We start from the raw sequence: 141182 nt of genomic DNA on the forward strand, positions 1-141182 counted from the left end.
AAGATACTTCTGTGATTGTTAAAAATCCACAACATGCTCATCCTGTTACTGCTTTGTGTGCTCCACAAATCTGAGCGATAGACTGGCAACCTCAAATGTGCCATTATCACACAAAAAGTCAGGGAACCAGGAGCTAAGAGAAAAGCAGCCCCGGGAAGCACGCCCACGAGGAACCCAATAAACCTGCCGTGGGAGACAATAGGAACAGAAGAAACCCCCTAACGATTAAGGAAAAGGGCTGACTTACATAGCTTGAATCTAACGGTGTTAAATTTAAAAATCATCCTGAGTTTGCTTAAGTCAGATGCCAATGGAACTTGTCCGTAGAAGTTCAGAGATGACCCAAGTTTTTACTCCGGTGATATGAGGAAAAGACCACCCTGTTCATATTTATCTCGGTTGATCTGTTTTATCAGAGAAGCATCTTCACCTCCACGTTTCAAGGAGATTAAAGTGTGCTTTGCTCCTTTGAACTTGCTACCCTGTCCCGCCTTTCACCCCTCCCCGCCGGAAGCAAGGGCGAAGGCGATGGGAAGCGGGTGGGCGGTGCCCGCGGCCGCTTTCTATTGGCGCTGCCCCAAGGAGGCCAGCACTGATTGGTTGCTAGGGGGGACCCTCGAGGGCCGACGATGCGGATTGGCTGCTACGCACGCAGCCCTGCTTCCGATAGCGCGGCGGGGTACCCCTCCCCCCCGCCGCCATGGCGACTGGCGAGAGGGTGGCGGCGCCGTCTCTGTGGCCCATAGAGGCCCGCTTGGCGGCGCTGCTTCCCGACCTGCTGGTCTTCAGGAAGCCCCAGGGATCGGACCCAGAGCTCGTCACGGCCCAGGGCGTCCTCCTTGGCGTCCACGTGACGGGTGAGGGGAGGCGCGTCGCACTCGGGCCTGCCTGAGGGCGGCCGTTGGGCCTCAGCTCCGAGAGGCCGGGCGCTTACGGGTCTGACCCCGGGCGAGCCAAGGCGCCGTGTAACTGCCCGCCGCCGCCTCCGCGGGAGGCTCGGAGCGTCGTTTTCAGAGCCGGAGGCCGCCTTTTGGCGTGATCTGGTTTAGCCCTTGAGTCCGCTTCAGAAATGATGAAAGTGACACTCAGAACGGGGGAAGGACATCTCCGGGGCCACACGGCAGGCTTTGAACGCAAGTTTCCTCCCAATCCCGAGCATTTTCCCATAGGCGTTCTGCCAGTTGTTTTATTGGCTCAATTAATTCACTGTTTAGGTCTATAATTATTGGCCGCCATTGTTCTAGGAGTTAGAGATCTAGCAACTACCTTGAGAGACGTTCATTTAACAGTTTGTGTGTCATGGATATGAAGATGAGTGACACGAAGTGCCTGTCCTCCAGGAGCTCACCATAGGAGTTCTCCACAGGGCTTTAATCCGTTCCCCTCGTAATCCTACAGTTTCCCTTGGCCAGGGAGCCTTAAGAGGGTTTGGTGGGAAGGGGGTGGCTGGCTTCAGATGGAAAGGGCGCCTGTGGGTGAATCTTCACCATTGGCAGCTCTTAGAAACATGGAGAGGGTGGCCCTCTGGATTCCCAGAGGCAGCGGCAACCAGCCTGGCCCTGAGTACTTTCTACCTACCGTGGTGCCCCCTTAGCGGAGGGAGATGCTGCCAAGACCCCCAGTGGATGCCTGAACCCGCTGATAGTACCGGCCTATACATCCTATGTTTCTTCCTATACCTACATGCCTATGATCAAGTTTAATTTATAAATTAGGCCCAGTAAGAGATTAACAACAACAACAATAGGACAATTATAACAATATACTGTAATAACAGTTAACGTAGATCTTAACCTCAGCATACGATTGTTTTTTCTTTCCTCAAGTCCAGAACTTTACCCTTTTCACTTGACTGGAAGCACTTGATGGCTTCTCTTTGCATATCTGAATCGCCAGCGTCACTACTCTTGCGCTTTGGGGCCGTTATTAAGTAAAATAAGGGTTACTTGAACATAAGCACTGCAGCACCACAATAGTCACTCTGATAACTGAGATGGCTAGGAAGCAGCTAACAGGCAGGTGGCCTATAGAGCTGGAATAGAATGGACAAAGGATGATCCGCGTCCATCCCTGGGTGGGATGGAGCCGGAAGGCAGGAGATTTCATCACTTTGCTCAGAATGGTGCCCGATTTAAAACATGAAGTGTTTATTTCTGGAATTTTCCACTTAATATTTTTGAACTGCAGTTAAAGGTGGGTAACTGAAACCGAGGAAAGAAAAAACCGTGGATAATGGGGGGACTAGTGTAATACTATGTTAAAGGATAATGAAGTTACTCATCTCAAAGAGATCTGCTTCCTTTACACTGGCCTGTTGTGTGGAGGGAATAGGACCTAAAAGTTTAGGATTTGCAGCTAACATAGTAATTTTTGCTTTGTTGGTCAGGGTTTACAGCATTAATGGACAGGTTCAGCCTGACCTGCAAGTCGGAACGAGACATGGACAAACTGGCCCACATCTTCAGTTATTACATTAGTGACATCGTGGAGCGTGAGTGACCATTGTAGTGGAGCTAGGAGGTGTGGTGCGGGGCTCCTGAAACGGGGGCCTGGGGTGCTTGTAACGAGTATACTAAAGGGTCATTCCTTTAGTGTTACTCATCTTTTATTTCTTCAGGTTGCCACTGACAAGCTAGATCTTTGCCTGTATCTGCCATTCTACCCAGTCTCCCATCCCGTTGACTCAATGTTCAGAAAGGGGAAAAAAAGCTAATTTTAATTTTTGCTTTGCATGTTTGTATTTTATTTTAAAATAAAGCATTCCTCAGGTTGTCTCTTCTAACAGTAATGTCATGTGCCTCGTATGTGTATAGCAGATGTAATTTACAAAGCACCCTTCCATTCTGTTATTGCATTTTGATTCTGTGAGTTGGGAATGTGTTCTTATTTATTTTCTGCCATATATTAGCTTTTGGATATTTGCCTAATCTGGGGGAAAAAACTCCTTATTTGTGCAGTAAACATGTTTTGAGTACCCACTCTGTGACGTGCACTGTAATAGGTGCAGTGGGTGCAAAAACCTACTCTTGAGGAGCTTTCAGTCTAGTTAGGCCTGCCAACAGAAATTACTCTGGCCCTGGACCAGCCCCGGTGGCCTAGTGGTTAAGTTCGACGCACTCAACTTCGGCGGCCCGGGTGTGGTTCCTGGCCGCAGACCTACACCACTCATCTGTCAGTGGCCATGCTGTGACGGTGGCTCACATACAAAAAGAGAAAGATTGGCAATGGATGTTAGCTCACAGCAAATCTTCCTCAGCGAAAAAAAAAAAATTACTCTGGCCCTATACCCTTTAGTACTTATGTAATATTCCCTTCCTTTCCTGGCAGTGCCCCATACAGTTGTGTCCATCATTCTGAGATTCGCCAGAATAATTACTTTGTGGCATCTCCTTTAGGAACTTGATTTTTTGACCCACCCTTTACCCCTGAGGGACAAGTATAATTCTTCTCATCAAGTTTAGATGAAAGGGGGAAATAGAAATTATGTATTATGTAGGTATTATAACACCAGGAACTGCTGGGTACTAGAAATACAGGGGAAAATAAGACATAGTACCTTCCCTCATGGAGTTTCCATTTTAGTGGGAGAAACGGATAAGTAAACAAGATAATTATAGATTATATATTCTATAAAGGAAATAAATAGAATGTAGTGGTAAAAAAAGAATTATAGGGTAAAGGAGTTTATGTATTGGATAGGATGGTCGTAGGAGGCTCCTCTAAGATGTTTAAGCTGAAAAATAAAGGATGAGAGGAACATCTTGTGAAGAGCTAGGGGTAAAGCATTTCAGGCAGAAGAATGCCAAATACAAAGGTTCTGAGATGAAAGAAAGCTTGACGTGTTCTAGGAACTGAGAAGGCCAGTGTGGCTAGAGCATAACTAGCAGGGGGAGAGTGGCTTGAGATGAGGTTGGAGGTAGAGCATCAAGCTATGTAGGCTGTAGCAAGGAGTTTGGATTATATATTTTTGTACAAATGGAAACTTTTGAAAAGTCTGGCAGATGTGATCTGATTTACGTTTTTTAGAGCTCACTTGGGCTGCCTCATGGAGATTGGATTACAGGGAGCTGGTGTAGGGTAAGAATGGAAACTGGAAGAGGCAGTTGGAGCAATTGTGGAGAGATGATGAAAATTTGGTCTAGGGTAGCGGTTACCAACCTTGGCTGCACATTAGACAGCCACTTGGGGAGCTTTTAAAAATCCTGCTGTCTAGACCTCACCCTAGACCAATTAAATAGAATATCTTGGGGTAGGCCCAGGAATAAGGATTTTTAAAAGTTTTACAGGCCATTCCAATGTGCAGTCAAGGTTGAAACCATTGGTGTAGAGGTACTGCAGTAGAGCTGTATGGAGATGAATTGATTTGAAATGTTTTTCAGGTTCAACAGATAGGATTTGCTGATGTTTTGGATTTCAATGGAAAGTGGTGAGGAAAGGGACTCTCAGTTTTTGGGCTTTTGTAAGTGAATTGGTGGTGTCACTGACATGAGAAAGACTGGGCTTTGAGAAAGAAAATCAAGAAACAAAATCTATCAAAATAGAATCAATATATTGTATTGAGTTTGAGATGTCAATAAGTCATTCAAATGGAGAAATGATAATAACTATGATTGAGCCTGGAGCTCAGAGACTAGATCTCTGTTAGAGATATAAAAATGTGAGTTGATGGCATAAAGATGGTACTTAGAGTTAAGAAGTAATTGAGTTCATGTGGGGAGGGTGAAAGAGAAAGAGCGTAAGATTGAGGCTTAAGGAACTCCAGGAGAGGATTATGATTAGGGAAAAAGAACTTACAAAAGAGACTGTAAAGCGGCCAGTGAGGTAGGATATTGTGGTTTTCCTGAAGCCAAAGGGGAAGTAGTGTCTCTAGAAGAGGGCCACTGCTAGGTGGGTTGAAAATGAAAGGTGTCAAGTACAATAAAGTCAGAAAAATACTGAATTTAGTGAGATGAATGCTGTTGATGATCTTGATAATGTTAGTGAAGTGGTGGAGATGAAAGTCAGATTGGAGTAAGCTGAGAAGAGAATGGTAAAGAAAAAATTCAATGTATCAATAGGATATGAGGAGAAAGTTGTATATAGCCAACTCTTTTGAGGATTTTTTTGCTGTGAATGTGGCAGTGAAATGGAACTAATAGCGAAGAAGGTAGTGTCAGGAATAGGTAGGTTAATTTTGTTGTGTGTTGTTTTTCAAGATATTGATTGGAATGATCCAATAGAGAGAAGCTAAGGGAGGGAGTGAAGTTCTTGAGAGGATGAGAGGGGCTAGGATCCAGAGTACAAATAGGGGGATGGCTTTGAAGAGAACAGGAGTACTTCTTTCATTTTAGAGAAGACGGGTATAGGTACAGACAGATTTGGGGAGAAGCTAGCAGGAAGGAAGAAGAAGCCTGAGCCTTGGAGTGAACAAATAGACCAGAAAAGATATGAGGAAAAACTCAGTAGGCCATTCTTTTGATCATAAATCATTCTGCCATGATCTCGTATATATCTGATTTCAACTCATTTTCTTCTCTTTTCCTTATTTGATTTCAGATGTGCTCTGTTTTGGAGGGGATATCCTAAATATCACAGGTATTTTGAATAATATTGAACATTTAAAGGACTGTTACTGAGGAAGACTATATTAGGTGGAGTTTGGCATATTGTTTATTCAGGATTGTTTGATTATTTAATATGTACTGGGCCCTAGGGAAACAAAGATGAGGAAGACAGAGTCTCTGCCTCAGAGGATCTCCCAGTCTAATGGAAAAGCCTTGCCCATGGTAAACTCACATGTGCTTTACATTTTGTTTAGATTAATGACAGGAAAATAAGTGCTTATAAAGCATTCATGAAAAAACTAATGAGATACTTGATCATTAACAGCAGAAGCTAAGTGTAAGATAGGAAGGAGTCAAGAGTCTCCTGTCTGGAGGACTCTTAGGATCATTAACAGCTATATGCCACAGAGTTAACCTATCTTTTTATGTAAATTTAATCAAACAAGCCATAAAATTAGATTTGAGTGTGAACCTACATTTTGTGAACCTCCTTGCTAGTACTCCTCCCCTTCTCTTAGTATACTGGTGGAAGGAAGATTACCAAAAATATCCTTAAACCTTAGGAACATTTTAGCTCCTACCTAGTCCTTTTTTTATATGCCAAATGATTTTGAGATCTGTGGCCATATTTGAACCTAGAATAATGTTTAGGGCCAAGAAACTTTGCCTGACACTTTGCGTGATGTCTTCTGCATCCTTAGGGGCTTTGCCCTGGGCCAAGTGAGTCAAGTATTTGACTTCTGTTAGCCTATCTTGTGTCTCTGCAGGGAATGTACTCCTGGCACTCTGGACAGTGGAACAGAATCAACTGAGTGACATCATTACTCTGGTGGCAAAATGTAGTCTGGAGATACAGGAGAAATTTGGGATCTACCATACCAGAGAAGGCCAGGACCTGCAGCTAAAGATAGGTAGTAGCTACTAAAAGTGATTCGATTGAGAAAGAAAAAAACACTATAAAAAAGATAAATGACAAACTGGGAAAAAATATTTGCAACTCATATCATGTAGACAAAGGATGAATTTTTCTAATATAGAAAGAGCACCTAGAAATCAAGAAAAGACTAATATTCTAAGAGAAAATAGGCAAAGGACATGAATAAATAGTACATAGACAAAGAAATACATCTCTTTTAACATGAATAGATGGTCACCTTCATAATAAGGAAAATGCCAATTGTACATTGAGATCATTTCTCACCTATAGATAGGCAAAAATTCAGATGCAAAACACACCCTTGGTGAGGCTGTGAGGAATAAGCTTTCTCATACAGTGCTGGTGGGAGTCAACAGTGGTACAACATCTATGGAGGGTGATTTGGTAATCTCTATCAAGATTGTGATAGATTGCTTGATTGATAGATGGATTGCATTTATTCTTCATCCCAGGAATCCTACTTCTGGAAATTTATTGTATAGGTATATACCTGAGTATATATGAAGTGTCATATGTACAAGATTATTGATTGCAATATGGTTTGTAATAAAAGATTGAAAACAATCCATTTATAGGAGACTGGTTAAATAAATAATAATATGTCTACTAAACTTTAATAATATATCTCTACAACTTTAAAAGAAGAAGATGTTCTGATATAGTAATATCTCCAAAATATGGTTGAGAAAAAGTAAGATGCAAAGCATTATGTTTAGTATGCTACCTTTTATGTAAGGAGGGAAAATAAGAATTTTTCTTATTTGTTTATATGTATATAAAGAAACAATGGAAAAATATTTAAAAAACTAAAAAAAGTTACCTATTAGGGGAAAATAGTGTAGATGGGTATATAGATGGAAGCAAGACTTTTTAATGTATATTTTTTATATCGTTTGGTTTTTGAACTTTGTCATTGTATTACATAATCAAAAATACAATACAATAAAAATTTAAAAGTTGCACATGGGCCAGAATTTCACCAATGGCAGAGTCAGGATTGGAAGAGAAGCTTTACAGTAGTCCCTCCTTATCCTCGAGGAACATGTTCCAAGACCCCCAGTGGATGCCTGAAACCATGGATAGTACTGAACTCTATATATACTATGTTTTTTCTTATGCATACACACCTATGATAAATTTTAATTTATTAATTAGGCATAGTAGGAGATTAACAGCAATAACTAATAATCAAGTTGGCTTTGGGGGTATTATTAAGTAAAATAAGGATTACTTGAACACAAGCACTGTGATACCGCAACAGCCGATCTGATAATGGAGACAGCTACTAAGTGACTAATGGGCAGGTAGCATATACAGCATGGATACGCTGGACAAAGGGATGACTCACGTCCTGGGTGGGACACAGTGAGAGGGCGTGAAATTTCATTACACAACTCAGAATGTCTTGCAATTTAAAACTTATGAATTGTTTGTTTCTGGAATTTTCTTATTTAATATTTTCAGACTGTGATTGACCTGACCACTGGTAACTGAAACTGCAGAAAGTGAAACCATGGATAAGGAGGGACTACTGTATACATAAAGCTCCTTCACAGGAGTCCAGAAACCTCAAGTGGTTTCTGAACTAAGGGCAAAAGTTGGCTCCAGCTATTCATTTATATTTTGAGAAGCAGTTGTAAAGAATCCTGTTCTGTCTTATGTGGCATCTCTCCTGTCCCACCATCCTTTTTTGTTGTTTTTATTTTTGTCTTACTGAGGTATAAAATTCCTAATTGTTGCTGTACATAGACATATTTATACACTTTGGAAACCATCACCACAATCAAGGTAATGAACATATCCATCACTCACAAAAGTTTCCTTGTACCCCTTAATAAACCCTCCCTCCCACCAAACCCCTCCCCATCCCCGAGCAAACACTGATCTCCTTTCTGTCATTAGAGACTATTTTTCATTTTACAAGAATGTTATATAAGTGGAATCATACAGTATGTACTTTTTGGCTACTTTAATTCAGCATAATTATTTTGAGATTCATCCATGTTGTAGCGTGTATCAATAGTTCATGCTTTTTTATTACTGAGTAGTATTCTGTGGTATGGCTATACTAAAATTTGTTTATCCGTTCACTTTTTGATGGACAATTGGCTTGTTGTCAGTTTTGGCTGTTACAAGTAGAGCTGCTATGAACATCTATGTACAAGTCTTTGTATGGACATATGAATTCACTTCTCTTGAGTAAATACCTAGGAGTGGAAGGGCTGGGCCCTATGGTAGATGTATGTTTAACTTTTTAAGAAATTACTAATATTTTTTACAAAGTGGTTGTACCAGTTTACATTCCCATCAGCAATGTATGAGGGTTGCAATTTCTCCACGTCCTTGTTAACACTTATTGTCTGTTGGAAGAACTTCCTTTAACATTTCTCATAGTGTGGGTTTGCTGGAGATGTGTTAGTTCAGCTTTTGTGTGTCTGAAAAAATCTTTATTTCACCTCTGTTTTTGGAAGGTATTTTCACTGGGTATAGGATTCCAGGTTGACAGGGATTTTTAATCACTCATATTAAAGCTGTTCTGCTGTCTTCTAGCTTGCAATGTTTGCAACAGGAAGTCTGCTTTCATCTTTATCTTTGTTTCTTTGTATATAGTGTCTTTTTTTTTCCCCTCTGGCTACTTTTAAGATTTTTTCTTTATCACTGGTTTTAGGTAATCTGATTATGATATGCCTTGGTACAGTTTATTTTTCTTGTGCTTGGGGCTTATTGAGCTTCTTGGATCTATAGATTTTTAGTTTTTATCAAATTTAGAAAATGTTCTGCCATTATTTCTTCAAATAATTTTTTTCTGTCCCCCTCTTCCTCTGTCCAATTATACACATATTAGGCTGCTTGAAATTGTCCCAAAACTCACTGATGCTGTGTTCATTGTTTTTCTATCATTTTTCTCCCTGTGTTTCATTTGGGATAGTTTCTATCGCTATGTTTTCAAGTTTACAAACCTTTTCTTTTGCAATGTCTAATTTGCCTTTGATCTTATCTAGTGTATTTTTCACCTCAGGCCTTGTAGTTTTCATCCTTAGAAATTTGATTTGGGTCTTTTATTTTTTATCTTCCATGTGTCTGCTTGTTTAGTCTTTCCTCTAGGTTTTGGAATACGGGGAATACAGTTATACCTCTTTTAATGTCCTTGTCTACTAACTCTGTCATCTGTGTTATTCTGGATTGGGCTTGATTGATTTTTCTCCTCATTGTGGATCATATTTTCCTTTTCCTTTGCATGCCTGGTAATTTTTGGGTTCTGGACATTGTGAATTTTACCTTGTTGGGTGCTGGATTTTTCTATATTTCTATAAATATTGTTTTTTGTGTGTGTGTGTGAGGAAGATCAGCCCTGAGCTAACATCCATACTAATCCTCCTCTTTTTGCTGAGGAAGACCAGCTCTGAGCTAACATCTATTGCCAATCCTCCTCCATTTTTTTTTCCCCCCAAAGCCCCAGTAGATAGTTGTATGTCATAGTTGCACATCCTTCTAGTTGCTGTATGTGGGACGCGGCCTCAGCATGGCTGGAGAAGCGGTGTGTCTGTGCGCACCCGGGATCCGAACCCGGGCCGCCAGTAGCGGAGCACGTGCACCTAACTGCTAAGCCACGGGGCCGGCCCCTCTATAAATATTCCTGAGGTTAGTTCTGGGATGTGGTTAGCTTGATCCTTTCAGGTTTTGCTTTTAAACTTTTTTGGATGGGACCAGAGCAGTGATTAGTCTGGGGCTAGTTGTACCTCACTCCTGAGGTAAACCCCTTCTGAGTACTGTATCTAATGTCATATGAATTATTAAGTTTGACACTCTGGCTAGTGGGAACAGGAACTATTCCCAGCCCTGTGTGATTTTGGGGATTGTTCTTTCTAATCCTTTCAGGTGGTTCTTCCCCTGGCCTCAGGTAGTTTCCTCACATTGGTGTACCTATCAGTACTCAGCTAAAGACTTGAGGGGGACCCAGTACAGATCTCTGGAGTTCTCTCTCTGTATACTTCTCTCCTTTCCAGTACTCACAGTGCCCTATGAACTCTAGCCACCTTAGCCTCCTCAGACTCCTAGCTCTGTCTCCTCAACTCAGGGAATCCCCTGGACTGCCCTGGCTTTTCCCTCCCTGAGATGTGTTCTGGAAACTCTATAGGCAGTGAGCTGGGGTATCAGAGGGTTCACTTTGTTTGTTTCTCATCTCTCAGGCCTCACTATTCTTCATTACCTGATGTCCAATATCTTGAAAACTGTTGTTTTGTATGTTTTTTTCCAGTTCTGTAGTTGTTCCAGGCATTATGGTAAATTCACTACCTGTTATTCCATCTTGGCCAAAAGTATATGTCTCTGCCATTCTTTTAAAACTGTTTTTCCCTTATTTTTAGCTTGGATTGGGTAACTTAGCTAAGAGCAGACTTCTCTTGGTTATAGTCCCTTTTCTCCTGGCAAGCAAACCAATTTTTCATCTATATTAGCAGTAAGAAATCCCCCAGGGCAAGAAAAACAGGAGGTAGAATAAAAGTGTACGGCAAAGCACCTGTCTGGTAAAATACTGATGGTCTGCTCACTCAGCACTGGTTACATGTGAGGAGGTGTGGTGTGATCACTGTGGCAGCAGTTTCTGAGCATAACCACTTGGTCTCTGCCATTAGGACCTAGCTGTCCAGTAGAAGAGCAATTTAGAGACAAGATTCTTGGAGGCCTAGAATCTCTTGTTTCTTCTTCCATACAACCCAGGCTTGTTTGAATGTCTGTGTTTAAGACAGAAGGAAATCTGGGGCAAGGTATTGTTTTTGAATGTGTGCTCAATACTTCTGCAACTGTGGGCAATAAGAAGACTGGTATGGTGCATAGAGCAGTGTGAGGATTCCAGGCCCCACCCTTTGTATAGTTTTCCAACTGAATTGGGCTGTTCATCACTTGTCTTCTTTTTTCTGGATAGGTTTGTCTGCAGGTCGGATTTCCCAGTTTATTGTTGGAGATGAGCAGCGACAGTACCTCTTGGTGATTGGGCGGGATGTAGACGATGTCCAGTTAGCTCACCGTTTGGCTCAAGCAAATGAGATTGTCTTGTCCTGGAACTGCTGGAAGCTCTGTGAGCAGTACATGTTTGAAGTGGAAATCATGAGGGAGGATGAAGCTGTAAAGGTAGGAGCCTGGTTCCATCCATTGAAGGTCCTGAAAAGGCCTTCCTACTACACAGGGCAGTGCTCTGGTGGTATTCATGTATTACCTGACCAAACCAACAATGATTGGAACTCTATTTTGGAGGGAGGCAGGGGATATTCTCCCAGGACTATAGACAAGGCAGAACAGTAAGGCTGGAAAGATAAATGATAAACAAGGGAGATGACATCCTCAGCCTCTCTGTTAAGGAAGCTAATCCAGTTGGAGGGTGGGCACAGAATTGAGCAGTTTCCTTTCTGTAGTTAAGAGACATGCGGATCATAGACCCATTTGATTTTGATGAGCATTTTGACAAGTGCCTTGATTATCTGCCACATTACCGGACAAGTGCTGGTAAGTTACTTTGTCTTTTCTACCCAAGCCTGAAAGTTTAAAGGTTAATTTTCCACATGGCTGGAGACATTTTGTTTGTTCTCCTTTTCTCAGACACTCTAAGAGCTGCCCTGGACTTGGATCCAGACTCTGCACTTGAACAAACCTTGCGGAAGCACATCATGAAAAACCTTTTGAAGAAGGTTATTTCCTAGTTCTTGAGTCATTGTGTAGACTGCATGTTTGTGTAAACAGATGTACATTTATAGTTTCTGTATTGATCCAGTTCATCTTCTCTTCCCCATTGTAATACCAGCAGATTTCCCTATCTGCACCAACTACTGTGATGACATGTCTTAGAAGTTTAGATTTCTCAGTCCTAGAAAGTAGATGCCATATTTGTGTTTCAGTTTGTCCCTCGAGAACGTAGTATACTGTAAACAGGGTCTAGAGTGTATGCTTGGTAAATATGTGTTGATTGATTGTGTATGTATGAATCTATGTGAATCCCTTAGTAAGTGATATAAGGACTAATGGAATTAACTAACTCTTAGAAAATTTAAAAGCCTGGCAAATTTCATCAGTGAATTAGATTTAAAGTCAAACTGTTTTAATTCTAAGTGTATTGGTTTGTATATCTTCTATACCTCTTGAACTTGAATTCTAAGTTTTTGATATCTGTAAGTTATTTTCTCATACTCACCATGGAATATAGAATTAAAATGCCTAAATATGATCCTGGGAGTTGAAGATATAGGCAGGGTAACTCACTGTGTCTTTGTAGATTGATGAAGGCCAACCTATGGAGTATATATCTGAATTCCGTACCGTGACTATGGTTTTGGTCAGCCTAGAGTTCCACAAGACAGCATGGATGTTGCATTTGTGTCATCTTATCCAGGAGGCTGCTTTATATATCTCCACAGTCATAGAGAAAGGAGGGGGCGAGCTGAGCCGGATCTTTATGTTTGAGAAAGTAAGTACAAGGGAGCTTGACCCATCAGCATTAAAGGTGAGTGAGGAATAATAGTCTTGTATGACCAGTGTATCTCTCACATAACACAGGCATAAGTCAGGTTTCCTGCTACTTATTTTGTAACAAGCTATATTACATTAAAACTTCAACTAATAGTAGTTAAGGAATTGGATGTTCTAGTTAATTTAATTTTCAGGGTAACTGAGGGTTATTCTCCATATCCTTTTTGATTCAATTCTTGCTGAAAAATCCTCGTGAAAGCATAAAGAATATTTTTCTGGCTCTATTTGTAAAGTAAATATAATCAGATCTTAGATAATTGAGAAGCTTGAAAAAGAGCAGTATCATAATGCTTAGTGTCATAGGTGAAGAAAATGTGGGTAGATAGAATTAGTTCAAGGTATACACTATAAATTGAATTTTTGAAAAGTTCTCCACATTACTTTTTCTTGTGTTTTAAATTTCAGTTCTTTGAATAGTTAGTTAAATTAAGATTTTATTTCTTTTTTTTTTTAATCTCCATGTTGATGTTGCCCAGAGTGTCCATTTCATGACTCTTGTAGAATCCTACATTCCTAACAGAAGACCAGTCAAGAAAGGGTCTGGCTTCATTCAGGGGAGTTGGTTCAGTTGAGGCAAGCCATATTCCTTCCCCAGGTAAACTTCTCTTTTCTTTCTTTGTCATCTGTCCCAGGGCTGCATGTTTCTCTGTGTTTTTGGCCTTCCTGGGGATAAGAAGCCAGATGAGTGTGCACATGCCCTAGAGAGCTCCTCCAGCATCTTCAGCTTCTGCTGGGAGAATCTTGCTGACACCAAGTGAGGAGGAAGGTGGGGCAGAAAGGAGCTTCTCAGGCCCCAGGGGGCTCTTCAGGCAGGGTAGGAGGCAGTAACACATAGCAGGGGTTGAGGGCGTCCAGAATCTGCCTACAGGGGAGGAAACATGCTAAGGGAAGTCGGAAAACAAGATCTATTAAGAAGTCACTAGGTACAGAACTATGTATTAGGTACCCAGAGAAAATCAAGATAAGTTTCCATCCAATGGAGTAGGAGAGGGGGAGGAACAGAATACACATGGCAAGATTCAAGAACAGTGCAAAGGAACAAGCAAATGTGTAAATTGATATAATATAAATAATGTATCTATATGTGGAGGGAATGCAGAACAAAGTCTGCCTGTCTACAGGGAGGAAAGGCGTGGGAAGAGAAGTTGTGGGACAATTACCTAGATAGGAAGGGACCTATGAATGATGAATAGATTGGAAAAACAGTTATTTCTAATGTTAATGTTGTCAAAGATTTGTTTTCTTGGCATACTTACTCAACATGAATAAAAATCATATCACACATTTATATAGTGCTTAACATTTATAGAATACTCTAGTATATGCTACCAGTGTAAATATTTTTATCCCTCTTTTACACATGAGGAAATTAAAGCCACAGAAGAGAATTTACTAGCATATAGCAGAGCTGGTAATGAAACCCAGATCTTCTGTCCTCAAATCTTGTGTTGTTTTCATTACCCCACAGCTGCCTCTTATAAAATGCAGATATTCCCCAAAAAGGATAATATACATTACTAATACGATACCATTGTAGAGACATACTCATAGAATATTAGTACTAAAAAGGAATTTAGAGATGATCTGATCCAACCCCTTCTTTTACAGATAAGAAAGGTGCTACAGTTGCTTCATAGATACTCAGACTCGTAGCCCAAGGCAGATATTTGTTGGCACTTCTCTCAGGCTTGGCGGGATCTGCAGATACTCGTACTGCCTATTTCCCAGTCTTTTCTCTAGTATGGCGTGCTGGGCCATCCCTTCCAGCGCTGGTATCTTGTTCTCTTGAATTTTGCATTGACTTGTGGCTTTCAAAGGTCCTGCCCTTTGCTCTTACTCCTGACTGAGGTAGTCATTTCTTTGGCCTTTAGAGGCTATCTTGCAGTGCCGTTAATGATACCTTCTGTGACTCTCAGGCCATAAGTTGGTCCTTTCAGTCTTATTTAGTCTAGAATATAGTAGATGTTAAGGGCTAGATAGGATCTTCGAGTTCATTTAATCTCACCTCCTTAATTTAAGGAGACTATAGATCCAGAGGTTATGTTGATAAGCCAAATAGCTTGACAGTGTCAGAGCCTGAAAGCTAGCTTCCAGGTCAGTGTTTTTTCCCTTAAAGATAATTACTAATTCAGTAATTTCCCAAAGTATGTGTGGTAGAGCATTAGTCCCTAACAAATCATGAAAAAAAGATTTTCCTGGCCAAATTTATTTGGGAAGTGATGCAAACTATATTTCCTTCTTAGAAGTCCACAATATACATTAACATCAAAGGTTCTGAGTAGTCTTACAGTAAAGAAAATTGTTATATTTTGTTTTACTCAACATTTCCCGAATTTACGTGTTCAAAATACTTTCCTCCAGAAATACCTATAAACATCCAGAAGAATAAATGTTCTGGGGAGCATATTTTGGGAAATGCTGCACTAACCAGATGCTGAAGTTTGCCTTCTTCACCTGTTATTCATGTGTAGAGACATAGTCTCAGAGGTGCCTGTGTGTCATCATGCCTGTCTGCATCACATCAGCCTCACCCAGACCCAAAACCACATCCCATGCCTCCTTTTTCAATGACCCTCTTCACCTTGGGTCATCTTCTAAGTTCCTCTTTCTAATCTAAGAAATACCTTCAGTTTTCAGCTCATTTACAGAAGAAAAATGATTCTCTGAGTCCAGTTGATCAGGCTTTTCTGGTTTGTGAATATTTTTCCAGGATATTGTTGAGACTCAGGGAGTGCAGTCTCAGAATCTCATCATTATAATTTTTCAGGACCAGAAATACTTTATGTTTATTTGTATATATTGAATAAAGAATATATTCTTCGTCAGTGAAGAAAAAGTTTAAAAGAAGAAGGAACGTGGATTGCCAGGAAGAGCAAGGGGGAATTATAAAGTACAATAGAAAGAATTAAGAAACAGTCAAGTGAGAAAAGTATTATTTGTTTCATTATCATAGTCTTGTTAATAGCTGAGTTTCTCACATGCATAAGTACACTCATTCAGCCTTTATTGAACACAGCTATGAGCCAGGCACTGTACTAGACTACCTCCTCAGCTAAGTAAACAGCTAACTTTAATACAGTGAAATTTAAGTGCAGGAATAAAATTTTTGCTACCTTCTGACAACTTCAAAGTGCTATGGGAAGAAATAGTTAATTCACCCCAGAGGTGCCAGAGAATTCTTGACCATATATTCTGCCAGGTTGAGAAGGAAAGGAGTTCAGTAGGTGGAGAAAGCAAGAAAGGCCATTTTAGGCAAAGGAAGCATCGTGAAACATTAGAAGATTTCTAGTCTTGTTCTTGGTGTGGCAGCAGTACCAGCTGCCTGGTTCTTGTCTTGGATGTCTCTCTTATTCATCCTGGGCAGTGGGCCCATTGAATAATGGTGAGTCCTCAATCCTGTCCTTAAAGGAAGGCAGGAGAATTTTGATGGCCCAGGAGACAAACAATGTTAGGATTGTTGCCACTTTTCATGCTCTATATGAACAACTGAAAATTGTTTATTTGTAAATTTAACTTGAAACTAATTATGCATTATTGCACCCTCTTTCTCCAAGCACATATCTTGTTACCTGTCACATGAAATTTTCCATCAGTCAAGTAAAGCTGCTTATTCTCTGTTATGGATGAATTATTCGTTGCCACCTTTGAACCTTTGCCTCACCTGGAACAGTATATGCCCTCTTTTTAAATAATTCATATTTCCAATACTTTTCCATCCCTGAGCTAGGTAAGACCACTTCTCCTTTCACTTCTCCCTACTCCAAACACCTTCTATGCTGTAGCCATTTTGAACTAATTAGTTTTGCACACACACACTAGGCTTCTCAAAGTCTGTGCCTTTTCCCACTGGACCGAGTACTGTTGCCCCACTTTGGCAGTACTTCAACTTTCAAGGACCGATCAAATGTCTTCTCCTTTATGAATATTCTTTCTGCTCTCCAGTATGAGTTAATGCATTTGTTCTGTTTGTTCTGTTCATTTGCTATACTGATCTCTAATATGTAGTATTTATCTTGCTGACTTATAAATATGCCTCTTAACCTTGTTCAAACTCTACCACCCTCCTCCTCAGACTGAACGTCTTCAGGGAAGGGTATTTTAAGCATCTAGCCCAGTGCCAGGTGCTGTACATACTTCTCAATGCTTGTTAAATGAATGAATGTGTACATGCATGAATGAATGAGAAACATATTACTCATTTAAAAAAATGTATTCCAAACACTAATTTGCTTCAAGAAGCCTTCCATCAGCAGCCTGACATTCTGATTATTCCTTTACTCTGACGTTCTAGCATTATTTGGTCTGTTAACCGTGTATTGACATGTGTTGATCTACTTTTCATTTTTGAATTTTATCTGAAGCAGCGTGGTACAGTGGAAATAACATTGGTCTAGGAGTCAGGAGGCCAGGATTCTCATTCTGACTCTACTATTGACTTTTGCTGTATAACTCTGGGAAAGTTAATTAACTCCTCCAGTTTCTTTTGTCAAATGGGGTTAAAATATTTGCCCTACATACCTCACATGTTTGTTGTTAATTATCCCTCAAAGGATCAGATGAGGTAATCAGTTTGACAATACTTCAACAAGCATATATAAAGTATCTGACAGATATAAGGTATTTTTAATCTTTTTACTAATAATAACTCCCAAACTAAAACTCCTAGAGTAGAAGGACCACTTTGTTCCTTTTAGCTGTCTCCCTAATTTTCAGTACTTTGTACCCATCGTACCCATCATGTGATGTAGATTGACAGCAACCTCTGGCCTTTTCCATTCTGAGCTCTACAACTAGACTTCTGGATCTAAGGAGTGACAGATCTAGTGCCTGACTTGGAGGCTTCTGACTGTGTATTTACTCATTGTTGCTTTTCTGATCCCCAGGCTTGTTTCCATCAGTGTCACCAGTGGACCAGTATTCTGTGGCATGGTTGGGGCAATAGCAAGACACGAATATACAGGTAGAATAGGACATTGAACTGTTAGCTCTGTGACTTAGTGGGTGAAGGTGGAAGAGGTGGTACAGAAATTTTCCATCCTTTTGTTTACTGTCTCCCTGACACAGTTGTTGGCCCAAAAGTGAGCCTTGTGGCCAGAATGATAACTGCTTATCCAGGTTTGGTGTCCTGTGATGAGGTAACATATCTTAGATCCATGATACCTGCTTACAACTTCAAGAAACTCCCAGAGAAAATGATGAAAAACATCTCCAACCCAGGGAAGATGTATGAGTACCTTGGCCATAGAAGATGTATGTGAGTGTCATTGTATGATAGTTATTCCCATTTCTTTTACAGAATCAGGGCATAGGAATAATCATTGTTTAATTGTATGTATTACAAAGAAAGATGTAATAAGAGACATAAGAGGAGGGTTTAGTGTCTGAGATATTTAGCTCTTAGCTAGTTCCTCAGTAAACTTGTTGCTATCCAAGAGGAAGACAATAGCAATAGGTCACTAATGTAGATGTTCTTTTTCTTTGTGTATTTCAAAATTTATTTACTTCCCTGGGCCCGGAACAATCAATAATACTTCTCTCCTTCCACCTCCCCAAAATTTTTAGTTTTTTTACAACTCTTTTATACAGAACTCTGGACCTCTTCAGTTGTCTGAAAATACTTGCTTATGAGGATAATTTGTCCTCTGTCTATTTAGAGACGTATTATCCATCTATCTCAATCTATTTTTAATAGACACATTCTCTTTGGTTTTTTCCCCAGAATGTTTGGGAAGAGACATTTGGCCAGAGAGAGAAATAAGAATCACCCTTTGTTAGGTGAGTTTTCTTTTCTACCTTAAATCATATTTTTTTCAGCTGTAGATGGTTAAGTATGATAAAAATTGCAAGACTAAATGCTTCTAAGCTTCTGTTAAAAAATAGAGAGCAGCCTTCTTAGTGAATTTATATTAATTTTGAGGAGGACTTGCCATTTCTTTTCCATGTTGAATGTTCAAATTTCAGGTGGAGTCCTATCACTTTGCCTGAGAAGTACCACCATTTAGTAAGAATCTTTGTCCATCAGAGTTCAGCTATTGAGATCTGACCAGCTTGTTGTGGATCGTCTTCAGAGAGAAATTCCGCATCCTTAGATAGTGAAGATAGCATCAAGACTATTGCCACCCACACTATATATTCCCTATCTTTATATTTATTTTATCTCTATCTATTAGTCCATTATCTTCACATAGCAGTGACAGACTTTGAAGACTAAATGGTTATTATGAAAATTTTTACAAAAAGCTAAGATATAATAGCCCCCATGTCCATGTGGTGCCTAATTGTTCTGAATGTTATTACTTAGGCTGTGGAGCAAACCCCCAAGCCCAGCACACATTTCTGTATAGCCCAGAGTAGATTTTCTGGAAAGAGATGCAAAACCTCATCAAAGAATGGGATTCTGCCAAGGGTCTGGGGGAAAAAGCCATTCTGAGACTTACCTTTGCAAATTAATTCAAATATATAGTGTCTGCTAAAAAACACAGGAGTATTAGATGCTCTCTGCCTCTCTACAGACCGGGAGAAAGAACTGGAAGCCTTCCAAATAGCCCAGCAGGGATGTTTGCACGAGAAGAAGGGACAAGCAGTTCTGTATAAAGGTGGAAAAGGCTATGGAAAAAGTCAGCTGTTGGCTGAAATAAACTTCCTGGCCCAGAAGGAAGGGCACAGGTAAAGCCTCTTGCTTTCTGACTTAGGAGTCTACTTCTCTTGGGGCTCCTTTCCCTTGTTGGTGAGACTCTTGTATCATTAGATTCAGTATCCTTTGGCTGGTAGAGTGAGTAACCTCTCTGTGGGTCACTCCCAGTGACCACAGTAACATTCACCAGGGTGTTGCCATTGAAGCTGAAGGAAGCAGATTCCACGCAGTGCTTCTATGCCATCCAGACCCTCATGGCCATCTTCTTTGAGATTGATATATGCCCAGCCTATTACCGGCAAGAGTGCCTACACAAACAGCTCCGTGAGATGGTGGAGGAACGGCTTCACTGCCTTTTTAATGACCTCTTCTTTGTGAAGGTAATGAAGGCAGTGGGTTTCTGAATTGAATTGCTGATGGTATTTTTGGCAGATAGTTGAACCTTGAATTGTCTTCTAATCTAATACCCTTAGGCCATATATATAGCCTAAGAACACATAGTTAGCAATGGCAGGATTGAAATTTGAAATCCCTTTGACACCAAAACCCAGGCTTTCTCCTTTTTGAGGAGAATGGATTCTAGGACTGACTTTGACACTTGCTAGTTGTATGTTGGGGCACAAATCAGTTAGCCTCTCTGAGCCTTAGTTTTTTCACCTGTGAAATGACAATCATAGTACTTTTTTTTGGTTTTTTCATGAATTTTAAAGGAGATAATATATAAGGGCTTGCATTGTAAAAGTGAAAGTGCTGAATCTATCAGCACTGTCTGAATCTATCTCAGAAGCTTCCAGTGGTCTAGGGTTTATATGGTACCCAATAGTGAGCAGGCTAAGAATTCCCTGGTCCACAATTCCACTTATTCATCCTCCATTACTTCTAATCTACCCAGCCTGCAGAGCATTGCATTTAATGGAAAATAGAGAAAAGGAAAGTCTGTCTAGTCCCTCAGCACAGCCCTGTCTTAAGACAGGCCTTGCCTGGAGCTCTGGCCTTTGCCAAAGTGGTTGAGGAGTAACCTCACTTTGGCTCTCAGGACCATGGTAGGTCATGTGCTTCAGCCTAGCGCAGGAAACAATGTTAGGAGATATCCATTGCAATTCTTTCTTACAAGTCTCAGGCGCACATTGATCCTGGTATACTTGGCATAACCAGGGTACTGGAGCTGTCCAAAGTGACAATGCCAAATCCAACCTGTCACTTTACTCCTTGGTCATGACCCTTTGAGAGTTTGCCGGAGTCTAGTATGGAAAGGAGCTATCTCGAACAGTCAATGGACTTTCAGTCTCACCCTGTGAACTACATATTGATGTTGGATTGGCATTTATAACCTTATGCCCAATCCTGTAGAAACCCATTCTCACTCAAAATAGAATCATTTGCTATTTCCTTTGGAGAACCTGTGTATTTTTATTAGATTGTCATTTTGAATGTTAATATATGAATAATTTTCCTGGCCAGTTTCCCTTATCCTTCAGAGTTTCGCACATGGATGACCTGGCCAGACAAAAGAAGGTTAAAGCATGTATCTTTCAAGTGCTTCAGAAGGTGGGTATTTTTGCTACATACCATTAACTCTTAATATGTGGAGATGGTTTATGCTCTTTTTAATCTATCAACATCACACCTTGACTTAGGCATTTCTTGGCCTGCCTGTTGTTGATATCTTCATTGTTTGTATCTATCTTTAACCTTGAATCCATCCTACAGCACAGCATATAAGAAAAGGTCTTTGCCCTTTCCTGATCCTGTTTTTTAATGAAATTTTAGTAGCTTAATTTAAAACAGCAGTCTCTAAATGAGGGTAGATAGCTATTTTACCTAGTATTTATTAAAAATACAGATACTCAGACCCTACTCAGAATTATGGAATCAAAAATCTGTGTGAGCAGAAACTGATGTAGCCATTCTGGAAAGCAATCTAGAAATAGCTAGTCAATTTTAATAAGATGCGTCCTCTAGACCCAGCAGTTCCACTGCTGGCTGTATATCCCAGGGAATATGTTCATTGCAGTGTGTGTTTGTGGAGGCTAGGGAGGTGTTGGCATGAACTCATGGATGAACACTATGAATTATAATACAGAAGTTAGTCCTGAATAAAGAGAGAAATAATGAGATCTGTAATACAGTATCATTTACATAAAAACAATTTACTTGACAAAACAACAATGCACGTTTTGTAAGAACACAATACAAACAAAAGGTTAAATGATAAATGCGTTAGAATGGTTACCTGCAGCAGTGGGGAGTGGAATGGAAGTGGGGAATGTGAATGAAAGTGAATACATTTTTTTAAAGTCTACTTGAGTGGGTCCTGGTAATTGGTAGTTTTAGCAAGTACTTCTAAGTGATTCTGATGTGCAGCCTGTTTGGAAATCACCTGTTTAAAGTATTATGAATTCCCACACAGTTTGAAGCTTTTGCCAAAATGAAATATTTGAAAGCTTCAAGTTTGATTTGGAGAACATTTTGATGCTAATTTCATTTTTCAGTTAGAGTATTTTCCTGTCCAGAGAAACTTGGTACATTTCTTTAGGAGTTAGATGTACAGGCTGTATTTGTATTTATAAAGTAAAATATTACTTGGACTTAGGAAACATTTTACTCTGAAAACCCCAGCCTGTGTTGACAGTTTATTTAAATTGTTCATGGGAAATTCATGGTAGATTTGAAAATCAGGTGACTTCATTTCTTATCAGAGGTTGTCATTGTTTCTTTGCTCTTATTTCTAGGCAGTGAGGGAAACACCACTGATCTTCCTCATTGATGAGGCCCAGTATATGGATGCACCTTCCTGGGAGTTTTTAGGAACATTTCTCTCCAGCATTCCCATCATCATGGTGATGACACTGACCCCTACCTTCACCCTGTGTGGCTGGGCCCAGCACTTCCTACAGAGCCCTCAGGCTGTCCTTGTGCCCATTTCGAAGTTGGCAGCGACCTCACTGTTGAGAATGGCATGTTGGGAACTGGGTGTGGTGAGCATCCCCCAAGAGCTGCAGATGTGAGTGGCTAGGACTAGCTGGGCACTTAATTAAGGGAGGAGCCAGTGCCATAGTATAAGTGAGAAGGCTCAGGTCTCACTTACCAAGTTGGGGGAGAGAATGGCATTAGTAACCATGATGAGGTCCAAGGCTAGATTTAAGGGTAGTCTCCTAGTACACCAGTAAGGGGCTACCTCCCTGAGCTATCCACCCAGGTTTTCACAGGACAGTTAGGACTTAATGTGTCAATTATATGTGGTTAGGCCAGTTTCTGCCAGGCCCTTTAGCAAGGGGACATTAGTTTCTTTTAACATCAATAGAAGCAAAATAGTTAAGAAAGAAAAGTTACTACCAAAATACATTTCAAAGCCAATCAGAAAAATTTTTTTCTACATTTCTGTGCTGCTGCTTCCCTCTGTTAGTGTATGTCAACAAGAGCTGATTTTAACAAAAGAAGAACTATTTCTCAGTATGAAATACCCTTATGCTTGGCTCTCTTCAAGTCAGCTTCTTTAGTCAGCAATCCCCTACTTACCTCTCTACAGCTACCTTCTCCGCAGGTGCTTTGGAAACCCCCTGTACTGTGAGGTCCTTTGCCAGGACCTTCTCTCTAAGGATATATTGCTCTTTCATGACCTACAAAAGGAGGAGGAGGAGAACAGCAAGTGGGAGACCCTCTCAGGTAAGCTTAGCTTCCCAGGGTTTTACCCTGGTCCAGCTGCTGAAGTTCATGCTTCAACATGGCATCACCTGGCCCTCATGAGGCATGTGCCTGTTCCCTGCTGACGTTACAGGCGTGATTAGGCTTTCCTGGCTAAGCACACTATGCAGATAGTGCGCAACTATGGTGAAACCACTAAATACCTGCCTCAGATAACTTAAACTGAGTCAATCAATCTACCATAGTTCCTTTTTGAGCAGCCCAGGAGGTAGGGATAGAAAAATAGGATTTATAAACATAAGAGTCCACTAGAGAGGATTTATAAATATGAGAGTCCAATAAAGAATTCCACATTACTGATGAAAAGGATGACTTGAGGATTTGGAGAAGGGAGGAGAGTGGGAGGGGGGAAAGAGGTAGAAGTATGTGTGAATCCAGAAAGGCATCCTAGAGCTCTGATATAATAGAAGGGAGGGCTGTTGGACGGTAAACAGGAAGAGTGAGCATGTTAGATACCATATGGTACAGCAACTGTTGTTAGTTTCTAAGAGAAAACTAGAGAACAGGCAGGATGGGTGGGGTAAACCACTTTAAACGTGATATGCTCCATTCATCTTCATCCTTTTAGTTTCTTGAGTAAATTCTTTGGTATTTTTGTGCCTTTAAAATTACAGTCACTGAGCGTGGTGTTTTCCTCAGTCATAGTCTTCTTTCCCTGCAGCTAATGCCATGAAGTCCACAATGTACAGTATTTCTCCTGCCAGCTCTGAAGAAGACCAGGAACTTTATGTCTGCACAGTCAAGGATGATGTGAACTTGGATACAGTGCTTCTCCCACCGTTGTTAAAAGGCAGGTCCCTTAAAGACCTCAAGTGAATCAATTACAGATGTCATTACACTTAGTAATTTGGTGGGTGATTGAGTATAGGTCTTTCATTATCATGGTAGCTTCATTTTCTTCTAAAAAAGAAATATGCCTTCCAGAAATAAGTTCTGGCACTGCCCCAAGAGCCCTTTAAAGACTTGTAATGTTATTTGAGTAATGTTCTCTTTAAGGCTGACTGATGACCTAGAAAAGTTTTCTAGTTATGTCCTGAATTTCCCTTTGTACATATTCCTGTGCTGGAGGAGACAGTAAGGAAGGGAGATATTGTTGCTGAAATTTAAGACAATCCATGATGCTAGTGAAGAGACAGTGTTATGCACATAGCAGGAGTTTAATAAAAAGAGTACAAAGTAAGTTTATACTGACTGATGGGATAAAGAATAAAGAAGCTGTCAGAATTGGGTAGGCATAATTAGGTGGGAGATGTTTTTCTTTTTAGAGATGAGGAATTTTTTTTAATGTCTATTCAAGTGTTTGGTGGGCAGGGTACTATATTAAAGCCCTCTTGAGGGATATTATGATGAATAAGAATATCTTCAAGTCAAAGTATGATCTTGTTGAGAATATAAGACATGCATATGAAATAACAGTACAGAACACCATGGTAGTTAAGAGCCAGCTCTCTGGAGTCAGAAAAGCCTGGGTACCATTGGCTCCTCTACTTACTGGCTCTGAAACCTTACATAAACTTATCTAAGCCTTAATCTTCTCATTACTTAAATGAGGATAATGATAGCCCTTACCTCTGTGGAGTTAGTTGAGGATTAAATGAAATAAATCATGGTACATAATAAATATTTCATGAATGTTGGCTATTATAAGCTATTCACTGTGGAGGTTTTAGGTTTATCTAGAGAGTTCATACTCCTGCATCCACGATAGGCCACACTTGCTATTGGCTTTACTGACTTAGAAGCATAAGGGTCACGAAACACAGCATGCTAGCAGAGCAACAGCAGGTAACCAGCAGTTTTCACTACTATTCTCTAGAGCCTCAAGGAATAGCTTAGGTGTGGTGGAATGAGACCATGATGGATGGGTACTTAAAAGCCCCATCTCCCAAGTAGGAACTGGTATCTCATGTAACAATCCTGTAGACATAGGTTCCAGGCCCTACAAGGGACGTAACCTGTTACAAGTATTACAACACCCAAGGAAGCCCAAAGCTGTGGCTTACCATCGGGTATTTATAGTTCATTCAGTTTTCCTAGTCCAAATTCAAATTCCAATCAGGGATCATTCTTAGCATAAGCAGTGTTACCTGGTAATTCAGCTGACATTCTGATTTTATCAGGATCCTGGGAAACAGCTAGCAAGTGAACCCAAGTTCAGCATTGTCCACAGGAAAGGAAAAAGGATATGTTCACTCATAAGCTAAAATGAATAGCTCAGTCAGCAGTCCTTGGTCTAAATGAAAGGCCAAAGCTAGATTATGAAAGGCCATATAAGTTATAAAAGTATTTAAGAAAGGGACTGAGGGCCGGCCCCATGGCTTAGCGGTTAAGTGCACGCGCTCCGCTACTGGCGGCCCGGGTTCGGATACCGGGTGCGCACCGAGGCACCGCTTCTCCGGCCATGCTGAGGCCGTGTCCCACATACAGCAACTAGAAGGATGTGCAACTATGACATACAACTACCTACTGGGGCTTTGGGCAGAAAAAGGGGAAAAAAAAGGAGGAGGATTGGCAATAGATGTTAACTCAGGGCCGGTCTGCCTCAGCAAAAAGAGGAGGATTGGCATGGATGTTAGCTCAGGGCTGACCTTCCTCAAAAAAAAAAAAAAAAAAAGTTCAATTAAGGAGAAACAACCAAGAAATCTTTCCAGTGTAATTCTATACCACTGATCATTTCTTCCCTATTGTACTTTGTGCTAGATATGGTCAATATCACTCATATTGGTGTAAAATTCTTTATACAAAGGAGGTAGTGATACCAAATAGGAATTGTAAATGTATAAAGTTTTCTTAAAAACTAGCAGCGTGTGCTTGGGAGTTTGCTACATGGTAACATAAAAGGACTTTAAGGGAGACTTTCACTTAGATTTTCCTGTATTTCAGATGCTGGCTTTCCTCTCAGGCTACAAGAGGAACTCTCCCTACCTCAGACTGAGTTGCTAGAGTTTGGAGTGCCTCTATTACGGGAAGCAGCTTGGGAACTGTGGCCCAAAGCACAACAGATAGCCCTGCACCTTGAATGTGCCTGCTTTCTCCAAGATTTGGCCTGCCGCTGCGGGAGCTGTCGTGGGGGGGACTTTGTCTCCTTCCACCGTTTCGCCATCTGTCCTACTAAGACGTCCAGCAGGACCTCCCAGTTCTGTAGTTACAAAGATACCGGCTCAGTACTAACACAAGTGATCACAGACAAATTGCAGCTGCCTTCTCCCCAAGGTAAATCCAGGGGGCAGAGGGAGGACATGTGGGCAACACCTCTCTTTCTTCTTGTACTTGGAGCTCTTCATCCAAAGGTGAAATCAGAGTAAGGGAGAAAAATAAGTGGAAAGCCATTTATCCATGAAGTACTAGAAATAAGAAAAATGTAATCTCAGAGTTAAAAGGAACTTTAGAGATCATACTTGCTTTGGTTGGCAATCTTGGGCAAGTTACTTAGCCTCAATTGAGGAGAATAACAACACGAACTTCATAGAGTTGTTGTGAAGATTAAATGAGTTAAAATATGTAATGTGCTTTGAATAGTGCTAGGTACATGGTTAGTGCTCAATACATTTTAGTTATTGTTTTTATTATTGTTACAATTATTCGGCTCAGTACATATATATGGAGCCCTTCTGTGTATCAGATGCTGCAACTAGGTGTTAAGAATACAAAATGAATAAGCCTTAGTACCTGAAATAATCAGGTTTTTTTGTGTGACGCAGACATAATAGAGAATTCCGATATGGTATGGTAAAGGCGATGAAAATAGCATACATAGGGGTTGGCGTAGCTAGAGAAGGGGCATTAGCCCAGTCTGAGGCATGAGTAGGAGAGGATTTTCCCTTGAAGGAGATAATGCCAGAAGTGAGACTTGAAGGATAAGTAGGAGTTAGCTACTTGAAGAAGCTTGGAATAGTGGACAGATGTTCCCCAAAGCCTGTATCCCTACTACCGCGTCCCAGATAAGAGTTACCCTCTTTGTTTTAACATCTTCAGTTAGCTTATCTTACAAGATAGTCCATTTCATTGTCAAGAGCTATTAGAAATCTTCTTTCCTCGAGACGAAATCTACTTTCTTGTGACTTCACTCATTTTTCGTTGTGTGTTCTTCCATATTTGAAGACAGCTGTCAAGACCCAACCAAATCTTGTCTATTTCTACTTTGATAGAAGAGAAGTTGGTGTTGGTAGGGGAGAAGGACATGGGAGAGAGGGGGAATTGTTGGTAGTAAAGGACTAAAGTGAAGGAGTTGATCTGTGATCCTAATACCTTCTCTAGCTATAACATTCTGGTAACTCTATGAAGGTGGACCAGTGACTTGGAGAAATTGGTCATTGGCTGATGAACTCTGTAGGCATTTGCACTTTTGTACTTTCCAAAGGTGAAGAGGAAAATAACAGTGAATGTCCTGGTCTGGTATTGTGAAGAAATTACGCTATCATTCACATTTCCTTTGTGGCCTTTTGCCTTTGAGAGATCAATGTCAGCTTTAGATTGGACAGTCTGGTCAATATATGTGAGAGAGGCTCAAGGCCTTCCTAGCACAACTGAACCCTGAGGAGGCTTCCCAGACCCAGGGCCTCGGTTCATGGCCATGCAGAACTGCACAAACCTAGAGGCTGCTATTCACACAGGCTGTGATGTGATGCCCCTGGGAATTGTGCATTGCAGTAGTGCTGCCAAACTCCACTTTCCTTAATTACCTTAACCTTTCTTTACCTTACCTTTTTTGATCATTAAATAATCAGAGAGCTAGTCCTTTTGCTTAACACAATCCTCCCTGTAACAGTTCTCTTAGGCTCCTCTTCAGTCCCACCATCAAGCGTCTGAGCCCTGATAGGTACTGTCCACACGTCATTCCCAGTCTTTGCTTTTGATGTGCGAGAAGGCAGCTGCAGAGGAAGAGTCTTATCTGGAGGAGAAAGGCTATTTAAGGCCAACTAGGTAAAGCTGAAAACCTCTGCTGGCCACTGTGACTCTAGTGGACTGTGGCATCTTGTGCCCTCATGATTTGCTTCACTAGGTCTTAGGCTCTGTGGTTCACTCTCATGTGTCATAAACCTGATCCAGATATAGTCAAGGATTTCTACTATTAGAAGTAGCCGTCAAACCAGATGAACACTTCCTTTATTCATTTCTTTAGCGAACAGAATTAGGAACTGGTTTGGGTGGTTTGAGAATGCAAGGAGTTACTATTTGAATCACAAATAGTTGCTATTAAGGAATTTGCAATCTACCATTCTAATTTTGTGTGTAAGCTAATATTAAGCCTAAACTTACCATTTTTTAATGGGGGAGGCAATTAGGTCATGAACTAAGCTGCAGAAGAATGGTAGTCAGGAATTTAAAATGTCCTCAGTTAATACAAACATGGATAATTAAAGATAATCATATTTTTCTCCCTACAGATAGTTTTCAGTTCCAGACAAAACCATCCAGAAGTCAACCATCCAGAAATCAGGAGGCCTTCGCAAGTGAACACTGCAGGTAGACAGAGATGCTGAGAGTGGGCATGGAGAGGGGCAGAAAGTAAGACACAGATGACCGTTAAACTGGGGCATTCACCTCTCCTGCAGACTGGGAAGGCATCTGACCACCCAGGAGTAGTGACTCTTATACTCAGCCTAAAATTCAAGTTAACAGAGATTTGGAAAGGGAATTTTTATTCTTTGTAGGGAAATTATTTCTTAGCGGTCAAGAAAAACTTTATTTAGCAGTTCTCAAATGCATTGTATGCATAGCAGATTTTCTTAGCTATAAATTTGCCTTCTCAATTATTTTTGACCCAAGGTGACATTAAAATGAATTTACCTTTCCTAACCATGTACCTTCTGGTTTCCTAATGCCTATCCCATCAATTTTAAATGTCCTACCTTGAGTTCACCAACCACTCTAGAGTTTCCTATCCCATTTATCCAACCTGATTTCCTCCAGTTTTCAAACAAAAATCTATATTTGACATGAATCAGCCCCCCAATCACCTGTGTGTCTTTGCTCACACAATTCTCCATCTTAAAAATACTAAGTGGCCTCCACATCCTTCTACTTATCAGAATGTTTGCCATCCTTCATAGCCCTCCTCAGTTTCCACTTTTTTCGGTCATTCTATCTCAGAAGATCTTCTCTCTTTTGAACTCATGGTGCCTGTGGAAAGTGCACTGGACTAGTAGTCAGAGAGGTGAGCTCTAGTTCTGGTTCCACTCAGTAGCTGTGAGGTCATATATAAATCACTTAAGCATCTCTGAGCCTCAGTTTCCTCATCTGTAAAAGGGAGGTGATTTTTGCCTGCCTGAGTCTCAGGATTGTTGTAGGATAAGATGGTGGTGTTGTGTAAAGTAATATTCAAATGTGCTATGACAAAGTTCAAATATTCTAATAGATAAATGTATTATTAGTTATTGCTTTGTATCATTTTTACATTTTTATTTAACATGTTGTTAGTTTACTCTTCCGGTGTGGTTGTTTCCCTATTTTGTGAGGTACTTGGATACCTAATAGGGCTTTGCCATTATAGATCAGGTCCCTGACTTTCAAAAATTTATGGAGTGATGGAGGAAAAGGATCGACATACAGTTAATGAATTATAAAGGAAAGCTTCCTAGAAAAAGTGGCTTTGAGAACTGGTTATGCCCCGACAAGAGTGGCTACTTTGTGACTACTCTCAGTTCTTCATCTTCTCTCCACAAAGAACTGAGGAAGAGTTCCTGGATCAAGTGAACAGGAAGCTGGCTCAGAGCAGCCCTGAGAAAGACATGTTGACCGCGAAGCCCTGTCACTGTGAGGAAATCCTGAAGTTGGTGCTGTCACCCCTCACCCAGCACTGCCTGATCATCGGAGAAACCACTTGTGCATTTTATTACCTGCTGGAGGCTGCGGCTGCCGCCTTGGACCTGTCAGATAATTACATGGTGAGCAAGCTCTGCTCTCTGCCCCTGAGCTGAACCTGAGCCCTTTTCTTTGGGGAATTTGTTTGAGATTTCTTACTATCAAGTAACCTTGAGTGAAAAGTGGAGGAAAGTAGGAGAGAGAGAGGAGCTGAAAGGGACGTGGGAGAAAACATGGAATGGGAATGCGGTAGTGCAATAGCACCAGCCGCTGCCGGCCCTGCCTGTGACTCCTGCACATGCAGTCCAGCTGCTGTTTCAAACTCTAAATCCAACCCTGCTTCACATTCAATCTTGACCCTCATCATAACCTTACTCCAGACTTAGCCCTTATCGCACCCCTAGCATCACCCAAATCCTAATCCAGTTTCTCCACCCCTTGTCTTGTTTGGAGGCCTTCTTTTATCTGAGGAAGGCAAGCAGTCTTCTGGGCCAACGCTCAGCATTCTCGTTTTGGAAAAAGCACAAGGTGAAGATCTGTCAGTTTGAGGAGGCCACTTTCTGCCATCTTCGGTCAGAGGTGAGGGCAGGGGGTAACCTTGAAGTTTGAGTTATTTCTCTTTGAGGGTTACCCTATTATTTCTTTTAAAATCTCTTTGTTTCTTTGTATGTGATTATAGATGTGATAATGTCATAAAAGGTTATACAAATTCAAAACATAGTAATGTATAATATGTAGAAAGTGAAAGAGCACCGACTAATCCCATGCCACCCCAACATAGCTAATAATTTGGTGCAAATTGCACTAGCCATACACACATAGTCATATCATTATTGTTTTCCATTATTCTTAAAATAGAATCATATTTTACTTTCTCTTTTTTTGCAGCTGACTTTTGTTCTTAATAGTACAGATTGAACGTATATGCATATTGGTGTACATCCAATCACAGTTACAGCTGCCAAGTACTCCATTGTATGCATATATCAAAGTTCACTTAATCATTCCCTTTTTCATGTGCATTTAGGTTGTCTCTAATTTTTGGTTATTATAAATATTGCTACGGTGAATATTTTGTAAATATCTCTTTCTTTCCTTGTCAGAGTGTTTCTGTAAGAGAAATTTCCAGAGGTGGAAATGCTAAGACAGAAGATATGAATGATTTTATACTTAATAAATATATCACCAAATTGTCCACCAAAGATATTTTATCAATTTGAGTTTTTTCCATTTCTTCACATTCTTACCAACATCAGACATTATCAGTCTTTTTTAAACTTGCTAATCTGTAGATGAAAGTTATGTTGTATTTTAATGTGTATTTCTTAACTAATAAGGTACATTATTTTTGTATGTTTATTCGTCATTTATTTTTCTGCAAATTGCCTATTCATGTCCTTTGCTCATTGGAGCATATTTAAACTAATTTCAGCAGAGTGAGGAGTGGGCAAAATGGGTGAAGGTCATCAAAAGGTACAAACTTCCAGTTATAAGATAAATAAGTCCTAGGGATATAATGTACAGCATGGTAACTATAGTTAACAATACAGTATTGTATATTTGAAAGTTGCTAAGAGAGTAGATCTTTAAAGTTCTTGTCTCAAAGAAAAAAATTGTAACTATGTGTGGTGACGGATGTTAACTAAAGTTATTGTGATCATTTTGCAACATGCACACATATTGAATCATTATGTTGTACGCCTAAAACTAATACAGTTGTATGTCAATTCTATCTCAATTAAAAAAATAATGCTGTACACCTTAAACTTATACAATGCTATGTATCAAATATATCTCAATAAAGCTAGGGGGTAAAAAAGAACATACAGTTGAAAGTCTCTCCCACCCCACCCCATCACTCAGCCACAGTGTCCTCTCCCCACAGTTATGTATCTTTATATATTCTACTAGAGGAGCTCAGCATATGTAAATGTATATAGTCTCCCCCTTCCTTTTTTATATATGAATAGGAGCTCCCGATACTCCATTCTACATCTTGCTTTTTAAAAAAATAAATAATATTCCTTGTAGATCATTCTATATCATTTATAACAAATTTCCTCAGGGAATGAGATTTGTATAATAAATAGAAACTCTGGGGAAAGCATGCCATGACACTCCATTTTCAAAGGACATACAGGAGTAAACTTATTTATTGTGTATGAATAACTCAGGACAGCTCAGCAACTTCTCCCAGCCTCATTACTAGTAAATCCAGCAGAACAAAATGTGTTGGGGTAATTATTTATCAATTTATAAATTATTACTCCATAAAACCATGGAGGATGTTTTGTGAGAAGAAAGCTTTAAAATAAAAAAACCTGGTTAGGAAAGTAAACCTAATGCATATAATGCTTTTGAACGCCAAAGAGAATATTTGGGTTGTCCACAGTATTGCATTATTTGTGTTTGAACCAAGAGGTCTTTGGAGAAAACTTAAATAATTATTTCTTTCCTTTTATAAGAAGAAGTTATTGTGCAGTCTTCCCAAGATTGTTTTGGGATCACCATAGACTTTATCACTTTCTTGGAGGGTTTAGCCTTAGCATGGAAAGGTATGATAACCTCAAGGTAGTTCCCCAGCTCCAACCCCGACATGCACTGTGGTGGTGCAGCCTATTTAGGAAGAGAGATATGGAATTTGGTGATATTTCGGATGCTTTCTGTACCATCTGAAGCATCTGAGTCTCTGCCCAAATGACAATCCCACCTCAGTCTAGCAGTATCACTTCTAAATCACAACCTTCTTCTACGGCTCACTGACAAATGTGTGGGAGATGGGAAAGGAGGGCACTTTCTCTATAATCCTATTTTCTCACTCCTTTACTTGCTAATGTCCCTACTGATGCTTGTTAGTGTGGCCAGTCTCTGCTCCAACTCGGCCCACTCTAGCACCTCAGTGACCCCAAGTACACATCCCAAAATAAAAGAGCCAGTGTGTTATATCTAGAACCTTGTCCATAGTACTCTTCCCATATTTACATTACTGTTTCTCATTTTCCCATCTCCAGGTCTGTTTCAACATGGGACAGATCACCTTGGCCGAAAAATTGGCTAGGCAAGCCCTTCGACTGCTGAAAAGGAATTTCCCTTGGACCTGGTTTGGTGTCCTTTTCCAAACATTCCTGGAAAAATATTGGCGTTCCTGTTCCCTAAGCCAACCTCCAAACAACCCTAGTGAGAAGTGAGAAGCCTGGCTAAGTTGCCCTGCTCCACTTTAGGGCCATGGAGAACTAAACTAGGACCCACCCTGGAGTTTTGACTATACTGACCTAAGACTCCTCTCTTATTTTTTTTGTGAGGAAGACCATCCCTGAGCTAACATCTGATGCCAGTCCTCCTCTTTTTTTTGCTGAGGAAGATTGGCCCTGGGCTAACATCCATGCCCATCTTCCTCCACTTTATATGGGACGCTGCCACAGCATGGCTTGACAAGTGGTGCATCAGCGCGCACCAGGGATCCAAACCCGCGAACCCTGGGCCTCCGAAGCAAAGCGCGTGCACTTAACTCCTGCGCCACAGGGCTGTCCCCCTAAGACTCCTCTTTTCAAGCATGTAACAGACAGTTCTAGTTCTTCCACCTTACTTCCCCAGCCAGTTAAATGTAGCAGAATGTAGCGGAGGACTTCTTTTGTTTTTGGGAGTGTGGTGTTACCCTGTCTCTTTCAAATAAAGATACGTGTGTATATATATATGTATGTGTATATGTATATCTAGGTAGCAATTTAATATTATTTCTCTGAGATATGTATATATATAATATTAAATCGCTACCTAGTTTTTGAGCTATAATAATTCACAGAAAGTTCATTCAACCAAAATAGCAATTCAAAGAATGAATGTTTTTTAAAAACTTCTTGAAAATTTCCTGGTCAAGAGGGATGAATTAAAAAGGCATCTGGAGTTAGAAGTAGTGGGATCCCAGGAACATTTCTGAGTTTGCAGGTCTGGAGATGGCCCCATGATGAGTAGACTTGGATTTCCTGTGGGGAGGGGTGGTTGGGTACTGTGAAGGGTAAGGGTATACTAATCATCCTGTGCTTCAAAACAGTAAGAAAAAGTTGGCAGTCCTGCAGCAGCGGGTGCACTGCCTCTCTCTGCTCTGGCAGCTCTATAACCTGGAGGCCACAGCCAGCAGCCGCAGGTTTGCCTGCCTGGCTGCTCTTATGCAGAAGAATTCAGCTAAGGAGTTTGCAAATGAAGCCCAGGTAAGCAAGTCCTTGCTTTACCTCTGGACCTCACTCAGAAACCAGGGAGTCCTTGCTTTACCTCTGGACCTCACTCAGAAACCTCAAATGCCAGGGAGAGAGACCCTGCCTAGTCCCTGATTTTAGCACGGTTCCACAATAACCCAGATTTAAGGGACACCACTGATCACATGTGTGAGCAGTGTTTCTTAATTTGCAGCTTATAGATGAGTTTCCAGGTATGAGGCTAACTGTGCACTCCCTGAACTGAATGTAGCATTTTGTGTGCATGTTCAAAAGAGCATGTGGGGGCTGGTGGGAGGTAGGGAAGGGGTCATAGCTTTCATCAGATTCTCAAAGTCCACAATCTAAAAAAGGATTAGAATTGCTGACTTAGGAAAAAAGAAGGAAGGGAAATGTGTCTTCCTAATTGTAGTGTCCATCTGTCTCTCTTTTTTTTATCCATTTGTTCAACAAATACTTGATGAACACCTATTATGTGTCAGGCACTGATTTGGTTCCAGAGAAACAGATAATAGATAAGTGAACTATCTAGTATGTTAGATGATGATTAATGAGGGGGATGGGGTTCTGGGAGCTGGGAGGTGCAGGTTTAAACAAGGTGGTCAGGGGGGCAAATAACTGAAGGAGGTGAGAAAGTAAGCCTCATGGCTATCTGGGAGAAGCGTGTACAGGCAGAGGGCACAGTGAATGCAGTAGGCATGCCCTCTGTATTTGAGGAACAGTGAGAAGGCCAGTGTGACTGGAGGGGACGGAGGAGAGGGGAGATGAGTCAGAGAGTCTGGGGAGGGGTAGATGGTAGATGGTGCAGGCCTCATAGGCCGCTCTAGGGGTTTTGGCTTTTACTCTAAAAAAGATAGGAAGCCATTGGTGGGTTCTAAGAAGAGGAATAAGTGGATCTATTTATATTTTAGTAAGATCATTCTACCTGCTGTATTGAGAATAAACTGAAAGGAGCAAGAGAGGAAGCAGGAAGACCAGTTAGGGAGGCTATCACAGTAATACAGGCAAGAGATGGTTGGCTTGGATTGTGGTGGCAGAGGAAGCGGGGAGCAGTGGTCTTCTGTCAAGAGAGAGCCAATAGGATTCACTCATGGATCAGTTCTGGGATGTGAGAGAAAGAGAAGAGTCAAGGATAATCCCAAGATTTGCAACCTGGAATTCTAGAGGGATAGAGATGCTCTTCATTGAGATGGGGAGGTCTGCAGAAGGAACAGATTTAGGGAAGGATTGGGAGCCAGGTTTTGGACATGTTAATTTGAGATACCTATTAGACATCCAGATGGAGATGTGAGTAGGCAGTTGAATATACAAGTGTGGGGTGCACAGGAGAGGTAGGGGCTGGAAATAGAAATATGGGAGTCATCAGTGTATAAATAGCGTTTAAAGTCATGAAACTGGTGAGATCACCAAGGGGATGAGAAAAGATCCAAGGACTGAGTTAACAGCTCCAATGTTAAGAGGTCAGGGTCATAGGAGAAACCAACAAAAGAAACAGAGAAGTTGCCAGAGAGACAGGAGGAAAACCAAGAGAGCATGGTGTCCTGGACACCTGGTGAAGACAGTGTTTCAAGAAGAGAGTCATCAACTATGTCAAATATATGCATGGTTATAAGAGAGATCTAGGCAGCAATTTTCAAAGGAGCGAGAATCAGAGACCTTGGAGAAAACACAGGGGAGGTTTGGTCAGTGTTTTGAAGGGGAAAGTCTTGGATTGGAGAAAAAGAAGAGAGGCAGGTGCAGAAAGTGGTTTGTTTAAAGAACAGGCAGTGAGAATGATCAAATTAGCAGTGTAGGGCGAGAAGGGGCGTGTCTTCATAGCTGGAGCGGAGGTGAGGGGCAGGGACACCAGGAGTCCTCACTGACTGAGCAGCAAGGCTCCAGAGTGGGCACTTGTGCAGGAGGGGACACGATGGAAATGTGGCATGAATGCACAGTCGGAATATATTGCCCCGTGTTTGTTGCCCCACAGGTTGTCTCTACCTACGTGGCCCTCTCCCAATTCTCCCAGAACGTGGGTGACAGGGAGAAGTGGCTGCACTGTGAGCAGATGGCCATTCGGAAAAGCAGCCTGTGTTGGTTCTCCAGGGAGGGATTGTTGGCCACAGCCCAGCTCGTGCAGGCCTTGTCCTACACCAAGCTCTGCCTCGGCCACCTTGACTTCTCCATCAAGCTGGGTAATGGTGCTTGGGGCTGGTGGGCCTATGGCTTTTAGAGAGGCCAGGTTCACAGCCAGACCTCACACAATGCTCTTTACCCTCCTTAGGTTTTCAAGCTCATGAGATATGCAGACACCTCAAGAAACCAGCTCTGCAGAATCTGGTTCTCTCAGTTCTCTTCAGATCTGCATTTCTAAAGAAGAAGTATTAAGATCATTTTCTTTCATTTGTATTTGTTGCCTGAGAGGGGAGGGTATGGTCTCCCAGAGAAGTTTGGAGCGGAGAGGGAGGTGCTATTTCATTTGCATAGCCAAGGCTGTCTCTTCTGTAGTCACTCCAGGAAGCGTTGTCTTAAGTGTGGGGGGTTAGGAGTGGAAATGCAGAGTCTGAGCTGCTACATATTCCATTTTTCTCCTGGGAAGTGGGGAATTGCAGTAGCTCAAGACCCTGGAAACTGTCTCGGAGGCATTTTCCCACTTTGTTTGCTAAGAGACAGGTCTGATCCCAGGCACAGATGCTCTCTGTAGAGGTACGGAGAGGAGATCTGGGGGATGTCAGGCTGCTTTGATGGTATGGTGTAAGATCCCCTCCTCTCCTGCACCATCCTCCCTACTCCCTCGCTGGTCCCAGTAGCTCTGTCTCTCAGCAGATTTGATCTGTGTATCCATGTGCTGGAGAGTCAGTGGGCGCTCATTTCCCAGGGTCATGATGTCCTTGGCCTGGCCTGCTTCTACTCTGCTTGCTTAGATCTGCTGCTCTATGGAAGAGGTAAATCTTGTGCAGGGCTCTGCTGTACTCCTGAGAGATTCAGACTTCACGTGGGGCCCCAGGTTTGGAACACAGGCAGTCATGAAACTGTCCCTCGGGCAAGGCCTCTGCTTCTAGCCCCCGGCCTTAAAGTCTAGGAACCACGTTGTGATTCAGGGGTGTCTGCCTTTCAGGGGTTGTCTCCTCCCCTGTACCACACACCTTCTATACTAGTTCCTATGTGGACAACTTATGCTAGCCTGGTTACCTTCTTTGTTCACAGGATTGCTGTGTCGGCCCTTTGAGGAGTGTCTGCATTTCATTCAACGCTATGAGGACAGCTGCATTCTTACCTCTCAGAGCAATGTCATGCTGGGGATCCACTCCTCTCTGGCCATGTGGTAATATGGGGTACCAGAGTCTTACTCAGGGTCTACAAGAAAGGGTAGAAATGTAAGGACACCGTGAAGTCATTTAAGCAGTTGCCTTTTACCCCTCCAGGCAGGACTATTCCACATCTCTAACCCACTTCTAAAGACCATTCACCTCCCATTCCCCCCATCTTATTAGAAGGGTTCTTCTTGTCTCGTTAACAGGTTTGGTCCTAAACGTTAAAGGTTAGGTTTAGGGTTGTATTGAAGTTCTAGATGACCCACAGCAAGGCTGAATATCATTGGTCTCCTTTTAAGTCTACTTGCATGTGAGTTAGTAGCCTTGGCCACTTTCCAGCATCACAATTCTGATTGTCCAGGAGGTCTTACAGCCTTAAAGAAAGATGGTTCTATGAAAGAGCCATGGTTGGTAAGCAGGAGATAAAGCTGAGTGATTCTTTCCCTCCAGGTTTGCCCAGGACTCACAGTGGAACCTGTTTGAGCACCACTTCTCCAAGGCTCGCCAGTTGGTGAAAAGAACCAATGCCTCACTATTTGGTTCACACGGCTTTGTTCGATTCCTAGAGTGTCATGTGCTAATGTTACAGAAAATGCCAGAGGGTGTCTTCGTGCATATTCCCCCAGAGGCTCACAGCCAAACCCTCAAGGTACCTGTCCTTCAACTAACACCTAAGTTATAGTTTGACCCTGTGATACTCTTTCTGCTGCCTGCATCTCTCCCTTACTCTTCTTCTGTCTGCTTCTGTCTCTTTTTACTCCTTGAACCCTTTTTTCTCCACCTAGAAAGTCTTTCCACCTACCCCTTTGCCCTTCCAGATATTCTTGTATGTAGGTCAGGACTAGATTCCTTAACTTTCCACCTTTGCACAGCTACTACATAATACCATTAAAATGTTAACATTTAGCCCTTCTCAGTGGACCCACTCTGGCTCAGTTTATAATTTGACACATCTCCCTACAGCCCTGCTTTCTGAGTCTAAGACATTCCAGTTCCTCTGTATCTCAAACCAACTCTCTGGGCCTACTTTGCCATCAGTAACTCTTCCCTGTTCCCCCAGCCCTGAGTGAGTATGCTGAGTAGGGACTGTTGTCAGTTCTGGTGGAGTAGAGTAGAGGAAGAGAGTACTAATCCCTGAGAAAATGGACCTTCCTTTCCTTGCAGTACTTTAAGGAGTTCTTCACTCGATGTGTGACCTGCCCTGTCTATCACCAGTGGGTCTCTGAGCTTAAAGCCTCTGTGATGAGATATGGAAAGAGAGAATCCATGTCCTTGACTAACATCATCAGACCTTTTGACACTTGCTTGACCAGGATTTGGATGGAGGGAGACTGCCCAGAGGAAAACAACTCCTTTGAAGGAAATTTAGGAATTCAGAGTAAGCATATCTTCCTGGAACCCTTGTCTGAGAGAAGTAAAGAATGGTCTCAGAATCTTACTCACAAGCAGTCAAAGGCTGCACCTCCAAAGTAAGAAGGGACACACAGATATGAGGAGTTAGTCCTTGCTCCAGAGGTAATTATCAACTTCTCGCTAGTGCTGGACCCAGCCTAGACAGACAGGGATCCCTTATGTTGTTAAACAACATAACAGCCTCTCCCAGCCCTTTGTTTCAGCATCTATAATCCTTAGGCATAGAAAGTTCCTCCTTGGTCCCAGCTTAAACAACAAGATTGTTCCTTTGGAGTAGCTAGATGGTCCCTAAGGGAGAAAGAAGGCTCTAGAAATCACAATGTAATGTCTATGAAGGTAAGTGGTAAGATGTGGGTAAGAAAAAGAAAGGAAAGAATATAGTTCCTTGCCTCAGGGCCCAGCAAATCGCCTCCTTTTTCAGGGCCATGAGTTAAATTTGTAATTTGTAATTCTTTGTGTTTGTGATATTCTTTATGTTCCTGCTTTCAGGATTTGACAGAGTGGCTGATGTCAAGGACAATAAGGATGAAGAAGAAATTCAAGAATGTATATGTTAAAACAACAGCAAAAAAATCATCTGCAGGGACCATGATTCTCTTATTGTATACAACACAAAGAAATCCCCCAAGTTCTCCTTTTTAAGATACCGTATAGTGTACATATTAAATATACTAGCCTTTTACAGTCACCACAATCTATATCTTTGTCAAAATAAAAGCCTATGTTTCTGAAGCATGAAATTTACATCTTTCTTAACTATGAAGTCACTAGCTTAACTGGAGAAGTTAGAACCAGAGGTAGACTGGAGGCCTGGGAGGGTTTGAGATGAAGGGATTCCATCTTATGTAAGATGCAATCCATCAGCAGATGGGGGGAAACGCAGCCCTAATGATGAGGTTGTCACTACTTAAGGAAGGCTGGCAGTGCAAGTGCCCTGGTGTGGCCCTCTTTGGGCACAGGTGTGGTAACAGGCTCCAAAGAAGGCAAGGAGCCTTCTGCGAGCTACATAGGGCTATGGGAATCGTTTCTCCTTTGCATTGTGTGATTTGGGCATTCCTGCATTAAATTGTGTAAGTGCCAGAGAGTATATGACTCCAGCTCTCTTCTTTTTCATTCTCCCTTTCTGGAGCTGCCATCTTTGGCCTTTATCTGTTTGATGGTCTTTCTTCCACAGAGCACGATCTTCCCACTGATTTTACACTTTATAACTCAGTCATCTAGCAATTATAGTCAGTTAGCTAATGTTATGATAGCCACCATTTAGCGTTCACTTCTTCTGTGCCAGGCACTATACTAAGTGCTTGAAATATTGTCTTTAAATCCTTATATTAACTCTGTGAAGCAAGTACTTTAATGATCCCCATATTATAGATGAAGAAACTGAAGCTTAAAAAGATTTTACCCCAAGAAACACAGCCACAAAATGATGGAGTTGAGATTCTAAGTCAAATTTGATTCCGGAGTTTATGCTCTTAACCACTGGGTTGTACAGGCTTTTGTAGGGCCCAGGCTATAGGAGGCTATCCTGTACCCAGGATACTTCAATACTTGAAGGACAGGCACAGAGATGTTTGGGAAAGGGAGGACTGTACTTGCCGTTTGAATCATCCTCTCTAGTCTGTACACTCACTCCTCCCCCTCTTCTCTCTATTTTTGTCACCCTTCCTCTTCTGTCTCTACTCCCCACTTCACCCCTTCCATTCCTCCGTCTCCTACCCACTCCTTCCTTTCTTCTCGCCCACTTCCCCTGTCCTCTTCTTCCACCCCTCCTTGAGATATAGAGTAGTGGTCAAGAGCAGGGACCCTGGAGCAGGACAGCCTGGGCTAAACTTCCAACTCTGCTGCTTATGAACTGTGTTCCTTTGGGCAAATAATTTATCTTCTTTATGCTTCAGTTTCCTTTTCTGTAAATGATATAAATAGAACAAAAGAACGTCGTCGTAAAGATTAAATAAATATAAAGCACTTAGAACAGTACCTGGTACACAGTAAGCACTCAGTAAATGTCAGCTATTATTATCAATTTAATTTTTATATTTAAAAACAGGTAATACAGGGGCCAGCTCGGTGGCGCAGTGGTTAAGTTTACATGCTCTGCTTTGGTGGCCCAGGGTCCGTGGGTTCAGATCCCAGGCGCAGACCTACACACCACTCATCAAGCCATGCTGTGGTGGCATCCCATATACAAAAAATAGAGGAAGATTGGCACAGATGTTAGCTCAGGGACAATCTTCTTCAAGCAAAAAGAGGAACATTGGCAACAAATGTTAGCTTAGGGCCAGTCTTCCTCACACAAAAAAATAGATAATACATTTATGTGGTACAAAGTTCAAAAGGAGTAAAAGTATATAACATTGAAAGTCTTTCCCCTTCCTGTCCTCCAGCCACAAGTTCTCCTCCCCAGAGCTGATCTGTGTTACCACTTCCTTGTGTATCATTACAGTATTCCATGCACATGCAAGCAATCGTATATATTTACTGCACTCTTCTTTCCCACGAATGGTACTAACTAGACATACTTTGTTGCTCCTTCCTTTTTTTTTTTTTTTTTTGGTGATTATTTCTCTTTTGGCAATTTTTTTAATTGAGATAAAATTCACCCTTTTAAGGTGTACAATTCAGTGGCTTTTAGTATACCAACAAGTTGTGCAACCATCACCCCTAATTCAAGAGTGTTTTTATCACCCCAAAAGGAGCTCTGTACCAATTAGCAGGCACTCCCCACTCCCCTTCTCCCAACCCCTAGTAACTGCTAATCTATTTCTGTCTCTATAGATTTGCCTATTCTGGATGTTTCATATAAATGGAATCAAAATTAGAAACGATTGACCTAATCTGATATCACAAAGATTTACTCCTCTGTTTTTTTCTAAAAGTTTTATAATTTTGGCTCTTACATCTAGGCCTTTGATTCATTTTGAGTTAATTTTTGCATGTAGTGTGAGGTGGGTTTCCAAATTCATTCTTTTGCATGTGGATATCCAGTTGTCTCAGCACCATTTGTTAAAAAGACTATTCTTTCTCCCATTTAAATGACTTGACACTCTTGTTGATGTATGGTTTTACTAGATGTATGGGTTTATTTCTGAACTCTCAATTCTATTCCTTTGGACCATATGTCTATCCTTATGCCAGTACACACAGTCTTGATTATTGTAGCTTTGTAAGAGGTATTAAAATCAGGAAGTGTGAGTCCTCCAACTTTATTATTCTTTTTCAAGATTTGTTTTGCTGTTCTGTGTCCCTTGCATTTCCATATGAATTTTAGGATCAGCTTGTCAATTTCTACGAAAAGGACAGCTTTGATTTTGATAGGGATTGCATTGAATCTGTAAATCAATTTGGGGAGAACTGCTATCTTAACAGTATTAAGTTTTCTGGTCATGAAAGTGGTGTATCTTTTCCATATATTTAGGTCTTCTTTAGTTTCTTTCAGTGATGTTTTATAGTTTTCAATGTACAAGTCTTGCACTTCCTTTGTTAAATTTATGCTTAAATATTTTATTATTTTTGGTACTATTGTGAATAGAATTGTTTTTTTTTAATTTCGTTTTTGGATTGTTCATTGCTCGTGTATAGAAATAAAACTGATTTTTATATATTGATTTTGTATCCTGAAACTTTGCTGAACTAATTTATTAGCTCTAAGTTTTTTTTGTGGATTCCTTAGGATTTTCTATATATAAGATCATGCTATCTGCAAATAGAGATAATTTTACTTCTTCCTTTCTAATCTGGATGCCTTTTATTTATTTTTCTTGCCTAATTGCACTGCTAGAACCTCCAGTACAATGTTGAATAAAAGTGGCAAGAGTGGGGGCAAGCCCAGTGGCACAGTGGTTAAGTTTGCATGCTCTACTTCAGCAGCCCAGGGTTCACAGGTTCGGATCCCAGGTGCAGACCTACACACCGCTTGTCAAAGCCATGCTGTGGCGGCGTCCCATATAAAGTAAAGGAAGATGGGCACGGATATTGGCCCAGGGCCAATATTCCTCAGCAAAAAAGAGGAGGATTGGCAACAGATATTAGCTCAGGGCTAATCTTCCTCAAAAAAAAAAAAAAGTAAGTGACAAGAGTGGACATTCTTATCTTGTTCTCAATCCTAGGGAAAAGCTTTCAGTTTTTTACCTTTAAGTATGATGTTAGCTGTGAGTTTTTTGTAGATGCCCTTTATCAGTTGACGAAATTCCCTGCTATTCCTAGTTTGCTGAGTATTTTTATCATGATAGGATGTTGGATTTTGTCAAATGCTTTTCCTGTCATCTATTAAAATGATCATGTGGTTTTGATCCTTTTTTCTATTAATATAGTGTATCATATTGATTTTCATATGTGAAACCAACCTTGCATTCCTGGGATAAATCCCACTTTGTCATGATGTATAATCCTTTCTATTTGTTGCTGGGTTCTATTTGCTAGTATTTTGTTGAGGATTTTTGCTTCTACATTCATAAGGGATGTTGGTCTGTAGTTTTCTTGTGATCTCTTTGTCTGGTTTTTGCATGAAGGTAAAACTGGTCTCATAGAATGAGTTGGGAAGTATTCCTTCCTCTTCTGTTTTTTGGAAGAGTTTGTGAAGGATTGGTTTTAAAATTCTTTCAATGTTTGGTAGAATTCACCAGTGGAGCCCTCTGGGCCTGGGGTTCTCTTTGTAGGAAGTTTTTTTGATTACTAATTATACTTCTTTACTTGTTATAATTCTATTCAGATTTTCTATTTCTTCTTGAGTCAGTTTCAGTAGTTATGTCTTTCTACAAAGTTGTCCATTTCATCTTAGATAATTTCTTGGCATACAGTTGTTCATAGTATTCTCTTATAGTCCTTTTTATTTCTCTAAGGTCAGTAATAATACCCACCTGTCAATTTTGTTGGTCTTCTCAAAGAACCAACTCTTGGTTTTGTTGACTTTTTTTCTGTTCTCTATTTTGTTCATTTCTTCTCTAATCTTTATTATTTCCTTCAGTTTGCCTTGGGTTTAGTTGGCTCTTCTGTTTCTAGTTTTTTCAGGTGTAAGGTTAGGTTATTAATTTGACATCTTTCTTCTTTTTTAATATGTGTTTACAGCTATAAATTTTCCCTCTAAGCACTGATTTTGCCTCATTCCCTAAGTTTTGGTATGTCATATTTTTGTATTCATTCATCTCAAAGTATTTCTAATTTCTCTTATGACTTCTTTGACCCATTTGTTATTTAGGAGTATGTTGTTTAATTTCTACCTATTTGTGAGTTTCCAAACTTTACTTCTGTTATTGATTTCCAATTTCATTCTATTATGGTCAGAAAACATACTTTGTATGATATCAATCCTTTTAAATTTATTGAGACTTGTTTATGGTAAAACATACGGTCTATGTACGCTGAGAACTATGTACACTGCATGTACGCTTGAGAAGAATGTGTATTCTGCTGTTGTTGGGTGGAGTGTTTTATAGATGTCTGTTAGATCTAGTGGGTTTATGGTGTTGTTCATGTCTACTATTTCCTTACTGATCTTCTACCTACTTGTTCCATCTGTTGTGGAAAGTGGGGTATTATTCTTTAATTGTCTATTTCTCCCTTCAATTCTGTCAGTTTTTGCTTTGTGTATTTTGAAACTTTGTTGTTAGGTGCACTCATATTTATAATTTTTATATCTTCTTGATGAATTGACTTTTATCATTATAAAATATCCTTTTATTGTCTATAACAATTATTGTCTTGAAGTATGTTTTATCTGATATTAGTATAACCCCTCCAACTCTCTTTAGCTAGTTTGCATGATGTATATTTTTCCATCCTTTTACTTTCAACCTATTTGTGTTCTTAAATCGTTTGTCTCATAGAGGCAGCATATAGTTGAATCATGTGTTTTTTAATTTTTTAATTAAATTTTTTAATCCGTTCTACCAGTCTCTGGCTTTTAATTGGAATATTTAATCTACTTATATTCAATGTAATTATTGATAAGGTAGAATTTGTGTCTGCCATCTTGTTATTTGTTTTCTATTTGTTTTAAGGGTTTTTTTCCCTTCTATTTCTCCACTATATTTTGTTATATTAAATAGATTATTTTAATTTAAATTTAATTTTAATTCTCTTGTCATTTTTTTTTAATTTTTTTTTTTAATGTTTTATTTTTTTTGTGAGGAAGATCAGCCACATCCATGCCAATCCTCCTCTTTTTGCTGAGAAAGACTGGCCCTGAGCTAACATCTGTGCCCATCTTCCTCCACTTTATATGGGACGCCACCACAGCATGGCCTGACAAGCAGTGTGTCGGTGTGCACCTGGGATCCAAACCTGGGCCACCAGCAGTGGAGTGTGCGCACTTAACCACCATGCCATGGGGCCGGCCCCTCTTGTCATTTCTTTTACTGTATAATTTTGAGTTATTTTCTTAGTGGTTGCTATGGGGATTACAATTAGCATTTTAATTTAAAACAGTATAGTTCAGGTTCATACTGACTTAATTTCAGTAATATACAAAAATTTTACTCCTATAAAGACCCATTTCCTCCCCTCTCCTTCATAGTTTTTGTCATAAAAGTTACATCTTAATAAGTAGTGTGCCCATCAACTCAGATGTGTAATTATTGCTTTGTGAAGTTGTCTTTAAATCAGGAGGGAGGGAAAGCCGTTTTTCTTGAGTAAACACTCCTTGGATTGATGCAAGCCAATAGTTAATTTCCAGAGTTCTGAAAAAGTTGATTCTGACTATTTTTGCCAGTTTTCTTGTTGCTATCATGGAGGAGAGAATTTTTCAGAATTCTTTAACCATGATTTTTGTTTAAATCACTCTCAGTGTATTTTTAATTTGCATTTCCCTTAGATGAAGTTAAACATCTTTCCTATGTTTATATTTGCTTTTGTGAGAGCTATATGTGTATATCCAGTGACCATATTTTATTATTTATTTTCCAATCGGTTTGTAGGAGTTAAGGAAATGAGCCCTCTGCCTTTGTATGAGTTGCAAAATTTTTCTCCATTTTGTGTTTTGTCTTTTGTTTATGGTGATTTTGTTTTTAGGTATCAGTTTTTTCTTAATTTATCTTAACATATCAGTTTTCATGTATCTATGAATTCTTTTATGGCTTCTGAGTTTTGTGTAATAATTTAAAGAGTTTTTTCCTCTCTAAGAATATTTTAATGATTCCCCAGTGGTCTTTCAAGTATTTTTTTAAATCAACTTTATCAAAATATAATTTACATACAAGAAAATGCACCTATGTTAATAATGAGTTTTGACAAATGTTACACCCATGTAACCATGACCACAATCATGACAGAGAACATTTCAATCACCCCCAAAAAGTTCTTTCAGGCTCCTTTGCAGTCATTCCCGCTTCACCACCACTGGCAGCACAAAATACTCTCACTTTTTTTCATTGTCTTTATATCTGTGATTATTTATTTCTCCCTTGTCATTTCTCATTTCACCCTTCTTCTTGAGTAAATTAGCTAATACTTTGTCTCTTTTATTTCATTTCATTTCAAAGAATAAGCTCTTTTATTTATGTATTAGTTATATCATTTTTCTCCTTTAAAATTAACTAGCTATTTGAGTAAGATGCTTAATTTTTGTTAAGTATATTAATTCTCCTCCAAGAACAGCTTGAGCTGAATTCCAAAGTATGAAGCGACTGTCTCACCGTGTTGCCTGCATTTCCTTTGCTCTGTTTTTGTGTTTCTTATGATGAAATTTAGAAAGTCAGTATTTTCATCTTCGCAGTTACTTTTATAAACTATGACTTTGGTTGGTATTTATAAAGTTAATTCCTGTATCAGGACCCATAAAATGGAGGCTGCCCCAGTGGTCTGGCCTCCGTCAGAAATCTAAACCTAGGATCTAAATCGAAATCTAAGCCTGCACTTAGGGGAACCACCTGTTAAGGAAACTAACATACCCCGAACACAATCCTCCAACTCAGCCTTAGGCAGCGTACCTTACCCTAAAAATGTAGGACCTGTACCTTACCCTAAAAAATAGGACCTGCGGCCTTGCGGTGAAATCCCTGACCTCCTAGCCGACCACGCCCTGTTTCGCGTTGCCTCTTTTAAGGCTCTGTAAAACTCGCTTTTGCCCCAGATCTCCCAGGAACAGGGCGCCGCTGCTTGTGAGGCACTGCACTCCCCCAGTCCATGGACTGTTTTCCCTTGAATAAAGGACATCAAACTCGTCTCTAAATTGTTTTAGTTTTGTTATTTGACAATATTTGTAGACTTCCCACCATGAGTGATGATGGAATTAACATATTTCCCTTTCCTCCTTTCTTTTTCTACACCAGCCAGCTGATTATCTTCCTTAGGATTTCCCTTTGTACCGTTAAATATACTTTTACTTCTGTCAGCTTCTAAAACGTTTAAAATACATTCAGACCAAGGTAAGTTGTTCTCAGAGGGGTTCTTTTTAGACTTTATTTTGCCCTTCTCTTGCATTCTCCTCCACCCTTGTGGCCTCACCTTCCCCGCCAGGAAGTCCCCAGCGATCTTAGCCCAAGAAAAGGAGGCTTCGCTGATTGGTGGGCAGCTGCTGCCTCCACCAGGGACAGAAGTAAATTTAGGTTCTGTCACAGACCGAGACTCTATCGGGAAAGCTCAGAACATCCTGCCAGAGTTCCCTGAAAATAGCATCAGTGAGCTTACATGGCTGGAGCCCAGGGCACAGCCCCTGCCTGTCCTTTCTCCTGAGGTGCCTAGACCAAGCTTAAGGCCCCTCTGGATAGTGAAACCTCTTTATGCATAGCTCTCCAGGATTATAAGATGACTGGGTTCCTGAGCATCCTCATCCTCTCATCTCAATATGGCAAAAACTTTCAAATTGCGCAGTTTCAGGAGAAAGCCTGGCAGAGACCTTAAAGGCCGTCCCACCCCCAGCCTGGACTAGCTTTCATTTACACTTAACCATGGCCACACCCTTACCATTCATTCCCCTTCCCTCACCCCCGGGGCTCCAGAGTTCTGGCCACAGGGAACAGTGCTACCAGATGGCCACCCCGTTGAGAAGAGCCAGCTCTGGTAAAAGTGATGTCTCCTGGTATTTGAAGATCCTTTGTCCTGCCAAGGAATAGTCTTGGTGCGTATATTCAGTTTCTGTCCTTACTCCTGTTTCTTCTCAGCCTCACCTCTCACCTCACCTTTAACTATTATCTCCCACCTCCCATTATGTGTTGTCACATCATAAGATTGTCACTTGTTTACAAGGTGTAGAGCAGAGAGCAGAAGGAACTTCTAGACCTATCAAACAAATGAATCTATACTTTCAGATACCATGAGAAAGGCAATAAATACTTTTGAAGAAGCCGTTTTGGTGCCCTTTAAATCAAACCGCATTGCAGTATACTGACCAAGGAATGAAACCACTTCCCCACTGGCAGGACAGGCAGGAGATCATTCTGTCTCTGGACCAACTCTGGAACAGAGTCTTTTCAGTCACAGGCCATGTCAATAGTCAAATTCGAGCCCTTTCCTTTCCCCTCAACCATCAAGAGCTCATATATCATAATTTAGAATTTATTTACCCCAGTGGTGTAATGACAGAGGAACCAGGATGGGGGGCTTTGCCAAGACACCTCAATCATATCCAAGCATCACTTTCCAGGTCAGAAAAGTCAAGACATTAGATTAGATCCTAGTCCCTAGTTGCTCTGGTATCTTAAGGATCTAGGGCATGGGCTGGCTGGCTGGATGCACAGAACCTGGGGATGGTCTCTGTGAGCGCACAACATGGTGAGCAGCTTAGCTAGGTGGACTCTGGCTATTAGGTGGATCTTGGGCTGGCTCACAGAAGGCTCCTCCATCCTGCTGCCCTCCAGGGGAGACGACTGTGGCATATGTCACAGGCTTGGAGCAGGTCAGGACCTCAGCAGGCAGAGGAGGTGATGAGGATGGGGCTAGGGGTGGGGGTTTCCCTGACGGGGGATCAAGAGGTAGGTTGGTGTAGGTGGTATTGTCGAAGGAGGGTGGAGACTCGAGCCTAACATATGGTACATCCGATGGCAAATCTACAGCCAGTCCAGAGTCACTGATGTGGTGGACCACTGAGGAGGGGGCCTGGAACAAAAGCAGGCAAATCAGGCAAAGAGAGAACCCTCCCTCTGCCCCAGTTCCCTTTGGTGGAAAGCCCAGGACCACACTGGATCTGTCTCCCACATCCTGAGCATGTCAGTGAGCAAGAAGGCTTCACTCTGAAGATTTTCAAGCCCCAAGGTCCTCCCCAAATCTGGGAAGGTGGGAGACTGAGGTGGGAAGGTGAGAGACAGAGGTGGGAAGGTGGGAGACCAAGGTGGGAAGGTTGAAGGCCATTGGGGCCAAGTTTACAGAATTTAGGAAAAGGGTTTGGACCCTGACTGGTTCCAGTCCTTCCTCCACCCCATCATCCTGGGGCCTCTCAGGGATCATGGCAGATGGAGGGTCTGGGGAATCTGGCTGGGGGCCCTCAGAGACCTCTTACCGTGCCTGGCACTCCACTGCTCTGGAATCGGCCACAGACGCCACGCCTGTTCCCTGGCAGGACAGCAGCAGTCTGCGTCCTGTGCTAGCTCAAAGCCCATCCCCTCACTCCCTTCGGAAACCTCTGAAACCTCCTTCCTAGTCCAGACTCACCGGCCCCACTCCCACCAGCAAATCTTTACCCCATCCGCCTCCCCAGCCTTCACTAATGCTTCCACCCACTTCCTGCTTCCGCAGCTCCTGGCAACCTGCCTCAGCACTCAATCTAGCTCCTGAAACCCTTTCCCCACCTCCTCCAGTCATCGTCCCCACTCCCACTGCCCACCCTTTCCAATTCCTGTCTGTCCCCAGACCTGCTCCCACTGAATCTCCTTCCTCCCCTCCACCCCTCAGCCACAGGAATTCTAGGGTCTGGGGCCCTTACTAAAGCCCAGACAAGCCCAGCTGTAGGGGAGCAGACCTAGATTCCCGGCCTCATCCGCAAGACTAGCTGACACAGGACCAGCAGGGCCGTGCAGGGATGGGCGGGTGGACAGCCACCTACCTTTCCTTTTGGCCATCACAGCAAACAGCACAGCTGCCGCCACCAGCAGGACCAGCAGGAGCACAGCGCCCCAGATCAAGGGGCTGCTGAGGGACAGAAAAGGATAGGCAAGCTTAGCCCTGAACCTGGCGAGAGCTCCTCACCAGGAATCCTGGAGCAGTGGCAAAGGCTGCAGTTCTTGATGAGCCATGGTAGGGAGAAGGAGATTTGGGGAATGGAATGAGACGGGCAGGCTCAGGCAGGGCAGAAGAGAGACACATCGAGGTATCCTGGCAGAAGGGATATCCCCCCGGGTTGAAGGGATCGTTGCTGAACTGGGGTACAGAGGTATGTCTGTCTGTCTGTCTACTGCCTGATCAGAAGTTCCCCAGGGGAGGAAAGAATCATAAGGTGTTCCTTTGATTTAGTCTGGGGCTCTAAACAAGCCATATCTTCAGCACCACGCTTTTCCCAGGTCCCCAAATACAGTTCTTGTCAGTACCTCTTATCCCAGCTGGGTTCCAAAGGGCTGGCACTGCCTTCAGGGTCTGAGGATGGGCCATCAGACAGACTGCCAGCCTTATAGGTCTCTTTCTCCTCCCCGTTCAGGCCAGGAGCTGAGTCAGAAGGAAATATTTAATGAGCACATACCCATTGTGGACAGGGTTCAAGGGCCTGTTGAGGTCTGAGGGATGGAGGAGTAGAACTGAAGAAGGAGAGGTCCCCAGTAAGAAACACAAAGAAGGAGGACTTGGGATATTCTTTAGGGGCCTCTCATTCTGGGGGTCAGGGAATGGCGCTCTTTATGTCTTTACCTGGTAACGAATATGCCCACTTTCCCCTCTACCGCCAGCCCCCACCCCTTTCGCTCTGCATTTCTTCTCCTCCACCTGTTCCCCTGTACGCCCTGGTCTTATCAGGCTGCTCAGACTGTGCAGAAACACCCACTGGGTAATCTGTGCCCACTTCCCCTCCCTACCCCAGAATAGGTTTCTCCACTTTCATCCTCAGTGGCGACCTTGTCTCATCCACATACCTGCACAGTAGAACTCTCCACATACCTGCAACTGTCCACATAACCTGCAGGGTGGTCGAGCCCCACCCCGAGCTCAGGATCTAAGGAACTCTGAGGTCAGTCCTAATATGACACAATGCCAACTGACCCTTGCTGAGAGGCTTGCTCAGACCCTGAGACTCAGTTTTGTAACAAGGCTTCCGTCATCTCTACAACATGCTCAACCTCTGGCTGGGGGCCCCAGGGTTGGTTTCTTTGGGCCTGAGGATCTATCTTGGGGACCTGGCCCATCCTTCTAGACCCTCTGGGATGGGGGCCTTGCCTTGTTCTTAGAAACTCACCATTCCTAATCCCCACCCCACGCCAAACCAGGAACTGGACCTGCTGTGGCCCCAATCTTGCTGCATATGTCCTGCCCTCTTGGTACTTTTTAAGCCACCTTGGACGAGGTTCTCTGAAGCTAAATGCTTGCCTGAGCTGCCATCCACATCCTCCCTGGATACCGTGCTCCAGCTGCCTGCCTGAACAACCATCCTCTGCGGCTGTTGGGGTCCCCAGCACCCGCCCCACTGCAGGGAGCCGTCTCCCTGCCCCCTCTTCCCAGTGCGTCTCATCTTGTCACATTTTACTCTTTAGGGAGGTATAACTTTGAGTTCCTAGACTTTAGACTTTAGAGTCAAAGAAGGAGGAGAACAAGAGATGACTAGGATTAATGGGACTATATAATATAAAATAATAATCATGGCCTTGAGATGAAAGCTATTCAATGACAGCTTAGTCCATCCTCATAATGAACAGATGGAAAAAAACCAAGAGAAAGGAAAGTGCCTTTCTTAATTTCATTATGTGAGGATTCGGCACAAATTACTTGAGAAAAAGAAGACCTGAAAATGAAAAAAATGTCAGCATCTGTGAGAGAAAGGTGGCAGGAGTCTCTGCTCCAGTGGGTAGCAGCTGACCATTTCCCTCCACAATATTTTTTTCCACAACATCCTGTTTTTCTGAAAAACAAGTTTTTTAAATACTTTAAATTTTTCTTTCAACAAATGCTTAGATGTAAGAAAGTTGTAGACTGTGAGAAGGAAACCTGTAGAAATAAAGTGCTTTCTATACTGGAAATAGGGTTGAGAATATTGGCTTAAATATTAATGACACGTTCCCCATTTTTAAAACAGAATGAGTTGAAGTAGTTCAGGCCTTGAATATACCTGCCTGTAGGTGAGGCACACACTACACGCTCAGTGAAGACTAATAAAATTAGATAAGATATGAATTCAGTAATTTTTAAGCCGTCAAACCCATTATTACAGGAATAAAAAACTGGAAGATATAAAAAATTAATTCCAGTTGATATGCCCAAATTAAAACTTTGTTTCAAACATTTCCAAGGAAAAGAAAGAGCATCAAGTATGTTGAAAATGCTGGAGGAGGAGGCCACGGCCATGATGGGGAAGGAGGATACGCCTTCCTTCCGGTGGGAGACCGCCTGTGCGGGAGGGGACAGGGACTGCTGTTTGACTGATTTATCTCAGACTTCTCGCCCGGTTTGGTTTCCGTTCCCTGAAGAGCTGTCAAAAGGATATCTCCTCCCAATTCCTCCCCCAGGCGGCCCCCACCCCCCAAGGACCCAAGAGCAGCAGGTGGGGGTGGGGAGGGCAGGTCAGAGGGTCAAGAGCAGGCCTGGGATAACTCACCGGCAGGGAGCACTTCCAGAGCGACTCTGTGCACCGTCTGGAGCCCGGCGGTTCCCTCCACCACGCAGCCGTATTCTCCTGCATCCTCCTCTCTCAGGGTCACCATCTCCACCTGGAGCAGGCCGCTCCCCAGGTCGGTGAGAAATGTGCGCCTACTCCCTGGGGCTCTGCGATCCACAGCTGAGGACACCAAGGTCTGGCATCCCTCCGGCAAGAACCGGCACCACACCTTCTCAGCCTTGATGTCCTGGGGTCGGTAGTGGCACTGCACCAGAATGGAGCCCCCCACAGGTGCCTGCAGCTTCTCAGGAAGGCTGTCAGCCCAGCCCTGGCCTAGGGAAGGAAAGCACCTGGAAATGCTAGGCAGCAGCTGGGGGCTCCTCCCAGCCCACCGATAACACAGGGGCACAGGGACCTAGAGGTCCACCTTCTAGACCCCACACATGTTACTGTTGCCACAATAAGGCCAATCATTCTTGGGCATGAAGTGAAGTATATGGGCCCAGAGTGCAGCTCCTTCTGAACTTACCTGTTAGTCCCAAGAGCAGTAGCAGGAACAGGTTGGGACCCATGGCTGGGCAGGGAGATGTCAGCTCTCGGGCTTGCCTGGGCACTGATACAGCATTGCCCTGGGGGCAGGAAACATCTGCCTCAGATAGTCACGTGTGGCTCTCAGTGACCACGGGGTGGGAGGCAGGCACTGGTGGGCCCCTCCATGGGTGGGCATAAGGAGCTCTTCCAATCCCTGGTTGGTCCAGTGCTCAGGAACTGACCCTGAGGGTGGGGGTGGGCAAGGCAGGGGAGAAGGCCCAAGGAAAGGCAGAAGCCTGGGGTTGTGCTAAGGGATTCAAGTGGGAGGAGGGTCATGGCTACCAGAGAGCAATAGAGAAAGAGGGAAGATGATCTCCAGGGTCTTCCCTGTGTAGAATCTAAGGATGCAGAGCTGTGAAGGAGGGAGGTCAAGGGTCTTACCCATGGTCCAAGGCATTCTGATTCTAAGTTCTCTCTGAGTGCCCCCACCCAAGCTTTCAGGAGATGGTCCTTCTCCTGCAGTACAACCTCACAACAGGAAGTCCCACCTTGATAGTGTGCCCTGGACCCGGCCTGACATCGTTTGTTGTGCTGGGTGCTCTCCAGACCATTTCAATGTGGACCCACATTCTCTCTCCAGTTCCGGGGATTGCATTATTTCTTCAATAATTACTTCTCCATTTTCTTTTTGTCCCCCTCTGTTTTTCTGGAACTCTTTAATTAGTTGAATATTGAACTTCATGTATTCATCTAACTTTCATATCTTTTCTCTCTCATTTTCCATCTTTTTGTCCACTCTTTTCTGATTTCTAGAAGATATCTTCATCTTTTTCTTCCATCTCTTCTATTATTGTCTTTTAAATTTTTATTCTTTAGTGTTTTTAATTTACAGTATTTCTTATTCTCCGAATGTTTCTTATTCACAGCATATTATTGTTGTTTCATGAATGCCCTATCCTCTCTGTTGGGAGACAATCTGCATGAAGATTTTCACATTTCTGCTTGGTCTGGGCCGTCTGAGCAAAGGGCCCTGACAAGCTTGGTTCCAGGGTAACTGAACAGCAAACATACCTTGGAAGCTAGAGACGTGTATCAGCTCCAGAGAGATTGGCTTACATCCTCCTGCCCCCCGCCCCGGAGAAGATCGTTTATGTTCCAGAGTAAAGGTCTCTCTCTCTCTCCAAAGAGGAAGATGGGCCAATATGCCAGACGTGCTATATAAGCTCTAAGTCTCATAATTTGGGGTTTCTTTCCTGTGACACAAGCTAATTGCCTGTACAGGAAACGTCTGGCCCTCGTTCCCATCGCCCTGTGCTGAATTGGGGTTGGGGATCCCACACAGACAGTGAGTAATAAACCTCCTGACCTGGGACAGCAGGAGGAGCACCGGTGCTCAGAGAGACGAGAGCGGGCAAGGTGGGGACGGCTGGGAGGGCACATTGCCCTGACCTGGATGATCTCACCAAGACAGGGGCTGGAAAATCCACCCTCTCCCCTCCCCCGCCCCTCCCTTCTCTCCTCCTTCCCTCTCTCTGCCTCCGTCTTCCTTAGGGAGCAAGGGAGTTGAGAATGGGAAACTGGGAGCAGGAGCCTCAGAAAGCCTGCTGGTGGCTGGTGTGATAAGCTGAGCCTGGTGGAAGTGGTGATAGGGTGACCATCTGTCCCTGTGGGCCCGGGACTGAGGGCTTCCCTGGGACACAGGACTTTCTGTGCTAACGCTGGCAAAGTATCAAGCTAACTAGACGGCTGGGTCACCCTGGTGGGTGATGTGGAAGTACTTCTCTCTGTCCTGCAAATATGTGTCAGGCTTTCTTTGATTTCCTTACAAAAAAGTTATTTTCACAGTAACCAGCCACCTGGGAGTGTTGTGTGAAGAGGAGACCTGTCCTCAATATTTAACCAAATGCCTAAAATGGATTCAGTCCCCTGCTGGGTGCCCAGGACAGAGGTGACCAGGCAGGATCCTGGCCTCCGGGGAGGTGTCTTATCGCTGGGCGTTAGAGAAGCAGAAGAAAGCCAGTGTTTATGGAGGACCTACTATGCGCCAGACAGCCGACCAGGGACTTTCACTAATGTATTTCTTTCGACCCCACAGAAACCCAGTGAAGTAGGGTCATTTTGTTTTCTAATAGGAGAGGACCCTGTGGCTCAGAGGAGTTAAGGAACTTGCTTAAAGTTTCTTAGTGGGAGGCAAAGCTGAAATGTGAAACCCATTTGTGAGACCCCTTTCAGTCTAGTGTGCCCCCAGTGTGCCCCTCAGTCCAACGGATCCCCTCATTGGGATCCAGGGCAGGGGATCCCAATGGCAATCCGAATCCAGAGGTGAATGTCTCCGACATGGCAGAGCAGGAAAGAGAAAAGGCCAAGCTCGCAAGAGGAGGAAATTTCCAGCCGCACGCCACTGCCAGGCACCCCTGGGTGCCTCCTCTGCCATCTCATCAGCACTGGGCCCCAGAGATGGCAGGAGGGAGGTGGAGCGGGCTCAGTTTGGGCTCAGCTCAGTCTTGGTGTCTAGACCCTGCCCAGGGACGAGATGAGGAAGTGTCACGTGCTGCTGAGTCAGGAAGGCCAGGGAAACGGACTGGACCAGAGTCACAGAGCTCGGGGGCAGGACCAGCAGAGCAGCCTCAATAGGGAGTGGGTGAGGCAGGGCCGGGGCAGGGCTGGGGGGTGGCGGGGAGTGATGTGTCGATGTGAGGCCAGAACACAGGGTTGCATCGGGGCTCCTTCCCAACGATTCAAAACCCCAAGTACCCACCCCCAGGTTAGAGGGCAAAGCAGCCATGTGCAGCTGTGGCCAGAGGGGATCCTGGGCTTCCACCTCTCTGAAGCCCAGGACAGAGAGCCCAGGATGTGGCCGACTCATTTCCTCCTCTTCCAGGCAGCCCACCTGGGGAAGTCTCCGTCCCTTACTCTTGATCCTGGTGGTGAGTGTGTATTGAAGAGAGAGGAAGTTCCTTAAGCTGCCCTGGCTGTTCCCTGTCCTGAATGCTCTCCCTATGATACGTTCATGGTTCACTTGCCTCCTCCCAGGGTTTCTTAAGTGGTACTTTTTTTTTTTTTTTTTTTTTGGTGAGGAGATCAGCCCTGTGCTAACATCTGCCAATCCTCCTCTTTTTGTTTTCCTGAGGAAGGCTGGCCCTGGGCTAACATCCGTGCCCATCTTCCTCTACTTTATATGGGACGCCACCGCAGCATGGCTTGCCAAGCAGTGCGTCGGTGCGCACCCGGGATCCGAACATGCGAACCCCGGGCCGCGGCATCTGAGTGCACGCACTTAACTGCTTGTGCCACCAGGCCGACCCCTTAAGTGGTACTTCTGACCACCCTTCAGAATTGCTTCACCCCAGTCCCTTCTGCACTCCCCAGGCTCCAACCATCTGACTGACTGATGTATTGTTTGTCTGTTTCCCTCTCCTCCCACCAGGACGTGGCTGTGTGTGGGCAGAAATCTTTGCCTGATTTGTTCGCTGTTCTGTCCCCAGTGCCTAGAATAGTAGCTGGCACAGGAAATCTGTTGAATAAATAAATGAATACATGAGTAGGAGTGAGCTAAAGGGAAGGGCACCTTGAATGCCAAGTGAAATTTGAATTTCCAGGCTCTATTGGGGACTTCTGGTAAATCCTTTTCCTTCTGGGCCTCAGTTTCCTTTCAGTGAGGGGCTTGAACTGGTAGCTCCCAGCTCAAGTATGCTGCACTCTGTAACCCAAGCCCTTGTCATTTCTCTGGAGGGGAAGTAACATGAAGAAAGCAAAGCTCTAGGGAGACCAAAGGATGAGTCAGCTGGGAATTGGATGGACTTGGGGGTGGGGATGTGGGGGTGGAGGGAGGCCAGCAACAATCTAGGGGACTGATGGATGGGAGGCAAGAGGAGACGAAGACTAGACTCTAGAGAAATTCCAGAGGAGGAGGCAGGACTTGGTAATTAGCTCTAGAGAAGGGAGAGAGACGAATAGAAAGATTGGCTGGTGTGGAGCCTGTGAGAATGGAGGGACATGGTGTCCTAAGACCTAGGCCCCAAGGAGCCAGACCTTTTATCTTTCCCTCATCCAAATTCATTCTCCTAGCCCCGCAGCAAAAGAGAAGGCCTTCTCGATGCCCCAAATCATCCAGGTGAACATGAAATCTTGGATTCATTTGTGAGAGTGTTTAATGTCCAATGTCTAGAAGTTGATAGATGTCCCTCCCACCTTCCAGTCACACACACACGCACACACACGTGCACACACACACACACACACACACACACCAGCTTCCAGGGTCCAGGAGAAACCGGGTACAGGCAGAGTGGCCTTTTCCAAAGCAGGCCCAGGAGTCTTGGTGGCCGAGAGGTGAGTGTGCAGACTGGGGTGGTCTCTGCAGACCTCTCCCAGGCCTCTCCTTCCATGTGGGGTCCTCTTCTCTCATGTGCCTCTCTCCTCTGCAACAGACCGAGTACTCACACGGCCCCTCTCAGCCCCACCTCGCCGTCCCTGCCCAGTCCACCCCCAGCCACCGCTGTGCTCTCCAAGCTCACCTGTCAGAATTTGGAGCTGGTTGTGGCCATGGTCCGGCCCACTGGCTGGGGGTGTCCCCTGTTTCTGCCCATGCCAGGCCGCAGCCCAGAGGGCGCTGGCTGCTAACAGCTTGCTGAGAAAGATGCAGACCAAGAGGAGAAGGATGGACGTGGGCAGGAAGGGGATCTCGTCTTCTGCAAGGCTCCTTGGAGAAACAAGGAGGGCATGTGGGAGGCCTTGAGGGGGCCTACAGACTGCAATCTGCCCTCAGAGAAGGAATGGGGAGACACCAGGAGCTTCCAGGGGCTCAGGGTACCTCCTCATCCAGTGCCGTCTCTGGCGTGGGGCTTTGTGCAGCTTAGGGGAGCCTGTGGACAGGAGATCTGAGTTCTAGGTATGGATCTGCCTGCTGAGCGCATTTAAACACATCACCTTCCCTCCCTGAGTAGTTTTCTGTCATACATGATGGTATGGTATGGGGTGTGTGTATGTGTGTTTGTGCATGCCCATGTGAGCTCCGGTTATATTAACAATGTTTAAACGCCAGTACAGAGGCATGAACCAATCAAAATTGATTCTGGTCCTGTCAAAGGAGCAGGGGTTTGAGTGTCCCAGTTTTGTACTAAAGTACTAAAAGTTTCACTGTTGCTGAATTGTGGGGATGTCCGAGGGCTGCCAGGGGAGGGCCGGGAGGCTGACCATTCAGGAGTCTTGGAGCAGCAGCTATTTCCAAACTGTTATGGAAGAATTTCAATATTTTAACAACTGGCACCATCATGCCAACACACACCGGCTGGTTGGAGGGGCATATAGACAAGATCCTATCCATGCCCTTTCAGGCTCTAACCGCCTTGGAATTTTCCCCACCCCATGCCTGGGCTCTGCAGGGTGGAAGTTTGCCCAGGGACAGACCTGTCACTGTACCTGGAGATGCTGTGCTCCACCTGGGCATCCTCGAAGCTCTCAGATTCCTTGGGGATCCAGAGATCAGCGTCCTGGTGATCCAAGGGGTCTGTGGGAGACAAAGCCTGTGAGCTTCTTGTCCGCTCCTCCTTGAGGCAGCCCACCACGGCAGGGAGGACCCCTCTGGGAGGGGTGAGGCCCCTGGGCTCTGGTCCTGTGCAGATCAAGTTGTTAACCTCTATGAGCCTCAGTTTCCTCACCTATAAAGTGGGGTAATTAGGAACACCTCCTTAATCTTAGTGTTGCAGGATTCCGTGAGAGCACCCTATAGTCCCCAGCATCTCCTAGGATCTCAGTAACTGCAGCTCACACTGTCTGATCACACAGGGTCTTTGGGAAGATCAAATGGAATGATGGACGTATTTAAAAGTCCTGTGAACAGTCAAGCTGTTGACTGTTGAATGAATTATTGGTAGTATTATTTTCCTGCCAACCTCTTGGGAGTTGGCTGAGCCTTAGACTCTGATAGGGCTGAAAATTCGTGTCTCCTCGTCCCCTACTCCCTCTTCCCACTTAGAAAAGTGGTGGAGGTGGGGTTTGCGTCTAGGGCAAGGGGTCTCCCCTACCCTCCCCAGACAAGGGATATGTAACTCCAGATTTGTTCTCCTTTGGGACACAGTCACATTCTGGAGACACAGGCAGAAGGCTTTCCTGGAGGACATCCCCTGCACAAAGCTCAGGAGTGAGGAGGACCCCACGGCCGCCCTGTCTCACCTAGTCAAGCCTGGAATGAGGATCCCACATCAGTTCAGCAGCAGGAGGCTGGGGCATGGGCTGTCACTTACCCCCAAGGACTCGTAACTCTCTCATCTCATTTGTGCCTCATGGGAACCTGCATGTGGGGTCAGCAGGACAGACACCATCATCTCTATTTGAAGATGAAGAAATGGAGGCCCAGAGAGGTGAAGCACACCGCTCAGGTTCACAAGCAGAGTGCCTTTCTAAGGTTGTTTTTCTGTACTAGGTTGGTGCTTAACTTATGTTGGTGGGTCTGTTGGATGGTTGGATGAGGGAATAAATGAATCGCCTCTTACTCCTTAAGGACCACCTAGAGTGCTCCATCCTAACTGGATGCCAAATGAATAAAGCTCCTTGGAGAAGCAGGACCACAGTGCGCTCATACGGTGCCTTGTGCAAATTAGAGAATGGTACCCTTCCTGCAAGCGCTGTAGTCCTGCACCAGGGAGCAGAGCCTGGCAAGAGGCATCAGGGCTGCATTGTGGCCCCCCGGTGCAGTAAGCAACCTGCATAACCATCCATGGTGGCCCCGAGTTGGGGGACAAGATTCACACTGTGGGTTTTCCCAGGGTCCCTGAAAGTCCAGAGGGTGGTCCGGTGCACAGACACCAAAGACATGAGCTCCAGCCCAGAGGTGGGCCAGAGGTGTAGTCAGCTGCCCACTCACCAGCCAGCACCTCCACCAGGACCTTCCTGAGGGTGTCAGCCTCGCCACCATGGAGGCTCTGACACTGGTAGAGGCCAGCGTCGTGGGCTTGAAGATTCCGCAGCGTAATGGTGAGTGTGCCACCCAGGGCATCATCCGTGATGACCGTGCTCCCATTCCGCCTCTTCAGGAAGGACAGCAGCCACAAGCTGTGGGTACTGACTACCTGCTGACACGGGCCGTCTTCACCCAGCTGGCGACACCAGGCTTTGCGTCTCCCCCAGTGCATCACGGAGTTGTAGGGGCAGAAGACCTTCAGAGACCGGCCTGCCATGCCCTGGAACACCGTGGTGTTGTGGGCTCGGGACAGCTCTGGGGAGGAGACATTCATTCACTGCTTCACTCATTTAGCAAATATTTATCGAACACCCACTATGTGCAGTGAACAAAAGGACAGAAATCCTCCCTTAAGGTTCTCAGGTTCTCGTACAAGTTGGGAGAAGGTGGCACAGCTCAGGCGTGTGTTTGCGGGAAATGGGGAACCAGGAACCCCGGGTCCTGGACCTGGCTTTTTCACCATTGGACTTGCTGGACATCTTTGGAGAAGTAATGGACCCTCTCTGGTCTTATTTACAGACACACTTGTCTTGAAGTTCCCTCCAGTTCTATTCCGCACATCTTCTCTTTATCACGTGGGACCAAGACCCCTCCTGTCCCCACTCCATCTCAAGAAAGCAGGGCCAGTGGCCCTCTCCAGCTCGGGGCTGGGTCCAAGGGGGCTGGGCTGGGCATCCCCTTGCTGCCCCGGCCAGGCTTGCTTCCTCTGCAGCTACCCACGCTGGTACAGGCTCAGCCTCCTCCTCCTTCGTGACCCTAGCTCCCAGCTTCCCTATTTCTGTGGCTTTGTTCCCCTTTTAATAAGGACTCGTCTCAGGGCTATTTTGGGGGAGACATGAGGCTGCTATTTTGGGACCCTCCCTGGGGTGGGGGAGATGGGTTTAGAGCACCAGCCTATCGCCAGTGCAGGGGCTACAGGGGAATCCCCCAGACCCCTCTGCCTCAACTTCCCCTCTCTCGGCTCGCCCCTCACCCCCTTGTCAACCATATGGTGACAGAAGCTTGAAAGATAGCATTGGGGAGCTGGTGGCCTGCCTTTTGGAGCCAGACAGACCTGAAGAGCAATGCCCCCTCCACATGCCACCCTGTCCGTCCCTCTACCTCCAATCCCCCCACCTTCCCCCACTCTACCCTCAGCTGAGAAGCTGCAGGAGCAAGCCTCCACTGGGACAGTCTCTCCTCTCACCCAGCTTTGCCCACTGCTCTGGGGGAGCAGGAGGCCCCCTCTCCCAGTGGGAAGAGGCAGTTGTATGTGAGAATCTGGAGGTCAATCCCCCCAACTCAGTGACAGAACTCTTCAGTCCCCTCACCTCCCATCCAGGGCCGAGGACAAGAGGGCCTTCAGCACGGGAGGGGGCACCCGGGAGATGCAGGTACCAGTCCTGAGTTCTTGCCTCCTGCCCTTCCTCCCTCCCAACCCGCCACTCTTCTGGGGCTTGTCTTATGCTTAAGCGGTTCATAATTTTAGGGGCTCTTACCAGTGCCCCCCAAAACTTCCCCCAACTGCTAGCTAGTGCCTGAGATGCCACCATCAGAACTCCTTCCTTTTCCAAGTGGCCAGAATCCACCAGGCCCTTATGTCTCCACATGCATGAGGAGTCTGACAGCGGGTTCTGGTACTGGGAGGGAGCGCATGAGAAATATGGGGCGGGAGGCATGCAGAACATGCCTAGGCTTCAACCGCCTTCGTGGTGCAGCTTAGTGCTCCCCACCCACCCACCATATACTCCGGGAAGGGGAAGGAAAGAAGGCATCGACGGCGGAGGGAGGGGATACTACCTGCGACAGAGAGCAGGATGAGCAGCGGGAGAGGCTCCATGTCACCCTTCCCCTGCGGAGGGCAGACGCAGGGCACCTTGTGCAAGAGCTTGTCTTTTCCTGGACTGCAGAAAGGAGAGGGTCAGGCGCTGCCCACGGGAACCGGCTCCTGGGGATTGAGCAAGAGTCGGGACTGGGATCTGGCTTTATGATGCAGGGAGGGGGTGCGGGGGTGGGGGAGGAGGGCAGAGGAGGAGCCGGCCGCTGCAGCCTGGCAGCAGGAGGCTGAGGATCCCAGACCTCTGAGAGCCCAGCCCGTCCTCCCGCCTGTGCCAGCCAGGGTCACTCCCCACATGCCTGGGGCTGGTCAGGGCCCGAGGCTACTCGGCCTCCTTGCAGAGCCTAGCGCAGGGATCACTGTCCTCACGGGTGTTCAGACCAGCTGCAGGGCCTGCCATCCTCCGGTTCCAGCCCTGCAGGGGATGGAGAACAGCAGCTCCTCTTGGAGTCCAGGACCCTCCCCCAGCCCCTCCTAGTCCTTCCTTCAGGGCCGGCATCCTTGTAGTGTGAGAGCAATTAAAGAACGTGGCTCTGGAGTGGTTTCAAGTCCCTCCTTCCTCACTTCCTGTGTGTGCAACCACACATTCATAACCTCTCTGTGTCTCAGTTCCCCTATCTGTAACATGGGAATAACAATAGTGCATAGTGTCGTTGGGAGGATAACATGGATTTCTACAGGCAAAGTGCTTTAGAACAAGGCCTGACACGCAGTAAGCACCCAACAAATATTAACTGGGACTATTATCCTAGTTAGCAGGGAGAGAGAGAATGGGCTGTCAAGAATTTTCTCTGCCACCTGGAATCTCCTGCCCAAGTTGAGTCTCGTTTGCACAGTTGGGTGCCTCCTGTGTACACATGCTCACGTGGGCATTGTTTTGTGCACACACACACCTTGACCTCCGGACCATCCTACGGGACAGGATGTGACATTTCTTGGTGTTCCTGGGGTGGGGTGTGCTTTTTCCACAAGTGCGGGTCCTGTGAAGGGTAATCCAGGCACAGGGATCTGCATGTGCAAAGGCACAAAGGCGAGTCAGGGATGGGATGGGGATTGTGAAGCAATTTCAAGGGGCAGGAAATTGGGTTGTGCTGGGGAAGTAGCAGGAGAGGCTGGAGGAGCCCCCAGGGACCTACGGATCATCAGAGCCCACTCTGGTTTTCTGCAAGCCTTCACTGATTGTTCTTTTATTCATTTCCTTACGCATATTTACCGTGCATCTACCATATGGAAGGGAATGTGCTTGGAGATGGGGAGTTAATGGTGGACATAAGACAGTCCTCCACTTAGAGAGCCAACTGCCCAGCTTTGACCTGGGCCTGGGGAATAAAGCCTCTGAGACCACCTAAAGATCACTCTGTAGATACCCTTCTAGACCTTTTTTTTGGTAAAGTCAGGATCATTGGCATATCATTGAGATACACAAAAATTCACCCCACTAGGGTGTCCAGTTCTATGCATTTTGATAAACTCATATATCTATGTAACAACCACTGCAATCAAAATATAGAACATTTTTATCAGCCCAAAAGAGTCCCCTTGTGCCCCTGTTAGCCAATCTCTTCCTCTCTAACCCAGGCCCCGGCAACTGCTGATCTGACTTCTGTTCCTATAGCTTCCTGCCCTTTCTAGAACGCAGCATGTAGCCTTCTGAGTCTGGCTTCTTTCACTTAGCATAATGCTTTCAACGTGCATGTAGTTGTGCTTCTCAGTAATTCATTCCTTTTTATTGCTGAATAGTGTTTCATCGTATGGATGAACCACAGGTCATCTATCCATTCACCAGCTGATGAACATCTGAGTTGTTTCCAGCTTGGGGCAATTATGAACAAAGCCGCTATAAACAGTGACGTACGTGTATATTTTGTGCGGATGTATGTTTTCATTTCCCTCGGGTAGAATCCAAGGAGCAGGAGAGCTAAGTCATGTGGTAGCTATGTGTTTAACTTTATGAAAGCTGCCACACTGTTTTGCGAAGTGGCTGTATCATTTTTGCATCCTTGCCAAGAATTGATATTGTCATGTATTTTTGTAGCCATTCTAATAGGTTGATGGTGATATCTTACTATGGCTTTAATTTTATTTTCCTAATGACTAATGATGTTGAACATCTTTTCATTGTTTACTTACCATCGGTATATCTTCTTTGGTGAAGTATTAGTTCACATCTTTTGTCCGTTTTTTTACTGTTTGTCATTATCATCATTATTGAGTTGTGAGAATTCTTTATATATTCTAGATACAAGACCTTTTTCAGATATGTGACTTGCAAATATTTTCTTCTAGTCAGTAGCTTGTATTATCATTTCCTTAACAGTGTCTTTCAAGGGGTAGAAGATTTTAATACTGATGAAGTCCAATTTATTGATTTTTAGTTTATGATTTGTGCCTTTTGTGTTCTACTAAGGAAATTTTGCCTACCTCAAAGTCACAAATGTTTTCTCCTATATTTTCTGTTAGAAGTCTTATAGTTTTAGGTTTTACATTTTGGTCTATGATCCATTTCAAGTTAATTTTTGCATGTGGTGGAAGATATAATCTGTGGTTCTTTTATTCGGCTATGAATGTCCAATTGTACCAGCATCCTTTGTTGAGAAGACTGTCTTTTATCCAATGAATTGCCTTAGTATCTTTGTCGAAAATCAATTGACGTGTAGGTCTATTTCTTGACTGTCCATTCTGTTCCATCTATGTGTCTATCTTTTCACCAATATCACACTATCTTCACTACTCTCTGTAGCTTTACAATAAGTCTTGAAATCAGGTAGTGTGAGTAATCCAACTACATTTTTTTTCCAAATAGTCTTGGCTGTTCTAGTTACCTTGCTTTGCCGTGTAACTTTTATTTCTTTTTATTTATTTATTTGTTTGTTTGTTTTTTGCTGAGGAAGATTGGCCCTGAGAGCTAACATCTGTGCCCATCTTCCTCTATTTTGTACATGGGTTTCTGCCACCGCATGCCTTGATGAGCAGTGTGTAGGTCCATGCCTAGGTTCCAAACCCATGGACCTCAGGCCACTGAAGCATAGCGTGCGAACCCAACCATTATGCTACCAGGCCAGCCCCTGCCACATAAATTTTAGAATCAGCTTGTCAACTTATACCCCTCTCCCCTCAAAAAAAAGACCCTGCTGGGCTTTTGATTGGGATTACACCAAATCTATAGCTCAGTTAGGGGAACTAGACATCTCAACACCATGGAGTCTTCCCGTCCAGGGACACAGTTGAGCTCTCCACTATTTATTCCTCCCATGGTTTCTCTCACCAATGTTTTGTGCTTTTCAGCATACAAATCTTGCACATATTTTGTTCAATTTCTGCGTAAGTATTTCTACCTAGATATGACTTTGGTGCTATTTTAAATGTTTCTAGTTTTCTGTGTCTTAGGCAGAAGTAGAACTCAGAAGTCCCATGAATCTTCATCTTACTTTCCAGCTTATTTATGCTCATTCTGGCCCCTTCTTTCCACTTCCTTCCTACCTGAGGAAAGGGTCTTTTTATTCCTCTAAGCCTCACAGCAAAGGGCAGGCACCAAGAAATCGTTACTGACTCCTCACAGCACATGCATATCAAATGTTTGTGCTAATTTGCGGTTCAATACCCCTACCCTCATCTCTGAGCACAGGAACATTTCTGCACTGCCCCACTCCCAAGCACAAGGTCCTTCCTTTCCCTTTGCTAAATCTAAGTTCAAAGATACCTGCCACCTCACATTTGGGCACAGAGTTCTCTGTCCTCAAAGCCCATCATTCGCTGATGCATGCATTCATTCAACCACCATGTCTGTGCCAGTCACTGCACTAGAGAACTCGGGTCTCTTGGAGCCTCAGTGTTCCTGAATATGATGGTGGCAATTGCCGGGGAAGCCCCAGACCAGAAGCACGACTGGGCACATGATATATGCCTGATGTCTAACTTCAGCTGCGACTTCTCAGCTGCTGGGCAATCCTTTTCAGAATGCCTCGAGTAGTGAACCCCTAAAGCAGCTGTTCCAAATCGTCATCCTCCTCAAACACACACTTCCACACCTCCCACCACCCCCCCCTTCTTCCCTAGGTACAAAACAAGGCAGTCAGATATGAGCACCCTCAACCTCTTTCAGATCCTCTGTTATCCTCCCATCCCCACTTTAGCCAACCTGAGCTGCTAGAGAAGCACTCAAGTCCGGTAAGGACCATGGCCAGCACCCAGACCTGTGCTAGGCTAGGGGACAGTGTGGCTGCCACAGCTGGCAGGGGAACAGGCCTCTCAACACTGGAGCAGCTCAGATTCTATCAGGGTCCACTCTCAGCCCAACTGGGAAAAGCCCCAGCCCAGCCTTGCCTGAGAAGTAGGCTAGAGAGAGTAATTGGTGGTGTCCACCCCACCCTTGGCTGGGCCACGAACCACAAACGTCAGTGCCCACAAATGTTGTTTGCTGATAAGCAGCCACTTAAGACTTTCCTTTCTCAGTTCCCTCTTTGGTCCTGTCCTGCTTTTACTTCCTGGATCCAAACCCCTGCCCCCACGCCCCAACCTCTCCCTCACCTCTGACCCCTCACAGATGATCCTCTTCTCGCCTCCTTGTATCTGTACCATCACTCTCTGGCACATCCAGCTGAGGCGATTCTCCCATTCTTAACATCTCACATTTTCTAAGTTGAGGATCTCAGCCCCTGTCCAGGGCCAATGACTCCCCTCTCCAGGGAGTGAGTGTGTGTGTGTGTGTGTGGGTGTGGGTGTGTGTGCACACATGCATGTGCTGGCATTGGATTAGGTCTCAGGCAGACAGATAGCAGGCAAGGCTGGCAGCAGCTGGTGGGCTCAGACGTAGTGATGCAGAATGGCAGACCCAAAGGGAAGATCTGGGCGAAGACACAGGAGATGAGAGGCAGGCACTGAACCTGGCTCAAGGCATCACAGGCTTCACAGGGCTGAGAAAGAAGCATAGGAAACCTCACCCGCTGCTGGACTGGATCAGCACTGGTCCAGATTCTGGCCAGGGTCAAGAAAGATGTCTAGCCTGCACCTGGGGGCAGAGTGTAGGGATTGGAAGGCTAGGTGGGAGAGAAATGGGAACTAGAGTATGGGTTAAGCACACAGGCTTTGGCTCCTGTAGATCTGTGCCGAAGCCCAGCTCTGTTATTTACTAGCTCTGCGGCCTTGGGCAAGTTCCTTTACTCTCTAGGCTGGCTTCCCTACTTGGGTATGTAACGCTACAGCACATCATCAGGTGCTCAAGAAAAAACAGTTGTATTATTTTCCTCCCTCTTCAATATATTTCTCTCTAAAATCTTCCTCTCTTCCTCCTGCCTACCTCCATCCCAGAATTGCATTTTTCTTTTCCAAGATGACTGCTCTCTCTCTCTCTCTCAGCCCTAGATGGTCCCCATCTAGGTGGAACTTGCTTTCTCACCCGTGTCCTGTCTCTTTCAGTGTCTTCAAGTTCTACCTGCCCACCCCGCACCTTTCCCTCCGTGTTCACCTGGGCACAGTCTCACCTGTCCTGAAAACCCCTCACTTGTCTCTGCTTCCCCTTCAATTGCTGCCCTTTCCTTATCATGTCTTTCTTTTATTGTTTTACTTTTTAGGGATGGCTCTGCTGTTCACACTCTTCAACTGCTCCTTTGAGTCTGATCCCTAGAAGTCACAAAGGTCCTCCTCCCAGCCCTCCCCTCCTTGGCTTTTCTACTGCTTTGACGTCCTTGACCACTGTGCTGTCATCCTCCACTCCTGCCCCCACCCACAGTGCAAGCTGTCCCTGCCCCCTCCTGCTCTGTTCCTGGGAGAGTGACCCTCTGGACTCCATCACCCAGGCTCCCAGCCCACTGGCTTATGCTGGGTCTAGCCAAAGGGAGATATTGGCCGGAGTTTGGAGGCTAGGAGGAGAAGTAAGTTGGGGTATTACTTCCCCCACTCCCTCCACGCCTATGCTGGTTTGGACAGTGGCTGCTTTCATCGATAGCCACAGCTCCTGTCGGTAGCCCCTCTTCCGTGGCTCCAGCTCTCACTCGGCACCAGTAACACAGTTCTCTCTGCCTGCTCTTTCAAGTCTGGGGGTGTTAACAGCTCCCTGTCTTTGGATGCATCTCCATCCCTGGCTGGTTTCCTTATCCTTGCTGACTCCTCTGTAAAGAACTCTGTTAAAATGATCGGCAACTGGTCCCTTTTGTGTGTGTCATTTGTTCCTGGAAGTGAACTTGGCCTACAACTACCCCTTCCTTCTTGGCATTCCGTTCACTCTTATAGAAGGAAGAGAAGAGCCTGGAGGACTCTTCCCAAGGACTCATTCACCTAATCCACAAATATTTTCCAGGTACCTACCATGTGCCAGGCACCAGCCAGCTGCTGGAAAGTTGCAATAAACAAAAAAAGTGACCTCTTTGTTCTTGGACGTGGAAGTGATGTTGATATTGTGAGTCTGTAATGGCTGGATTCTAGAAGGTCAATATCCTGGGTTCAGGGAGTGAAGGAGGCCCTCACGGCCAGAAAGGCACATTTGGGCATCTGGCCTGAGCGTCAGTTGAGAAGTCAGGATGCCCATCGGGGTGGATATGGGGACCCAGGCTTTGACCACAGAGATCTGCCAACTGAAGATTGGTCTTGCCATGGCCAGAAGCATAAGCCTTAGAAATGAAAGAGGATTATTGGAGAATTGCAGCCTTTCTGAAAAGAAAGAAAACAGTTCCTTCAGGGAGGGGCTGATTCCCACCCCTAGCACGAGTGGACCCCACACAGTGGCACTGTTTCCCTGTAATGCCCCGGCCTGAGCGAGGTCACAAGTCCTTCCCTCGACACCCAGAGCACGTTGGGCAATTGGGGATCAACAAGGAAATAAATCCTGAGACCAATGTGCATCTAGATTAGCCCCTCCTAATGTCATCTGACCATGAAACCCTTTAAAACTACTCTAAGTTTTTGAGACGTCAGCAGGAGATCTGAAGTCATCGTTTGTGCCTGGATTAGAGTAGAAAGCAAAACAGTCCCAAAGATAAATTAGTTGCTGCAAAATTTGATCAATTTTCCAAAAACTTTAAAGCAGAATCTTTAAAAATGCAATTTAGAAAAATTAGGTAGTTTTTAAAGACCTTGTGTTGAAATGAGAAGACTTAAAGATTAACAGCGCTGATTAAGTAGATGACATACATCAACAATATCGATGGCTACTTGGCAAATACTTCTTGTGCGGTTGAAACATCACAGCTTCAAGCCACAGGCAATTTCCCCCAGGATCACCTGCCACACTTAGGTGGGGCATGGCTTTAAAGGGAGATTATGTCTATTCCAAGAACAACCATATAAAATGTGTTCAGCATTTTTTAAATCTCTTAAAAACTATATTCAATTAATTTTTAGGTGAAAAATATACAAAAGTTCACTCTAAAAAGGTGAAAGTTGTCCATAATTCCACCACTTAAAACACACTAGCATTTACTGAGTACTTAGTGTGCTAGCCATTGTTCTAAACACTTTACATGTGTTATGTCATCACCTATGAAGGAGGTGATGTTATTGTTCCAGGTACCTGAGATCCAGAGAAATTAAATATCTTGCCCAGGATCACACAGCTAGTATGAGGTAGAAGTTAGATTTAGGTCTGAGTAGTCTGCTTCAGTCCCCTTAACAATTTCATGGAGTGGAATTTTCCACCACTCCTCTAATCCATGTCCCAGAGATAATCGCTAGCAATATTTTGGTATACATTCATCTAGTCTTTTTCCTCTGTTCACACACAGGGACACAGTCACAAACGAGCTCATGCATTATTATATATTATTTTGTGGCTTGCATTTTTTTCATTTACTGTGTCCAGAACATCTTTCCATATCAACAGGTAGAGTTTTACTTCACTTTTTGTAATGTCTACATAATATACCTTGGTGTGGATACAGAATAATTTATTTAACCAACTCCCTATTAATGGAGATTAAGAGAGTTTCTAAGAGTTGATTCTTGCAAATTGTGATAAGCATAACTTATTTTTTCTTACATTAAAATATTTGGGGGCAAGCCCAGTGGCATAGTGGTGAAGTTTGGTGTGTTCCGCTTTGGCGGCCCAGGGTTCGCAGGTTAGGATCCTGGGTGCAGACCTACACCACTCATCAAACCAAGCTGTGGTGATGACCCGCATACAAAATAGAGGAAGACTGGCATAGATGTTAGCTCAGGGCCAATCTTCCTCACCAAAAAAAAAAATATATATATATATATATATTTATATATACACACTTGGAGGAAATATATTACTATCATGGATTATTTTCACATGGCAGTTATTAATGTCTCTTAAAACACTAATGTTTTGTGGAACATTGGGAGCTGCTGTAGTAAGCTTCAGCCTGTGGTCCGCTCCTTTTGTGTTCCAAGGCTACTGTCATGTAGCAGAACCCACCTTATTCAATCTCCTGCCCACCCTCCAAACCCTCCCACAGACTCAAATATCTCAACTCCTAAAAGACGAGATCTGAAATATCGGGGACCAGAGAGATGGGGAGGATCCAAACTTCCACCACCCTCCCCCCAACTTGCTGATCTTTAAGTTTTTGGCCGAGGGGACATGACCTCTTCAGCGCAGACACTAATGACCACTAGTGGGTGACAAAGGACTGAAGAGCCGGGAAGACTGGCTGAAGGAGATTTGATTGGGGGATGTGGGTGAGAAGGTAGCTGCCAGGTATTGCCAGCCAGATAAATGTGGACTTTGGAAATGTGCTCTTGTGTGTCTCCTTGAGGGACAGAGTAAAGTTTCAGATGATTTTGATGGCCTTTTTCGGTGTCAGCCTGGATTTCCTCAAACCAAACTCCTTGAAACACAGGCCCATCATGACGTCCAGCTTGTATGCTGGTTGCACGTGTGTTAGCTGCAGGAGCTGGAGGAAGGGGCTTGTTTTGAGAATTCCAGCGAGGATTCTGGGGAGAAAGGAGCTCAGGCAGGAGACGAGGTGGTGGCAGTCAGGAAAGAGAAGACCAAATTGACCAAAAGGCCAAATTTCTGAACCCTAGGGAAGCTGCCCTAGGATTCAGAGTTTACATTAAGAACTTTTGTTGCACCATGTCTTGACTCTTGGAAGAGACTAGGTGGTTGTTCACCGAACTGTTTCCCGCTAAGAGCACAGCCAGCCTGTATCATCAGCCTCTCTTGCAGTCAGAGACAGCCAAGTGACTGGGTTCTGGAAGAAATGAAGTTTGCCCCTTCCAGGCCTATAAAACCTCCTGTGCAATCTTCAATGTTCTCTCTCTTCTCATTTTCTGCCCAGGTGGAGAGGGTCCAGTGGAGGGCTCCGAGGCACTAGAGGATATGTATACATATATATATATATTTTTTTTAATAAAACATTCCAGACATATTTGAAGCCCCTTACCAATACACTGTGTCTAGTTGAGATTTGTGTCTAGTTGAGATTTGAATTTCTTTGATTGCTAATAAAGTTGAACATTATTTATGTGCTTTTCAATTTTCTTGTGTGTAACTTTTTTTTTAGCTATAATTTGCTAATTAAAAGTTAGCAATCGGTTATCCTTTTTATTGATTTTTAAATTCTGGCTACTAATCCTTTATCAGCTACATGCATTACAAATGCCGTCTCCTTGTCTGTGGCTCATCCGTCGTCTTAATTTCTGGTGTCTTCCTTTGTACTGAGGTTTTCCATTTTAATATAGTCAAATGTCACATTTCCACTTTATGATTTATGCTTTTGATATCTTGCTTCAGAAACCTTCCTGTACCTTGAAGTCATAAAATCTCATATTTTTGTCTAAACATTTTATTGTTTGGCTATTGACATTTAGGTTTATAACCCACCTGGAATTTATTTTTCTGTAAGACAGGAGGTAGGAATCTAATTCTTTTTTTCCCTGTAGGGATAGACAGTTGTGCAAGCACCATTACATATTCTCTTCTTTGCCCGGACTCTAGTGCCTGCTCCGGCAAATATCAAGTTTCCCTCTGTACACAGGTCTGTTCCTCGCCTCTCGATTCTGTGGCCCTGGTGGATTTTCCATTCCAGGATTGCACTGTGACGTTTGAACTTCACAGTAAGGCTTCGTTTCTGGTCGAGTAAGGTCATCTCCTTCCCCGATGGCCTTGAACTTCAAATTTGTTTGGCTATTTGTTTTGTTTATTGCTGCATAAAAACTATCCCCAAATTTAGTGGCTTAAAAAAACAACCAAAAGATAAAATAGATGAGTTGATGAATATAGTCTTTACATATGGCATCACATGCATAAAGAGCGTGGGGGGGCCAAAGTGAAGGCAGGACACACTCTGTGCTGGGTAGGCAGGCCCTCAAGGAGAAGGATGATGCTCCAGTGGTGGGGAGTTCATGCATATGCAATGGGCCTAAAGCCTGTTGGTGTCCAAAGGTCAAGGAGCAGCACACCCTCCTATGGGGCCTACATCTTGGGGTGGCTTGGTTGCCATGGCTGCCTCAGTGCTGAGATCCAGGAAAGGCGGACATCCCTGAAGCCATAGCTCTGGAAGGTGCCTCTGGGCCTCTGGTGGCGGTAGAAGGGGCAGCCCTCTCCCTGGGGCAGGGAGGGCAGGAGGAACCCAAGTCCTCTTATCTGGGGCCGCTGGTTAATCAGGAAATCCTCCCCTTGAACTCCCCAGCTAAGTCAGCTGCACTCCTACTATCCCCTCTTGGCTCCTGGGGGCGTCTCTCAGAAAAGGTCGTGCCTCCTCATCCTCTCCTAGCACCTTTGGAGTTCCTCCAGCTGTAGCCATGACTGCTTTGTATTGTCATTATTTTTCATACATCTATCCAGTGTGTGCACACACACACACTTGCAGACACACACACACACCAATGAGATCCTTACAGGAATAGGGACCCAGAAGCATTGTGGTCAATACTTCAGGGTCTAGGATCCACCATTTACTAGCTGTGAGACTTTGGGAACTCACTTATTCTCTCTGTGCCTCAATTTCTCCATCTATAAAATGGGGGAAAGTACTTACCTTATAGGGCTGTTTGAGCCATTAATGTGTGTAGAGGAATGCGGCCCATAGGAAACACTCCATCAGTGTTGGCTTGCTAGAACTAACCTCCGATCCCCAACCCTGAGCCGTGCCTGGCAGTCAGCAGGCACCCATAAGTACTTGTCTGATGAAAATAATTCCTGGAGCTCTAGTCTGAGTAAATCCTTTGGGGTTTGACAGTTCATGAGGAACTTGACCCCCAGAATGGCTCCAGAGCAGTGCAGGCAGGAAGCCCAAGTCGGGAAGAAGATAGTGAAGATGGGCTTGCCCAGTTGGTAGGTAACTAAAATAAAGACCAAGGGCAGAGGCGCTGTCGGGAGCCTGGAACCATTGCAGGACCAAGGTCAAAGGAGGCTGTAGGTCAGACCAGAGCAAGGCTGGCTTGGGTGGGAGGCCAGGGTACAGCAGTTGCCCAGCCTCTAGCAGGAGAAGGACTAGGGCAGGAAGGGCAGGGCAGACACCTGAGGAGCCAGGACTATGCTCGGACATCCTGCTCCATCCCTGCTCCCCGCCTCCCTCAACCCCAGTGCCTGGCCTTACAGGTCTGCACCGACCCATTGTGTTCCCATGGAGCCACAGACTAGGGGCAGAAGCACATCCTCAACACTAGGAACCTGGGAGGTGGATGATGGCAGCAGAGATGTGACGAGTGACAGGCGCTTCCCCCACCTTCCTCCCAGAGGAAGACCTCATCCTCACACACCATCCTGCCAGACCTCAAACCACCCACCCTTCTCCTCTCCAACCCCTCACTCTCTTCCTGGCCATGACACAGCCTGACCCTCAGGTCCCATCTGTGGGCAAGGCTGATGTCTCACTGTCACTGAGGGCAAACAAGGTCCCGTCTGACAAAAACATTCACAAACGTGCTGCTTGAGCAGGAGGCAGTGAGTTCCCTGTCCTCTGAGAGATTGAAGCAGAGCCTGCGCGACTCACTGGGATTTCACAGAGGGGGTTCTGACGTCCCTTGGCAGTTGGATTCAATGACCTTTAATGTCACCCTTGAGAAGTTATGAATCTGCAAGTTCAAGCAATGTTCCCCATGATAGAGCAGGACACAAGCCTTCTGCCCGCATGGCCTGGAGTTCCCGGAGTTCAGAGTCACTCCCTGGGGGCACACATTACCTTCTGTCTCCAGAAGGTCCCTGTGCAAGTATGCTTTAGCAGAGCAGGAGGCGCCCCTCAGCCCACCCTGTTTGACTGAGACGCCGTTTGCAGAGTGATTAACGGTTTCCGTGGAAGGCAGAGGAGCCCAGCTCAGTTCTGATGGAGCTGTGTGGGCGCCATAGGGAAGGAAGCTCCCCTGCCCTGTCCTGACCGGCAAGACCAAGGGTTAGGGGAGACCCCTCAGCAGCGGGCACTGCCCACGTCCTGGCCGGGTCATTGGTGCGGATCACTTAGAATCTGGGGGCCAGGAACGAGAGGGGGAGATAGGACCTTCCAGCCTGGCACGGAGGCCCTGAGAGGACAGTTAAGGGAGGGGACTCTCAGAGAGACAGTCACCAGTAGAGGAACTTGCACAATCTGTCAGGATTTCACAGCCCCTGGTCCGGAAGGAAATGAATGTCAGAGAGGGAGGCGAAGACTGGGTTCCTCAGTGGCACTGGGTCCCAGACCCTATCTGGTTGGACTCTGTCCTAGTAACACTCCTCCCAGACCCCAGGGAGCAGAGCGGGCAGGTGTCCAGACACCCCCACAGCCACCCCATCGCAGCCTTCCACTCAAAGCTTCTCCCCCCTGGGCTGATAAAGGCTTTCCTTCCTTTGCTCCCCCTTCCTCACTTCCTTTGGAGAAGGGACAACTCCTTGCTGGTTTGGGACTGTCTTTGCCACACTAAGTCACCCCATCGCTGGTGGAGCAGCCCTGTGCCTCGCAAGCATTTGATCAGTGCTCACGGCCCAGTGACTTCTGCCATTATATCCTGGGCTCCCCCTCCAGAGCTGCTGACTTGGAGGGCTGAAGTCTGTTTCCAGCAATGCTGGCATATTCCACAGCCAGAAGGGGGTCAGGCGTGGGCTTCGGGTTGGGGTGGGTATTGATATAGATGGAGTCCTCAGGGCCGAAGTGGTTCAGGTGGTTAAGTGAGGCATAGCAGATGGTCCCAGTGTCCTCGCCAGAGTCTGTCTGCTGCTTAGAGCCCTGGGAATCAAAGAAGACAGATTTCCATTGTACGGATCACAGCTGGGAGTGGTCAGTGGCCCCCGGTGCCCAGAGCTGGGTGGAGGGCAGGGACAGAGATAAGGTGTGGGACAGCGTACGGATCCTGCGGAGCCTCTGGGAATGCCTGACGGCAGCAAGGGCGCCATCACAGGTGCCACCACTGAGCGTGTTTAAGAACAAGAAAGGCGGGGCCGGCCCCGTGGCTTAGCGGTTAAGTGCGCGCACGCCGATACTGGCCATGGCCCACATACAGCAACTAGAAGGATGTGTAACTATGACATACAACTATCTACTGTGGCTTTGGGGAGAAAAAAGGAGGAGGATTGGCAATAGATGTTAGCCCAGGTTTGGTCTTCCTCAGCAAAAAGAGGAGGATTAGCATGGATGTTAGCTCAGGGCTGATCTTCCTCACAAAAAAAAAAAAAAAAGAGAGAGAGAGAAATACATTAAAAAAAAAAAAAAAGAAGAAGGAAGGCCTACGCAGAGTGTGGTCTGTGGACCAGCAGCACCGGCTGACCGAGGAGCTTGTTAAAAATGCACAGTCTCAGGCTCCACTCCAGATCTATTTAAGCCAAGTCTCTGGGTGGGGGCGGCCTAGAAAACTCTGTTTTAACAACCTCTCCAGGGGACTTTTGTGCACACTCAAGTTTGAGTAGTGTTGAGCTGGAAGAACTCTCGAAAGAGATGTCATTTGTAGAGAAGATTCCAGCTGTAGAGAAGATTGGGCCAGACAACTCCAGATCCTCCCAATCTTGTGATTCTATGAGCTCAAGAGCCTCAGCTATTTAATAATACAGACTTACCCAAGGGAAACAGCCCCATCTCCAGCCCTTGACGAGAGAGTGCCCTTGGGAGTCACATGTTTTGCCACGTGAGACCTTTGCCCACAGCTTATTGGAGCACTGGCAGCTGAGCCATTGGCTGGCTCATGACCCACGAGATGAGCCCACGTGGAAAGCTGTCTCCAGTGGGAGTGAAGGTCAAAAGCTGAGGCGGTCAACTCTCTCTCTGTCTACATGGTTTGCATTGGGAACTATGGGAAAGGATGCAGGCAGCTGAGGCAGCAGGGGCATGAGGAGTCACGAGTGAGTCCAGGTTCAGAGGAAATAGAAACTATGAGTCAACACAAGCCAGGAAGTTGAATAAGAACCACAAAGGTACCCAGGAAAGCTGAGATTCCCTCTGTCTTGGTGAGCAGTCCTTCCCGGGCACACTGTGCTCTTCCTCCCTGGCTGAAATGGTCTCGTAGTCATGGTGGGATTCGCCCTCGTCTGTGAAGAAAACAGTCAAGGTTGGGGGAGGGACCTCTCCCTACCCCCTCCCGTGAAAATACGGGTGGGGGGTGCTGGAGGTCCCTGATGGGGGAGAGGCCAGGGTTTGGTCAGGGTGCACCATTGTGCTGGGGGAGATGCAGGTGGCCAGCATAGAGTAGTGTCCAGAGATGCTAGGGGCAAACCAAACTGGCTGCCTGTGGCTAATCTGTATAAAAGTGGTAAACTAATCAATTCTAGTCACTGACAGTTCCAAATTTAAACATCAAATTGAAGTATAATCTATTTGCTGATGAAGTTATATATGATGTCTTTCAAAGTTTTTGGACCAGGAACCACAATGTAAAACATTTTCTCTTATTACCGCATACTCAAAAACACACACTCTCTTTCTCTCTCTCACACACACACTCCCAAAATAAAAGTTCAATGAATAAGATACTTATTCTTCCAATGCATGAAGCATTTTGACATGTCGTTTTATAAAAATACTATTGTGTTTTGAAAGGCAAGCCATTTGATCCAATGGTTTGTTATCATGCACTCACAGTATTGATCTGTGAGACTAGTACCGAGATTTTCACTTATACTTAGTTGAATTGGTATGTATTCATTAGAATATAAGCAAATTTTTAAGGGATTGTTCAACTTAAAATCTCTGATTTGTAGGCTAATATATTTAACACCATATGCATAAAACAAGCTTTCTGTTACTGAGTTTTATGTATCATAACTTATCTAAGGTAAGTACATGGCACGTTTTTTGTTTGTGATTACAAACAGGTTAAAAAATGCTCTCTTTAATTGTATTAAAAATATCATTTAATGCAGATTGTTTGAAGCATCTGTCTTCATATGATACCATTAGAACACTATGATATAATAAAAAATTGCCCCAATTAAAAAAAAATACTATTGTAATCCACTAAATCGACTTTACACAGTTTGAAAAATATGTATATAAATTTTTATAACCCACTACTACTTTAGTATTTTTGTAGCTTGAAAAATTAAAATCGATGAGGTCCAATATAACTCTACTCACCTGCTCCCACATTTCAATCTTGTTGTCAACAGACACATCCCTGGGTTACGTGGTTAATATACACCCAGCACTTACGTGCTGAATAGACCAACCGACAAAAATGAGGCAGGAATCATCAAAAGGCACTAATCTCAGAAATCTTGTACGAAATGCTATAGATTTTACATGTGATTAATGCTAAAAACTTAAAACTTGGAAGATTAAAAAGTCCTTCAAGTGCTTTTAGGAAGACAAAATTTAAAGATGATAGCGACAATTAAAAAACAATAACGTTAACCTGAAAGGTCTTTAGATAAATTTGTTAAAAAGTCCGTAACTATAAAAAGATGGCAAAATAGGGGCTGACCCCATGGCATAGTGGTTAAAGTTCAGTGCACGCCACTTCAGTGGCCCAGGTGCACAGGTTCGGATCCTGGGTGTGAACCTACCGCTCAACAGCCGTGCTATAGTGGTGACCCACATACAAAAATAGAGGAAGATTGGCATAGATGTTAGCGCAGGGTGAATCTTCCTCACCAAAAAAAAATTAAAAAAAAAGATGGCAAAATTGGTAATCTCAATATATTCTAGTATGCTCAGTTTTGGGCATATGGGTGCTGAGTTGAAGTGGCTTTGGGCAAGCTGACCTCGAAAGTCAGACCAAAAGACAACTGGTCCATCCTCAGCACCACAGAGCCTGGGAGGAGAGCCCAGGGCACCCTGGCCTCCTCACCTCTCGGCCTCAGTCTCCTTGTTGGTAAAATGGGGTAATAAGCCTTGTCAGCATGAGTTGTGGGCGCCTTATCATGGCTAAGCACTGGGTGGTCTGCTCGGAGCCAGCGACAGGGTTTACCTTTCTTGGCTCTTTCTCGGGCTTTCCTGAGGTACAGGATCAGGAGGAGGATGAGCACCAGCAGCAGCACCACGGCCACCACCACGCCGGAGATGACATCCCAGTGGCCTGCGGGGCTTGGGAATAAGGACCAGCCAGGTGAGGAAAGTCAGAGCCAACCTTCCGCCCAGAAACCATCCCTCGCCCATGTCTGTTATGGGGACAGACCCTCCTGCTGAGCTGGCCACGAGGCAGCACCATGGTCAAGGGCTCTGCCCCATAAGCCATGTAGTCTTGCCATGTCATTCCATCTCGGGCTTGTTTGCTTCCCTGTAAAATGGGGATGTTGATGACGTCTCCAGTCTGCTCCTCTCCCCTGTCTGACTGCCGTCCATTTTTTTTGAGGAAGATTGGCCCTGCGCTAACATCTCTTGCCAATCTTCCTCTTTTTCTTTTTTCTTCCCAAAGTACATAGTCGAGTATCACAGTTGTAGAGTTATAGCTCTGCTATGTGGGATGCAGCCTCAGCATGGCTTGATGAGCGGTGAGTATGTCCACGCCCAGGATCCGAACCGGCATACCTTTGGCCGCCGAAGCGGAACGCGTGAACTTAACCACAACGCCACCGGGCCAGCCCAGACTGCCGTCCCTTAACTTGCCTTCTGGGCCCCTGTTTCGGGATCTGTGCTCACTTCTCCTGCACCTTTCCCTTAACTGTTCTTGTCCGAGCTCCTTAGCCTCAGCCGTTTGTTGTGAGATACAATCAGCTCTCGGAGAATACTGGTGTCATCTGGCAAACAGCTCCGCCACATAGTAACTGCATTTTAATAGATCCCGTTTTGAGTCAAAGGAAGAACACAAAGGTAGATTTTCTAACACCGTAGCAGGCTCCTAGGGAAGGTGCCTGGGGTGTCAAGGGTTAAAGCGGGTGAGGCAGTGGCTCTAGGGACGCCTCTCAGCTCCATTGACCAGCAACACCTGGCTTCTGGTGCAAGGCCTTGAAGAAGGAACTGTGGTTTGCAAGAGCCTAGGGTGACGTCCACAGTGAGGGTGGGTGGAAAGAGGGGAGAGGAGGGCAGAGGCAGGAAGAGAAACAGCTAGCCGGCCAGTCCCAGGGGCCAGGGCCTTGAAACCATCAGGCAGGGGTAGAGAAGAAATCAGGCCACGGGCTGTAATAACTACACGGTGCGCCCCTTCCCTGGAGCCCCGTGGCCCTGGGACAGCTCCCCTGCTCCTACTGAAAGAAAGAGAAGGGCTGGAGGTGAGGAAGAGGAAAAAGAAGCCCTGCTCACATGTCTGGCACGGGGTTCTCTGAATCCACAGTCTCATTTAATCCTCACCACAACCCTGGAAGAGGGTGGTTCCCAAATGGGGTGGCTGTGCCCCTAACGAGAACTTGGCAATGTCTGGAGACATTTTTGGTTGCCACGACTGGGCGATGTGGGGAGGTTTGTGCTATGGCTGTCTAATGGGTAGAGGCCAGGGATGCTGCTAAATATCCTACAGTAACAGGACAGCCCCTCACGACAAAGAATTATTTGGCCCCAAATGTCAATAGTGCCAAAGGTAAGAAACCCCGATGTAAGGTGGGAATGTTATTGGCCCTGCTTTGCAGATAAGAACACTGAGGCTCAAAGAGGTAAAGTGACCCAAAGCAACTGTCTGACTCCCATTCATCCCCTGAGAGCCGGGGGTCTGTGGGAACGTGGTGATTGGAGGCAGTTGGTAAAGTCGGCAGTGGGTGGGAGGAAATGGAGGGCTGAGAGCACAGGGGAGGGGGTGACAGTACCTGTCAATGACAGGGATGATGGCAGAGGTCCAGGCTGTGGTCCTCCTGGTGCTCCTGGGGGGGGGACAGGGTTGAAGCTGTAAGAGACAACAGTGAGGGGAGCGCTCCTGTCTGTTTGCCCCACACCCTAGGGCTCCCCACTTCTAGCCCCCGACCCTGGGAAGGAGGAGCCCACACATGGCCCTGGACAAGGTGAGGTCTCTGAGAAGCACCATAGGCCCTGCAGACACATGGAGGCGTGCTGGATTTCCTTCACAGTGAAACACCACAGTGCACATGGCTTTAGGTTAGGTATCACACCGGCACTTGTATATCGGATATATTCTGCAGTCTCTTCTGTTTTCATTTTTTTGAACATGCACTCTCCATCTGTAGTGCCTCCCTCTCAACCCCTGTTGCTCCCCTGGATAAATTCCTGCTCATCCAACAAGGCCCACGTGATGTCACCTCCTCTGGGGAGTCCTCCAGGAGAGTCTAAACCTCTGTCCTTCTCCAGCAACCTGGTCCCTCCCTTCACTGAGGCTCCATCCAGTGCGCTTCTGTTATGCCACCTCCCACCCTGCATCGTAACCCTTTATCTGTGTGTCTGTCTTCCTGGCTGGCCTGTGGGGTCTTCCAGCACAGGAGGGGGTCTCAAAGTTTTGATTCCCCTTCCAGAGCCTAGCCCCGTGCCCTACATGGAGTGGGCAATGAGCCAAGGCTTGGGCAGTGAATGAGGGAGCAATTGACCTGGATCCTCCAGGTGCCCTGCTGACCAAATGGCTGGGCAGGCTTGGCAGCAGGGCCGGGGTCTGGGAAGGTGCACTTCAAGCGCCGACCATCATAGAGAAACTCAGGGGGGCCTTGCAACCCTGAAGTTTTCAGGAGGAATATCCGGGGGCCCCGGGTTAGGGGTAACCCCAAACTTCCCATTCTCAGGCTTAAGGTCTCTCAACTATTAGGGGCAGGTCCAGGGTGAGGACCCAGACCCTCTGAGCCCTTGGTCACCACACGTCCCAGCCTCACCGCTGAAGTCTCAGGTCTGCCTCACCATCTGGCCATCTCCTGTCTGTCCACATTTCTCGACCTCCACCCAGTTACCTGTGACCCATCTCGAGCACAGCCCTTTGAGAGGAGGTTAGGGGTTCGGTCAGGGGTAGAGATGCCTGGGAATGGGCCATTAAGCCAGTCTTGCTCAAGCCTGAGGAAGCTTTTGACCATTACAAATCAGTGGAAGAGTCCTGTTAGTAGCAACAGAAATGTTCGAAGAAATGTGTGTGATGGGGAAGGAAGAACCAACCGAAAGCCGGCAGGTCTGAGTTTCGGTGCTGGTTCTGCCCTGAACCCGTAGGAGACCTTGGGCAAAAGGCCCCAGTTTTCAGCTATGAGAAGGTTGAAGGAAAAGATTTTTAGGGTCCTTTCCAGCTCTAACAGCTTGTGATTCAGTCTGAGAACTACACATAAGAAGGGAAAGAACTCACCCTTAGATACCACCAGATGGATGGCTCTGAGACGCAAGATCCTGGAAGACTCGCTAATTCCACACCAATAGGTTCCCGAGTCCTCTACCCTGAGCTCAGTCTTGGTGACAATGAAGTAGCCAGACCTGGGGTAATCCTGGATGGAGTGTCGAGGCACTTTCTGGAAGTTGGTGACTGTTTCATCACAACTGTATACTGATATTTTCCTACACCAGATTTTCACCTTGTTTAAACCTTGCCAGGGCTGGTACGGGCATCTCACAGACATCATCTCGCCCTCCAGTTTATGCAGCATCTCTGGCTTCTGTTCCCAGGAGCCTGAGAATAAATCCTCAGGTCAGTGAGCCCCCCAAGGGCCACTGCAGGCCCGTGAGATGGCGCCTCCCTCCTCAGGAGACCCCTCTTTGTGTCTGCATCCAGAATGTGCCCCAGAGCCGGCCTCTGGCCGCAACACCAGCTGCCCCCTGCCCTCCCCTCTGCAAAGCCCCCTTCACACCCATCTCACCTAGCCAACTCCCCTCCTCTTGCCCTGCTCCCTTCCCTCTGCCCTCCTCCCCTGCCCCTCACCTGAGGCCAGGAGCACCAGCAGGACAGGTGGCAGCAGGTATGTGGCCTCCCAGGCCATGGGCCCTCTTGTTGAGCTGGGGTCAGGGGACGGAAGCAAGGGAGCAGAGAAGCCCCTGAGGAAAGGGAGCCAGAGGGAGGGATTCAGTGCAGCCACCCCAGTCTGCCTGGGAAAAAGAGCTGAGGGAGGCAAAGGCCTCCGAGAGAGAGTGCGAGGCCTGGGGAGGAGGGGGAGGCCTTGATCTATAGGCTGGACCCTCCAGCTGCAGACGCTACATCTAGGCCTGGAAAGGCCTCAGCCCAGGACTGGACCGAGTCTCCAGGGGACTGTGTAGCTACTGCTCAGTTGTCTTCAGCTCAGCCTCTTCCCCCTGGTCAGGCCTTTTCCCTCCCACTGGGGTTGGGGCGGGGAAAGCCCAGGAGGAAACTATGGTGAAATAAGAACTATTTCTTCTCGCTCTTACTCCCCTCTGTTCTGCTCCTTCCTCCCCAGCTCACCAGAGCCCAGAGCCCCACTGGTCCCCAGCGGTCAGAGACTTCCTGCCCAGGCCTACCTGGGAACTGGGAAATTCCGTGGGGACTACAGGAGAAGAGGAGAAAGGAGATGGAGAGTCATTGCCAGCAGTGGAGGTGCAGGGAAGGTCCCTGGCAAGGGTGGGAGAGAGCAAAGCTGGAGGCACAACCGTCAGAGGGGGGAGAGGAAGACAGGTGCAGAAGGCGGGAAGAGGAGAAAGGGGTATCTCCCCACCCAGGTCACCCCGTGTCTCCAGCTCCCAGCCGGCCATAATCACTCCACAAGCATCTGTTGATAGACCACACTAATCGAGCACATTTAAAAAGATAATTGCTATTAGATTAGCTGCAGAAAAACAATGGTCACAGGCTATTTATAGTTGATAGATAAACAACAAAGAAAAGGAAAAAACCCTGTAAAAATGCAGTGTAGCAGGTCAGAGCAGACTGAGATGGAGGTTAGCACAGGAGGTTCAAAGTGCTCAGAGACCCCAGGACAGCAAAGGGAGAAGTTGGGCTGCCCTGCGCCCACAGGAAGCTGGGCCACCTGCTGAGGCGTTCTGAAACAGGATACCCTCTGGGACTGCCCCAGGTGACAAGAGGGTGCCGGCTCCAAGACCCCTGGGTCAATTGGCCAGGGGGCTGGGGCAGTGGGCTGCCCTGGGAGAGGGTCTGCCCTTGGCAAGGCCACTGTCTGCAGCCGAAGCAACCCCCAAAGGGGGCTGGCAGAGGAGGCCTCCCACGCTCTCTGCTCCCAAAATGGGGGCAAGCAGTCCACCAGCTGGAGGGGGAGCTGGGCAACACAGCCTAGTGTCCACCGACCCAGTGTGATCCAGAGTGAAGAGCACATTTTGCAGCCATTTGGGAAAACTATGAACCTAAGGCTTGCTGGCTGGCCTCACGGCGGGAGCACATGCATCCTGTGGCGACAGATCCGCCTGCCGGGCTCCGCAGTGCAAACTCCCCGTGGGTGCTGGGTGGTCTTTATTTGTTCTTTCCCTTCGTCACGACAGGAAGCCCGTCACAGGTATGCTCCGTCGTCTCAGCCTGCTGCTCAAGAAGTTGTGTTGCCTCACCCACTAAAGGCAGCAGCAGCCTGGGCCTGTCTGATGCCCCCCACCTGCCCTGCACCTCCCTGCCCTAGATCTGCTGGGGCTCCAGGGCCCCCTGGAGCTCCGGGGAGAAGGATGAGAACAGGAAGGAGGGAGTGAGAGGCTGGGGTTTGAGGGAAAATGCCCCGAAGGCCTGGAGGTCCAAAGACGCCACCCAGGCCCGTAGGTGCTGGGGAGCCGGGTCATGGGGTCTGTACCTCTTTCTCAGCTCCCTGTGTTGTTGCCATGGACTTCACATGGGAGCAGGCTCCGTGGGTGAGCAGGTTCACCGGTTCTGGGAACCCCTCCTCTTGGGCAAACAGGGACGGTTGGTCCCTAAGAGCTACCCTGCCTAACATCAGGGCACGGCCACCTGATGCCCGACCTCGTGCCCCTCCACCCTCCCTAATGCCTTCCAATTGAGGACAAAACAGAGAAATAGGGTCTGAAGGTCTTAAATGTAGAATGTGACAAACAACGTTAGAACTGGAAAAGAACACAAGGACCGACAATCATGAGGCATTTACTTAGTTGCATAAGGTTCATGTTATTTCGTTTTATTCTGCAAACAGTCTTGAGAGGGAGGAATCAGTTTCCCTTTTCACAAGAGAGGAAAAATTAGGCCAGAGAGAGTTGGTGACTTGCACAAGGTCACAGTGACAGGTGGCCTCACTGGTCCCAGTCCTGAGCCCTCTGTAGCGCCCTCCCACCCGACACCCTGCTCTCAGAAGACGTAGGGCTGTCAGCGTGCTGTTGTGGGATCACAACGGAGGGGGGCTGTCAGAGAGATATTTTCTGCCAGGTGAGTTATGCCCCCTCCTAGTCATACACCAGGTTGGTGGCCACACCCTCCTGATAGGGAGGACGGATAGATGTCACTGTGTGTGGATGTGTGTGTATGTGTCTGTGTGTGTGTGTGTGTGTGTGTCCTGGCGCCAGGCTTCAATCTGAGTATCCCCTTTAGTGCCCTTTCCTGGACATAGGGAAGGGGTGACTCCTCCCTGCTCTCCCCCAGGATTACCCCCTGCCCTTTCTTCTCTCCCCACATCCATCTTGGAGTAGCCCCCCTGGCCCACCAAGGCCCCCAGCTGTGTCACTCTCCTGACTATGACGTTTGCTCTCCCACCTTGGAGGGCCCTGCCCCAGCGCCAAGAGTGGAGACGCCACGTCTATCCCCAGGTGCTTGTTCCAGTGGCTCCAGGCGAGGAATCCAGCCCGTATTCTCCAGCCTTCACTGCAGAGGAGACTGAGTCTGAGCCACAAGCCAGTGAGGCAGGAGCGGACTCCTCAGGCCTTTGGGTCCCTGGCCGAGTCTCCTTGGCTCCATCCGCCCTGTCCCCACCCTGCCTGGGCTGTCCTCCAGGATGTGGTCAGCTCTGAGTTGCCTTTGCTGTGTCACAGTGGCTCCTCTCTTCCCAGGGGACAATGAACCCCGGGGGGTGGGGAGCCACCCTTTCTCTGATCCATGGCCTCTCTCCCAGTGGACTGACTCTGGAGGGTCCTCAGTCCCCTCCAGGAGCTCAGACCTGGAGCGTGGGTGTAGCAACTGGAGGAGACAGCCCTGAGTTCAGCCTGGGGACAGGCTGGTCCTGCAGCCAGGCCTCACACCGCTTTCCGTGGAGGGGCCGGCCAGCAGGGGGCAGCAGTGGGAGTGTGGGCTCTGCTGGCTCCCAGGACTTGAGGGACACGCAGCCGCATCAGGGCAGGGGACATCCAGAGGCCCGTCAGAGGACGCATGGCCCAGGGGGTGGGGGGCTTGGACAGCTCTGGGGTCCCCTGCTGCCAACACATTGGTGGACGCCTAGCTCTTAATCACTGTTCCTTCTTTTCCTCCAGGGCAGGGCCCTTGGGACATTGGCTGCCTCTGGGACCCTTTCTTCCCCAAGCGCATGGGGAAGCTTGAGGGGAGCAGAAGGAAGCTGAGGCAGAGAGTCCCAGGTGGGGAGAAGGCACTGTCCCCCCCTCTGCTCCCCTCAGCTCTACAGTAGGGAGTTCCGAGGCAGACGGGAGCTGAGGTTCTCTGTCTGTAACAGCACCACAGGGCTTCTCTGCCATCCAGCAGGGGCCGGGGTGTCTGCGATCTGAGCAGAGTCCCCTCATGTCTTCTCCCGGGACTTCCTGCCTAGTGCCCTCGCTCTGGGCTCCTCCTCAGGTTCCTGGCAGCCCAGGGAGCTGAGCGGGTGAAGGGCAGCCTCTGGTTCTGGGGAGGCCTGAGTCCAGTGCTCCACAAGTCCTGTCTCCGATCCAGACAGGCCCCCCTCTGCAGTCCTCCTCTGGCCTCCTGGGACCCCTGTGGGAGAAGATCCCCATCCATAGTTAAGTGGCTCCAGACCAAACAGGCTTCCACGGAGGATCCGGTCTTCCGGGTGGGTCCCTCCAGGGTCTAGCAGCATCCCTGCACACGCTGTAACCTGTGAGAATTGAGAGAGAGAGAGAGAGAGAGAGAGAGAGAGAGAGATGAAGAAGGGCGGTGCTCCTGCTCGCCACGTCCCCCACCCACACCCAGAGCTCCTGGGCTGGTCAAGCCCCTCTTCTGGTTCTGCCTTCCGCTTCCTGCCAGGTCAACCCCGGAGGGTTAGGCTGTGCTGTCCCTGCCTGCCACCCTCCTCCCTTGCCTGGGTCCCTTACAGTCCTCCTGACTGGACACAAGCGAGGACACACTGCTTGGGGACGGAGTGCAGTCGGGCCCTTTGGAAAGCGTGTCACACCCCCAGTGGTCTGCCCAAGGGAGGCTGGGGAGAGGGTGGTGCTCTACTCACTTCCCATGTGTCTCTTCTTCCAGAACCCATAGGCTAGGAGCAGCATCACAGGCACTGGGAGGAAGGTCAGCACCCCCACGAGCACAGTGGGATAAGGATCCTGGTGCCTGAGGAGACAGGACAGAGCAGGGAGGAGGTGAGTACCAGGTTCCCCCACCCCAACCCACATCTTTCTGTGTGCCACGCAAGAGGAGTCAGACCGGGGAAACCCTGATGGCCTCCCTTCCTTGGGGACTCAGCTGTGGGAGAGGGAAAAGAGGTGCTCAGAGGTCAAGGTCAGAAGTCCCCAGGTAGAGGAGAGCATCTCTCCACTCTAGCACTTCTCCTCCATTATTGCCCCAAATCTGCTCATCACTGAGGACAAGGACTCTAAGAGGCCCCCATTTGTGATGGAAGAGACCAAGATTCTTGCTCTCCTCACAGTGACTGAGGATGGCCCTCCCACCTCGTCCTCTGTGACAGATGCTGTAGGGGACCCGGCTGTATCCCCTTGCTTGTAGCTGTTCCGTGTACATGGGTCATCAGCACCTCCTCTTTTTTTCAGCCTGAGGACTTTCTCTTGTCACTGGCACCCTCTATCTATGTCACACATGCCAGGCAGCCCTCTACTGATGATCAACAGGAGTGGGTGTATAAATACCCCAGCTCCCTTTCCCTTCAGGTGGAGTTTGACACTGGAGCCCAGAGTTTCCCCAGTGGACTGAGCTCTTGCTGCCCATGGTGGCAGCCAGCTTGATTGAGTGCTCTATTGGTTGCCTTCCCTTCCCTGTCTCACTTCCCCGCACTGTTCCCAGTGGCCCAAATAGGACGCAAATCCTCGTCTCAGAGTCTGCTTCTGGGGGAACCCAAATTAAAGCATCCTCCATTTCCCACCTCTTACCCCCAAGTAACATCCTAGTCTAGTCCCTACCCTCTCATCTCCATCCACAGACTCGTATGCCGACCCATCCTCTGCCCTCATTCCCCACTGCCATCCTTTATGTCATATCTCTATCCCACCTTCCAGTCTCCCACCTCCCTTTCAGCCAAAGGTCAGACTGACTTCCTAGGGGTGAAAGGGAAAGGTCTGCTGTAACATTTGCACCTTGAGGTCTGTTCAGGCACCAAGAACTGATGTGGTATCTGGTAAAATGGCATTCAACCCCAGGACCCATGGGTACCTGATGGGGGATAATTTGTTGAGGAGAGATCTGGTGTGGCACATTCCTGTGGTAGCCGATCTGGTGCGCAGGTGCCCAGCCTTGGTGGAGATGGATGCTGGGCCAGCAGAGGAGGATCTGGCATTGCTCGGAGACACAGTCACTGTCTGGGGCCCCGTGGTGGAGGGGCTGGTGCTGATGAAGCTGTGGTCTGTCGTGGAGGTCAGTCTGATGGTCTCTGAGGCAGTGGAGGGCAGGAGTCTGGCCATGGTGAGGAGTCCAGGTGTGAACGTCGTCACACTGGTGTTGAGAGGGGCATAAGAGCCTGACGTGGGGGCTTGGCCTGTTGTGACAACAATCCCACTCTTGAGCATGTTGGCCAGCTGTGTAGGAGGAGTGTTTCTCTGGGTTGTGGGTGCTGAGGGACCAGAGAGGGAGGAACGTTAGACTGAGCTGGGAGCCTCAGTTGCTAGGGGCAGATCCTGGAAGCCCACACACTCGTCTGGATGCTGGGGTGGGGCCCATCGTCATCTCCCCTCCTTGACCTTGGACCTAGGATTCTGCTCTGCTGAGGGACCAGGTGTGTGTTTGTTCAGAAGGTGATGTCAGAGAGAAGAAGTAGGCACAGTAAAGAAGGAAGAGACTTTCCCAGTTTATTTCGCCTCCCCTGTCAGGCCACCTGCGCCCAGAGAACACTCCCCTCCCCATCCCCATCTCTCACTACCAGATCCTCCTTATTCCTGTGGGTCAAAGAGATTTCTCTACTACGATGTTGAACAGAGACTTTTCCAGTTGCTCCATAATTGGGGATCCAGAGATGAGGACAATGAAGCATCTAAGACCCAAATTCCAAAGAACACTGCAAGCAGTGGAGTCAGACCCTTCCTTGGGGGCTTCCTAAGAGACACCCGAACCAGTCTTGATACCCTCATCCGTCAACTCAGCCCTTTCCATCCCATTTTCTAGAAGAAGGCTGGCGTTTGGAAAGCGGAAGAGGAGGGAGTGGTAGGAGTTGTGCAGTCTCAATGTAGGGGGCAGTGTGGGTCTCTCTCAGCGGGGAACAAAGAACATTGGAGCTGGAAGGGGGAGAGAGGGCTGCTGCAGGCTACTACATCCTGCGACGGGGCGTAGCAAGGATGCGCTCCTGAGAGCCAAATGGTCACCATGGAAGGTGCCCATCTTTCTGGGCAAGGGAACCCAGAACAAGTGGCATTGGTGAGGGCAGGGATAGGGGAAGAGGCTGACCTGGAGCCAGATCTTCCAATCATCCCACTCAGCAGCGGGGAGACTCCCAAAGGACCCTTCAAAGAACTCACACATGGGTGCCCCGGGAGAGCCAGCATTTGGACACCCACCTCATAGAGGATCTCAAAGATTGGGCAGAAGACGGGTGACATCCAACAGAGAGAGAACTCCTACAAGGGTCTGTGAAGTCACACAGCCATTTCCCTCTCTGTCATTCCGGCCTCAATACACCAGGCAGTTGGGAAGGGAAGGAGCAGGAGGAGGTGACTGAGAGGAGACCCCCTTCCCCAACTCCTGAGATGAAACAGGGGATGTTAGGCAGCAGCAACGCCCCCTTCCCCACTTCAGGTGCCTTGGGACATAAAACCTGGTCTTCAAGGGGGCATGGAAGAGCCTACATGGCTAGAAGATTCGAGTTCTTAATTGGGGTGAGGATTTTTTATTTCCTAATAGCTGAAAAGGTCTGCAAAGTTGGAATCTCCCCAAATTGTCATTAAAAGATGGAAAGTGAGATTTGACATAGTGCAATGAGGGGATATGATAAGAGAAATGTTTGTATCCCTACAAATGAAGACTTTAATAGACTGGTTTCACTACTTCCTGGGGTTCAAATCATAACTGAAGAGGGGAGGAAGGAGATTTGGCGACACATCTTAGAGACAGCAGTTGCCCTAGTTCAGACCCAACAGAAGAGGGGCACGTAGTCGGGTTAGGAGAACAGGGAAGGTTGGATCATAAACTTCAAGTCATCAGCTGCTTCTTTCAGGCTCACTCACTGGCTCCTTTCCCATCTTATAAACGTGGGAGGAGCTCGGGGCTCGCTTCTTGGCCCTCGTCTCTTCTTTTTCTACACTCAGCGGAGAGCTTTTATAGCTCCTTAATTTTTTAACAGCTTTATTGCGATGTTATTCGCGTTCCATATAACACACCCACCTATAGTGTCAAATTCAATGGTTTTTAGTAGACTCACAGAGTCGTGCAACCATCCCCACAGTCAATTTTAGAATTTTCATAATCTCAAAAAGAAACCCTTCACCCATTAGCTGTCACCCTTCTCTCCTCCTTCCCCCCAGCCCTAAGCAACCACTAATCTACTTTCTGTCTCTAGATTTCTCTAGTTCCCTAGACTTTAAACTATCTTTGCGGAGATACTTGCAAATACATCCCAGCTCTGACCTCTCACCTGAGCTCCAGGCTGATACATCAACTACCTGCTTCGTTGCTCCCCCTGGGGTTCTAGGGGGTATCTTAAACGTAACATGATAAAGTAAGCTCTGGATTTTTCTCCTCCAAACCAGCTCCTCTCTCAGATTTGCCCTACCCAATGGATGGTACCATCGTCCACCGAGCTGATGAAACGGAAAACCTTGGGGTCCTTCTTGATTCCTCCTTTCTGCTCGCCTCCCACATGAGCAAATCCTGTCTTACCTCCAAAACATACAGGGTGGGCAGGAAGTCTGAATAACATAGATTTGGCCCCTCCACTTCTCTCCACCTCCAGTGCCCACATCCTACTCCAAGACACCGTCATCTCCAGCCAGGATGCCCACAATGGTCTCTGTCCATGCTCTTACCCTTCCACAATCTATCCTCCATGCAGCAGCCATTATAATTTTAAGACAAGACACAACGCGCCCCTCTAAACTTTCCAACAGCTTCCTATTGTACTTAGAACAAAACTCAAACTCCTTATCATGGACTTTAGAGATGCTGTTTGACTCTCCGACCTCATCTCCCATCTCTCTGCCCCATGGTCAATAGGGACCAGCCACACAGGCCTTCTTTATACAGGTCCAGCTCCTTCTCACCTCGGGACCTTTGCACATGCAGTTCTCCCCACCTGGAATGTCCTTTGAAGCGTCCATATTTCAACATATTCCAGCTAGAAAGCTCTCGTCATGCGGGGCCCTGCTTGATGTCACCTGCTCAGGCAGGTCTTCTCTGATCTCGGTGCTTCAGCAGCTCCCCCACCACTGAGTTACTCTCTAGATCATCACATTGTTTTATTTTCTTAAGAACATTTATTGTTATCTGCAATTGTTTGTCTATTGCCTGTCACCTCCATAGGGCAGGACTGTGTCTGATTTGCTCACCACTATATCCTCAGAGCCTAGAATAGTGCCTGGCACATAATCAGGGCTCAGTGAATATGTATTGAACAGATGACTGAATAAGACAAAGCACAGAGAGTCCTGAGTTCGAATCTCATCTCTGTCACTTATTAGCTCTGTGACCCCGGGCAAGGTCAGAGCCACACAGGGCTTTTTAGATCTCATTTTCTTCATCTGTAAAATGGGGACAATAATGCCCATGAAGATGACTGTATAAAAACAGTGAAACCCCTACTGTGCACCATGCCTATTGATGGATTATTATTCTTATGATATCTGCATTAGTGGAGCGCAGGGCAGGGAGGATGCCCCCCGAACCCCCATCCCAGTGCCCCAGCAGTCCTGCTCACCTGGAGACACTTCCAGCTGGAAGCCCATCAGAGGATAGAGGGTCCCAGAGCTGTTGCGCATGCACCAGTACCGGCCCGAGTCCTGGCGCCTGAGGGCCGCCATGGTGATGTTGACCACATTGGCCTGGACATCGTCCTGCAGCAGGTAGCGCGGCCCCTGCGCCCAGACACGGGTGAACCCAGGCTCACACTTCTTCCTCCTGATTTTGCACCAAACCTTGCCCTCCACGCGGTTTTTGCGGCTCTTGTAGGAGCACTGTACAGACAGAGTCTCCCCTTCAAGGTGCCTCACTTTGGAGTACACGCTCTCGGCGGGGACACCTGGGGAGACACGACTTGTTGAGAGAGGAGCAGGGAGGCATCTTGACACTCGAAGCCCGTAGTGAAGGGAGAGGAGCTGGATATCACCCGACTGTCATGGGACTCACAGTTTGCGGGAGAAACACGGCCCCTCAGAGGGAGTGCCCCTAGCCTGTTGGAGGAGACACTAGCCCTGCCCTCTAGGAGTTTCCAGACTGACGGGGGAAGACAATAGTCCTGTGTCCTTGGGCTGGATGATGACGAAGTCACAGGGCTAGCCCTCAGGGAACTCCCAGTCTGATGGTGGAGACACAGGCATCACCCTCAGGGAGCACCTGGTCTAATGGAGGAATCTCAGCCCTTGCGCTCAGGGAGCTCCAAGCCCTGTCTTCAGGGTCTTGTGGGAAAGACCCAGGTCCTGCCCTCAATGAGACAGATGCACAGACACAAACACAGGTCCTTATGTTATGAAATGCCAGAGCACGACAACTTAGGTAGATAAGAAAATCCAGTATTTGAAAAAATTAAGGGTAGTTATTTATTTCACAAGTAGGTTCACTGTAGTCATCTTTTTTAACAGCAAGTTGTCTTAGTTCATTCTAGGTGATGTTTAATTTTAAAATATTCTTGGGGCCGGCCCAGTGGCATAGTGGTTAAGTTCACACACTCTGCTTCAGCGGCCCGGGGTTTGCAGGTTCGGATCCCAGGCGCAGACCTACATACCACTCCTCACGCCAAGCTGTGGCAGGCGTCGCACATATAAACTAGAAGAAGATGGGCACAGATGTTAGCTCAGAGCCAATCTTCCTCAGCAAAAAGAGGAGGATTAGCAACAGATGTTAGCTCAGGGCTAATCCTCCTCACCAAAAAAAAAAAATCTTAAAATATTCTTGATGGAAAAAAATTAGACTACTGGTGGTGAGCACAATGCAGTCTATAGAGAAATTGATAAATAATAATGTACACCCGAAATTACACAATGTTATAAACCTTTATGATTTCAATAAAATAATTGAAAAAAAGAAAAAGAATATTCTAGTTACATAAAACCCATAGATTAAATATGCCCAAACATGCATATAAAGTCCCAATGGAGTGCAAACCAAGAATTCTACAGTTATTCACTGTGCATCTATAATGTGCTACACTCCGTCTGGGAGTAAGATGCGGTCTGTGCACTTCATCATCCATGGTCTGGTGGGGAGAGGGACCACTAGGACTGGAGGGGTGAGTGGGGACAGGGAGAGGAAGAAAGGCGCCGTGGGGTCCCCCCACCCCTCTGCCCACACAAGCTCAGCGCTTTCTCCTCCAATACCCCAGAGCCTTCTGCAAACAGACACACACACACATGTTTCTCCCCAGTAGGACAGAGTAGAGAGCACACATTTTGCAGTCTAAATAAACATGGATTAAAACTCTGGTTCTACCACTGATTAACCATGTGAGCAGATCACTTATTGTCTCTGTTTTCTTTATCTGTCTCAGGTTGGCTGTAAGAGTTATGCCCCAGGACAGTGCCTTCACTGTAGTACCCGCTCAGTGCATGTTTCCTTTTCCCAAATGCAGGCAGCTCTAGATTTCTCCAGTGGACCCCAGAGCTCTGATAGCCAAGGGCCCAGTGCTCCAGACGTCTGCCTCAGTTTCCAACCCAGCTGCCACCATAGTTGAGGCTTGGAGCAAGGCAACACCCACTCTGAGCATCACTTTGTCCTATGAAAACTAAATAGAATGATCCAACTCAATTATCTGGCAGGTGGGAGGTTTGAGGGACCCCAGGATTGCTCAGCACAGGAGACACTCTTTGGCCTGGCAGAGGGCGGGGCCTCATGGGTGGGGCGACCTTGGAAACAGTCTCCAGGGTCCCATGTTCATTTGTGTCCACCTTCCACCCCTCTCACAGGCGGTGCCCAGAACTGAACAGGAAGTGGTAACTTGGTTGCCATGGCAGCGAGGGAGGCAGAGTTGGGTGAGGTCCCCCTCAAGAAGCTTTGGTAGCTGTGGGGTGGGAAAGCCCTTCAGGGATTGCTTCCCCTCAAGACATCAGCATTCAGAGAAAGAGAAAGTTGAAAGCACACACACATGATGCAATGATTCCTGTAAGAACCAAACAGGGCTTTCCTGACAGAGGCCGAGGGAAGAAGGCTCTCTGTGTGAGAAAACTGAGTGTCCCTGGCCAGAGGTCCTGAGGAAGCCTGGCAGATAAAAGGGCCCTTGCAGAGAGGGTCCAGAGCTTTATCTTAGTTTGTGAGGCCTCAGTTAGCTTTGCCTGGGGCCAGATGTTAGGATGGAGCTTCTCACTGGTCTCCGGTGAGGAGCTACTGGGTCAACCCCAACCTTCTCCTCCTGGTCCTCCTCCAGCCCCAAAAAACATTAAACAAAATCATTAGGCCAGGAAAAGGAGGGAGGGAGGGTCCAGGAAAAGGCCATTCCCTCCCCACTAAGCCAGCCCAACTCCCTCTCACCTGAGACGCGGCCCTGGAGCCACAGTAGCAGCAGCAGCAGCAGGAACGCGGGAGACATGACTCCATCCATTTGGGGACAGTCTCAAGCCCAGCAGGGGACCAGCACACCCCAGGGATTCAAGGTTAGGACCCCGGGCCTATGCAGGACCTGCCGCTTGGGTCTGCCAGGGAAGGACCTGGGTTCTAAAAGTGAAGCTGCCCATTTAGGGCGGTGAGGAAGTTGTGGAACCACTGTGACCAGCAGACCGCAGGGGCCCGCAGAGCCTGTGAGAGGGCGGTGCTGGCTGCTGTTTCCGCCCTCTTCCTCGAAACTTCAGGCAGGTGTGGCTGCTCCACCCAGTCTGGGGCCCCCCAGCCCAGGGAGGGCTCATGGGGTCAGAAGGCTCCCCACCCTCTCCGGATTCCTTCCTGGAAACTGGTCCAGTAGGGGTGCCTCCTAGTCTGAGGCAGAGGATTCATCTAGGGAGCTGGTGTGAGGTTTCTAGGACTGCAGGTATAGACTTTTCTGGAATCCTCTGGGCTCAGAGACCCCAGGGGTAGGGGCTATGGGGCTGGGACGAGGCATCTTGGACCCTACATTTTTCACAAACACACATGCACAAGGAGGTTTTTATAAACTCACATTCATTCATTCATCCCTCACAGAATGCCTTCACTCTGGTGCCTTCCCTCTCTCTCTCCCAGGCTCCTGGCTGCTCAGAACAGTCACTCACACTCACTTGCAAATAACCTCTCACATGTTCACATGTAATCTTATTTTTGTCGCAGTTAGAGTGATGGGGGGAAAAAGATGCAAATTGTAAGACTCAGAGCATTAAGTTTGTGTTTGGGGAGGAGCTCCTGTGAGTGCTCTCTCTCTCTCTCTCTTTCACACACACACACACACACACACACACACACACACACACACACGAGCTGCCTCTTCTTTTTGCTACTCGCCTGTGTCCTTATCTTTAGCCCTCTCTCCGCCTCTCCTACCGTCTTCTCTACTCACCCACCAGCTCTCTAGACTTCCGCTCCCCCTAGCAAGCTTCCTAAAGCCACACCAATGCTTCCCCTCCCCCACCTCTTCTCCAGAAACCACGCCCCCAGCCCCTTGTCCCCTAGATCTGGCCCCCAGCCAGCACACAGGCATGCCCACTCGACTTCCTCTCAATGAACCCTATCTTCCCTATACAGCCGCCCAGCTCCGGCTGAAATGACCCAGCATTTGGCCAAGACCCCACCCTTCGCTTAGTCCCCAGGGCCGAGAATCAGGATAGACTTCTGACATCCGGGAGCTGTGTCCTCTGCTCCGTTGGGATGTAGGGAGCCAGGTGGACCCCCATGACTGTGTGTGTCCCCCCTGCTCGTCTGTGCCAACTTTCTTCTCCTTGGATGGGCCTCAGAGTATAAATGTCCTCCAGTTTGCATGGCCACCGTCTTAAACTGAGCTTGAACCCCCAAATGCCAAACCAAGGAAGTTCTGTCTTTGCTGAGCCCCAACTTTTATAGTCTCTCAACTCATTTGTTCATTCATTCACTCATTTTTTTCTTGTTACAATCTTAGGTGCCATGCGTGGCGCTAGGCATTGGGAGTACACGAATGAGGTACAGTTGTCCCTTCAGACCTCTCGGCTCCCAGGAGACACATTACGCATTCTGTATTCACTCTTCCTTTTCAATACCTCTCCCCAGTCCTCAGATCCCTGAGTTCAGAGGCTGTTTCCCCTCCCAACACGTATGGTATCTTCCCTCCTTCTTTTGCTCCATCAGAACAGCAAATGGCTTCGGGAGAGGAGGATCTCATTGATCTCTTGTGGGGACTTCATGTAGCTGGAATCAATGCTTCTGTTAGACCCCTCCAGCGTGCCCGGCCCTGAGTGAGGCTCTGTGAGAGGTGCCATCACTGGGACAGCTGTGTGGATAAGAGCCCAAACGCTCTCATTCCACTGATAGAGGAGGTATAAACTGGACTCGATGTTTCCTGAGGGAAATTTGGAAGGATTTATCAAAATCTCTAAAACTGTATACAGTAGGCTTTAATGGACAAAATAATTTAACACAGCACTATATTTTTTTGTTTCTTTATATTCATTTTTCCCATTAAAAAATTAAAGTCTGATTTACATAGAGTAAAATTCACCCTTTTCAATGGAAAGTCCTGGGAGTTTGACAAACCCATAGTTGCTAGTAACCACCACCATAATCAAGATATAGAAGCATTCCATTACCCCCTAGAAGTTTCCCTGTGCCCCTTTGTGGTCATCCTCTCCCGCTCCCCCTCAGTTCCCGGCAAACGCTGTTCTGGTTCTTTTCCCTCTATAGGTTTGCCCTTTCCAGTTAAAAACATGGAATAGTACCATATTTAGCATATTAAGTTGCCTTCTTTCACTTAGTATAATGCATTTGAGATGCTGTGTGTTGAGTGTATCAGTACTCTGTTCCTTTTATTGCTAAGTAGGATCCCACTGTGTGGATGTGCCACAATTGTTTATCCATATCCCAGCTGAGCGACATTCGAGTTGGTCTCCAGTTTGGGGTTATTCCAAATAAAACTACTACAAGTATGTGTACACAGGTTTTTGTGTGAACATAGGTTCACATTTCACAGGAGTAAATACCTAGAGTGGGATTGCTGGGTTGTATGGTAAGGTGGTGTTTAATTTTAAAGAAACTGACAAATTGTTTTCCAAAGTGGCTGCACCATTTTGCATTTCTACCTGCAATGTTCCAGGTGCTCCCTGTCCTTGCTAGCATTTTGATATTGCCAGGTGTTATGTTTTTTCCCTCATTCTAATAGGGTGTAGTAGTATTCGCTGTGGTTTTATTTTGCATTTCTCTAATGACTAATGATATTGAGCACCTTTAATTCTGCTTATTTGCCATCAATATATCTTCTTTGAGATAGTGTCTGTTCAAATCTTTTCCTCATTTTTTATTTGTTTTCTTCTTATTGAAGTTTGAGAGCTCTTTATATATTCTGATATAAATCCTTAATCAAATGTGTGCTTTGCAAACATTTTTCCCAGTCTGTGGTTTGCCTTTTTAATTTTCTTATTGGTATCTTTCAGGTGCAAAAGTTTTTAATTTTGATGGAGTCTAATATATTGTGTTTTATGAATCATATTTTTTGTGTCATATCTAAGACATCTTTGCTTAACTCAAGGTCATAAAGATTTTCTAACAGCCTTACTGAGATATAATTCACATAATATAAAACTGACCCACTTAAAGTGTACAATTCAGTGATTTTTAGTATATTCACTGAGTTGTACAACCATCATCGAAATCTAATTTTAGAACATTTTCATTACTCCAGAATGAAATCGCATACCCATTAGCAGTCACACCCTGTATTAGTTTACTATCACTGCGAACTTGGCAGCTTAAAACAACAGAAATTTATTTTCTCACATTTCTGGAGGCCAGAAATCCTAAATCAGTATCACTGGACCAAGATCTAGGTACTGGCAAGTCTTTGGTCTCTCCAGAGACTCTAGGGAAGAATCCATCCCTTGCCTCTTCCAGCTTAAGGGGGGGTGCCAACATTCCTTGGCTTGTGACTGTGTTACTCCAATCTTCAAGGGCAGCATCTTCAAATCTCTCTCTGCTCCATCTTCAAATCACCTTCTCTGTGTGTGTCCCTCTTCCTTCCTCTTATAAAGATACATGTAATTGCATTTAGTGTCCAGCCACATAATCCAGGATAATTTCTCCATCTCAAAATCCTTAACTTCATCACATCTGCAAAGACTCTTTTTTTGCCATATGAGGTAACATTCCCAGATTCCAGAGATTAGGACATAGATATCTTTTGGGAGGCCATTTTTCAGCTTATCACACTCCCATTCCTGCCTCTCCTCCCACTGCAGCCCCAGGCAACCACTAATCTACTGTCTATCTTTATAGATTTGCCTATTCTGGACATTTCAGAAAAACAGAATCATACAATATATGATCCTCTGTGACTGGCTCCTTTCATTTATCATAGTGCTTTCAAGGTTCATCCATGTTACAGGAGTACTTAATTCCTTTAAATAGCTGAATAATATTCCATTGTATGGATATACATTTTTTTAATCCATTCATTGGTCAATGGACATTTTATTTGTTTCCATCGTTTGGCTATTATGAACAATGCTACTATGAACATTTGTGTACAGGTTTTTGTGTGGACATATGTTTTTATTTCTCTTGGGTATATAATAAGGAGTAGAATTGCTGGATCATATGGCAATTCTATACTTAGGATTTTGAATAACTGCCAATAGTTTTCCAACATGGCTGCACCATTTGACACACTCATCACCAATGTATGAGAGTTCTAATTTCTCTACAATCTCTCCAACACTTATTACTTGTCTGTCTTTTTGATTATAGTGATCTTAGTGGGTGTGAAGTATTATCTCTTTGTGGGTTTGATATGTATTTACCTAATAAGTGATGATGTTGGGCATCTTTTTGTGTGCTTATTGGCCATTTGTGTATCTTCTTTGGATAAATGTTTATTCAAATCCTTTGCCCAATTTTTGTTTGGGTTATTTGTCTTTTTAGCACTTGGAAAATGCATCACTTCATCCTGGCATCCGTGGTTTCATTTGAGAAATTATCTGTAATTTGAATTGGTGTTCCTTTATAGGTAATGCATCATTTCTGTCTGGCTATTTTTAAGATTTTTTTTTGCCTTTAGTTTTTAGAAGTTTTTTTATGATTTGTCTTCATGTATGTTTCTTTGGGTTTATTCTTATTTGGAGCTCACTCAGCTTCCTGGATGTGTAGGTTTATGTCTTTTGCCAAATTTGGGGAATTTTAAGCCATTGTTTGTTCAAAAACCTTTTCAGTCCCACACTCTTTCTCCTCTCCTTCTGGGACTCTGATGATGTAAATGTTAGCTCTTTTATTATTGTGCCACAGATCACTGAGGCTCTGCTAAATTTTTTCAGTCTATTTTCTCTCTGTTGCCCAGATTGAATAAATTCTATTGATCTGTCTTCAAGTTTACTAACTCTATCCTGTCATCTCCACTCTACTATGGAATCCAGCCAGTGAGCTTTTTAGTTTGGTTATTGTATTTTTAATTCCAAAATTTCCTTCTGTTATTAATTTCTAACTTAATTCCATTGTGGTTGGAGAACATACTCTTCACGGTTTTGAAGGACTTTGTTGTCGCTGCCATTGAAGCTACATGGAAATGTTTGTCGGTGCCCTAGTCGTGGAGGCAGGTCTGGGATGGCCAGCCTGTTATCACTGCTGCTAGTGGATCTGACCACACGCTGGCCTCTCCAACACCCAGTCCAGGGAAATGGGGGATTAAAGAAAACTCAGGGAACTGACCACGTTGTTGTGTCACAAGTCCTGAGGTCTCTAGCCAGCTGCCTCCTCTACCCTGCTTTTAGAGTCCTTTTGTCATTGTCTGCTGAGTAATTAACCGTATTCAGAGGAGACGAGCAGGAAAAAGTGAGGCTATCCCATCTTGTTCTGGATCCAAAAACTATTTGTATTTTTATTATTGAATTGTAAGAGTTCTTTATACATTCTAGATATGAGATACATGATTTGCAAATATATTCTCCAGTTCTGTGGGTTGCATTTTCACTTTCATGATGGTGTCATTTTTCAGCACAAAAGTTTTTAATTATGATGAAGTCCAATTTATCTATTTTTTTTCTTTTGTCACTTATGCTTTTGGTGTCATATTTAAGAAACCACTGCCTAACCTAAGGTCACAAAAGATTTATTCCTCTATTTTGTTCAAAAAGTTTTATAGTTTTAGCTCTTACCTTTAAGTCTATGATCTATTTTGAGTTAATTTTTGTGTATGATGAGATATGGATTTCATTTCATTCTTTTACATGTGGATATCCAATTGTTCCAATCTGTTCAAACCACTTGTTGAAATGACAATTCTTTCCCCATTGAATTTTTTTGACGCCATGGTTAAAAATCAATTGACCATAAATGTTAGAGTTTAAACATTTAAACTGGACTCTAAATTCTATGCCATTGATCTAAATGTCTACCTTTGAGCCAGTATCACACTGTTTTCATTACTGTAGTTTTGTAGTAAGCTTTGAAATCAGGAAGTGTTAGTCCTTCAATTTTGTTGTTCTTTTTCAAGATTGCTTTGGCTGTTCTGGATCCCTTGCATTTCCATACGAATTTTAGGATCAGCTCGTCAATCTCTACAAAAGAGTCACCTACGATTTTTATAGGGATTGTATTGAATCTGTAGATCCATTTGGGGACTATTGTCATATTAACAATATTAAGTATTCTAATCCATAAACATGATATCCATTTATTTAGGTCTTTGATTTCTTTTAACAATCTTTTGTAGTTTTCTATGTATAAGTCTTGCACTTCTATTGTTAATTTTATTCCTAAGAATTTTATTCCTTTTGATGCTATTGTAAGTGGAATTGCTTTCTTAATTTCATTTTCAGATTGTTCATTGCTAGTGTATAGAAATACAATTTGATTGATGTGTATTGACCTTGTATCTTGCAATCTTGCTGAACTTATTAGTTTCAATAGCTTTTTGTGTATTCTTTAGGATTTTTATATACAAGACCATGTCATCTGCTGATAGAGATAGTTTTACTTCTTCTGTTCCCGTCTAGATGACTTTTTTTTTCTTGTCTAATTGCCCTAGCTAGAACCTGCAGTACAATGTTGAATGGAAGGGGCAAGAGTGTACATCCTTGTCTTGTTCCTGACCTCAGGGGGAAAGCTTTCACTTTCTCATCATCAAGTACATTAGCTGTGAGATTTTCATAGATACCTTTATTAGGTTAAAGAAGTTCCTTTCTGTTCCTCATTTGTTAAGTGTTTTTTTTTTATCATAATAGGATATTGGATTTTATCAAATGCTGTTTTTCCATCTTTTGAGATGATCATGTGGTTCTTCTCCTCTATTCTATTTATATGGCATGCTACATTGATTGATTTTCATCTGTTGAACCAACCCTGCATTCCTGGGATAAATCCCGTCTGTCGTAGTGTATAACCCTTTTTCATATTTTGCTGGATTTAGTTTGCTAGTATTTTGTTGAGGATTTCTGTATGTATATTCATAACAGATATTGATCTATAGTTTTCCTTTTTTAGTGACGTCTTTGTCTGGTTTTGTATCAGGGTAATAGTGGCCTCAGAATGAGTTGAGATGTGTTCTCTCTTCTTCTATTATTTTGGAAGAATTTGTAAAGAATTCATATTAATTGTTCTTTAATGTTTGATAGACTTCACCAGTGAAGACATCGAGGCCTGGGATTTCTTAGTGGGAAGTTCTTTTTATTACTAATTCAATCTCTTTATTGTTATAGCTCTATTCAGATTTCCTATTTTTCTTGAGTCAAATTTAAGTAGTTTGTGACTTTCTACTAAGTTGTCCATTTCGTCCCAGTTAGATAATTTCTTGGCATACAGTTGTTCATAGTATTCTCTTATAATCCTTCTATTTTTCTAAGGCCAGTAGTAATGCTCACCTCTCTCTTGTCCCTGATTTTAGTAATTTGAGTCTTCTCCCCTTTTCTTAACCAGTCTGGCTGAAAACTTCTCAATTTTGTTGATCTTTTCAAAGAACCAACTTTAAGTTTCATTGATGTTCTCTATTGTTTCTTTATTTTCTATCTCACTTATTTCCTATCTAATCTTTATTATTTCCTTCCCTCTGCTTGATTTCAGTTTAGTTTTCACTTCCTTTTTCTAGTTACTTAAAATGGAAAATTAGGTAACTGACTTGAGATCTTTCTTCTTCTCATCATACGGACATTTCCAGCTATAAGTTTCCTTCTACGCACTGATTTAGCTACATCCTACACATTTTAGTATGTTGTGTTTCTGTTTGTCAGAACATACCTTGTATGATTTCAATCCTTTTAAATTTATTGAGGCTTGTTTCATGGCCTAGTATATGATCTCCTGTGCCACATGAACTCAAAAAGAGTCTGTATTCTGCTATCTTGGGGTAGAGTGTTTTATAGATGTTTGTTAGGTCTAGTCGGTTTATAGTGTTGTTCAAGTCTTCTATTTCATTGTTGATCTTCTGCCTAGTTGTTTTATCCATACTGAAAGTGGGATATTAAAGTCTCTAATTAATATTGTTTATTATCTATTTCTCCCTTCATTTTCGTCAGTTTTTGCTTCCTGTATTTTGGGGCTCTGTTGTTAGGTGTACATATGTTTATAATTGATATACCTTCCTGAAGGATTGACTCTCTTATTATGAAATATCCCTGTTTGTTTCTAATAACAATTTTTATATTAAAATTTATTTTATCTGATATTTATATAGCCATACCAGCTCTCTGTTATTGTTGGTTACTGTGTGCATTGTGTAACTTTTTCCATCCTTTTACATTTAATCTATTTGTATCTTTGACCTAAAACATGTCTTTTGTAGAAAGCATATAGTTGGTTTATGTTCTTTTTTCCATTCTTCCAATCTCTGCTTTTTGCTTGGAGTGTTTAATCCATTTACATTTAATGTAATTACTGATAAATTAGGACCTATGTCTTCCATTTGCTATTTCTTTTCTACATGTCTTATGTAATTTTCGTTCCTCTATTCCTCCATTACCATCTTCTCTTATGTTAAATAGATACTTATACTTATTGTGTACCATTTTAATGCCCTTATTGTTTTTTCTCCCATTATTTAAAAAAAAATTTTAGTGGTTGTCCTGGGGATTGCATCTGGCATCGTAAGAACTTTTGCTCCACTATAGCTTCATTTCCTCCCCCCTCCTTTTTGCTATTATTGCCATACAAATTACATCTTTATACATTATAAGCCCATCAACATAGTTTTATAGTTATTGCTGTATGCAGCTGTCTTTTAATCAGATAGGAGAAGACTTATAAACCAAAAAACACATTTATACTGTCTTTTATATTTACCTATGTAATTATCTTTCTAGTGTTCTTTATTTCTTCATGTGGATTTGAGTTATTTTCTAGTGTTCTTTCATTTCAGCCTAATGGATTCCCTTTACTATTTCTTGCAGGAGAAGTCTGCTAGCACAGAATTCCCTCAGCTCTCTTTTAATTTCTCCTTCATTTTAGAAGGATAGTTTTGCTAGATATATAATTCTTGGTTTACAGTCTCTTCCTGCTAGAACAACAAGTCCATAAGCATAGTTGGAAGTGTTTAACACTCCTCTATTGGTAATGAGCAGAATACATAGATTAAAAAAATCAGAAAGATATAAAATATTTGAACAAAACTGTCAATCAACTTGACCTAGTTAACTTTTGTAGACCATTACACCTAATAAGTGCAGAATACACATTCTTTTCAAGTGCATATTTTATGACATATGCTGGGCCACAATATACAACTCAATAAATTTTAAAATATTGAAGTCATATTGAGTGTGTTCTATGACCACAATGGAAATTAAATTACAAATCAAAAGAAATTCAATGTCTATAATATCCTTACATCATTTGAAATTAATCAATACATTTATTTCCAAATAAACCCATGGGTCAAAGAAGAAATCACAGGAGAAATTAAAATATATTTTGAATTTAAAGATAATGTAAACACAATACATAAAAATTTTCAGGATCTAGATAAAGCTGTCCTTAGACAGAAAGATAAGGTTTAAACGCTTGTATTAGAAAAGTAGAAAAATTTCCTTGAGGGTAGTATGCTGAGGGAAATAAGTCAGACAGAGAAAGACAAATACTGTATGATATCACTTATATGCAGATCCTAAAAAAGCCAAACTCATAGAAACAGAGAGTAGAGTGGTGGTTTCCAGGGGCTGGGGGATGGGGGAAATGGGGAGACGTTGGTCAAAGGGTACAAACTTCCAGTTATGAGATTAACAAGTTCTGAGGATCTCATGTACAGCATGATGCCTATAGCTAATAATACTGCATTACGGGCCGGCCCCGTGGCTTGGCGGTTAAGTGCGCGCACTGTGCTGCCGGCGGCCCGGGTTCGGATCCCGGGTGTGCACTGACGCACCGCTCCTCTGGCCATGCTGGGGCCGCGTCCCACATACGGCAACTAGAAGGATGTGCAGCTATGACAGACAACTATCTGCTGGGGCTTTGGGGGAAAAATAAATAAATAAAAAATCTTTAAAAAAAAAAAAATTCTGCATTACATACTTGAAAGTTGCAAAGAGAGTAGATGTTCTACTTAAATATTCTCACCACAAAAAAGAAATGGTTATTGTGTGATGGGATGGAGGTGTTAGCCAAGGCTATGTTGGTAGTCATTTTGCAATATTTAAGTATATCAAATCAACACATTGTACACCTTAAACCTATGCAATGTTATATGTTAATTATATCTCAATAAAACTGGAGGCGAAGAAGAGTAAAAATGTTTAAAAGCAATGCTTTAAGCTTTCACATTAAGAAGCTTGAAAAGAAGAGCAAATTTTAAATGAAAGTATACCAAAAAAAGTAAATAATAAAAAGTGAGTGTAAATCAATGAAATAGAAGACAAGTAACAGAGAAAACTAACAAAGCTAAAAGTTTGTTCTTTTAAAAAATTAATAAATTTGTTAAACTTTAGCTAGACTGATTAAGAAAAAAGAAAGAAAACACAAATGATAAAAGGGACATTTCTACAGATCCCTACAGATATAAAAGGATGCAATATTAGGAAGATCTTTATGCTTATTAATTGACAACTCAGGTGAAATTGACAAATTAATTGGAACATACAACTTACCAAAACGAACACAAGAAGAAATTAAAAATCTGGATAGCCTCATATTTATTAAAGAAATTGAATTTGTAATTTAAAACCTTCCCACAGAGAAAACTCCAGGCCCAGTTTCCTTCATCAACTTCACTGGGGAGCTGTATCAAATATTTTAAAAGAAATAACACCAATGTTACAGAAATTGTTTTAGAAAACAGAGAGGGAGGAGACATAACCCAACTTGTTTTATAAAGTCAGAATATCCTTGACACTAAAACCTGATGAAGACATTACAGGAAAAGAAAATTATAGATATGCATGCCTTATGAACATAGATACAATCTATTAGCAAATCAAATCCATTGATGTATATAATAATTATACTACAACATGGCCAAGTGGAGTTTATCTTGGGAATGTAACCTATGTTCAATATTTGAAAATCCTTCAACCTAATTCACCACATTACCACCATAAAGCACAAGAATTACATGATTATGTCAATAGATGCAGAAAAAGCGTTTGCACTGCCTCCCTCCCCCCTGCATTCATAATAAAAATTCTCAGCAAACTAAGAATAGAAGATAACTTCCTCATTCTGATAAGGGGCATTTACAAAAAACCTACCACTAACATTATATTTATGGCAAAAATATTGACTACATTTCCCTTAAGATTGAAAAAAAAAGCTAGGATAGCCACTCTTGTCACTTCCATTCAATACTGTACAGAAGGTACAAGTCATTTCAAGAAGACAAGGAAAAGAATAAAAGTATAAAGATTCAGGGGCCGGCCTGGTGGCGTAGTGGTTGAGCTTGAGTGCTCCACTTCAGCGGCCTGGGGTTTGCAGGTTCTGATCCTGGGCATGGACCTAAGCACCACTCATCAAGCCATGCTGTGGCAGCATCCCACATACAAAAAAAAAATTAGAGGAAGATGGGCACAGATGTTAACTCAGGGCCAATCTTCCTCACCAAAAATATATATATGTATAAAGATTCAAAGGAAAAAGAAAAACAGTCTTTATTTGCAGATAACGTGGTTGTTTATGTGGAAACTTCTAAGAAACCTACCAAAAATTATTGGAAATAACAAGTAAATTTGGTAAGGTCACAGGATGCATCTACAAATTATATTTCTATATACTATCAACAAATTGGGAACTGAATTGGAAAATACACCATTTCAAATAGCGTCAAAACCATAAAAAACCTAGTAAGAACTTTTTTACTATCCAAAACATCTACATTTAAAACTAAAAAACCTTGCAAAGATAAGTTTAGAAAGACCTACTGAAATTAAGAGATATGCTGTCTTCATCAGTTGGAATGCTCAATATTATTAAGATGTCAATTCTCCCCAAATTCATCTGTTGATTCAATACCATCCCAAACTCCTAGGTGACTTTCTTGTTGAAATTGACAATATGATCCTAAAATTTATATGGAGATGCAAAGTTTATAGAATGGCCAAAACAATCTTGAAAAAGAAAAACAAAGTTGAAGTACTTACATTATCTGATGTAAATGTTTGCTATGAAGCTACAGTAATCAAGACAGTGTGGTATTAGTGGAAGGACAAATAGATCAATAAAAGAAAATAGAGGGTTCAGAAATATGCCCACATATTTGGTTAATCAATTTTTGCTAAAGGTAATTAAATGAGAAAAGAAAAGTCTTTTTAAAAAATAGGTGCTTAAATAACTGGATACCCTTTAGAACAAAAGTGAATTCAGCTCTTACTTTACACAATATACGAAAATTAATGCAAAATGGATCAGAAACGTAAATGTAAAGGTTCAAACTATAAAGCTTCTAGAATAAAACATTGGAGAATATCTTTATGACTTTGGGGTAGACAAGTATTCCTAGATAGGATGCAAAAAACCACAAAAATTTTAAATTTTGATAAAATGGACTTAATAAATTTTGCCCATAAAAACACATAAAGAAAATGAAAAGGCAAGCTACAGACCGAGAGAAAATATTATATATGTAATAATACATATAAAGCACATAATATATTTATATATAAAAGAAAGGACATGAATCCAGAATATATAAATAACTCTAACAACTCAAAAATAAAAAGATAAATGCTGAAATTAAAAATGGACAAAGATTTGGACAGACCCTTCACAAAAGAGAATAAAGAAGCTATATGCACCTCACACCCATCAGAATAGCTATTATTAACAAGAAAAGAAATAACAAGCATTGGAGAGGATGTGGAGAAAAGGGAACTCTCGTACACGGCTGGTGGGAATGCAAACTGGTACAGCTACTGTGGAAAACAGTATAGAGATTTCTCAAAAAATTAAAAGTAGAAATACCAAATGATCCAGCTATCCCACTATGGAGTATTTATCCAAAAACATGAATTCAACAATTCAAAAAGATATATGCACCCCTATGTTCATTGCAGCATTATTCACAATAGCCAAGATGTGGAAGCAACCCAAGTGCCCATCAACTGACGAATGGATACAGAAGATGCAGCATATATCTTTACAATGGAATACTACTCAGCCCTAAAAAAGACAAAATTGTGCCATTTGTGACAACATGGATGGATCTTGATGGTATTGCGCTAAGCAAAATAAGTCAGACAGAGAAAGACAAATACCGTATGATTTCACTCATATGTGGAAGATAAAAAAACAAACACATAGATGAGGAGAACAAATTAGTGGTTACCAGAGAAGAAGGAGGTGGGGGAGGGCAAAAGGGGTAAAGGGGCACATATGTATGGTGACAGATAAAAACTGGACTGTTGGTGGTGAACACAATGCAGTCTATAAAGAAACTGAAATATAATGATGTACACCTGAAATTTACACAATGGTATAAGCCAATAAAATAATTTTTAAAAAATAGAGGGCCGGCCCCGTGGCTTGGTGGTTAAGTGAGCGTGCTCCACTGCTGGCGACCCGGGTTCGGATCCCGGGCTCGCACCAACGCGCTGCTTCTCTGGCCATGCTGAGGCCGTGTCCCACATACAGCAACTAGAAGGATGTGCACCTATGACACACAACTATCTACTGGGGCTTTGGGGGGAAAAAATAAATAAATAAAATCTTTAAAAAAAAAAAATAGAAACAATATTTGCAAATGTAAAAAAAAAAACTATGTGAATAGCTAATAAGCCCATGAAAATATATGCTCACATGAGCTACCACTTCCTACCCACTAGAATGGCTAAAATTAAAAAGACTTTCAATACCAACTAAATGCCAGGGAGTATGTAGAGCAACTGGAACTCTCTATGCTGCTGAGGGGAATGTGAAGCAGTGTGACCACTTTGGGAAATAGTTTGGCAATTTCTTATAAAGTTAACCACATACTCAACCTATGACCCAGCAATACCTCTCTGAGGTGTTTACCCTAAGTAATGAAAATATATGTCCACAAAAAGACATATGAAAATGTTCATAGAAATTTTATTTATAATAGCCAAACATTAAAAACAATTCAAATGGCTACCAACAGGATGACCAAATTGTGGTATATTCATACAATGGAATACTACTGAGCAATGAAAAAGGAGCAAACTATGGATCCATACAGAAAAATGGAGGGATCTATGAAAACATCATGCTGAGTGAGAGAAGCCACTCATGAAAGAACACATACTCTGTGTCCATTTTTATCACCTTCTAGAACAGGCAAAAGTAATTGAAAGTGATAGAAACCACTACAGGGGTGGTCTCTGGTGGGAGATATTGACTGGAAAGGGCAGAAGGACAGAAGCTATCTGAGGTGATGGCAATGTTCTATATCTTAATTTGAGTCATGATCATATGAGTATATTCAGTCAAAACTCCTTTAACCTCAACTTAACACTTGAGGTTCGTGATTATATTACATGGAAATTATATATCAACAATAAAAACCCCTAAAAATTGCCACCTGACTATTAATTGACCTGTTTTAGTCTGTATGTCCCTTCTCCCTAGGACACGGATGCCTCAGCCTCAATGGCAGAGACACACATTGTCAGTAACAATGAATATATAGGATAAAATTTCAAAAGTAATGTCCCATTCTCTCTCTCTTTTATTTCCTTTATGCATTTCCCTATTAGGGTATGTATCTTTATCCTATTGATTTGTAAGAAATCTTTATAATTAAAATTTTTATTTCCTTGACATAGATATTGCAAAAGAACTCTTTTCTGTTTGTTCTTTGCTTTTTTCTTTTCTTTATAGTGTTTTATGACAAAGAGAATTTTAAAATTTTTATTTTTGGCAAATCTCCCAGCCTTTTTCTCTATGGTTTCTGCCCCTGTTACATTGTTTACATATGCCTCCCCTGACCAGGATTGGATCCTTATACAGTTTTTTCTTTTAGTCCTTTTATATTTTCTTATTTAACAATTATCTCTTTAATCCATTTAGAATTTATTTTAGTTTGAAGTGTGAAGAGAGGGTAAAATTTAATTTTTTCCAAATAGTTAAATATGCTCCATTTCCATTTGTTAAATAAGCCCACCAATGAGGATGGCTCTCTTTGTGATATTCTAAATGCATATACACACTTGCACTGTTTCTGGCAACCCGTCACCTCTATTCACCTCTGCGGCTGCCTTAGGCAGTGGAATCTCTAGAGATCCACTGATCTTCAAAAAAGAAAGGAATAAAAGATGAGATCATGAGGAAAATTACCAAGCGGTATGAAAAAAGCGTGACAAGTTGAACAAATCTATTGCAGAGAAACAAATTGAACAGTCTATTACAGAGGAAGAACAACTAATGTGAGAACAATAATTTAAATTAAGTATAATATTCTCAGAGAGATAAGGGACAAGATTAGAAGCACGATACTGGAGCAAGCAATAATGAAAAAGAACAAGTTAGAGATATCGATCTATGAAAAGAACCATTGTTGAAATAAGGACCTCAGTGAACGGAATGAATAGCAGAGGAATGAATTGGTGAGGGAAAGACAGAGTGGAGGAATACTACCAGAGGAAGAGAAAAAAGTAACAGAAAGTAAAAGAGAGAGATTAAGTCATACGGAGGACAGAAATAGAAATTCAATGTCTCCTCAAAGAAGTCAAAAAAGGAGGAAAAAGCGAATAAGTGGAGGAAAAGAACTATTTGAAAAAATAATACTGAGAACCTAAAGAAATATATGACATTAGACTGAATGTGTCCAAAGAGTTCCAAATAAATGCACAATTAAATACTTCACATTAAAACACATTATGTTAATTTCAAAGAGAAATTTCTAAAATGTTCTGGAGAGAGAAACAGACCACTTAAAATGAACAAAACTCAGATCAATATCAGATTTTTACATAGCAGCACTGGGGGTAGGAAGATGATGTAATAATATTTTTTAAATTTTGAAGAAAAATAACTCTTGTAGACATTAGCTTAAAGCATAGAATTTATCCCAAGTTTGAAAATAGTGGTGAAGGGAATTAGATAATTTTGAGACCAAGGATGTTAAGATAAAATATTAAAAAGTTATGGCTAAATGCTAACTCTTAGTGTCTGAATTGATGAAGATGTGTTCTTGTTCAGTCCACTTTTATCGCATTGCTAATGTTCTTTAAATGAATCTCACACTTCTGTATTGTAAATGGGGTCTTGTCCAAATCTTCTGCAGTTGGATAAGGTCAATAAATCAAGAAAGGATTGGGTTCAGCTGTATACAACTGAAACCCAACTAGCTATGCCTTCAATACATGAGTGTTTATATGTATGTATTACTTTTATTATGAAAATTTCCAAGCATGCACAAAAGTATAGATATTAATACATCTAACCCCCATGTACCATCAGCCAGCTTCACCTATTATCACCTCCCACTTTTTTTTTTTCCAAAATCATTCCATAGGTGCTGCTGTGTACTTAGATTCAGAGCAGGAAGCACATAATCTCTAGTTCTCTGGATTAGTGGTTCAAGTGGCACAAGATGTCAGCATTAATTAGATGTCTGAGATCCTACTACCCAGCTAGTCCCACCCTGGTATAAATCCTAAAGGAAGTCTCACCTGGTTCCATAAGCGACTATGATGGAGGATATTCATCGAGGCATTGTTTGCAATGTGGGAAGTGAGGCAGAGCAACAGACCCACCCTGGATTCCGAATGATGCACTGCAGGGGCCGCGTGCAGACAGGGGGATATGCTGCAGCACTGCAGAGCAGCAGGCTGGGTATATGCACCCAGCAATGAGTGAAACAAGCTTATGAAAAAAAAGGTATCACAATCTCTTTTACATAAGTGAAAAATACAGTCACAGAAAACAACACTGCATGTTTTACAAGGAAACATTCAAATTCAAGGTTACATAACAAGTGCACTGGAGTGGTTGCCTTGAAGGGGGAGGCAAGTGGGAATAGGGACTGGGGATAAAAAGAATAAATTAAAGAAATGAGACAAAAGTGCTGCCCCATATAGACAGGTGATGGTCGTGTGGCATGAGCTGAAATACATATGAAGAAACTTCCGTTTTGGCCTCCCCCTCCCCAAAAAAAAGGAAAGAAAATGGTGTGTTTACTGCTCCGTGCTCTCTGGATGGTGGCCTTCTCCTGGCTGGTGTTCAGCTGGGATGCGCTGGGACCACCATACTGGTTGTTCACGGTGGATGCCGATTCTGAGTGGTCGACGCCCAGGCCTTACTGGGGGTTACATGTTCAGAATATGACTCTGGCCTTTTCTTGTTTTATGGAGGTGATGTCCTCTTCTGTTCCCTAAAACATTTATCTCTCACCCACGGTCAGTTATTGTTCGTTCACCTTGACTTCCTCTTTAGGCTATGGATTTTCTCGCATTTTGAGCCAACAGCCCAAGGGACCCTGGTTGTCAGATCTCATCTGTGGACCAAGCATTTTGGAGTAAATGTTTTCCGCTCATTTTGGAGTAAATATTTTGGGCTGCTAAGTCATCTGCTCTTACCATTTTAATTGCATCTGATTTTTTTTTTTTAACTTCTAGGAATTCCTCAGTTTCCGGTCTGCTGATTACAGCCTTTCTTAGTTTCAATTTTAGCATTTATTTTTAAATCATTCCCTGCCCCCCTGCACGTTTCAATTCAAGGGCGAAACACACAGGGCTCTCAGATAGTGCAGAGGCAAGAAACAGAGAACAGAGAAAAGGTGAACTGTGACGCACAGGAGAAGCCGGCACGGAGTAGGGAAGGTGCTGAGCTGAACGTTGGCCAATAGAGTGGAGGTGTTGACCGGATGCAATAAACCCTGCATGGGTGGTCAGTTTGGGGGAAGGTGGGGGCCAAGGAAGCAGATCTCCCAGTGCTCAGTACAGGGATGAAGGGTCACCACTGGTGAACTCGGGAGCTGGGAGTCGCCTCCAGCAGGCTTGGGTGCTGGCCTTTCTTCACAGGCTGTGATGTTCAGTGGTCGGGGCAGCTCCCAACAGCTGGGCAGGGGGAGGAGAACAGGTATTCATCCTGGATCCATGGATGAGGCTAAAGGCACCCAAGAGTCCCGGGGCCTGGGCTGGGTGGGCACAATCAGAAACCTCCATCACTGCTGTCCCCACAGTGTCCTTATGACCCTCCGGAGGGAAGATGAGGAGGGAATTCATAAACTGAAGTGAATCCTTTCCCTACCGTCTTCCCTGCCCGTTCCTCCTTCCCTGTCCCTGGAACCAGCTCCTCCTTTCCCCTCCCTTCTCCCTTTCATGGACTTCCAGCCTTGCCCCTTCCTGCCCCTACACCTTCTCCCCAATTCCCCTTCCTGCCCCTACATCTTCTCTCCGACTCTCAGCTTTCTCCCCCTGCCCTCCTGCCTCTCAGGATGGAGAACAAGGCAAAGCACTGGGATGGGGATTCTGGGAAGGCCTCTGTGTTTCTCTAAGGTCCATTTCTTTTTAATGGGAGCAGACAGCATCAGAGTGAAAGGCAGAAATTGCAAGAAACAATGAATATTTAGGTTAGACTCAGTGACAATTTTCCCACCTCTGTGCTTTCTGGCTTCCTCTTCCCAGCTATCTTTCCCGGGACAGATGCTGTCCCCAGCTCCGTTGCCCTCCAAGTCAAACCCAGGTCCACTCACCTGTGCCTGCAGCTCAGGAGCACAAATAGGGCTGACAGCACCACGTCCTTGGGGAGCTGGGAGCAGCCGAACTAGGGGAGAGGGGGGAGCTTGATGTCCTGGTGGGAGGAGGGAGAAGGGAGGATGGGCCTGGGCTAGGATGTCAGCTGCTCCCTCAGTGTCCCTGAGCCAGGCCCCCTGTGGCGGGAGCTGTGTGGTACAAGGACCACCCTGAAGTGACTATGCAGCAGCAACGGACACAGGAGTGGGGGACAGGGTCACAGGGTCTCTCTGGGCCTGTGAGAAGATCCAGTCATAGGGGACCCAGGAGTCTTGGATGGAGGAAAAGCCTGGTTAGGGGAAGTGATGGGGATCAGAGCTCAGTAGAGTGGGAGGGATAGAGCCAGGGGAGCGGGGACAATCCCACAGGGCAGAAAGGACAGGGCATCAGGCTGGACCATTGCCGGGAGCTCCTGAGGCCAGAAGAGAGGGCAGATTTGCTGGGGGCGGTGGGGAGAAGGCCCCAGAATCAGAGCTAGGCAGAGGAGGTGTGGGGGCCCCACAGAGGAGCTCGGGGAGGGCTCTCGGGACCCAGCAATCAGGAGCATGGGTCTTTGTCCTGTCTCTGCTCCTAAGTGGCTGGGTGACGGTTTTGGACAGGCCCCACGCCATCTCTGGGCCTTGTTTCCTCAGCTGTGACGTCTTGGATGGCTCCTAAGATGCTTGGCTCTGAATTCCAACAGGCTGCTCTTCGCATCTGTGGGACTGTCAGGGAGGAAGGAACCACGGGGACCATCCGTGCTTTCATCAGGGCTCCTATGTGCCACATCCCTGATGACACCGAGCACGTGACAGCATCCTCATTTTGCTGGTTCAAAAGGTGTAAAGTGCCATTTCATACTTGTTTTAATTGACATTTCTTTGATTACTAACAAGTGTGAACATCGATTGTCTGCCTTTTGGATTTCCTCTTCTATAAACTGTCTTTCTTATGCTTTTCCATTTTCCACTGAGATTCCTGTCTTTCTCCTGTTGATTAGCATTAGCTCCTTGTACATTATGGATCATATTGCTGTGTTAGTGTTAGACATTTTCAGTTAATTTTTCCCAGTCTGTCATCTGCTTGATAACTTTTTCCATAGTGTTGTTCATTGAATGGAATTCTTCAGTCTTGGTGTAATCAAATTAATGATTTTTTGCCTTATGATTTGTGCTTTTGAAGCTTTGTATAAGAAGTCCTTCCTTATTCCTAGGTTGCACAGGTATTCATCTGAAGTTTCCTTTTTCTATTAACTTAATAATTTTATTTTTCATAGATATATCTTAGATCCATCTGGGGTTCATCTTTGTATTTAGTGTTAGGTGGGGATCCAGTTTTTTTTTTGGTTGATTGTTTTATTTTTTTTATCTGCTCTGCCAGTTTTCTCATGGATGTCCCACAGATAACGGGCCCTGTGCCTCATTGATTCCTGGTGTTTCCTTATCATAAACTATGTTCCTGTATGTACACGGATCTCTCTGGAACTCTTTAGCCTGTCCATTGTTCCATTTATCAGTTCTTGCACCAGCACTACTGCAATCAATTGTATTACTTAGTAGTATAGGGCAAGTCCTCTCTTTTTATTTTCATTTTTCATGGTTGACATAGTTATTCATGCATCTTTATTTTTCCATATCATTTTAGAGTAAGTTTATCAAGTTCTTTAAAAAACTAAACTCAAATTGTGTCTAGGATTATATTTAGAGACTTTTAATTTGGGGAAAGTTGACATCCTTATAACATTATTGTCTCATCCAAGATTGTACATTATTTCTATTTACCTGTGTCATTAATTAACATTTCAAAGTTTTCTCCAAAGAGGTTTTGGTTATATTAATCCTTCCTAGATACTTTACAGATTTTGTTACTATTCTGAATAGTATCTTATTTTGATTAGATTTTCTAAGTGATTAATTCTAGCGTACAGAAATACTTTTGATTTTTGTCAATTGATCTCATTCCGGAAGCCTTGCTAAACTCTCTCATGAGATCTAATAGTTTGCAGATTCTGCTTATTTTTTTCTAGGTAGATGATCCCATCATATCAAATTGCGACGATTTTCACTCTTCTTGTCTCATCTTCTTTCCTCTTATCTGTTTTCCGTTTCTTTAGAGCATTGGCCAGGACCTCTAATACTAGATTAAGCATTAGTGGTGGCTGTGGAAATCCTTAATTTGAATTTATACCTTCTCCACTAAGTAATATTTATTGTGGTCATCGGTATTCAGTCTTTACCAAGTTATTTCTTCCCATTTCCAGTTTATTAAGGGTTTTTCCTTATAATAATAAATGTGTTCAACCTTCCAAATGCTTTTTCTACATCAGTTGACTTTTTTCCTTTAGTTTATTAATTTGTTTCATTTACGTTGATATATTTTCCAAAGCTAAGCAATCTTTTTGGTCCTGGGATAAACCCCACATGATCATAATACATTCTTTTATAACACACTGTTGAGTTCAGTTAGCTGATATTGATTTTGGTTTTGACTATGTTCATCAGGGAAATAAATGAACCTATAATTTAATTTTCTTGTATTATCTTTAACTGGTTTTGAGATTAAGGTGATAATAGATTCTTAAACTAAGCTGGGCAGCTTTTGTTTTTTTTCTATTTTCTGCACTATCTTGTATAAAATAGGAATCAACTATTTCTTAAAAGATTCGTGATACCTGTAAAACCATCTGAATCTTGAATTTTCTGTGAGAATGGCTCTTTATCTAGCATTTCAATGTCTTTAATATTTATTAATCTATTCAAATCTATTTCCTCTCATGCTCTTCTTGGCATTTTATATTTTTAAGGAATTTGTCCGCTTCTAGCTAGGATTTCGAACAAAAAGTATTTGTTCAGGATTGATTTATTTAAAAATCTTTTAGAGTGAGTATGTGGTTATTTTCTTCTTTTCCTTCAATTTATTGTTTATTTATATCTTTTATCTTGATCAGTCTTATCAGAAGTAGGTCTATCTTATTAGACTTTCCACAGAATGAATCATGGGTTTTCTTATTCTCCATTTTTTAAAAATCATGTAATTGACTGCAGGCCCTCATCGTTATCATTTTCCTCCTTTACATTTCTTCGGGCTTACTGCATGGCTCAGTTGCCATCTTCTAGAGTTGAGTGCTTAGCTCACTTATTTTTTAACCTTTTATATTTTCCAACAAATGTACTTAAAGTTATTAATTTCCCCTCTAAATATTAGCTATGCCCTGTAAATTTTGATAGTGTTTATATTATCATAATATATTTTATTATATATTTAATGGTTTATATAATAATATATTAATAAATATTATTTAGTTTCAAACATACTAGTTTAGCTTTACTTCTATGCATTCCTAATTTTATTGCATTATCTTTGGAGAATATATTCTGTATATATTAATTCTTTGGAATTTATTCAAACTTTTTTCATTTCTTCACAGAAGGTCTACTTTTGTAAATATTCTCTGTGTATTTGAAAGAGTGTCTATTACCTGTTTTTATTTATGTTGAGTGTTAAATATGGGTGCATATGCATATACACAGTTTATATATAATTATAAATAATGTATTTTATTGAATATTCGTATTGCATTTACATGGTTGAAAACATTTTAAACATGTAAACACATATTTTATATATTTTCAAAAATTATTTATTTTATGATATCATTTATAATATAGTCCTATAGATATATAGTAATGTATATACCTATAAATATTACATAAATATATATAATACCTGGAATTTTTTGATTTAGAACTTAGATTCCATTGTTTATTTTTTATCTCATTGAACTATGATCTTCTGAGAGGGATGTGACTTGCCAACTACAATTATTAATTATTTACTGCCTCTGATGGTGTTACTTGGTATGTCTCATGGCCATGTATTTAGGTACACGTGTTTATGAGAGTTCTGTTTTCTTATTAGGTGTACTTTTTATCCATATTTATTATGTATCTTTGTCTCATAACATTATTTTACCTTACATTCTACTTTGTTCAAAATTAAGATTGCTACTACAGTTTATTCTGTTTTATATTAGCCAGGTATATTTTTTCAACTTTTTATTTTTAACTTTTTAAAATCTTTTTAAAGTTTATCTCTTGTGGACAATATATTGTTGGAATTTTTTAAAAACCCAAACTGAGAGTCTCTATCCTTATTTCATAAGTTTAACCCATTTAAATTTATTGAAACTGCTTTTATAGTAGGACTTATTTCTGCCTTCTTATTTCATTCTCCCCATTTACCCCAATTATTTTCCTATTTTCCTTTGGAGAGAGTTTTATTTTGCTGGTGTAAAGGGTATACATTCTATTTACTTAACTGAAGACCCATATTTATATTGATTTACTCCAGTGACTGCCTCAAACTTATCAAGATCTGCACATTGCCTCTCATGAGACAAGTACTCAGTCATCCTTTCATGGCCTTCTGGTCTCTCCTCCTCACCCCATGATGATGTTGTCTAGAATGTTATTTTTCAATTGTCATGGATATGTTTTCTCTTTTTCTTCATTTTGGTTCTAGCCGCTTTTTTTTTTTTTTTTTGAGATAAAAATAGACTTCGCCATGCTGCTTGCTCACACTTACTTCCTCGCCTCTTGCAGCATCTCCCGAATTTGTTTTTCATCTTAACCAAGTACTTCCTCCAAGAGCATTTTCAGTGGGGATCTTTGCATGAGGCCAACCTGCTGAGGCCTTAGAAGTCCCCAAGTACTGTGATCTGACATTTGAATGACAGTTTGGCTGGATATAAAATTCTAGGTACTAAGTTCTTTTCTTTAATACTTTAATAATATTACTCAATTTTCTTTTTGCAGCCAGTGTTCTTCTTAAGAAGTCTGATGTAGATCTAATTCTTGTTCTTTTATAGGTGATCTGAAAGTCTTTACAATTTTCTTCTTGTCTTTGATGTTCTTACATTTCACATAAGGGGGCTAGTGCTGTGTGTGTTTGTGTGTGTGTGTGTGTGTATTTCCTATTTTCCCCTCTTGACAGTGTATGAGTCTTTTTGATCTGAGATCTTTTTCTATAACTCTGAGAGATTTATATTAATTTTTCCTTCAAATATTTCTTCCTTTCCATCTTTTCTCTCCCACAGGGATTCTTAAAACCATATGTTAGTACATGTACTTTTCCGTGTCTCTCCACTTCTCTTTGATTTTTTAATCTCTTCATGCTTTCCAGGAACTTTCTGGGAGAATTCCTCAACTTTTCTTCCAGTTTGCTCTCCAGCCACATCTATCCTTTATGTATCACACATGTGATGGTCTTTATTTCGACTATAATATTTGTCACAACTAGCACTACCATTTAGCTCTTTTTAGTTGTTCTTGCTCTTGATTCACATAGTTTATGTCTTTCTTTACCCCTTTAGCTCTACTGATCATATTTACTTAGAATTATTGTACTGTCAGTTCCCGTAGTTCTGCTTCAGATGGTTTCTATTGTTTGGTGTGTTGTCCTTCTTTTAAGATAGTAGTTCTCCAAAGATGCCAAGTTATTTTGGCTTGTGAATGCAGATTCCCCTAAGATGACCATGTACCCAGTCTAGTAACAGGTAATGTGGAAGAATGGAAAGCTAAATACTTCCATCTAGTGAGTTTTATAAGTGGGTGGGATAAGCCCCAGAGCACAAGGGAACCCCCTTGTGTACCCACACTGCTGCCGTTCCCATCCCTTGGTCAGGGTTTCACCTCTAAACTCTTTGGGAGATCCTCCTTAGTTTGTAACCCACCTGCCTTGGAGTTGGAGAAGGAAAGGGTTAGGGAGCAAATGCCATTGGCGGTTGGCCATCTACCTTCATCAATATCCCACTGCTATGGCTGTGCCTTGTGGTCCTCTAGAGTACCTGTGACCCAGGTGAAGGAGAGGCTATGAGAGTCTCAAGGGCCATGACTGCAAGAGTCAAGAGCAGAAATCAAGGTTCCTGTCACCTATTTCTTGCTTTGTCTCTAGCCACCATCTGCCACAGGCTGTGGTCACTCTCTCCACACCCACCATTTGACATATGTCAACATAGCCTCCAGCTCCCAAACTGTTTTGGTTCCATTTGATATCATTCCAGAAATCCATGTCTAACTGTCTTTTCTACAGTTCCTCTCAAATTAATGACCTGTACCTCCTCCCCATTCCTGCTTTCACTCCCCTTGGATCAAAGCAGAAGACCTGGTGGGATCTGGGGTGATGGAGGCACATGAAGGGGGTGAGTGACATTTCCTCCTTGGAGGGAAGCAGGCATTTCCTCAAGAAAGGAGCTCATCTGGAGACACCACCAGGCTGATGTTTCTGAGAATAGTGACCAAGTTCCTGGAAGAGTTGTAGTTTCCACACCATTAGGGCCCCAAGTCCTCTTCCTTCAGCTGAATCATGGTGATGATGAAGAAGCCAGCATCCAGCATGACCCAGATCATGTGTCAAGAGTGCTGAGCTGCTGTCCAGGGCTTGGAGCTGAGGACTAATCTGGTACCTCATTTGGAGATGTCTGCTGACACCAAGTTCTCTCATAGGGCCCTCCCTCAGGAGGGTACTGCCATTGCATGGAGAGTGTCTGCCCCGCCACTTCATGAAGTTCCTCAGGCATGACTATCTTTCCTCAGGAACCTGGATAACAAGCCCTCAGGTCAGGGCCCTGGCTGGACGCAGCCATCCCTCTCCCACGGCCAGGGAAAGGGGACAGGGAACAACTTCTGATGTCCACACCCAGAACATGGTCTGCTGGTCACAGAGCCACCCTGCTCTCTGCCCCACCTTCTCCTCCATCTCACCTGAGGCCAGGAGCACCAGCAGAACAGGTGGAAGGAGCAGGCATGGGGCTTCCCAAACCAGGTCACCCCCAACCTGTTTCTGACAGTGGAGGAGTGGAGAAAAGCGGAGGCCTCTAGGGAGAGGGAACCAGAAGCTGGGCCTGATTCTGCCCCAGTTTCCCAGCATCTCTGAGCTGGATGAATTGAGAAAGCCCAACACCTTGACTGGGGAAGTGATTGGCCTGAGAGGCGGGCTGTGTGGGCAGAGGGGAGGGAGGGGCAGCCAGGCCTGGGTGGGGGGCCACCAGCTGCAGGGTCTGTCTCTGGGCCTGGAGATCTCAGCCCTGCCTCAGTTTCTCCCTCTGCCCAACTTCTCCCCATCTCCATCACTCCGCACCTCTCACTCTATCACAGTCCTTCATTGTTAACAGGGAAAGCTCCGAGAATGCCCAAGAAGAAACCATGGTGAAATAAGAGGCTGTTCCTCTTCTCTTTCTCTCTGTGCACTGCCTACGAGTGGTCAGGGGGCCATGGAGGCCTGACCAGGGTCCTGAGTCCCTCTGGTCCCCAGGCAAGACAGGGACCCCACTGCCAGGCATGGTGGGTCAATGATGTGTTTTTGCCATGGGAGTGTTTGAGTGAGGGGTGGAGTTTCAATTCCAGAAACTGTAAGAATGGTCCCTGGGAAAAGTGGGGTCGGGAGAGATGGGAGAAAGAGCTCACTGAGCAGGGATCATCAGAGGGGAAGGCAGGAGGGAGCAGATGAGTTAGGGGGGAGAAAGCAGGGAGAGGAGTCAGCATCATCTCTGTATCTTCAGTTCTCATTCCCCAACGGGGCTCAATCAGTGTTGGTTGGAGGAACACATGAGTGGGTGAAAAGATGAAAAATTCTTTCATCTGAACAACATGTGTGTAAAAATGTGTGGAGGAAAAATATAGCCAAAACTGGAACAACTTGAGCAACAAAACAAAGTGGTATTGAATTAAAACCCAAAGTACAAGATAAATATCCATGAGTCCATAATGATATAAATAAATGATTGAATAAATAAAATAAGTGGGGGAAAACAGCCAAATCTCCTGTGCAGAAGAATTCCAAATAATATATGTACATACTCCGCCCTCAAGGGGGGGGCAGCATAACTCCCTCCCCTTCCCTATGGGCTGTGCACAGTGACTTCCTTCCAAAGAGGATGGCATGGACAAAGGGGAAAAGAGACACTTTACAGTGAGAACCTGACCACCACCACCTCAGCCCAGTGGCCAAGGTCAACATCAGCAGTCATACATCATGTTGATACGATGTACCCTTCATATCATGTGATGAGAAGGGCACTTTACCTCTCTGGTCTTCCTGCCCCAAACCCTTGACCCCATGAGACGAAACACAAAACAACTCTCAAGTGAGGGACATTACAAATCCCTGACCAGTCCTCCTCAAAGCTGTCAAAGTCACCAAGATAAGGAAATTCTGAGGAACTGTCACAGCCAAGAGGAGCCTAAGGAGACATGATGACTAAATGTAATGAGGCGTCCTGGATGGGATCCTGGAACAGAAAAAGGACATTAGGTGAAAGTTAAGGAAATCTGAATGATGCATGGACTTTAGTCAATAATAATGTCATTATTGGTCCAGTAATTGTGACAAATGTACCGTACTAATGTAAGATACTACTAATAGGGGAAACTAGGTGTGGGCTGAACTCTCTGTAATGTCCTCACAACTTTTCTGAAATCTAAAACTACTCTAAAATAAAAGATTCACTAAAAACGTAGAGAGATTATTTATACAAAACCTGTTTGTAAATACTTGATAACTAACAAAGAAAAGAAAGTATTTTTTTAAACTTAAGTTTGATCAGACATAAAGAATACCGAATACGGCCATTTAAGAGACTAGTTTATCTGAGGTCTGCTTGCCGCGCTGCACACCAACCATGTGCAGCCAGTCGTTGCTGAACGATGGGGACATGTTCTGAGAAATGCGTCATTTAGGTGATTTCGTCGTAGTGTGAACATCAGAGAATGTACTTACGCAAACTTAGATGGTAGAGCCTACTACATACCCAGGCTATATAGTACTAATCTTATGTGACCACCGTCCCATATGCGGCCCATCATTTACACAAAGGTCATTATGTGGCGTATGACTGTATATATCCCAGTGGGTGTTGAATTCACATCACTGGTCTTCCCAGTTGGTTATAACCTAGCTCTCCCCAGGTGTGTTCAGTCTTTAGAGCATCCTGTTCAGGTAACATGATTGCCCTGCCTCCCTAAAATGAGCAGACACTCTGGTCTGCTCAAGACCCCACATGGCCCTGAACTTCAATGCCCTGGTCCTGCTGTGGCACTGGGTCCCTGGGAGCCCCAGGGAGAAGGAGGGAGGAGGTGGGAAGCTGAACTTCGTGAGGAAAATGACCAGGAGGCCTGGAGCCCAAGCTGTCCCTAGGCACCAGGAGGCTGCCCAGGGAAGAGGGGACAAAAGGAGGAGGGGTCTACAGCTACTTCTTGTCTGTGACCATATGTCCTCACCACCCAGCTCACATGAGCTGTTAGCTATCCTGCCTTAACTGGACTTCTTGGCTCAGTTAGAGGCCTCCGCCTGCCTTAAGACCCCATAATCTGTGCCCACCCCCATCTCGGCCCCCAGTGTGCCTAGTTCCCCCCACGGCCCCGCTCCTGACTGCCATGCTGGTCCTGCCTCAGACTGTGCTGGCGCTTGTCTGGCTTCCCCAGCTTCTGGAATGCCTTCCGGCGCTGCTCCCCAACTAGCCTCACTTGTGTGGGGCCACAAGGGGTCCCTCTTGCAAGAGGCTGGCGCAGAGGACACCAGCCTGCAGCCACCACCCCACCCTTGCCCTGCGCTCGCAGTGTCTGCTCACTATGGCCCCTGATCCTGTGCTGTGCTCTGTCGCTACCATACTGTGGACACTCTTCGTTCCCATCCAGACAGCCTGTGAGTCCCCTGAGGGCCAGGCCACCTCCTCTCACTTACTGAGCCCTGCTTGGCTCAACTCTGCGTCGCTGTCTGCACATGCTCCTTGATCTGATGGGGAGGGGCCACAGAGCGCATCTCCAACCTCTTGCCTTTTTTCCTGTGGAGGCTGAGCTGCAGAGCAGTCCAGTGACTTGTCCAAGGTTTCACAGAGATTTCACAGCTGAGCTGGGCATTTGAACCCTGTCCTCCAACACACACCCAGCGCTTTGCCCATCGCTGAGCAGCCCCCCATCCACCCTGACTCCCAGCAATGTGTCCCCATCACTTATCCAAATGGACCACACTTCCACTTGCGGGTTCAAAGACAAGGCAGCAGCGCGTTGGGGGTGGGGGAGTGTGGCAGAAGGACTGAGCCACCAAAGTAATATAAACCCTTTCTTGGAGAAACGAAATAAAAATCAGAAGTGTGATTCTCTCTTTAGGAGGGAAATCTGCTTTAACTAAATGGAAATTATAAATCAAATCACTCAGGTGTAAAAGTACAGTGTGCTATAAAAAGTTTAATCTGTATTAATAGAAGCTAAATTTATAACAAGGAACTGAAAGCTTTGTAGCTGACCAGCTATGTTGAAGCAAAATCTAGAAAGCAGTGCTGTCAGACAGAATTTCCTGCAATGATGGAATGGTCTATACCTATAGATCCAACACAGTAGCCACTAGCCTCACGCGACTGTTGAGCATCTGACACGTGACAAGTGCAGCTGAGGAACTGAACTCTTATTTTTCATTTACTTTTAATTACTTTAAATATAAATAGCCACATGTGGCTGGAGAACTAGATGGCACCGCCCTAGATGACTGAGATGAACTTGAACGACACCCTGCCCCTCACAGGCAGATGTCTCTGTTGTGCAGTGTGTGTGAATGCCAAAACTGTAAAGCTAATAGAAGATAACGTATAATATCTTTGTACGTTGTCTAAAAGACAATGTTCAAAATATTATTGTGCTTCAGATTGGGAAGAACATCTTAAATAAGATCCCAAAACAAATCCTAAGGGAAAATGGATGGATTTAATCACATTGTCAAATGCTGGCTTCCCAGATATCACCAACACAGCCTGTTGGTAAGAGAAAGCTGGGGAGCCCGGCCCAGCATTCACATTGTTCCCAGGGGCTGGCCCTGCCTCCTGTCCAAGGACTCTTGAGAACAGAAGGGACGAAAGTCAGGGGACAGGCTCTGGGGAACCCCTGGGAGACAGTTCCTCTAAAACCGTGTCTGCAGCGGCTGCCTGTGTCCCCTCATTCATCCACCCCAAGCCTGGCCCCGGCCCCCACTCACCTGAGGCCCAGGCTGTCTGGGAAAGGACAAACAAGGCTGAGAACACCAGGCCCTTGCCCAGGATGAGTCCACAGGTCAGGACAACAGCCAGCACCAGCAAGCCTGTGAGGCATGGCATTCAAGGCTCTCCACGATCTGAATACATGGTGCTGCTTTAACCTTACCCTTCTCCTCTCCACTCTGCCAGACTGTCTTCCTTTGTAGCCAACACCCTCCCTGCATGCGTTCCCACCACCTGCTCCTGGCATGGAATGCCACGCCCTCTTCTACATTTATTACTCCTCTGCTACCTTCCAAGTTTCTCCTCCTCCACGTAGTGTTCTCCGACACCCACTTCTGGCCCCCACTCCCCAACAACTCTGGGTAGGGAAGGACTTCTGTCCATCTCATTCCTTTAACTCCAAGGAAGAGGCTGCTGGTTGCTCAGATTCCGTTTGCACCTGGCGATGCCCTGTCATCAGGGGTATAAAACACCTGTATGATCTTAGCTCCTCAACCCCCGGCTCCTTTCCTCTGGGCTGGTGGATGGGACTTGGCTGTTTCAAAGTAGTAACATTCAAGGCTTGAGTTAGGCCTTCGGGATAGAAATAGCAGCGAAGGTCATTCTCCCTGCTGGGGTTCAGGACTCCCTTGGCCTGCCTGGAGCAGGAGAAAGTCCTCCATGTTGTCTAGCCTGGCTCCCTGGAGTCCACAGGTGGGGCGTGAGCCGAGGGCCCCAGCTAATCCCAAAGTGTTACTCTGCTTTGCTTTGGCCCCTGTGCAGCAACCCTCATTCAGGCACAACTTACATTGAATCCAGATTGCCTTTTAGGGTTGGTTCTCTTTGGTAAGTGCCATGTTCTGGAAGAGATAAAAAGCTCTTCAGGGCCTTGACTGACACCGGGCTCCTAGTGAGTGCCAGATAATTCTTGACAAAGATGCGCCAGCACACCCTGAGCTTAGAAGGCTGTCTGCATAGCCTGGCTGACCTAATCTGAGCCAGAGAGAGAGACCTCCAAGATGTTTGGAACAAGATGTTTTCTACTCCTACGGGGCTGAGCAGCCCTCTCCCAAGTTCATTGCCCTGGGACTATACTCTGTTCAGGGGAGAAAAGTTCACAGGGTCCTAAAAGGTCAAAAGGGAAAGGATCATTCAACACCATCCAGTCCAACCCCTCAAAGAATGGGGTGGACAGGGAATGCCCAAGGTCACTCAGTGGACAGCAGCAGAGATGGCACTGGGATCCACATCTCCTGACTCCATTTCTGTGTATTTCTGTGACATCTTGCTGGTCTCAGCGTTCAGAGTCTCATCCAGTGAGCCTGGCCTAATTTTTCAGTTCTCAGCACCCATTTCCACCCAGCCCATCACAGTGGCACACTCACCATGCCCATACTCCTTCTTCTCTTGCTTCTGCCCCATCATGGAGCTTGTCCATCAGGCAAGGAACCTCCCCTTCCCTGCTCTTTTCAGCCCACCTTATTTCCCCTGATACTCCCATTTCAGGCCTCTCCTCCTACAGTGGGGTTGGGTGGACAACATCCATCACTTCCCAATATCATCACATTATATATGTTTCTTTCAGTGGTCAGCCCCTGCCATGCCCTCTCCCACCTGGAAAAAAGAAGAAAAAATAAAGAAGGATTCTCCATAATCCATTGAGGGAAAGTCCATTTATCTCTAGGCAGGCCCAACACTACCCCAGAAAGAAACCTTCTCCATTCATTACCTTTAACCTAACTAAAAAACAGTCCGTGACTGCCCTTCCCTCTCCAGACAACCTCAGTAATTACCGCAGGTATCCTTTTCAGAGGATTAGATTCTTGTTTCCTCCTTGAGACCAATAATTCCTGCAGGCAGGAACAATCTGTACTAGGCTCAGTTTCCTTAGCCACATTAGCCTAAAGTTGTCTCCAATTACTGGAGAGAAGGAATATGAATCTGTTATCAAAACTCCCCTGCCTGTTATTTGCAGTTTGATGAAAATAATTATGTTTACATTTATCCTGTATTAAACTTGATACAGTTCTCATTCAATAGTGTGGGCTCAGTCATTCTCAATTATTTTTCTTATTGTCTTTATTAAGATTTGAATTAAAGAACCAGGCAGCTATCAAATGATGGATTCAGACCTGAAGGCCCAAGCCATCTACTGATGCCTGGAGCAGGCAAACTGTGCCAAGTGTAAAATATAAGGCCTTTGCTTCTCTGAACTCATTAAATACACAGGGACCCAGAGAACTGGGTCACAGTGCGGGAAGCCTAGAAGAGGGTGAGGGACTTGTTCAGGGTGGCTGAGTGTGTTCAGGGCAGAGCGGAAATGGGAATCTAGGCCAACACACTTCCCATTATCCTGTGACGGCCGCACTTAACCTTCATAAAGAGGAACAGTTTTAGCACGTCCACAGCGTACAGATACTAAGACCAAATTACTAAAACTTTCCTGAGTAGAGGGCAGTGGAATTGCTTAACTGCATAAATCATTTGTAACCAGGCTGTTAATGACTAGGTGTCACTGGATGTTTCTAAAGTCCTGGGGAATTATTTTATTCTATTACATGGGTTCAGTAGCTTCCCTACCGTCCTGCCTACAGCACTGTCGTTCTACTTGCTCAACTCTTTGTTTCCAGATACTATGAGGTTCAACTTAAGCCTAGCCCTGTCCTGATATTCACATATTCCGGTTGGCAGGGAGTGAATGAGCAGCGCCCTGTGTGGTGGAGGCCTCTCCAACTCACTGGCTCATAAGGAGAAGGTTTACTGAGAAGCTTGAGGCAGAAGTATTGGGCTCCACCTTCCTAGCTCCATCTCCCCATGTGGGTAGACCGGCTTTCTAAGAAAGGAGGGGAGAATTGGCAGTGCCCCCACCAACGGGACGCTGGCCTTCAGTCTGCAGGCGATAGCATGATGGTTTAAGGACAGACTATGGTCAGTTTCTTTCCTTCTAGTTAGCCCTCTTGCGTATCCTCTTTGCCTGCAGCTCAGAATCCTAGAATAAGTCAAAGTGCTTCACTGAGAAAATGTTTCTTCCACCACCCCTACATCCCCAGACGGCACCGCAGATTCAAGATCGCAGATCAAGAGTATTAGTAGCTCCATCAAGCATTTGGGAGTAATTAGGATTTCTATAAATTATTTTGAAATGGTTCAGTGATTATATATATATATATCAGCAATAGACACACATATGCAGCAAAGAAGGCAAAATATCGATCATGGTTGAATCTAGGTGATGAGTTTATGGTGGCTATTCTTTCTATATTTTGTGGATTGGAAAATTTTCATAATAAAAAGGTAAAAAGAAAGCAAAAAAGAACTTAAGGAGTTTTACCACCCATATTCTATTCCCATCATGGTTCCACAGACCTGTCCCTTGCTCTCAGGTGCACAGTACTTTATATTAGCTCCTGGTGTCCCCGAGTTGAATGCTCTTCCCCCCGCCTCCACCCATATCCGTCCCATTTTGTCCCAGAGGGGAGTCTACCTGAACACTTCCATCGGGCACTAATCTCCTTCTCCACTCAACTCTCAATACCATTGATCACTCTACACCTGGTTACATTACCATCATCATCACCGTCCTCATCATCATCCACAATTACTTTAATAAGTACTTACTATGCCCCAAATACTGAGCCAAGAATTTTACATCAGTCTGCTATTTAACTCTTAGGATGACCCTCTGAAGTAGGTACCACTTACAAATGAACACTTCTGAGTGGGTACTACTTACAAATGAGGAAACTGAGGCTCAGAGAGGTTAAAGGACTTCCTAAAGTCACCTATGTAGAAGGTGGTAGAGATAGGATTTGAACCCAGCTCTGTCTGATTCCAGAACCCTTAACCTCTTTTCCACACTCCCTCTCTGTGCCTTGCTAGAGTGACTTCCTTGTATTTTTGTCTTCATGTTGCTGCTTGGCCCTTACATTGTTATTTACCTTTTCCTCTACTAATGCCTCCTCTACCCCAGTGCCTGAATATTCCTTACCAGAATAACATTGGTTTATAACATTGTATAAATTTCAGGTGTACATCATTATATTTCAATTTCTGTGTAGACTACATCATGTTCACCACCCAAAGACTAATTACTGTCTATCACTGTACACATGTGCCCTATCATCCCTTTCACTCTCTCCCTTCCCCTTTTCCCTCTGGTAACCACCAATTTAATCTCTGTAGCTATGTGTTTGTTGTTGTTGTTTTTATATTCCACTTATGAGTGAAATCATATGGTATTTGACTTTCTCCATCTGACTTATTTCACTTAGCATAATACCCTTCAGGTCCATCCATGTTGTTGCAAATGGCAATATGTCATCTTTTTTATGGCTGAGTAGTATTCCGTTGTATATACGTACCACGTCTTCTTTATCCATTCATCCATTGATGGGCACTTAGGTTGTTTCCAAGTCTTGACTATTGTGAATAATGCTGCCATGAACATAGGGGTGCAAATATCTTTTCAAATTAGTATGTTTGTGTTCTTTGGATAAACACCCAGAAGTGGAATAGCTAGATCATATGGTAGTTCTATTCTCAATTTTTGAGGAATCTCCATACTGTTTTCTGAAATACACCAGTTTATATTCCCACCAGCAGTATATGAGGGTTCCCTTTTCTCCACATCCTCTCCAACATTTGTTATTTCTTGTCTTATTAATTATAGCCATTCTGATGGGTATGAGGTGATATCTCATTGTGTGTGGTTTTGATTTGTGTTTCCCTAACAGTTAGAGACGTTGAACATCTTTTCATGTGCCTGTTGACCACCTGTATATCTTCTTTGGAAAAATGTCTGTTCAGATCCTTTGCCACTTTTTAATTGGGTTGTTTGGTTTTTTTCTTGTTGAGCCAGCTTCTGTCTCCTAGCCTAGTCCCTGCCAGGTCAGGGTCAACCAGCACAGTCTGTACCTACTGCCTTCCCTCTTCCTTTCTTGTCCCTAACACATGCCCTGGTCCCATTTTAGTTCCTCCCAAAGAGGCGAGAGAAAGCCTCTCTTAGTAGTTACCTCCCCTTGGCCATCTACATCCCTCTCCCTGTCTCTCCTTATCTGACGCCCAGGGCAGCAGCAACAGCAGCCATGGCCGCCCCCAGGGCCCTGTCCCCTCCATTTTATCCCACTCCCTGGATCTGATGTGTGCCAGCCATCCTAGGACCTCTTCCAGTTGCTGGAGGATGTTGCCCCACATGAGTGTTTTCTATCTTCTCTGAATAGTTTAGCTGTTATTTCGCGATTTGAGAAACCCTGAGGGGAATGTGATGAGAGGGAGCAGCTCAGGAAAATGCAGAAGAAGAAGGAGAAAAAAGATATCACTGCCCATGTGACATCTTCCTTCCTGCTTCCATTAGGTCACAGCCCTATTGGGCAACGCTCAATAGCTCCCCATTCTCTACCACAGCAAGCCTAGACCCCCCCATGTCTGATGACCCACTTCTGCTCCATTCACTTCCTCATGTCATCAAGACATTCTCCTCACTGGCCACTGACCACTACATCCCACAACCCCTCCTGCCGTTCTCCCTGTCTGGAATGAAACTGTGCATCCAAATTTGGCTTCCCCATCAAGGTCTGGTTCAAACCTTCCTGATGACACGCCTTCTCTAGTCTTCTTCCACACCATGATTCTCAAGGATGGGCATGCGGCTGAATCACTCAGGAATCCTGGCAAACATGCACACGCCTGGGCTTCACCCCCAGAGCTTCTGACTTAGTAAGTCTGGGGAGGGCCCAGGAATCAGCGTTTTAACAAGCGGCCCAGGTGAGTCTGAGGCAAGTCGTCCAAATAGACGATGCCCATAAAAGCTCCGAATGAGGTCAGATGGTCCCTGAGGCATCCCTCCGGTAGGCTGCCTGTGTATGAGGGGTGTGTTCCCTTGAGCGTCCAGTCCAGGCCCAGGCATGGAGACCACAATTACAACAGTAAGGGGAATAAGCACCATGGATTGAAGTCCGACTGTGTGCCAGGTGCTTCACCCGGGTTCTCTCATTTAATTCTATCAGCTTTGGGAGGTTGTAATGGATGTTTGTCATCTTTTGGCTCTCCAGCACCCAATACCTATTCCATGCCCCAATGTGCAGGTCTCACTAGGATGCAGAGCTCTACCTTCCCTTCTGTGGAGTATGGAGGCAGACATTTCCTTCCCCTTCTCCCTGGCATCTATGGTACAGGCATGTGACCTGACCTAAGCTTGGCCAAATGCCTGATTCTGCCCAGGACTCTAGATCCCTCCATCTTGGCACAAGATGCAGGGCCCGTTGGAGATGACGTACACAGAGGCAACTGAAGCATTGAGAGTCCAGGAATAGCATCGTGGCAAGTGCTTGGTGGCTTCAAGGGTGCAGGGGCAGTGGCATCAACAGCAACATCATGAGACTGTCTCATGCTGTAACCTCTGCTGTGGCCTCTGCTGTCCATTTTTTCTTGGTTTCTGCCATTTTCTAAACCTGGTCCTCCAGCCTTCTCATCAACTCTCGGAGCTGCTGATATCCTTCTAAATTCCTTGGCTATGTAAGACAGCCAGAATTGGATTCAGTTGTTGGCATCAAGAATCATGACTGGCAATGGTTATTATGCCCTTCGAGGCAACGAGGACCGTCTGCAGGCTGAGGCCCAGAGAGATTAACTGAGTCACTCAAGATCACACATATTTCAAGAATGTTGCAGAGCTGGGATTCAAACCCGGGTGTTGTTTAATGCCAATTACACAGGCATTAAATTAGCTACACAACACTATTGTATCAGTCAAGGTCTCAGCAAGAAGCGAGTGGCTCACTGAAACTGGGCAATTGAGAAATGTTTAATAAAAGTGTGCATAGAATTTGGAGAAACCAGAAAGGATGCTGCAGTGCTCTGAGGCTGGTGACAGTGGTGAGTCATCACCACCTCTAGACCTAAAGGGGCGAGGGGATGGGACAGGTGCCCGAACTTGGCGATAGTAGTTGTTTGGTGAGGGGCTAGAAGGAAAGAAGCCATTCATGCCACTCCACAGAGGGAGCTAGAGGATGAAAAGCCTGACCTCTGTCTCTTCCCGTCCTCTGTCTTGTTTCATGCTGCCCACTGACTAAACCCAAGCAGAAGCTGGTGGGCAAGGAAACCTGTTCATTTAGCCCACACTGGTCAGGTTCCCAGGCTCAGAGCAGGGAGGAAAAGGATGGAGAATGGGCCTGCAGGTGCAAACAGGTGAGCATCCAGCACAACCATGTGTCTTCCAATTTAGTGTGTATAATTTCACAGGCAAGTTTAATATATTGGCCTTAAATACTACTTAATCTATAATTAAATTAAGCCCACAAGCACGCGTAATCATGCAGTTGGTTATCTCAGGAAGAATATACAAATGTGCTGTGCTGCTTAGTAAGGAGCATGATGACTTCTGGGAACCCTGTCTTCCAAAGGAATCTCGAGAAGCACTGAGAGAGAGCCACAGGCTATGATTCAGTAGGTCTGGAGGGGCCCCAGGAATCTGCATTTTAAACAAGCGCTCCAGGAGAATCTGATGCAGTTGGTCTAAGGACTACAGCTTGAGAAACACTGCCCTAAAGCGTTCTGCCTCTGCTGGACAGCATTTAACAAAGGTGCCTCCCTTGCCCTCACCTTTTTGTTAACTTGACAAACCGGGGCAATGTTGAAACTGCTAAAATGCAGGTCCCAGACCAGCAACTTCAGAAAGCAAACACTGCATGCCATGCAGTCACTGCCTCTGAGCTGCTCGGTTCTCTTAGGCAGGAAAACAGATGCACTGGATGAACAGCTTCTGCATCAAGTGCTTCTCAGAAGACTCTCACCAGAGTCCTGGGAAGACATGAATTCCCTTCACACATCTTCTAATGGATTCAAAATTGGAGGATCATAGATAATCTCTCTGGGGTCAGTGCCATCCTCCTGGAGGGTTCAGACAGAGCAATTCTCAGGTTGATGAGGAAGGCCTTGTATGATGGCAGTGGGCTCAGAGTGGGCAACTGTACCTTAGCACTTGGGGGACTTTTTTTCACAGGAGTGGGGGAAAGTTGTGCTAACTGTAGAAATATGTTCTCCCAACACGAGATAGATTGTGTGTAGTAAGGTGTGTCTGCTTTCGGGGAATTTAGGATGAAATTGGCCTTGGCCATTGCTGAATTGGAATGGAAGGACTCATCATCTTTTCCCCACTAATGGGACTCCTTCCCCTTTAGAGCCAAAAGAGGTAGGAAATTGGAAAGTCCTGATTTAAATCTGCTGGACTTTGCAAGACACAGGTAGGCCTGGACACCTATTTCGTGGGTGAGCATGGGAGCCACAGGAGAGTTGTGGGGCAGACTGAGAGAAGAGGAGGGCAGAGTGGGGAACGAGGAGTACACATAGGGGACAGCCTCCAGAAACCTAAATGGTGAGCTCTTGTCATTCCACCATCCCTGCCCCCTGTGTGATACAAAGAAACGAGGCACTTAGAGGAATTATAGGCAGAACTCCTGGTTGTTCTATTCTTTATGTCTTCGATGTGCTTAGTCTTCAGTAAAGGAACTCTTTGGATTTTGTTCCTGCCAGTAAGTGGCGCCTTCTAATCATGTGACCTCATTCTAGTCACATACTTCTCTGCCTTTATGGGGTTGTCCTAAGGACCAGTGATAAAATGCACCCCTGATAATGTACACAATGGACAAATGATATTCTCTATCCATCCTATCCTTTGGATCCTAGCTCATCCTCACAGTATTTTCCCAGCATACAACATTATGGTTAACTTTGTTTCTCTTTCTCAAATATGGAATTCTCACCAAGGTGTCACGTCTTCTCCTCAGTCCATGGTTTTCAATACCCTTTTCTGGGAGTGTTGGAAAGGGCCACAGGTGAAGGGAGAATCCTAAGCGTCTGATTCGAGAGGAAAGGAAGGCCTCAGTGGCCAGGAGAACAGTATGCCTCTGGAGTGGGAGCTCTGTCCAGGTCAGGCCAAAATGTTATGGTCCAGGGAAAGAACCAGGACAGACTTAGCAGCTGTGCCTCTGTGCCTCATGACCCCCACAAAGCAGCGACAGCAAAAAGCATCGGACTCTCTCTTTATTTAACGCAAATCCTAAGCCGCTGGTGGGACAGAGGGCCAGCGCATGTTTGGGGCTGTATCTTCTCTTCTGAGGGGGCGAAGCACACACCAAGGTTATCAGTGAAATGACAGGAGTCGGCAGATCCAGGAGGTGGGATCCTGAGCCTTAGAAATAACCTGTGTTAATAATCCTGTCATTGCCCCCTCCTTCCCTTCCCCCTCACGTTCTTCTTCTGGCACAACTGCCAGATGGACGTGGATGGACGTCAGAGGTCATTCTCACAGGTCTGTGGGCCTAGGGTTCAAATGACTTCTGCGTGACAGCAAACAGGACAGTGAAGACCAGGCTCTTGCTCAGGAGTCCGCACACCACAGGGACGACAATGCTGAACACAAAGGTCCTGGGGGAGAGAGGAGATGTAATGGGCCGCTGGCCATAGCGCTCCCTCACAATTGAGTTTTACTCTACAAAAGTCCGTTAGGCCACTTATCTTATCTGCTTAGATCCTTCCAGCACCTTCCCCATACTGACTGGCCCTGGGCATTTTAGTTTGTCCCATTGCCCAAAACTACTCATTAGAAATATGTTTAGTCGAGAGCAGAGGGTCCACGTCCAGAAGAGGCCTCGGGGAGAAAGGGCAGGCTGACGACGCTCCTCTTCCTCCACGGTGACGAGTAGAGGTCATGAGTACAGGGGTCCCAGAGCCGGGAAACCTGGTTTCTACGCTCAGCATCGTGACCTACTTCCCGGGAGAGTCATCTCACCTCTTTGGCCTCAGTTTCCACATCTAACTAAGAAGGATCTAATTCTCGTCAAAATCCCGTCATGAATTATTATAGATTTTAGCGAAATGATTCTAAAAGTCCTGGGTAAATGGCAGTAAGAAAGGGATAGAAGTGAGTGAGGAAGCTTGGCCTGCCCAGACTCAGGAGAAATGGAATAGGTGATTGCACAACTAATCTGTATGATGAGACACCGGAGCGAAAAGAGAAACAGGCAGCAGTGAAACATACAGAAGTTCAGATTTAGAGCTAAAGTTACATAAGAATTTAACACCTGAGGAAATCAGCAAAGATTGTTTAGTAAATAGTCTTGTGGCACCTGGGTAGCAATATGAAGAAAAAAATCATCTTTTCCACAATTTTACCATACAGCAAAATAACTCCTCTCCCCAAGATGGACGAAAGATTTGGATAAAATGAAAAAAAAGAGAGCGAGAGAGAGAAAAGTCACCAGGAAATAGAATCAAGCACACGTAAGGAACAAAGCGAAGCAGTAATTTTAAAATCAACACATTTGCCTACACAAAACTTAACCGCACAGGCACACACTAGCAAAGGGACAAAGGACATAAGTGGGATAGAAAGCGGCAGGCGGCCTGTTAGCACTGAAATCCACCCCCGGCCTCCAGCGCTGTCCTGTTTCACCCGGACTAGGTGTCGGAGGCGGCCTGGTCGAGTTCAGCCTCCAGTGGCTCTGTTGGGGGACGGGGCCAGGGGCCCGCAAACCAACGCTCTCGTGCCCCTCGCAGTTGCAACAGCACCCTCCGAGGTGCGGGCGGTGGCCAGGTTCGAGCCCGGCTTTGAGAAGGTCCCAGCTCTGGGATCTGCTAACTCCACCTCCTGCAAGTGCCTCCTGCCAGTGCCCGGCCTTATCCCCTCCCAGTACCTTAATATTTCAAGCACGGAGCTCCTGGGGTCCGCCCACTCTCAAGGGCCAGCAGGCATCCTATTCCCAGGCTTCACACAGGCTGCCAGACCCCTGCAGGGCTGGGAATTCGTGTGCCCCTGGGGCTGGCCCTAAGCAAAGACTGGAGATGCAGGAGTATAAATACTACGGCTCCTGGCCCTGATACAGACAACTCCGAGTGTGACCTGTGAGTCCCCAGAACCCCTACCCCACCCCTCAAGCCCCACAGGACTGAGCCAAAGTTCCTTCTCTGGGATTCTGCTTGGTTGTGACACTCTGCTTGGTTTCCTTCCCTCCCCCATCCCACTTCCCTAATGGTTGAATCTGGGATCACTTCCTAAAACATTCACATGAGACACCCTCCAGCACCCACCCATGCTACTCCACACCCTCCCCCCCCCCCCACCCCCCCACCCCACCCCACATCCACTCGGTTCTGGGGAACCCACCCAAAGACAGGGTGACAATGTCTTCTTCTGAAGTGCCTCACCATTGTGGTCTCAGCTATTCCATCACCTAGGCAAAGAGCACTCTCTGTTAAATGACCTCTTGTTCAAACAGCTCAGTGGCTTCTGCTTTCCTGACTAGACTCTGACCCTAGCATAGTTCATATTAGTTAACAGATAAAGTTAATAGATGAAAGAGGGGCAGCCTCTAGGAGGAGCGGGGGTGAAGGTCATGTGCTCTCAGTTTACATGCTGGAAAATAAAAGCAGTGAGAAAAGAAAAAGGTTGACTTTCAGTAGCTCATTTATTTTATTCAGTCCACAAGGATTTAATGAACACCTACTACATACCTTAGGCTTAAGCTGGTGCCAGGGAAACAACGTAAGGAAAACAGACACTGCTCCATCTACACGGAGCTCATGGTTCACAGCAATAGAGAAACCGAAGGGAGTACCAGTTCACGTCTATTAGGGCAGAATAGTTTTAAAATACTACATCCCTGTAGGCAAGCCTGCAGTGACACCAATGCTTTACGGATCACACTGCAAACTGTTTCCAATCTTTCGAAGGCCATTTGGCCATGTACCTACAGAGCGATATAAATGTTCAAGTTCTCTCATGGGAATTTCATCTGAATGACTGATTTAAAAGAAGAAAAAGATATCTGCACAAATATGTTCATCTCAGAGTTATCAATACTATAAAAAATGAAAACAATCTCAATGTCTAGAAACAGACAAATGATTATGTCAGTTATGGCTTTTCCACTGATAGGAGAGTATGCATTTGCTGAAATTATAATAATGACAAGTAGGTAGCAACATCGAAGAATAGTGTTAGCATGGAAAAATAATGAAAATGTTCATAATTAGAACTACTACTATGTTAAAACATGAATAAAGACTAGAAGAGAATATGAAGAAAAAAGACTTGTGAGATTAGTTGGAATATGGAAGAATATTTCTTTCTCTGTTAATTCAATATTTAATGATGACCACATTCTAAGATAAATCAACCGTAAAGGGATATGCAAGCAAAGGTAGTGGCTCTTAGCTTTGCCTGCACATTAAAAAATCTCCTGAAGATCTTATAAAAATACTGAGACAGCCCTGACTCCAGAAATGCTGATTCTGCTGGTCTGCAGTAGGGCACATACATGGGTATTAGAAATAAACCAAATGAAGCAAAAGCAAATACTCCAGGTAATCCCACTCTGTAGCGGCTGCTGACAGCTGTTGGGCTAGATTATTGCTTTCAGCTCTGGTTTCCTAGCTTCCCTACAGTATAGACAAGGAAACTGAAGCCAGAGAGGATTCCTGACTTGCCCAAAGTCACACAGCAAGTCAGTGTGGCTGGCATGAGACGCCAGGGTCCCTCACTCAAAGTACTTTTTCCACTACACCATTAGGCCCCTGGACTGGCTGAGGTCCATTGGAATTCAGCAAAGACACCATTTCCCTCTCCTTACCCCTCTGGTGGGCAAGGAAACACAGCAGTGAACTGGGGGGAGTGGCAACGTCTGTCATCAGGAGCCTCCTCCTCCCTCTGGCACCGCCTCCTTCCTCCCCTGGGGAGTTCCACCAGACTGAGGTGACTTAAACCTGTGCCTGCCCTTCACCCTCCCCCACTCCTCACTCCACACATCCTCCTCTCATAGACTAGGAATCAAAGGGCTTGGTGTCCAAACCAGGGACCCAGAGCCTGGAAACCATACCTGGTGATGTATGTCATATTTGTGGGGTTGACTCCAAGCCCAGGAGGGGAGACGCCGGCAGTTGACTTGGGCGGGCCTTGGGTCACTATCCTGGGGCTGGTGTGGAACTTGTTCTGGGCCTCAGTGGTGGTAGGAGGATGGGTGGGAATCTGAGCCCGGTTCTGGGTAGCAGTCTTGCCTGGGACAGGGGTCGCTGAAGAACCTGCAAGAAGGTACATTGGGTGGGTGGATGAATGGAGAGGTGGTGGGGTATCTGGAGCTGAGGAGGAATGAACGTGGCTGTTCAGGAGGCAAGGTTTTCTTTTGCTAGGTTTAACGAAATAGTGTGGGGTCAGCCTGGGTCAGAAAAAGGAAAGAAGGAAGGGAGGTAGAGAAACAGCGAGGGAGAGAAGGAAGGAGGCAGGAAGCTGGGGAAGGAGGCATGCAGAGAGGGAAGGAAGAAGAAAAGAATTTTCAGGCTATTGGTGTCCTTGCAAAAGTACTTGCCTGCTATTCTTCACCAGTCCGTATGCCCCACCCTCTTCCAGAATAATTCCCTGATTACTCTACCTTACACCATTGTCTCTGCCTTGCACTCACCTGTACCTGTGGCATATTTCTTTAAAAGTTATCTTTTATTAATATATATTTACCTTTTCTTCTTACACTTAGAATTCTCCAGGTGCTAGGAACTTGAACCTGCTTCTCTTTCCTCTGCCTTCCTTAATTCATCCAGTCAATATCTACTGAGGGGCTACTATGTACCAGGCACTACATTAGTTGCTGGGGATACAGAGCTGAGCCGGACACAAGCCCTTCCCTCAAGGTGCTCAGAGAGGCATAGGGGAGACAGGTACGTAAACCGGCCACTACTACCCAGTGATATAGTGTTGTCTATGAGAGGGGACATGAAGTGAGCTCCGGAGCCTTGCTACCCAAAACGGGAGCCATGGGCCAGCAGCATCAGCATCCCCTGTGAGCAGATCAGAAATGCAGAATCTGGGTCCCACACTAGACCTATTGAATCAGAGTCTGCGTTTGAAATAAGATCCCAGGGTGGTTCGTGCCCGCAGGGAGGGCTGAGAAGCGCTGCTTTGGAAGCACACAGGAGGGCCATCAAAAGCATCCTTGGGAGGGGGAGAGTGGATCAGAGGCTTCCTGAGGAAATGACTTCTACGTGGAGACCTGAAGAATGAGACTAAATGACCCCAAGTCTACCACTCACCTTTCACTGTACCCCGCTTCCTACAAGAGCACCAAAAGTTAGGCTCTGCTACCCAAGAGGAATCCCTACATAGAAGCTGCTTCTTACTGTGGGAACAAATGCCTCTCAGGGGACTCGTATGAGAGACGAGGAGCTTCTGGGAGAATGACGGGCCGCTAGAGATCCTGAACCACTGCTCTGCTGGTGCTACCACCACAGCCCCCTACTTCCACCTGACCTGGCTCTCCCCGCCCGCAGGCCACTCACCCTTGGTCACCACCAGGTGGACAGAGCTGAGGATTTCAGGGTCGCTGTGAGGTAGGTAGATCACACACTGATATCGTCCAGAGTCACTCACTTGAACGTTGGTCATTCGGACGCGCACTGCGGACGACACGGAATCGTCTTCTAGGAAGTACCTCCCCCCGGGCTCTTGACTGCTCTTCCTTGAAGTCCTGTTTGTGATTGCCAGCGTCTCGACCTTCCCTCCATCCGTCACCCTCTGCCAAGCCTTCTGGCTGTAGGAGTACTTCTTGGTGTAGACACAGTCCAGGCTCAGGGTCTGCCCCTCTTTTAGGGTCCTCTTTTCCTCAGCCGCAACTTGGAGTTCTGTAAGCGGGGAATCAGAGGTTGGCTCTGTGAAGAATAGCTTTCCTCTCTTTGGAAAAAAAGAAAGGGGAGCTGTCTCTCTCTTTTTTTTTTTTGTTCAATCACCCAACGTCAAACAAGATCCTTAAGGCCTGCAGAAAAGATGCAACTTTCGAAGCAAGACAGCACTAGATCCCAGATGTTTCCACTGTGAGTAGTTTTTTTTACTATGAGAGCTAGACTACATATGGTTCATGCAAATCAACTTATATAAGTGATTGTTTTTGAGAGGAGGAAATTGCCTGATTGGAGACAGAACTCGGGACAAGTGCTAAGACCATGAGTGATGGGGACATCATGGGAGGGAAAGATTACAGAGAAGGATGGACAGGGTGAAGAGTGAATGTGAAGACATGATACTAGCAGAAAGAGACTTTTCTGAACAGCTGGAGGAACTCCGTCTAAGTTAGGGGAGAGAGATCGGTTCAAGAGACTTGGAAAAACAGTGAGGAAGCCATCATGAGGACATGGTAGACACTGATGTGTGACCGTCTGGTACTCCTCTCTCCCTTCCTTGGGTAGCAGAGCACCTCTTTTTAGGGGATCCATCCTACGTGGCTTTGCTAATGGGGCTGACCACATTCTCAAGGAGGGACACACGACACAGGCTTAGCAAATCGAAGAACCCCATCACCCTGGCCGTGCTGATTGGTTTAAAAATGGGCACGGAAGTGGGGCTGGGCCCGTCAGAATCCTCCCTGAGGCTACTGTAGCTATTAAGAAAAGTGTTCTTTCTTCCTAGTGTTGATAGGTCAGTGGGATGTGAAACTTCAGTTGCTGTATTTCCACTGTGTGGAAATAGTCTGCCTGAGAATGAGGCCAGAAAGAGCCAGAGAGAAAGAGACAGAGACAGAGAGACAGAGAGAGACCTGACAACATCAGCTGGGGCAGGGCCTCAGCTGTGCTCCACACCAGCACCCCTTATTACTTTCCAGTTGCCTGAGCCAAGAAATCCCCCTCTTATTTTTGCTTTAGTTGAGTTTATGTCACTTGCATCCAAAAGAGTTCTAAGCATTCTAAGATGTCAAGGAGTCACAGCAGTGGTTCTCCACTGGGGGACAATTTTGCCCCCCTGGGAACACTGGGCAATGGCTGGAGACATTTTTGGTCATTATAACTGGGAGTAGGGTGGGCTGCTATTGGCATCTAATGGGTAGAGGCCGGGGATGCTGCTAAACATCTTGCTGTGCACAGACCCCTACAACAAGGATTATCTCACCCAAAATGTCTTTTGGGTTTAATAGACTGTCAACACCAAAAGTACCATGACCGAATATAAGCAAAAAACTTCAAACTTAAATAAAAGTATCTGAGATCATGTCGAGTTTAGATTTACTCTGTCATTTTCCCATTCTAGTGTTTTGCATGTCTCTGACAGCATCAAAATGCACAGACATACTGTCTCCCTAACTTACCCCATTTTATTTCTGTGCTCAGGCCCTGTATCAGGAGAATTCCTGATTCTGCCACGTTTGGGTAGAGAAACCAGTCTGGCATAACTACTGGTTGGCTGTCTCTTGGGGGGCCATATCCCCTGGAGCTTCAAATGAAAGAGAAACCTTTCTCCTGGTGGGATCCCCCCAGGTCCCGGGCAGAGGCCTCACCAGCTCACACCTCTTCCTCTGCTTACCTGAGACGAACAGCATCCAGAGCAGCCCCCGGAGCCTGGCCTTCCTCATGCTTCCTGTGCATCAACTCCAACTGCCACCGTGGCTCCTGGGACAGCCACAAGGCAACACTAACCTAGAGGCTCCAGAACGTTGCACAACAGGATATGATGCCATTACTGGGAGGTGCTAGGTCTGGTGCTCTGTTTTCATCGCTGGTTGCGTTGGCTTCAGACGTCAAAGACAACGCAGGAATCCAGAGACAGGGCTCAAGCCTCAATTAAGCTTCTCCGAACCCCAGTTTCCTCTTCTCTGGGGACAGTCACAATTACCTTCGCAACCAACTTCACGAAATTTTAGTGAAAATAATACTTCTGTGTAAACAAAAGTAAGGCGTTAATATTTTCAGGGGAAGAGAGGGCCACCTTGCTCTCCTGAGGCCCACTCTCCATTCCCGTCCAGTTCAGTGTAGGCAAGAGTGCCAGGCACATGGAGGGACAGGTTGGGATAATAAAATATCTCACTTTTAGGGTTTTTGTGAGGACTAAATGAGGTCCCTGTGGAAAGTGCTCAGTACTGTAGCTAATACACGTGTTATTTCTACATCCCGGCTCACACTTACTCTGCTTCTCTCGGATTTTTCTGACTTGAGGCCTGCCTCATCTTCATCACCAGGATGGCCCACACCCCACATTTGCCCTCAGGATCCTGTCACAGACATGGCCTGGGAGCTCATAGAAGCATAGGAAACCCCAGAGACGATTTGAGAGGACATGGCTGCCATTAAACAAGAATAGACTTAGATTTACAACCAGGAAACAGGGTGATATAGTACAGGACAGCGATGAAAGGAAAAAAAATCCAGCAGGTTCCATACTAAAAGCAATAAAAGGCAGACATGATGGTGGGAAAAATCGAATCAATAACAGAGAAGATTCACTTCAGAAATACTCCCAAATATAAAATGAATAAAGACATTTTAATGAGCTCAGATATATATCAGAGGACAAGTCATAGAAATCCAGCCTACAAATAATCTACAAATAAGAGATGTTCTTGAATTATAACATGGAACAGTGGATCATAAATGAGGACAAAAATGTATATATTTTTTAAAAAAACA

At 44.8% G+C, this 141182-nt stretch overlaps 7 protein-coding genes across 11 annotated transcripts; 1 reads left to right on the forward strand and 6 right to left on the reverse strand.

Annotated features, from left to right (window-relative positions):
- Positions 1 to 681: 681 nt before the first annotated feature.
- LOC101403211 (adenylate cyclase type 10-like) lies at positions 682 to 39791 on the forward strand. The gene is made up of 31 exons (XM_087438562.1): positions 682 to 857; positions 2387 to 2491; positions 5536 to 5574; positions 6311 to 6454; positions 11405 to 11610; positions 11892 to 11982; positions 12076 to 12164; positions 12746 to 12937; positions 13632 to 13753; positions 17883 to 17959; positions 18064 to 18253; positions 18719 to 18774; positions 19512 to 19665; positions 19824 to 20013; positions 21095 to 21181; positions 22366 to 22637; positions 23163 to 23299; positions 24000 to 24128; positions 26222 to 26551; positions 28726 to 28804; positions 30006 to 30225; positions 30596 to 30721; positions 33154 to 33326; positions 34194 to 34350; positions 36323 to 36527; positions 36617 to 36713; positions 37156 to 37277; positions 37540 to 37657; positions 38097 to 38295; positions 38811 to 39024; positions 39549 to 39791. The coding sequence occupies exons 1-31, from the start codon at positions 701 to 703 to the stop codon at positions 39614 to 39616; spliced, it is 4545 nt and encodes a 1514-aa protein (XP_087294688.1). The 5' UTR covers positions 682 to 700; the 3' UTR covers positions 39617 to 39791.
- An 8740-nt stretch (positions 39792 to 48531) lies between these two features.
- TREML1 (triggering receptor expressed on myeloid cells like 1) lies at positions 48532 to 53319 on the reverse strand. Its single transcript, XM_004424168.3, has 6 exons — positions 53249 to 53319; positions 52720 to 53052; positions 50513 to 50627; positions 50032 to 50117; positions 49489 to 49541; positions 48532 to 49088 (listed from the first exon to the last, which is right to left on the reverse strand). Exons 1-6 carry the CDS (start codon positions 53289 to 53291, stop codon positions 48774 to 48776), a joined length of 945 nt encoding a protein of 314 aa, XP_004424225.1. The 5' UTR covers positions 53292 to 53319; the 3' UTR covers positions 48532 to 48773.
- Positions 53320 to 57491: 4172 nt separating this feature from the next.
- TREM2 (triggering receptor expressed on myeloid cells 2) lies at positions 57492 to 62130 on the reverse strand. Its single transcript, XM_087437868.1, has 5 exons — positions 61991 to 62130; positions 60116 to 60466; positions 58672 to 58759; positions 57768 to 57952; positions 57492 to 57671 (listed from the first exon to the last, which is right to left on the reverse strand). The coding sequence occupies exons 1-5, from the start codon at positions 62028 to 62030 to the stop codon at positions 57655 to 57657; spliced, it is 681 nt and encodes a 226-aa protein (XP_087293994.1). The 5' UTR covers positions 62031 to 62130; the 3' UTR covers positions 57492 to 57654.
- Positions 62131 to 73722: 11592 nt separating this feature from the next.
- Positions 73723 to 82428, reverse strand: LOC106800886 (trem-like transcript 4 protein). Of its 4 annotated transcripts, none has more exons than XM_087438564.1 (6): positions 82089 to 82428; positions 81522 to 81839; positions 80062 to 80115; positions 78294 to 78409; positions 76307 to 76416; positions 73726 to 75124 (listed from the first exon to the last, which is right to left on the reverse strand). In XM_087438564.1, exons 1-4 carry the CDS (start codon positions 82144 to 82146, stop codon positions 78333 to 78335), a joined length of 507 nt encoding a protein of 168 aa, XP_087294690.1. In that variant the 5' UTR covers positions 82147 to 82428; the 3' UTR covers positions 73726 to 75124; positions 76307 to 76416; positions 78294 to 78332. The 4 variants fall into 4 exon arrangements, with proteins under 4 accessions (XP_087294689.1, XP_087294691.1, XP_087294690.1 ...); XM_087438566.1 differs by having other exon boundaries at positions 80062 to 80138; XM_087438563.1 differs by having other exon boundaries at positions 73723 to 75124; positions 78294 to 80115.
- A 1797-nt stretch (positions 82429 to 84225) lies between these two features.
- On the reverse strand, positions 84226 to 94760 carry TREML2 (triggering receptor expressed on myeloid cells like 2). 2 transcript variants are annotated; one of them, XM_087438567.1, is made up of 5 exons: positions 94056 to 94760; positions 91294 to 91614; positions 87609 to 87930; positions 86449 to 86555; positions 84226 to 86100 (listed from the first exon to the last, which is right to left on the reverse strand). In XM_087438567.1, exons 1-5 carry the CDS (start codon positions 94123 to 94125, stop codon positions 86006 to 86008), a joined length of 915 nt encoding a protein of 304 aa, XP_087294693.1. In that variant the 5' UTR covers positions 94126 to 94760; the 3' UTR covers positions 84226 to 86005. The 2 variants fall into 2 exon arrangements, with proteins under 2 accessions (XP_087294693.1, XP_014638216.1); XM_014782730.2 differs by having other exon boundaries at positions 87609 to 88005; positions 94056 to 94161.
- Positions 94761 to 118986: 24226 nt separating this feature from the next.
- TREML4 (triggering receptor expressed on myeloid cells like 4) lies at positions 118987 to 119324 on the reverse strand. The gene is given in 2 exon segments (XM_014782870.2): positions 118987 to 119210; positions 119213 to 119324. Coding segments are annotated over 2 exon segments (336 nt in total).
- A 13447-nt stretch (positions 119325 to 132771) lies between these two features.
- On the reverse strand, positions 132772 to 140189 carry TREM1 (triggering receptor expressed on myeloid cells 1). The gene is made up of 4 exons (XM_087438568.1): positions 140083 to 140189; positions 138072 to 138413; positions 136622 to 136823; positions 132772 to 133172 (listed from the first exon to the last, which is right to left on the reverse strand). Exons 1-4 carry the CDS (start codon positions 140129 to 140131, stop codon positions 133067 to 133069), a joined length of 699 nt encoding a protein of 232 aa, XP_087294694.1. The 5' UTR covers positions 140132 to 140189; the 3' UTR covers positions 132772 to 133066.
- Between the last annotated feature and the right edge of the window lie 993 nt (positions 140190 to 141182).

This window comes from Ceratotherium simum, chromosome 13 (genome assembly GCF_057802395.1).
Source record: "Ceratotherium simum simum isolate JZ-2026a chromosome 13, ASM5780239v1, whole genome shotgun sequence".
NCBI classification, from domain to species: domain Eukaryota; kingdom Metazoa; phylum Chordata; class Mammalia; order Perissodactyla; family Rhinocerotidae; genus Ceratotherium; species Ceratotherium simum.

Bases quoted from the DNA above. Each gene is read 5' to 3' on its own strand.
- LOC101403211 (XM_087438562.1), top strand. From the start codon at position 701: ATGGCGACTGGCGAGAGGGTGGCGGCGCCGTCTCTGTGGCCCATAGAG. The intron at 22,638-23,162 runs GTGAGTGGCTAG...ACCTCTCTACAG, and splicing joins ATCCCCCAAGAGCTGCAGAT to CTACCTTCTCCGCAGGTGCT. The intron at 24,129-26,221 runs GCAGGTCCCTTA...CCTGTATTTCAG, and splicing joins TCTCCCACCGTTGTTAAAAG to ATGCTGGCTTTCCTCTCAGG.
- TREML1 (XM_004424168.3), bottom strand. From the start codon at position 53,291: ATGGGTCCCAACCTGTTCCTGCTACTGCTCTTGGGACTAACAG. The intron at 50,628-52,719 runs GTGAGTTATCCC...CTTCTGACTCAG, and splicing joins TCTGGAAGTGCTCCCTGCCG to CTCCTGGCCTGAACGGGGAG. The intron at 49,089-49,488 runs GTAAGAGGTCTC...CTTTTGTTCCAG, and splicing joins GCAGTGGAGTGCCAGGCACG to GCCCCCTCCTCAGTGGTCCA.
- TREM2 (XM_087437868.1), bottom strand. From the start codon at position 62,030: ATGGAGCCTCTCCCGCTGCTCATCCTGCTCTCTGTCGCAG. The intron at 60,467-61,990 runs GTAGTATCCCCT...TCTCCTCCCCAG, and splicing joins CATCCTGCTCTCTGTCGCAG to AGCTGTCCCGAGCCCACAAC. The intron at 57,953-58,671 runs GTACAGTGACAG...TGTTTCTCCAAG, and splicing joins GTGGAGCACAGCATCTCCAG to GAGCCTTGCAGAAGACGAGA.
- LOC106800886 (XM_087438563.1), bottom strand. From the start codon at position 82,146: ATGGCCTGGGAGGCCACATACCTGCTGCCACCTGTCCTGCTGGTGCTC. The intron at 81,840-82,088 runs GTGAGGGGCAGG...ATTTATTCTCAG, and splicing joins GCTGGTGCTCCTGGCCTCAG to GCTCCTGGGAACAGAAGCCA. The intron at 80,116-81,521 runs GTGAGTTCTTTC...TCCCCCCCCCAG, and splicing joins CCATCTGGTGGTATCTAAGG to GAGCACCAGGAGGACCACAG.
- TREML2 (XM_014782730.2), bottom strand. From the start codon at position 94,125: ATGGATGGAGTCATGTCTCCCGCGTTCCTGCTGCTGCTGCTGCTACTG. The intron at 91,615-94,055 runs GTGAGAGGGAGT...GTGTCTCCCCAG, and splicing joins GCTCCAGGGCCGCGTCTCAG to GTGTCCCCGCCGAGAGCGTG. The intron at 86,556-87,608 runs GTACCCATGGGT...CTGTCTCCTCAG, and splicing joins AACAAATTATCCCCCATCAG to GCACCAGGATCCTTATCCCA.
- TREM1 (XM_087438568.1), bottom strand. From the start codon at position 140,131: ATGAGGAAGGCCAGGCTCCGGGGGCTGCTCTGGATGCTGTTCGTCTCA. The intron at 136,824-138,071 runs GTGAGTGGCCTG...ACCTTCTTGCAG, and splicing joins CCACCTGGTGGTGACCAAGG to GTTCTTCAGCGACCCCTGTC. The intron at 133,173-136,621 runs GTATGGTTTCCA...TCTCTCCCCCAG, and splicing joins AATATGACATACATCACCAG to GACCTTTGTGTTCAGCATTG.